We start from the raw sequence: 144,179 nt of genomic DNA on the forward strand, positions 1-144,179 counted from the left end.
CTTTACAACCAACCTAGCTGGAAGCAATGAATGAAATTATATGGTGACATTTCTATATCAAAAGCCTTGAAATACGCTTTCATACACCCAAAAAATAAAAGTCACTTTTGAATCACAATGGGTTTTACACAAAATGGACATATCATTATAGTTCAGACCATGAAATTAATGACTAATCTCTACTAAATCCAATCTCCAATGCAAGCCAAAAATAACTATTATTTGGGATATGAAAAATATGCTGCTGAAAGATCTGAAGTTTATGGTGAGCTTTGTAATGCCAACAAAACAACATTCCTCCTTATGGAGAAGTGTGTAGGTGGGATAAAACATGTCACTGTTTCCTGTGCAATAAATCGGCAGGAAGAGTACAGCAGTGAATTATTGCTGTTGCCTGCAGTTGTCACCGAAAAGTTCACATGCAAGTCTACGGTTACTATAAAGTATTATATCAATTGAAAAACAGATTTCAAAATGCAAATGTATGCAATATTCTACATGTACACATTGGGGGCTTACATTCTTCTAAAGGACATGTCCAGTGGATCAGGGGTTTTAGATTCCATAATATGAGGGTTTCATTTCCTATAGATCCAACACTTTGCCTTTTACAGTAGCTTAACGATCCAATCAGTTTGTTAATATATTGAGTGAATAAACAGTAAGCCCTGGTTCACACCGGTGCAACTTCAGGTACGATATGAGGATTACAAATCGCACCTGAAGCTGCATCTAATGTATTTCTATGACACTTAATCAGGGCGATTTGAAGTAGCATGATTTCAATAACAGTTCCTGCACTACTTTTTTCCAATTTCATTGTGACTTGCATTGACTTCTGTTAAATGAAGTTGCAAGTCACAGTGAAATCGAAGGTACAAATTGCACTGATCTGCAGCTTTTAAATCACCCTACTTAATCCCTTGACACCGTTTAAGGGTTTCAGAAGTCGGGAGGCGGGCGGGGTTTTAGGGTCATGTGACCGCCATGATTCGCTGTCACGGCAGCCACATGATAGGGAAAGGTCCCGATCGAAAGAGGAGATTGTGAATTTTCCGTGAGTACCGGACATGTGTGCTGGGAGCGCGCAGGGTGCTCGCTCTCAGCACATATATTTTTATTAATTGCATGCAAATGTGCGGCCGCTCAACATCAAGGCCGAGACGCCGGGAGGCCTCACATTTGCGTGCAGCTGGCGCCAAGAGGTTAAAGTGAAGTAGCTCAATTTCAAAGTTGCATTCAGTGTGAACCAGGGCTAAGGGTGAGTACCAACTCTGTTTCCTTCTCAAACTTTTGAAAACGTGGCATTATTACACTAGCCCTAAAGACAAATTACATAGGGATGCAGGTTTACATTGGATTTACAGTAAACTTATTGATAGACTGACATGACAGGTAGAACAGATGTCCCAAATCCTGATGGGATTACCTGCTATGCCATCCGAAACGCAGTCTATTTATATACCTGCCAATAACCAGACACATCACAGTTTGGATGCAAAATGGCCATATCAGCCTTTTATTAATATGTACCAATGACAGAGATATATATAGATAGATAGATAGATAGATAGATATATCTATATATATATATATAGATATATATATAGATAGATATATATAGATATAGATATATATTAAGGTTGCTGGTCTTTGAAGGCACTAACCTAAAACTGGTTAATGTGTATCTGCGGAACCACAGACCCCCAGCCACAACACACTAGCTCAGGAACGGTAACCAAAACTTTCCACAGAGACCTTATGTCCCCAATTCCCAGTTAACACATTGTTAACTGGAATGCACCCAAGGACGCCATACCACAGCTGGGTCCCCAACCACTAGATCATCAATGACTTTTACCATCTCCAAAGACTACAACCACTAGACTGCTGTGACATCAAACCTGAAGCCAAACCAAAAAACAGGGAGGGCAGGTTGGTATTTCTCTCTCTGTCCCATGACTACTGACTGTGGTATCTGTTTTTCAGCTTCTTCCTGTCCCCACCAAAGCCCCAAACTTTGTTGCAGAGTCCTACCTGTTATTCTGGAGAAATAGCTGTTTGTGTGTGTCCATGTGCAAAGTGAATCTGTATGGGAGTGGTTTCATAATTATCAATCAGCTGTTGCACCTGCATGGCTTTACTGTGGAAAGTGGCAGGGTCTGCATCCCTTTAGATGTGATTTCCCTTTCAGAGTATCTCACCAGAAATTACATTTTGTTGCAGGAGATGCCAAAAATCCGACTTGAATTTTAGTGCAGACTTTTAGAAAAAATCAAGTTACATTTGTAGGGGGCGTTCTGTGCACCATCTGTGTACAGAATGCCTGCAAGTAGCCATACTGAACTGCATTTTATAGAAAATGACAGTGCTGCAGATTGAAAAGGGTAAGTAATTTTAATAACATTAAAATGACTTTGGTCACACTTGTATACGCTACATGATTTTTTTTTATTTGCTTTTTTCCCACCAAAGTGGAGTTACCCTTTAAGCTAATTCTTAGTCCTCTCCAATTTTCCTCACTGTCTCTTGGCTGGAGCAGACAGCTTTACCTCCCTGGTGTTTTTTCACCTTTGGCTGTGCTCTTGCGGCTACAATCACCTCAAGCTGTGCTCTTGATCATTGAAGATACATGGAAAATCTAAAAGAAGTCATGAGAAAAAGACAAGATTACCCACAAGATGTCCTAGGCAAGTGCCAAACCATAGGCAGTTCATAGTAATATTCAGCGACATGTTAAAGGATACTTTATTTTAGAATGACTTTAGACTACTTTGTAATATAATAATAGATTATTAGTTATATTAACTGCTAATACATTATCAGTAGCATGATTATCTCTGCCATGCATAGTAAGGTTATTATGGTCCAAAGCATTAAAATAAAACTGCGTTTACTTCTCCAAGTCTCTGCAGATTCAGAAGACCCATTAAAGCTGAGTAATAAAATCACCTTGCAGATGTGTACTATTTATGATGTAAACTTGCAGCAGGAGAACAGGGCAAATACCAGTAAATGCACATGAGAAGGTCAAGGCTAAAATTCTCATTATGGGGCATCAGATGTATGTGATATGTATATGGTGGTAAAAGTAAAACAGCGAGCATGTTAGGTTGCCTCATATGAACCAGCAGCAAATCCTTGATAAAATCAATAATTGGCTCCATCTATACCAGGAGCGCACTGACAACTCATGGGGCCCCCCGGGCAATAGGGGATCATGGGGCCCCTTTGTCCTTGCCCACACTCAAAGCACACCCAAAAAAGCCTATAAAAGGTACCAGGGGCATTTCATGGGGCCCCCTACTGACACTGGGCCCTCAGCAGTGCCTGAGTGCTCGAATGGTCAGTCCGCCCCTGATCTATACTGTATAATGAATGTCCAAAAGCTGACTAGGGCTGGTGCCAGTAACATATTATAATTGCCATTCCAATTTTTGGGAAATGTAGATGTGTTGGGAAAGGTACTGTATTTGGTGAGTGTTAACAATGCACTTTAGAACTACATCTGATAATCAGATGAACATGAAAATAAGTGTCAAATGACCAGCTAATTATTCATTCAGTGACTCATAGATATAACCATACATGTAACATGTAAGTGCATATTTGTCAAGATGCCAACAATAGTTCTAAAAAACTCACCCAAGCAGCTTGGAGGACTATAGCAGATAGCAATCCCATCATGGCATACAGTGCTGTATATTCTACATTGGATTATGCAGCAAGTTGACATACATCTCTAAATAAACTGGTACAGTGCTTACCCTAAAAAATATCTATTAGTGCATGACTACAATAATAATTATTAATACGCGACTAAAAATGTATACCGTAAATATTATTGTGAAGTGAACTGCTCCACTCAGGGATCTAAAGTGAAAACCAAAAGTAACTGAACATGTAAACAGAAACAATGAAACCAAGAAGAGTCCAAATGGGACTAAAAATAATGTGAAAAGACAAATAAATGATAGATGACAAATCTCTTAAATTGGGACCAAAAAACTCACAAAATAATAATCACAGTGGCTTAAATTGCCAAAACTGAAAACAAATGGTGGTTGGGACAGCACCACCTGTGTAAGGAGGTCAACCTACACTCTGCTTTTGGGCTCCGTAGTTGCATGGATATAGATACTTATTTCCAGTGGTGACATTCCCCTAACCCTCCTCTTGCCAATCTCCCCTGACATCATTTCACACCTAGCAGAACCAGCGGCCATGTCATCAAGACATGGACCACAGCACCACCTGCCCACATTCCAAAGCTTAAGAGAAAAGGACCATACTGCTGGCTGTCAAGGGACATTGGTTAAAGCAAGTTATCTCTTCCCGTAGAAAAAAAAATGAGTAATAGATCCTTTATCTACTAGGGGTATTTTTAATGATTTTAGAACTGATCAGAGTTCGGCTTTAAAGCAACTGCCTTGCAGTTGCTAGTTGGCAAGGTTAGCAAAGACAGCTCCTCGTCCTCTCCAATACAAGTTTTCTAGTATTTTTAGAAGAAGTCTGGCAATAGTAGCCTCCATACTCCTCTCAGCACACGTTTCTTTAACACTGCTTGTTAATCCCAATACACCCTATACCACAAACAGTATGATCTGCCATGTGTACATAACCTCACAGTCCAGAAAACTTATTAGTCATAATCACAACTAACAGAGCCTAACTTCTGTATGTTTGGCAGCCAAATTCGAGCAAACAGTTTTGGAAATAAAGGCCAATAAAACGCTCGATATGTGGCTTATGACTAAGGGCAATAAAAAAGGGGGCTACATTCTGCGGCACATTTAACGCCAAATAATAAAAATATACACATTTTCACATAAACGTGGGTCATACTGTTTTCATTGGAAGATGTGGTTCGCATGTGAGCTGGCAAGGTCAGTTAACACATCACATATGCTTCAATAATGGGAGGATATGTATGAGAGAGAGAGAAAGAGGAGTGTCCCAGCAGTGCAGCTGAAATGAATACCTCCTTTCAACACAGTATCCACATGCCTGAAGCAGCCGAGCGTTGATCTGCTCCCTCAGCTCCCACATTGCCTCAATCTTTGCTCCTAGTCCCTGAGCACTGCATGCCTTGATTGTACGCCTGCCTTCATTGTCTCACCTGCACCGGAAGCCCTGTTTATGTTTTCCAACTGGAACGTTAGCTGACCTGTTTGAAAGTAAGAGAAAGAACTGTTTATTATTGTTCTCCGCCAGCTTCATTTTCTACAATATGACAATTTGTTATTTTGGGAACTTACACAGTTGGCCAAATGAGCAAAGTTACCTCTTACAGTTTGTTAGCTGTGTAATATAGTTCAAAGCTTTTTTTTATAGAGCTGTACAAGCTCAGCTGTTCGCTATTGCATTGCATATTGTCTATGTTTTATTCATGCTGTCAGAATGCAACTGTAGCCATAGAAATGTTATAAAAGAGCGTACAGGGAGTCTTCATTTATGTGCCAGGACAGAAAACCTGAGCATCTCCAGGTTGTATTACTGAGTCATGAAGGTCATGAAGGGGTGAGCCAAGAAGCTGACAATCTAATATGTGAGTTTGATTTCATGCATTAGTTATAGGCTGAATTAGATGTCCAATATGCTTAAATCTTATATGCATGTAATATAGGCATACTAGAGATGACTCATATAGGTACTTAATAGGATTGTCTGTTAAATATTAATATATAATTTGAATGAGAATTGAAGAATATTATATTAATGTAGTGGGGTTTTATATATGCTGTAAAAAATTATAACAACTTTTAACAGTTTAAATACTGGGCAGCTGATATTACAATCATTCAGGTCATACATATGAAAGTTTTAAAGGCAATTTTAGCCAGCTTTTATAGCAATAGTAAAAGTTGCTTTATTCAATTTTTTTCTCTTTTTCATTGAAAGTGCTTAACAACTGCCTTGTGCATGGCCAGCATAAGGGCTTAGTTCAATGGTGTGATATTTTGTTGTAAAGCTGTATGATCGCATGACTATCTGAGATGACTATAAATTTGTTCATTTTTGATCACGTAATTCAAAGTCAAAAGTGTTTTTTTAATAAAATGTGACTCCAGGTTTTTTTAGTTAGTTAGATTTTGTTATCTTTGTCCCATTGGGGACATTTTCATCATGTCCTGTCCTGAAGACACAACAGAAAATAAAAAATCTCTCCAATGCAATAAAAAAAATCATACATAGCTTTTACTGGAACAGGTGTCTTCACTGAAATATTTCACTTCTATTATGATTCTGGTGACAACTGTAGAATACTGGACTTCCCAACACTTTCTGTCCAGTGACATTGACCACCAGGACAACTAGAGAAGGACATATTCCTTAGTGGGAGCCAGTGGTGTATTTTGGTTTTGTGCTGCCCTAGGCAACACTAAAATCTGCTTCCCCCCATATCTAAATTGGAGGAGAGAGAGAGAGACTCTCTCAGATCCCATGTAGCAGAATTCATGAGGTACCTCACCTGGTCCCCAACCTCAGTCGCCTGCCATGTGTCTCCTTTCTTCCAGGGGTCGGCGCTGCCCCCCTGAAAAATGCTGCCCAAAACATACCCATTGTTTGCCCCCCCTGGCGAGAACACAGCAGTAAAGACAATAGAAAATTCTCCAATGGTTATCCAAAACTAAAAATAAGATATACTTATAGATATACTTTGCTCCTCACCCTAACCCTAATACTTAACATAACCCATAAAATGGTACTTTAACCTTTAACTTTACCCTCTAACACTTAGTACTAACATTTATCCTGGCAGTATCACTTAAAGTGACACTAAAACGTGTCTTTATTCTATGAAAATTAATTTGTATACATCCCCTATTTATTGGTCCTGTAATCTATTTTTCATGAAATAGTTTCTTGTTGTGCTTTTCTGTCCCTTGTAATGTCCTCCTTTAGTCCCAAACTGCTCTTTTTGCCCCTCAATTCTGTTTTTTTGGAACAAGCTGTTTACCTTAGTTATGGTTATGTACACTACAAATCCCATAATCCATAGTCCCTAGTCCATCTTGGGAGTGAGCAAGAGAGGATGGCTACATTCCTACATACAGTGTAACCATGGAGAAATAACACAGCAACCCTCTAATAGGTTGGCAGATCACAGCAACAAAAAAAGGAATTTGGAGATTTGGAGGGGACTGAAACTAATAGAAGGTACTTTTTTGAGTTACAAATACATATATGGATAGGATTTTCTTTTTTTAAACCAGAGTTTAGTGTCACTTTAAACCTTAATCTAACTACTGATCTAGCAGAAACACACAATCATGTAGCTTACTGTAGAGCTAACCAATTAGATTTCATGTTTTTTTTCTGCATTTAAAGTTCACCTTTGGAACTGGAACATGTTACATGCTTCACCCGTTTTCAGGGTGGAACATGTAACATGTTCCAGCTTCTGTGCCTTCTCCTCCCAATCCCCCCCCATGACAGTGGGAATGGGATCTTCTCCCTGCACCTGCTGTCACAATTTGGGCAGAGTTGTGGATAGAGTGGACGTTCACCATGATTTCCCTTAATGATATCTTACATTTTATACAGAATAAATATATATACACTAATATACATGTACTGGATGTATATACTAAATACATAAAATCACTTTACTTCAGATCTCTTGTTTTGTTATACTATGTTAAATAATTAGACTTAAAAATTAATCCCAGACACCAAAAAAAAAAAAAAATAATATACATATTTTCCTTAATAGTGACAGGGAATATAAATCCACTCTGTGTGCACATAGCCCATGCAGAAATAGAGGTGTAGTAGGGGCCCAGCATTTTAACCCACTGAAGGCTGTCTGCAACAAAAATTACAGCAGGGGGCGGAGACAAGATCAGTCACTCTGCACATGGAGAGAGAGAATCAGTGACAGGTCTTGATTACAGGAAATTCCAGCACAAAGCAACATGTTTATGCTGGCTTACTGCATAGATCTGTATGAAATGAACAAAGCACATCAAGATTTAAAAAATTCCACCATGCCTCTTTAAATATTTGGTTATGCTGGGATTCAGTTTTAATAAAATTATGCTTCAGCCCTTTGTGGAATATATTTTAGAAGATACCAGGATAAAAAAAAAAAATCACAGTGTTTTAACCCCTTACTATCCAACTCTGGAGTCCCTTTTGGTCTTTATGTCCAAGGGGTGGGACATACTTCCTGACCTTGTGACCACTGTGATATTTTTCACAGTGGTCATGATCATGACTAGAGACCTATAGCTGTCTATGACAGCTTGGTCACTGTGCTGGGAATGCACTTCCACAAACACATACAGGTGGCCATGTGTCCAGTGGCCATTAAAATCCACCCTTTAGGCCACATACATACAGTATGTGTTAACTGAAAAACAAGAGTTTAGGGTACACTTTAAAAATGAAAATCTTAAGATGTGCACATGGGGCTCAGTCTACCTGCACTGTGATTTCATCCAGACATTGCTTTACTTCACCAGTTCAGTAAGAACTCTATGCTGGTACTTTTGATATACGAGAACATGTCTACTTGTGATGCTGGAACAGCCTCCTTGTTGCCTTTCACAAAGAGCAAGGTTGATGTAAAAAAAGACTACTAATATTAGCTTTCCCGTAGCCACCAATCAAATTTAAACCTGCAAAGTTAGGCACATAGCACAGGCTCCAGGATGTACACTCCCACTGATCCTTAATGAGGGATGGATCCAGAAGATTCACGTAAAATAAGTGCACATAGTACTACCAAACAATTATTCAATCTTCCAGCCTTCTAATTTCTTATGTATACACAGCAGGAGCTCTTGGAAGGGAAAGCAGGGAGAGATGAGCTTCAGATAGAACAACCTGAATGACTTTAATGTTTCTATTGTGAATGTTTAATTATTTATTTATTTCAGGTACTTATATAGCGCCGTCAATTTAAGCAACACTTTACATACATATTGTACATTCACATCAGTCCCTAACCCTCAAGGGGTGTACAATTTAAGGTCCCTAATTTACATTCATACATACACATACTAGGGACAATTTAGACAGGAGCCAATTAACCTACCAGCATGTCTTTGGAGTGTGAGAGGAAACCAGAGTACCCTGAGGAAACCCACACAGGCACAGGGAGAACATGCAAACTCCAGGCAGGTGGTGGTTGGGATTCGAACCAACGACCCTAGTACTGCCAGGCGGAAGTGCTAACCATTTAGCCACTGTGCTGCCCATTTAATGATTAATTGCTCTACAGTGCAAAAAGAGGTCAGTGAAGACTTGTTTTGAAACTCAGTTATTACAGATAGGAATTTGTAGATACATGAATGTCCAAAGCTTATCCAGGTCCGCTTTAAGAAATTTCCCTACCCTCTGAGATTTTAAAAGCTCATTTACTTCTTGTAAAAGAAATGTCAATACATGATTGTCCATGGTAGGACCAGAAGTTCTTATTAAAGGCCTACTATGAAACTTTTGTGATTACCCAAAAGATTTTCATGGAGAGTTTTATTTGTTGGAACATTGCCGGGTGTTTTCATTCTTGAACCTAATACCCAAAGTAATGGTTGGTACATGTTTGCTAACTATGGCTCTATCAGTGTGCCAATGTGTGTGTTATGTTGTATTCCATATTTTATTTGGAATGGGAAGCAATGCAAGAAACACCTTGCAATACAGCTCTCTCATGTTAGGAATACTAACCATGTGGTTTTGATTACAAGTCTCTCCTGCATTCTTTTTTTGTAACAGACTTCTGAGCAATGCAATTGATATTGCCAACAAACCGAAACATCACATAGCAGGGGAAATTAAATCAACCTGCTGTCAGAATGACCGGTCTTTGATGTTTAAATGTCAAAAAAATGGTTATCACTTGGGACGCCTTTTTCTTTGCTTAACTGACAGATTTTACACCTTGACAACAATATATCAGAGGAAATATGTATTTCAAGTATTATGAGAGTAAAAATGTTTAATTATAAAACGGTTTTGATTTGATTATTTTTTATACATCCGGATGTACAGTTGTAATACGCAATTATGCAATATAATATTAGGGAGACCACAGAAGCCTCTGAGGCTAGTGTAGCCACCCTTCCGTAAATAGAGGTTACTGGTTAAATTTAGCATTGCTGGGTGGTAGGTAACCTGGCTAATTTGCAGTTTATTTGATCATATGTGTTTAGCCTAAATCCAGTGCAGCTGCAGCTCCTTCCTTTTATAAGTAGGTATAGTTGGCACCTCTGGTATTAGTTGAGCTGTAGTAGTATGGTGAGCTGCAGTAAAACTGGTTTATGAATATTAATACTTCTCCTAACCATCCAGTAGGCGTTTCCTGGCTGCTGATGCATGCTGGGAAAGAGTGGGAGCTGGAATATGGGGATTGGATAAAGAGAGAGGGGGAGAGAGAGGGACCTATCGCCCTTTCTGCTTTAGCAAGTCATCAGTTTGATACTTAAAGGAGAAAGATTTAGTCCATCTTATGCTTGGGAAGCCAAGAATGTTTTGTTTTTGTAGAAGAAATATGGTGTCCAGGTCTGCCAATATTCCTCCTCCTGTTCTTTCATTATCATAGTGAGACTTTCCATTTGCTGAATTTCTTTAATTCTGGCATGCCAATGTGATTTGGTGGGAGGAGATGATTGTTTCCACATTGCTGGTATGCAGGCTTTGGATGAATTAAGGAGATGTTTTGACAGGGATTTTTTTATATTTTTGGTAGATAATGGGGACACACCTGTCAGAGTTTTGATTGTTTGTTCAATCATGTCCCAGAAGTCCGTACATTTTGAGCAATCCCAAAACATATGCTGCAAATTGCCTTCCAACTCTAAGCAATGACAGAATTTATTAAAATTCTGTGAGAACATCCAGTGGAGGGTCACTGAGGTCCTATACGACCTAATTAGAAGCGTATACAGTTGCAAGAAAAAGTATGTGAACCCCTTGGGATTACATGGCGTTTTGCATGAATTGGGCATAAAATGTCCTCTGAACGTCATCTAAGTCACAACAATAGAAGAACACAGTCTGCTGAACATAATACTACACAAACATTAGATGTTGCAATGGTTTAATTGCACATTACATGTAAACATTCACAGTGCAGGGAGGAAAAAGTATGTGAGGCCCTAGCTTAATGACTTCTCCCAGAGTTAATTGGAGCCAGGAGTGAGCCAACCTTGACTCCAATCAGTGTGATGATATTGGATGTGTTGCTGACAGCTGTCCTGCCCTTACAAAACACACACCTGTTTTTGGTTTCCTGGTTTCAAGAAGCACTGTCTGATGTGAACCATGCCTCGCAGAAAAGAGCTCTCAGAAGACCTATGATCAAGAATTGTTGACTTGCATGAAGCTGGAAAGGGTTACAAAAGTATCTCCAAAAGCCTTCATGTGTCCACGGTAAGACAGACTGTCTACAAATGGAGAAAGTTTAGCACTGTTGCTACTCTCCCTAGGTGTGGTCGTCCTGTAAAAATGACTGCAACAGCACAGCGCAGAATGCTGCATGAGGTAAAGAAGAATCCCAGAGTGTCAGCTAAAGACCTACAGAAATCTCTGGCACATGCTAACATTTTTGTTGACACATCTACAATAAGGAAAACATTAAACAAGAATGGAGTACATGGGAGGACACCACGGAGGAAGCCATTGCTGTCCAAAAAGAATATTGCAGCATGTTTGAAGTTTGCAAAAGAGCACCTGGATGTTCCACAGCACTACTGGCAAAATATACTGTGGACAGATGAAACCAAGATTGAGTTGTTTGAGAAGAACACACAACACTATGTGTGGAGAAAAAAAGGCACAGCACACCAACATCAAAACCTCATCCCCACTGTAAAACATGGCGGATGGAGCATCATGGTTTGGGGCTGCTTTGCTGCCTCAGGGCCTGGATGGATTGTTGTCATTGATGGGAAAATGAATTCCAGAGTTTATCAAGACATTTTGCAGGAAAACATACGACCATCTGTCCGCCAACTGAAGCTCCACAGAGGATGGATGATGCAACAGGACAATGACCCAAAGCATACAAGTAATTCAACAAAACAATGGCTGCAACAGCACAGAATATGCCTTCTGGAGTGGCCCAGTCAGAGTCCTGACCTCAACCCGATTGAAATGCTGTGGCATGACCTTAAGAGAGCGATTCACACCAGACATCCCAAGAATATTGCTACACTGAAACAGTTTTGTGAAGAGGAGTGGTCCAAAATGACTCCAGATCATTGTGCAGGCCTGATCTGCAACTACAGGAAACGTTTGGTTGAGGTTATTGCTGCCAAAGGAGGGTCAACCAGTTATTAAGTCCAAAGGTTCACATACTTTTTCCTCCCTGCATTGTGAATGTTTACATGTTATGTGCACTTAAACCATGGCAACATCTAATGTTTTTGTAGTATTATGTTCAGCAGACTGTGTTCTTCTATTGTTGTGACTTAGATGACGTTCAGAGCACATTTTATGCCCACGTAATCCCAAGGGGTTCACATACTTTTTCTTGCAACTGTAGCCTTTTCATACTTGCATGCTATGAAAGCTTTATGTGCAAAAATAATTACCTTCTCTTTTTGAGGTTGCGAGAAGGTAGTTTTCAGGTCCGCCCCTCAACGACAAAGTACCAGTGCCTCACTGGTGTTCCGTGTAAACAAATTTGTTCAGCTTCTTCTCCCTTTTACAAGTTTTTTTTACTTTTTTGTTCATTAGATGTACAAGGTATAAAGGTATAGATTTATCATTTGCATTATATAGAAAAAGAACAAGAAAATTAGAATTGTGGAATACAATGATATAATTTACTGATGCTTTATGAATGGTTATAATAAAGCCCAACTCCAGACAAAACATATACTGTATTTTAGCTTAAGAAAATAATTTCTACCAGGTTTTTACTGCAGTGGGTCCCCATTGTGGGGCTGATTTTCCCTTACTTTCTGTCCCTGTGACAGAGACTCAGATAGAGGGACAGGCAGTATTGAGAAATCTCTCCTGTAGGGATCAGACAAGGACAGTAACATATTCTAATTTTTAGTACAGTGGGGAAGGGTTAGAACCTCTGCTATGCTCTCTTGTAATGTCTGTGCTATCCTGTCCCAGGGACATTTCTTGAGATTTCGTGTCCTTTGTCATTGGAAAAAAGTTAGGTAAAATCTCCCCATGGTTTCACAGATGACATGAAAAGCATGATAGATATCCTAAGTCTTTCTTACTTTTTCCAAAAAAAACTAGAACTATACAAGTGTTTATTCACTGAGATAGATAGATAGATAGATAGATAGATAGATAGATAGATAGATAGATAGATACTGTAGATAGATAGATACTGTAGATAGATAGATAGATAGATAGATAGATAGATAGATAGATAGATACTGTAGATAGATAGATACTGTAGATAGATAGATACTGTAGATAGATAGATAGATAGATAGATAGATAGATAGATAGATAGATAGATACTGTAGATAGATAAATTGGTAGATAGATCCAACCCTGGAGCTGTACCCAGAACTTATTCAGGCTTCTGAGAGCTTTTCTTTCTTTCTTTCATTCTATTTCTTTCTTTCTTTCTTTCTTTCTTTCTTTCCCAATCTTTAGTTGGACCTTAACACTTTCCTTTCTTCTCATGAAAAAGATGGATTGATCACCCCCATTGCCTGGAGATATAAGATGTGTTTTTTTTCCCCTCTAGTCTCAAGTCTGTTTCCTGCCCTAGCATTGCAATGAACTCTCAGATCAGGCATAGGATGAATCCATTTGTGGCCATCATAAGATCCATTGTCACACTTGTGATTCTTCCACTGGAAAAAAATTGCCTACAAAGGAACTACTAAATTTATCTTCTCCAATGGTGCTGCTAACTCACTAGCGAAACCAGTAAGATATCACTCCTTCGTTACTCCCCTGCTAGCCATAAAGATTGCAAGCATTTTAGTAAGTGAAGAAACCACCTCCTTTAGGTAAAGTGGCAGTTTCACCAAAGTTGTTAGATATTGCCAGAGAAAGAATCACCAGTGTATTATCTGCTCACAACACAGTTCCAAATACTGCTTAGCTCAATTTCAGCTTTTGGACAACAAGAATAATTAAATTTAGTCTATGCCAAAAGGTTTTTAATATAATACATGTTCCAAATGACCTGAAAATGAGCATATCAGAAAATTAGTGAAGAATGGTAGAGCAGAAGCCATTTAGATGGAATCCATAAATATCATTCCAAAGTTTTCCTGCTATTCTTATATTATTTAAGACTGAGAAGCACCTGTCTTTAATTTTTTCACATTAGGTAATGCAGATCGTTTAAACAAGCAGTTTATTTAAAAATGCACAGAATCAGGTTTTAAAATGTGTTATATGACAATGGTATTGTTTAACTTTCAAAATCATTCAAATAGCACCTTACACTGCATGGTTACTTCTTGAGGACTTTATCAAACTATAATATATAGTTGCCATATGATGAAGTGTGCTTTTCAGATGATCTAAGCACTGATACAGAGCTGGCTTGTATCATTCAGAACATTTTCAGTATATACAATAAATTATTTTATGTTAGGTTTACTATATGAATGTAGCTCCATAGTACACTGGTTCAAAAAGCAAAATCGTGGGCCCCACATATTTTAAACATGGAAGGAAACTTGGAATGAAAGACACACAAAGGTTGTTATTGCTGACATTCTTTAAACATGCTTAAATTGAGCAAACATTGGGAGATTTTGGCAAAATGTCACCATTTTCTGTGACACTTGTTAGGAATAATGGGGAAAAAGGAGGTTTTTAAAGGTGAAGCGGGCTTTAAATGGATCCTAAATGGCTATAAAAGCTCTTTAATCTATTTTTGTTTTTTACAGAAAAAAGGCTGACCTCCTTTTAAAGAAATGAGCAAGCACAACTTTTAATCAGCCTCATTATTTTAGGTTTTTCACAGAACAAAAAAAAGGTAAAAGAAATTAAGGGTTTAAACACAAAAAGAGAAACAAATGCTAAAGAAAAATCCATTAAATAAAATAATCTAAACTACAATAAAAACCTTCTAAATAAATATAAATAAGAAATCATTTTTTTCCAACAAAAAAATCACCCAATCATCTCAATCTCAGCAACTCCAAGGCATTGTATTGACATAATAGCTAAGTGATTAGCAATTTCAAAAGCAGAGCTCAGCAATGGTCCACTATATCTTTCTCCAGTACAAGTTAATAATAATTTTTTTACCAAATTTAACGTTATAGATTAGTGTGATTGTAACTTAAAATGTTTATTACTGTATATTAACTTTATAGAAGATGTCACAATAATGTGACCTCAGATGCATGTTCAGCTCTCATTATCAATTATAATGATTACTAAAGTCATTATAATCATCTATGGATCTCATATATGAAAACTTTCTGGAAAATTACGTGACTGTTTGATCAATTCTAGTGGTACACAAACTATTTTAGTTAATTGTCCAATAATCCTACTGTTTTATAATTAAATTGGATCTATTAAAACTAAAGTGTGTGTGGTCATTTTCATCTTTACCTATTGATTTTATTATGCAGAATTGAAATATATGCAAGATAAGACCAGCTGGAAAAGTCACAGACATTTTGAAAGGGTCTGCTAGCGTGTGTAAGCATAAGGGCTTTTTCCAGCTTGAATCTTTAATAGATACAAAAAATTTTTGATTAAATAAAGATGTTTTGTAAGATTACATTTTATCATAATTTAGATAAGTAGAAGAGTGAAACTCAATATTGGGGACACAAACAGCTAGGGGTTCTAATCCCTCTTTACCTAAAGCTTAAAAAAAAGTTTTGGCTTTAGACGTACCTATTATGTTTATCAAGGTCTGAAATTTACATATCATTGTATCACTGCCATCATTTTATCTATTACTTCAGAGATTATACTTATTAATGGTATGTACACTACTGTGAAAAAGTTATAGGCAGTTGTGAAAAAATGCTGTAAATTAAGAATTCTTTCAGAAATAGAAGTGTTAATAGTTTATTTTTATCGAACACCGTATTTATCTAGGTCAAATATTGACCTTCAAAACACAAACTGAGCTATGAAAAGTAAAAGTGCCCAATAAAAGAAACTAAACAAATAATCTGCTGCCACATTCCCTTGCATAAAATAAGCAAATCATATTCTGTGATTCCAAAATATTAGTGCGGCGCTCTGTAAATAATGAAGTGATGAACAGCAAAAAAAAGTCCATAAATTAAAGTCCTTTTGTAATCAACATGTGAGTTAAATCAATATTTCAAAAATTCACTACGTGAATGTTCAAATAATTTCTCAAATGTGCCGTGCAAGATGATTGGAAAAAAAAGCCCAAAGATATGAAAATATCCGTGTATCGGTAATATCAGAGAGGGCAGACCGTACAATGTTCTCACCACTGCCGGTCCTCACTCTCGGACACTCCTGCGTGATTTCCCATTCCGATGCTTGTCACTTCCGGTTGTCGTTTAACCAATACTGATGCGTTTCGTCACTTCCGGACTTAATCATAATCCCTATGATTAAGTCCAGAGGTGACGAAACGCATCAGGATTTTGCAAACATCTTGGAAAACTAAGCACAGATCTTCTGTGGATGTAGGCTGCCTCAAATCCTTCTGTCTCTTCATGTAATCCCAGAAAGACTAGGTGATGTTGATATCAGGGCTCTATGGGACCAAGCTTTCAGGACTTGTTCTTCTTCATGCTGAAGATAGTTCTTAATGACATTAATGAAATTGGCTTTGGAGTTGTTGTCCTGCTGCAGAATACATTTGGGGCCAGTCACATGCCTCTCTGATGGTATGGCATGATGGATAAGTATTTGCCTATGTATCTCAACATTAATGACACCATGGACAACATTGAGGACCGTAGACGCAGTGGTCGGCCAAGGCAACTTAATGCAGCAGATGAAAGACACATCATGCTTATTTCCATTCAACATCAGAAGATGTCCAGCAGTGCCATCAACATAGAACTGGCAGAAACAAGTAGGACCTAGGTACATCCATCTACTGGCCAGAAGTGGTCTTCATAGTAGAATTGCAGCCAAAAAGCCAAAAACCGCTGACGTAGAAACAAGGCTAGGTGACTTGACTATGCATGAAATCATAGGAACTGAGGTGCAGAAATATGGCAGCAGTTGCTCTGGACTGATGAGTCAAAATCTGAAATATTTATCTGTAGTTGGAGGCAGTTTGTTAGCCGGAGGGCTGGAAAGCAGTACAATAATGAGTGTCTTCAGGCAACAGTGAAGCATGTTGGAGGTTCCTTGCAAGTTTGGGGCTGCATTTCTGCAAATAAAGTTGGAGATTTTCTCTTCAGCATAAAGAACAAGGACTCCTGGAAGTGATGGTTTGGCCCCACATACAGCGCCGATCTCAACATTATCAAGTCAGTCTGCAATTACATAAAGAGACAGAAGGATCTGAGACAAGCTATATCCACAGAAGGTCTATGGTTAGTTCTCCAATATGTTTGGAACAACGGAGTTCCTTCAAACACTGCGTGCAAGTATACCTAGAACAATTGATGCTGTTTTAAAGGCAAAGGGTGGTCACACCAAATATTGAGTTGATTTGGATTTCTCTTCTGTTCATTTACTTTACATTTTCTTAATCGATAAAAATAAACTATATTTCTGTTATTGACTTGATGGTAAGGACACATAAGCTATGCCGCTGAGCGGAGACTGTTTTTTTCACTACTTCTTCAAGTGCATTGATAGCCATTTTATTTAGTTTTGGATAGACTAGGAAAAGCTTAAAACTCCTTCCAGAATATAATTTGTCTGTAAACAATTTCCCTTCAATTAACTCAAATTTAAAGGAAGTGAATTCTCTCCTTGGAACAGGTGTCCCAATCGAAAAAGTTTCTTTCACCTTTTGTTCTGGAACAAGTCTAAAATGTAGAATTTCCTCTTATTGTGTTTCTTGGACCCAATAGTCACCAGAGCAAATATAGGGATGAATCTCCACAATGGTGTCACAGAGAGCATCAAAAACTTGACAGAGGGTCTAAAACTTTACCACTCTTCCCAAAATTTTAAATAAAAGGTTTTGTCTAGAGGTATACTTTCACACTTTGAAAGATCTTGTTTTTGTATTTTTCAAAAGACTCCAGATTATTTGCTCTAAATTATCAATTGCCATTTAAAGGTTTGTCCATCTATAAATGTAATCCCCCACCCCACCTATATTAAAGAAAAATGATAATTGTTACAATTTGCGAATTTGGGCTCTTTCATTATTTTAACTTGCTTGAGGCCCTAATATTTTGGTTGAGATTCTTCTGCCAGCAATATATAGAGGATTTTGGTAATTTGGAGATATGGCTTCTCCTTTAGAGGACTTTTAAAGCAGCATGCATAATACCACTCCCCACATCAGCACACACCTTTTCTTCAAAGGAAAGGAGGAAAGAAAGGGAGTCTTGAAGTCTTGTTAATATTAGCTAACACAGGGCTAAGTACACCCTTCTCTGCCTCTATATTACAAGATTTGGCCAATCACCAGCATTGCTACATGAGAAGAAGGGGAGTGAGATAATTCCTCCTCCATAACCAGAATTTTCACTTCCAGCTGTACAGAGTGATTTGGGAGTAAAGAAAAGGTGAGTATATACTGCTGGAAAGGGGAGCATTAAAGTGGTTGTAAACTCTTCCATATCTCCAGTAAAGTGACTGGTCTCAAATGATACACAGAAATGAAACAAATCTTTCTACATACAGTAAGTTGTACCCACGGATCTGCAGCCATCTCTCCTCTACATCTGTTCAAAGTCGAGAATGCATAAAGCTTGTCTGAGAGTTCAGAAAAAAGGGGACAGAGAGCTGAAATTACACTCTGCAGAGCTCAGGGAAAAGAGCTCTAACAGCTGATTGAGGGAAGAGACACACACCCTTCACACATGAAGAGGAACAGAACTGAGGCTGCCAATCTGCTGGAGGTCCCTCCCCTGTCACCTTTATTCTCTCAGTTTCAGGAAGACCTGTTAAAATTGACTCATGCTGATAGCAGAAGAAAGAGACAGCAGACAGAAATGCCACTTAGTGCTCTGGATTGAGACAAGTACACACTATAGAGGAATATGCTTTGTTTATATACTGCTCAAAAAAGTTAAAGGAACGCTTTGAAAACATCTCAGATCTCAATGGGGAAACATATCATGCTAGATATCTATACTGATATTGACTGGGTAATGTGTTAGGAATGTAAGGATGCCCCTTCATTTGATGGAAATGAAAATGATCAACTTACAGAGGACTGAATTCAAAGACACCTCAAAAATCAAAGTGAAAAAATAATGCAGCAGGCTAGTCCATTTTGAGCACAGGGCCCACTAGAGGATGTCGGGCTGTCAGGCCACCCTCATGAAGTCTGTTTCTGGTTGTTTGGTCAGAGACATTCACACCAGTGGCCTGCTGCAGGTCATTTTGTAGGGCTCTCCAGTGCTCATCCTGTTCCTCCATGCACAAAGGAGCAGATACCGGTTCTGCTGATGGGTTAAGGACATTCTACAGCCCTGTCCAGCTCTCCTAGAGTAACTGCCTGTCTCCTGGAATCTCCTTCATGGTTTTGAGACTGTGCTGAGAGACACAGCAAACCTTCTGGCAATGGCACGTATTGATGTGCCATCCTGGAGGAGTTGGACTGTCTGTGCAACCTCTGTAGGGTCCAGTTATTGCCTCATGCTACCAGTAGTGACACTGACCCTAGCCAAATGCAAAACTAGTGAACAACAGTCAGAAAAGATGAGTAGGGAAAAAATGTCAGTGGACTCCACCTGTAAAACCATTCCTGTTTTGGGGGCCGTCTCATTGTTGCCCATCTAGTGCACCTGTTGTTAATTTCATTAACACCAAAGCAGCTGAAACTGATTACCAACTTCCTCTGCTACATAATCAACCAGATCAATATCCTAGGAGTATCACTGACTTGATGCTGTACCCTGCTTAAAAATGTTCCTTTAATTTTTTTTGAGCAGTGTATTTCATGTCTGAGGTTTTCAGTGATTCTAAGGCCAACTTGTTGCTTTGCCTTACATAACCAGGTTTGTTTTAAGATGGTCTCAGACACTAGAGAGCCTACAGACTTATGCTTATGCTTATGAAGAAGGGCCAGAGAGGACTTTTACAGAAACCTTTGGCTTTTCAATGGAAAATGAATAGCAAACTGATGAGGTTATCTATGCTGTCTTAATGCTCTTCCCTAGATAAGCCTCAGTAAGTGGCTCTGCAGGTGCGTTAAACAATAAAGCCAATGTCTATGGGATTTACAGTATTGATTAGCTGGGCTGTGAAACATTCACATATTATGATGTAGTAATTTAGCAATTATAGTAGGACATTTCATGATGGTAGACAGGAGACATGGGGTACATTGTTATGGTGTAGCAAGGGACACAAGTTTTTCTATTTAATTATAACCTAATTTAGGTATTAGCATTTGTATTATGGTATGTGTTATTTGAAAACAACATGGCATAAACCCTATTTCCCTTTACTGTAATTACTATTTGTCATGGCCTTTCATTTCATACATACTTTTTGCTACTGAGTTTTGTCAGTGACACTAGCTAAATTTTCCAATTCATTTTATCACTTAAGCTTTGATGATTATGATATTTTTTCTAAATCTGAGCTTGAGATGAAGTAAAATGCAGTTTAAATGCATATGTGGGACCTGTTTTACCTGCCGGATTTCTTTCCATGCAGCCCTGATATGTATGCAGTCCTGCCAAACAGCACAGTCAGCCTTGTGTTCCAAAATTTTTTTTTTTCGCTGAAGTTAAACATTACAGATTTGCCACCCCCATTCCAGCAGCTGCTTATTAGATATTCAAGAAATGCAGGACAGTGATGGGTCATCCCTCTGCATTCTCCTCCTTCCAACATGCTCCTCATGATAATCCCTCCCAGAGGATTAAATGACAAAGTCAGTTACTTACACTAGTTATATTTACAAATTAATTTATTGTTTTTAAAGGAATACATAATTGCATTAACTAGCATTTTTTTTCTGTTTTCATCTTTAAAAATTTATTGACATTTCTTACTTGAAATATAAAAATGACGTAAAGTAGAGATATATGTGTTTAGCTGAAATAAGTTGTCTAACCCTGTAATGTAATTATTTGTAAAGAGAAAAAAAATAACATTTTTTTTTAATTTCAGCATGCTGGGCATTCTGTTTTTTGCTACCCTAATCCAATCAATATCAGCACAGGACACAGATGAGACTATCACCTATACGGTGAGAAATTGATTGAATGTACTGATGTGTTGTTTTGCTTTTTTTAAGTGAGTTAACCAGTCTTAATATAAACTAAGCTGATCTGTAAATTGTACTGAATGTTTGGAAAATTAACTATGGTCTGCAATTAAGATAGATATTTTGGAGCAACAAGAATTTTTGGTGTATCAAAACTCTTGTAATGTGAATATTTTGTTCATAAGAGAATGCATTATTAAATTTTAAGGCAGGACGCAGACCTTTGCGTTTCGGTGCAGACCATTTTGGTGCAGTAAGAATGGAATGCTCAGCTTATAAGTGTCCTACTGAACAGCTTTAGGCCAAGCAAGAAAATGACTGTAAATGGCGGCCAATGTACTGGAAATTGTTTGGGTGTGCTCTCACCTAGTTAGGTGGCACTATCCTATATCACATACCCATAGGGGTTGATTTACTAAAATTGAAGAGTGCAATATCTGAACAAGCTTAAGTTAAAAGCTGATTGGCTACCATGCACTGCTGCTCCAGCTTTTGCACTCACCAGTTTTAGTAAATCGACCCCACAGAATTTTAATTATTGACAGGGTAAAGAGACAGTTGGTTCGTTGGTTAGCTTTTTCTGGTTCCATATACAAACCCTTTTTTTTTTCAACCCATCAGGCCAACTGTGTAATGTGCAGGTAGCTAAATGGACTACGACTCCCAAGGGCAGTACCCAAGGGGCCAAGAAGGTAATTCAGTCATTTAGACACCTCCTATAAAATAAAATATCACTTTTGAAAGATCCTACCCTTTAATGTTCCATTTATATAAGGCATCATTCCCAAAGATTCATTCATCGGTTAAAATCATAAAGCTTTAGTTATTATTTAGCTTACAGTTTATCATTGCCCACATCTCTTGGGCTTGCCACTTATCATATATAGTATGTATTATTCATCCACTGTCTTTCATCTATCATACTCGGTAAATCACCTCTCAAAGTTTGTTATTTCTCCTTTTCATTGTCTTGTATTCATCCTTTGTCAGTTATCACTCCTTGCTACTACTTATTCATCAATTTTCACTCTCTTTCCTCTGATGATTAATGATTTTTTTAGGATGATAGGTTCCTGGAATAGAAATTGAACATGACATTATCATAGTTATAAGGCTTAGATGTATTATGACACATAATGAGAAAGTATAATCCATTACTTAGTGACCAACAGACTGTAGGTTATTGAAGACCTCCATGAAACAGAGATTGTGTCATTAAGGTTGACATTCACCATATGGACCAGTCAATGCATCTCTCACTGAAATCATTAGTGACTAGTATAGATAATACTTTGATATACAATGTGCATGGAAGATTTACAGGAGAGCTAGTCAAAGAGTTATTAAATAATTTTAACCATAGGAAAATGAAAATTGCTTTTTATCTAACAGTGCAATTTTACAGCAGTATACTGTATATCAGAAAGAGGTATCAATTTATTAAAAAGCTATTAGATAAATTGAAAGAATTTAGAAACAAAAACCTTTATAACATTATGCTTCAAAGTCTACAGAGGATAGTTAGCAGATTTTTATGCAAGAAAAGAAGTAAGAGGTACATATTCATGTATCGCATACTGTATGTAGATACTATATGTACCAGTTATTATCCCCCACCCCCATAAAAAAAACTTTACGTAAAGCTGAAGTTTAGTGGTTTATTAATTTTAAATCACCACAAGGTTTTTATATGAATTTTTGAATATAAATAATGAGTATCCTATGTGCTGGTGGCTTCTCTGTTCCTTGAAATCATAATTCCTCTGCTCCCCTGGATACCACAGCCACTGTGATCTTCCAGTGTTGTGATGGTTAGTATAAGTGGCTCCTGTCACAGACACTAGACAAGGTGCAGACCAGGGGTGGACTGACCATTCGAGCACTCGGGCACTGCCCGAGGGCCCGGGGTCAGAAGGGGGCCCCATGAAATGCCCCTGGTACCTTTTTTACAGGCTTTTTTGAGTGTGGGCAAGGACACAGGGGCCCCATGATCCCCTATTGCCCGGGGGCCCCATGAGTTGTCAGTGCGCCCCTGGTGCAGACTATGCCCATCCCCCTGCTTTATAGAAGTCATACTATCAGTTCAAACAAATTAAAAGTGCTCTTTGAAAGGAGGAGATGCACCTTTCTGTCATCCGCTCATGCTTTTACTTGTGGTAACTGAAAGTACAAATTCTGTGAATGGAGCAGGGGAGCAGAAAGGGTGGGCATAGTCGATACCTTTGATTTATGTCTGTGGATCTGCTCATATTAACCCCCACAGAAACAGAAGATCACAGCTATTGGGGCATCTGGTCGGCAGAAGAATAAAGATTTCAAGGAACAGGGCAACTACTAGCACACGGGGTTCTTGTTGTTCATGTATATACTATTCCTAGTGCTGATTCTAAAAAAGTAAAATCACTAAACTTCAGCTTTAAATAAATAAATAAAAAAACACACAAGGAGACTACTTACTGGAGGTCATACTGCCTAAGCTCTTGTCTGGGTAATGGCAACATCACTCACCACAGGCTCACTGGAATACTAAAAAGGAGCCCTGCTCAATATTTACCTGGATCTCATGAAACATGTCACCTAGTTAAGCAAACAGAAGATGGGTGTAAGTATTTATTGCTATTTTCTACCAAATGTTTTGTTTTTTTAGGATTTAGATATAATTTGTAGATGCGTGGGGAGGAAGGTGGAATGCCAATAGATAGGAGTTTGGTAATTTCTGGTCACGTATCTGATACTGGTGGGTTCAGGATGACAGAATCTTGTCCTCCTGTTGTATATTTGGTTGGCATAAATGATAGTGACTGGAAAAGAATAAATAAAACTCCATGGTAGAGCCATGAACTCTGGCAGGGAACCTCAGCAATGAAATTCAATCATATTGGCTTAACCCTTACTTAAAAACCAAGTATATGAATAACTTTATTATATTATACTGGAAAATCTGTGCAATAATAAAGAAACCATTTGATATTTAATGGGGTGGAATGGACTTTTGGTCACTATGTTATTCATTTTTCTGTTTTATATTGTAGTGTGCATCTTATAAATCTTTGTTAAATTGGTCTCTCATCAGACCTCACCCTTGTATCCCTAAAGTGAGATGAGTAATGAAAAGCAGGAATAACTCTCGAGTAATGACAAACAGGCTGACTCAGCTAGTTTACAGAGTTTTCAACATTCTATGAAACCATATCAGGATGAGTTACTCTTAAACATTTATTATACAGTGTATGGTAAAAGGGGTTACGTAGTTCATTCAGGTAAATCTAATGGTCATTAAATAAAGCATTTTGATTGTCTCTATGATGGTGTTCTGGCCACATACATTTTTTGATTGCTAAAAGATGGCACCATCTGTCCAACTACCATGACTCCATATAATCTCTAAAATCAGATATCATATGGCGTGCAAATAGGACATATAAATAAGGTGGAATCAAAATGTTCAAAACATACATAATTAGTCTTTTATTACTCCTATTACTTTTTGCCATAGTCATTCATCAAATGTGAGAAAACACAAATTATTATTATTATTGTTGTTACTATTATTAATAATAATAATAATAAAAATCATTAGGTTGATCCAGGTATTTACAATACAGAAGTAACCCATAAAAACTGATGGTGAAGGTGAAAAAAGAAGAAACATTTTTATTGGTTCTCTTGCTTGTCTGCAACACACATGAATCTTGAGTGATGTCCCTAACCTGGGAAAACATGGACACAGAAATGGATTCTGCACTACAAATGGTTTAAGCTTTTCTTAGATACTCTTCCACAAGTGTAAAAATGCTGGTAAAAGCATAGAAAAGTCACGTATATTTAATGTTTCTTGCAGTTTTTTACTTTCCATAAATAATTGTTATCCACTAGCAATGTACCTTTGAACTTTCTAGAAAAAATTATAGTCAGTTTCCTAGTACAGCTCCTTTCCTCCTTCCATGGCATAACCTATTTCTCTTTTGAGAGTGTCTAATTACTCTCTGTGCTATACTGTCTGTGCTACCGCTCCCCTCTTCCCCTTACATAACCTTGTATGTAGCTTCCAGGGGAAAGGCAGATAAGAGTTTACTGGGGTTGCTGACATCACATCCAAAATGGTGAGCAAGCCAGAAGGTGGGTCTGGTGTTAGTATTTATTACTCCTTTTGACCAAACGTTTTGTTTTTTTTAGGATTTCATTATAATTTTTAGATGGGTGGGGGGGAGTGGAGGGGGTTACTACATCCCTCAAACCAGATATTGATGCGTACGTTTGTCAAAAACAGTGTCAAATATCACTCTAGTTTTATGTTTTCCTTTACTTTTATAATTAAAAACATTACATAAAAATGAAGTTTTATTACTCAGCTAGGTACATTATCTATATCAGTGATCACTAACTTGTGATCTGCCTGACTTTTCTGCTCATCAGCTATTGTTAGTGCACTTTATGTTTGGCCCCAGACAATTCCTTTTCTCCTAATGTGGCCAAGTAAGGTTGGACACCCCTGCTGCAGGAGTTTTTATTCTGTGAAAGCACAGAGAGTACAAAATCTCCATAATAGAAAGGCAGAGTGCATACATAATGCACTTGTTCTCCATATACAGAAGTTTTGGTTTTTCATGAGACTTCCAAAAGTGGATTAAAGCTGATTCACACATGTGCGGTATGGATTGGAACTCAGGTTTCACAGCTAATTAACACCGTAGTTGTTCAGTGGTTCAGTTCAGGTTTACATCAGGTTCAGGTCAGGATTTTATCCTGTTCACATATGTGCGGTTTAGAAATGGTTCCCATAGAAGCCAATAGCCTGTAATTCGCACCTGAACCGGACTACACTGCTCAGAAAGCAGACAGCACTCTTTTTTCAATCCACACTGAATTTGAACTGCCAGTGCACCAGACATATGTGAATAGGCACCATAGGAAGCAATGTTATTTCACACATCATGCGGATTGGATGCTGTTCAAATCACATCTAATCTGCATATATGTGACCCAGCTCTGAGTATTGAAAAACAGTTCTCTGCTTTGTGTGATGTCACACTATGCTTACTTTAAGAAAACTGAAAAATAGATACATGCACAAATAAATCAGAAATGTGTTGAGGAGGATTCCACTGAATATAAATAAAGGTCAATGAACTTACATCATATACACTATAATGCCAAAAGTATTGGGATGCCTGCCTTTACACGCACATGAACTTTAATGGCATCCCAGTCTTAGTCTGTAGGGTTCAATATTCAGTTGGCCCACCCTTTGCAGCTATAACAGCTTCAACTCTTCTGGGAAGGCTGTCCACAAGGTTTAGGAGTGTGTCTATGGGAATGTTTAACCATTCTTCCAGAAGCGCATTTGTGAGGTCGGTCACTGATGTCAGACGAGAAGGCCTGGCTTGCAGTCTCCGCTCTAATTCATCCCAAAGGTGTTCTATTGAGGTCAGAACTCTGTGCAGGCCAGTCAAGTTCCTTCACCCTAAACTCGCTCATCCATGTCTTTATGGATCTTGCTTTGTGCACTGGTGTGCACTCATTTTGGAACAGAAAGGGGCCACCCCCAAACTGTTCCCACAAAGCTGAAAGCATGAAATAGTCCAAAATGCCTTGGTATGCTGATGCCTTAAGAGTTACCTTCTCTGGAACTAAGGGGCCAAACCCAACCCCTGAAAAACAACCCTACATAATCCCCCTTCCACCAAACTTTACACTTGCCACAATGCAGTCGGGCAAGTACCATTCTCCTTCCAACTGCCAAACCCAGACATGTCCATCGGATTGCTAGACAGAGAAGCGTGATTTGTCACTCTAGAGAACACATCTCCACTGCGCAAGAGTCCAGTGGTGGCATTTTTTACACCACTGCATCCGATGCATTGCATCGCACTTAGTGATGTAAGACTTGAATGCAGCTGCTCGGCCATGGAAACCCATTCCTTGAAGCTCTCTATCACTGTTGTTGTGCTAATCTGAAGGCCACATGAAGTTTGTTGACCAACTCCTGCACACTGTGTGCTTCAGCATGCGCTGACCCCGCTCTGTCATTTTATGTGCTCTACAACTTCGTGGCTGAGTTGATGTTGTTCCCAGTGGCTTCCACTTTGTTATAATACTACTAACAGTTGACCGTGGAATATTTATCAGCAAGGAAATTTCACGGATAGACCTATTGCACAGGTGCTAACCTATCACGGTACCACGCTTGAAATCACTGAGCTCCTGAGAGCAACCTATTCTTTCACAAATGTATGTAGAAGCAGTCTGCATGCCTAGGTGCTTTATTTTCATACACCTGGAGGTAACTGGAACACCTGAATCCAATGATTTGGAGGGGTGTCCCAATACTTTTGGCAACATAGTGTATCTCTAATCTTCATTCTGAATACACACAGGTTAATAGCAATTCATACTACATATTTGTTATTGTATGTAGTGTGCAGTGCACTTTGTGTAATCCTCCTTTTAATTTTAACTACTCCCAATTAAAGAACTCCACCCAGCACTGATTTTATACTTTATGTATCAGTGGGGAAACTGCATGTGGATCATGATAACAATTCAACCCATGTAATATATTTACAAATGCAAAAAATATATAACTGAATGTAGAGCAATAAAACTGCTGATTCATTGAACTTTTATTTACTCCCTTAAGTGCAATGAACTTTAAAACAAAGCATCTTGTAGAACATCTGTGTGTCAGACACCTTGGATACTACTTTTCAACATGAAAACAACACACGTTTGCAATGGATTCCAAGAGGGGGCATGAAGGTTTTAAGATGGAAGCTAAGAAAATAATCCTAAAAACTTTAGAGCAGAACTTTAATCATAACATTTGATTAAAAAATAATGTTCTTTAGCAAGGAACATACAGTACATTCCACATTATGCTACCAAAATTAGTGTGTGCTGTAAATTGCCTTCAACATTGTTCCTTTTTCTTCTTGCTGGAGGCTGCCATTCTGTTGAAGCCCAGAGCCCTGAGCAGCAGTTGAAGCAGAACTAAACCCTCCTCTCCTTTTCAGGCAAGGAAGATGACATTTATTTGATCTGCAACTGCCATGGAGCTGCACATATGAATAGTTATAACATCAGTCATTTGATGGTTTGAGAAAACAAGCACATGTGACAGCATTCCTGGCAAGTGCTGGGAATGTAACAGTTTTTTTCAATTGTTTAATCAGTTTAATTCCACTTTAATCTTTAGATTGTGAGCAGTTCGACCTCTACAAATTCGGCACAGTGCCTAAAAATGGAGAGCAACTGAGCATGTGCAGTGCAGGGTGAAACAGTGTATTACTGGATTTTAAGCAGTCTAGGCACCTATTTTTAAGTTTTACATAGCTATATCTACAAGAGGGACACGCCTGAAGTGATCTAGAAAGACCAAATTTTCTGACTAAAGTTTCACTTTAAAGAGTAAATCGTTGTTCAACAAAGACACTGACACTACAGCTGGGTGGTGCACCATAATAAATATGTAAAATAATATTGGTGTAGCGCAAAATAATATAGATAAATAATATATATCATAATAAATATCAAAATTCAAATCAAATAATGCATACATATGTGATAGATCCTCAGGGATCTTAAAATTGTGCAACAACAAGTGGTAAAGTGCATACAAAATCTGGTCTCATATGGACCTGCAATAAAGTGACTAAAATCCCCAATCCCAGCAAGGGATAATGTACAAAGTGACACAGTGAGTCCCAACAAATGGGATACCTATAAACAATAGTGACTGGTGCTAAAACTCCCAATAAACATCAAATACATAAACACAGTGTTAAAAACTTAATTAAAGGGTAAAAAAGTCCACAAGGAAATGTGCAAAAAAACACACAATTAAAAGTGTTTTCAATCTTCATCAATAAGGTGCTTGTAGTGGTTGTGTCACACTCAGGTGGATAAATATCCTTAAATGGCTGCAATGCCTCCTCACCTCCTTCCTGCGATCCCAAAGGGCGACTACGCCTTATGGATCACCTGGATCCTAACCAGCAGATGACTCCGCACCTTATAACATCATATAAAGCAGGCTCCAGTGGCTCCACATAACCTCAAGGTAGCTTCCTTATATACTGGCTCTCCCTCCAACAGCAGACCACTGCAGTACAGCTCATTAGGTTCATATATATCTCATAACAAGGCCATGAAAAAGCAAGCAAGAGAGACTTTCATAGTGTTTAATCATAACTTTAAAGGAAAAAATGCCAAGTAAACACTCAGAGTATAGCTGATATATTCAGGCAGTTTTTACCACATGTTATGGGTCTGCTGTAGAAGTACTGGGTGTACAAAGATGGCGTCTACCAGAAGTACGTCAACGCGCTCTACGCGTTACGTCACGATCGTCACGTGACTTCCAAAGCTATATCTTCAGATATAGCTTTGACAGTTAAATTTGAGATCCAGGTGAATGGCTAAATACACTATTGAAATGTATGTAAATGAATTATTACATGCAAAAGGATTTGTTATTCTGTTCAGTTACTCTTGTGATTTGCATACTTCTATCATAACCAGGTGATGATTCTTTTTCTTTTTTAATTTTTTTGTATGCAAAGAGATGTCATCTCTTTGTCTCAGACATTCTCTGTGGCCAATGAATCAGCAATATCTTGCTGATAATTTATTGCTCTATGAGCAGATGGATGGCCCAGGAAGCTGTTAAGCTGAACTAGGAAATAAAAAAAAAAGTGTCAACTTCTGTGCTATGCAGTGCAGCCCAGATGTGTGAATCCACAAACCATTCAAACAAAATTATTTGGGAGCCAGTTTTAGTTCATATACAGTATTTTAGCTACTGTAGGCATTTAGCTATTTTCCTGGAACACTGCATTACTGACCTGCCAGAAATTGAGATCTATAAAAAATGGCAATAAATATATCAACCTTATGTTACCTTCTAGCAATGCACTGATGGGTATGAGTGGGACCCACTACGACAGCAATGTAAAGGTAAGATTTCTTCTGCTAGTGTATGAGAGTTTGTGAGTAAATTATTGTTTCAAAAATTGTTGTGTATCATTCATTTTCCTCATGGTACACTTATATGTTTTCTGCATGGCACATTTGAAAGGAAGAATAAACACAATATAGTCCATAGAAAGACATACTTCTGGTCCACACTCCTAAATCCCTGTTCTACCCACTTTCCAATATTTCAAAAATAATTTGCATGAATTTTAATTCTAAACTGTTGCCTAGTGCATTGCAAAATATATTATATAGGTTGAATAGTTTTTAGAATACATTTTGATCTTACATAAATATTAAAATATATAATTAAAAACTTAAATAAACATGTACAAAAATGGGCATTTACCTGGGCAAATTTAAAAACATTTCCACCAACAAAACATTTCAGAGGTAGAGTTTTAGAACAGGACCATGGCCTGAAAAGCAAATCCTCATAGACCTCAATGAGTGAGATTTTTCCCTATGTGAGAAAATTCTCATAGTAGTGGAAACCAGTAGACTATAGATGGAATATGGCTCTTTAAACTCTGCACTGGAAGTGCTCAATACTGTAGTTTCTGGTTGACATGAGCATTGTGTTTATTACATATTGGACTCTTTGGAGGGACGGTGAAAAAGAAATAAGATTCTAAAGAAGAACCAGGTTTTTTTCAACATGTACAGTTAAATATATAGCTGTATATCTTGTAAAAGAGCAGGCATAAATTTTCAACCAGAGGTTAACTCTGTCAGTTGTGGTATTATGCCAACTTTGGGAAAACCTGAACCAGAGGATTTGATTACTCAAATTAACCTTCTTTTTTGTGGGTATTTATAAATTTGACCTTATAGAGAGACGAAACATTTGTCTACATATACATCAAGCAAAGGCTGTGTTTGGGCCTTTCCTAGTGTCCAATGCCCCTTTAATTTATTGTCCAGTATTGGTCACTAGGCCCAGGTACCTGTTCAGCACCGTGGATTATTTGTTTCTCTACAGCAGCGATTCACCAACTCTGAAATTAATTTAGCATGAGAGTCTTTATGGTAATTCTTTATGGTAGAGACTGTTGCATGGAAGAAGTAATTATTGGCAGGGATTAGTAATAATAGTAGAAGTACTTCATCGATAGCCATGATGTATCATTAAACTAATTTGTTGATTGCTGATGGCTTACCTTTGAATAGGATTTAATTGTCTGTACTACATAATTTGGCGTCTGAAACTACAGAGGCAAAAAGTAGTCCAAGGCAAGCTTAATTTCCTGCCACCAGCCCATACATTTATGGAATATTATTTTCTTCTAAACTGCACATCCATAAATAAAATGCAGATAAAGGGATAAAGATTTTAATGTTTTTAATTTATTACAAGTGCTTTTCTTGCCTATGGTTAAAAGAGCAGGTACCTTTAGCTCCCAAAAACCCAGGCACTCTGTTATGCAATTATCTACTACATCTTCCATGTGACCTGGCCCCTTGTCTTCCTACCAGACACTAATGCAGGCCATAGATGGTTCGTTTATCGGCCTATTTTCATCCAAAAAATGAAACATCGGTCGTTCTGTTGCCACCAATGATTGCGAAAATCGGCTGTTTTTTGCAAATTTTCCAGCATGACCGATAAAAGAAATGAGGAGGTGCCGCGAAAATCGGCCAATGCCATTGCACCATTAACAGTGCAAAAATTGTCCGATTATTCTTTCAAAAAGTCGGCCAATAAACGAACCATCTATTGCCTGCATAAGCCACCCAATGGATCTGTGGGGAGCAGAGGTGTGTCTGGATTTTGAGTATCCCTGAATGCTCTGAAGAAGAATTAAGCATATGGAGATGTCTGCCCTTTAGACATAGGGCTGTAAAAGTTAAGGCTTAGCTGTACAATCTAAGGTAAGTCTTCTCTTAAAAGATAGGGCAATGCTAGCCTCAGTAGCATCATACCTTCCAGAATGTGATCTTGTTGTCCCCATTTCCACTGAATTGCAGATATTGATGAATGTGGTATAATGCAAGAACCTTGTAAGGGAGGAATGAAATGTGTCAACCATTACGGAGGATACCTTTGTCTACCAAGAACAGCCCAGATATTGGTAAATAATGGACACGAAGATTCTGCATCCTCACAGCCATCAGGACCACAGCAAACTGGCAGTCAGAGCACATATGTGGAAAGACCCAATAGTCCTTCGGAAGCAGCACGACCAGTGCCCAACACACCGCAGCTGATGCAATGTCCCTCTGGCTATGAACTAAATGCGCAAAATTTGTGCCAAGGTAAGAAAAATTATTTTAGTTTATAAGATTTAAGTATATCCAAAAAGTATATCCAGGAATGGACCATAAAACACACGGAAAACATATCAGTGGGAGAGTAAATGAAGTATAACACTTTTGACGTGCAGTTGTGGAAGTCATTGCATTAGTTGTTTAATTTCTTAACACATGGACAATCCATGGAGGTGGCCAGGATTCCCATTGGTGACTTAGTAGGTGTCACAGCTTCTGATCTTGCAGATGGCATCTCCTGTTACAATGGTAATCTAAATTTTAACATAAGTGAGATATTTTTGTTTAGGTTTAGAAACCTTGAAACACCTGTTTCAAATTGTGTAACAGCCTGGTTTCATTTGTGTATCCCTTAAACAGTTTTATCTTTTTGTGTGATATCTGTAGATTTCAGTAAGCATCAGTTTCTTTTTGCTATATTGCCAGTTAGGTCAATATGCTAATATAGTGTTTGGCTGTATGTTCGACTTGAACATCGGCTGTTCGTGTGTTCGGCAAACACACGAACAGCAAGGGAGTTTGGCGGGCAGTTTGCCCACTATGCTCCACGGTGCACTGCGCCGTGACAGTGCATTATGATTGGCCAAACCAATGCACGTGACCATAGGTCAGGTGCAATGCTTTGGCCAATCACAGCGCATGATGATGTGACCCCGCCTCCTTGTGACATCATCACACTATTTAAGAACTGTCATCCTGGTGCAGCTGTCAGACGACAGGAGCCAGAATCCAGAGCGGAGCGTTTTTGGCTTTTTTCAGGTTGGTGGTGGCGGTGGGCATCATGATTGACATTGGATCTACTGTGGGGGACATTTTTTTAATTTTTGTTTTTAATAAAGGACTTGTCAAAGACTGTCTCCTGTCATTTTTCCACTACACTTTTTTATGTGAATGGGGGGGCTGGGATCTGAGGGGCCCCTTGTTAAAGGGGGTTTCCAGATTCTGATAAGGTTGGGAAGGAGCCCCCCTGCCCCACAGCACTCCCCCATGTTGAGGGCATGTGGCCTGGTATGGTTAAGGAGGGGGAGCGCTCGCTCGACCCCCCCCCCCTTTGCTGACCTGCTGGGTTGCATGCCTGGTATGGATTTTGGGGGGACCCCCACGCCATTTTTTTTATTTTGGCATGGGGGTTCCCTTCAAAATCCATACCAGACCTAAAGGGCTTGGTACGGATGGGGGGGCCCACACACTTTTTTTTTAATTGGCAGAAATTCTTTTTACATGCAGCTGTCAACTGGGTATCCCGCTGACAGATGAAACAATAAAGAATGCTTTTAGTAGCTGTGTGGTATCTTACTGCATGCTCAGATGCGGTAAGATACTGCTAAGTGAATTGTGCCCTGTTCGAAGTTTGCGATCGAACTTTTGCTATGTTCGAATGTTCAACTGCGAACCGAACAGGGGGGTGTTTGGCCCATCACTATTTTAATAGTTGTACACGGTGAAATAAAAAGAATGGCAAGGAAAGTATAATACAAATAGTGACAGATGAATCCTAGAAGAAAGCAAGTTGCCAACAGTGAAAAGAGACAGTGAGATATATAGAGACAGCTAGAGAAATTGATGTGTTTAAAGAGAGAGAGAGTACATAAGAGAACACGCAAGTCAAATAAAGACAGAGGCACTGTAGCACAAAGGATAGGCAAGTAAAGGTATGTGTACATGTTATAAGACATAAGAGTGGTGATAATGGAGAAGGTTGAGTCTGCTGTTTGCCAAGCAGTTCATTAAGAGATGTCCACCTAAACCATGTACAGTATAAGAACCTACTCAAACCTCTGTATTTTCAGCTTTACCAAAACTCTTACAGACTGCTGCTTCTCAAGTGTTCTAACTGCCAAGATTTTCAGAAATTTTTATCTAAATTTGCCATATTATATGAATATTTGTAGAAATTATCATCCTGTTTAACCCACCGCTAACAAATATATATTAAAAGAACTAGTTACTCCAAGGTTAAGGCTGAGGTGAACCATTTATTCCAAATAAGTATTATGAAAATGACATGCAACCAGCATAAATACCTGGCTGATTTTACTTTAGCTCCTGTTCCCCTGCATAGAAATGACCAGACTGGGAAATAGATTGCCATTACTGTGATCAGGGCTATGATGCAGTATAGTCTTCAAGAAGGTCCAAGATGCTGGGCTGTTTGCAAGTTTGCATAGGTGCCTGGATCAGGAGACTGGTGGAATTCTGTTGACATACTGTACAGTATACTGTATGTATTGTAACTGTGTATTTGCAAGTCTGCATTGAGTTCAACGTTGAAGAAGAACTTCCTGAAAATGTATTTGGCTGGAGGAAAATAACATGGTAAATTAAAATATAGGTTATTAATATACCTTTTTTTCTTCTCACTCAGCTAAATTGTCACACTGAAACACTGCAGATGTATATAGTATCTAGCCTGCCATCATGAACTTTTACGAATCATCATATAACAAACTGCTTACCTAAATGGTTAATGGTAAAATTAATAGCTCCTTACCCATTATTGTGATGGGCAATAGGAATGAATGGGGAGGGGGCACTAAATGGCAGGTGCCTGCAATTTAAAAAGGAAGGTAGGAGTTAAGAGCTCATTTTAAAATATGAATGCTCAGGGCTGAGGAAGGAGAAGGATTAAATGTTGGGCGGTTATTGAGCATAAAGAGACTCAAGTGACAGATTCTTTTGAAACCCCCCAAATGCACCCCCACCCCCTTGTTCTCTGATGGCTTTCTTCCTCCAACTGAGTGGGAGTTCAAACCCTGTGTAAGGTCAAGTTGAAACATGTTGAAAATTACACCAGGCTAATGACGTCTTAGCTTCATTCACATGTTTGGTAGCAATTGACCTCTCAGACTAAAGCAATGCATCCTGGGAGGATGCATTCCTCCCCTGTACTCCAAATTATTTCCTAAGGGCTCCAATGGAACAACACGGCAGTGCAGTGTGGCGAGGAGGTTCTTTGAAGACAAGCTGTCATTTTGCCCTGAATGCTAGATTTTCTGTGAAAAGTGAAATTAACACTTCAATTTTTAAAAGAATTAAAATACCAAACATGTCACACTTACCTGCTCTGTGCAACAGTTTTGCACAGAGCAGCCCTGATCCTACTTTCCTCGGGTCTCCTGCTGCCACTCCTGGCTCCTCCACCCTGCAAATTGACCCATAGATAGCCGCTTTCTGTGGGGGCACTCACGTGGGCTCGCTACAGTTTCCTTGTCACAGGATTTTATTGACAACAGCGGGAGCCAGTTGCTCCCATTGCTATCAATCTGCCCAGTGAGGAAGGCCAGAGCCAGGAAAACCGTAACTCTTGTGCAAAGCTCTGGGTTGAGATCTGGCTAAGGTAAATGTAAGGGGGTTGAAGGGGGATGCTCTGTAACAGAAGGTTAGTTACCTTAATGCATAGACTGTTATGTACTTTGGGCAGCACAGTGGCTAAATGGTTAGCACTTCCACCTGGCAGTACTAGGATCGTTGGTCCGAATCTCAACCACGACACCACCTGCCTAAAGTTTGCATGTTCTCCCTGTGTCTGCATGGTTTTCCTCCGGGTACTCCCGTTTACTCCCAACCTCCGAAGACATGCTGGTAGGTGAATTGGATCCTGTCTAAATTGGCCCTAGTATGTGTATGTATGAATGTAAGTTAGAGACCTTAGATTGTACACCCTTTGAGGGATAGGGACTGATGTGAAAGTACGATATATATGTAAAGTGCTGCATAAATTGACAGTGCTACAGTATATAAGTACCTGAAATAAATAAATAAATACTAAGGTAAAAAAACATTAAGGCTTTAGAACCACTTTAAGGTCACCTTTTTAGTAAGAAATATTCAGGTTAGTAATTGGCGCTTCACATTTTGTCCAATTCCTGCCCCTGTCAGCACCAACTGGCTCAACAAAAGTTTGAAAATAATCTGAGGTGGGTTGAAAATAATAAACTGATCCAGGACTGTATTTTATTGGATGTAGTCATTGTTTGGTTATTCAGGCAGCCATAGGTGCTATCGCTACCTGAATATAATAGCCGGCCATGTAGATTCCTCCATCTATGCCGTTTAGCGTGGATAGAGGAATCTACTGATTTACTCTCATTCAGCCTAAGAGAAATGCAGTTGTATGTATGCAGTGTGTATGGTAAGCATTAGAAAGTTCGGATATTTGTACTTGTACATTTGGGTGCCAAAATCTGAGATCTAAGAACTAACAACGGCGCTCCTAGTGCAGAAAATAAGCATAAGGATATTAATAATTCTAAGCAGTATTCAATCATCTGCACATCTGTATATGAAAAATAGCAAACTAAACAAGTCAAAATATCTGAATATAAACTTTTAATGGTACCATAATGCCTTAACATTATTACTCGCCAAAAACATTCAACCATTTCCCTTGAAGTAGAAATCACAGCCCAGCACTGAAGTGTGAGTTTTATATTTCATTAGTGCGTTTGATAAAGTTGTTATACAAGAGGGAAAACAAACAGCATGCATGCATGTGGCAAGAGTCACACTTTAAGTTGATTTTATTATGGAGGTAATGAAAACACGATGTGCACCCTGTTGTAATTACCCACAGATGTATGACATTTTTCTTCCACTCCAGCGGCACTAAATTATGTTTTACGAGCAACGTGATGTTGTGGGACTTATTTTAAAAATAATAGTTGACTCAAGGGAGCTATAACGCTCTTGCTGACATCATGCTAAACACTGAAGGACCTTCTGTTTAGATGCAGTTGTCCACTCCCTTCTGAGCATTGCAGGGTTTAAATCTGATAATGTGAAAGCAATACAGCTTTCCCCTGATTTCTGGCTCACAATAAATGGATACTAACACATGAATCATACATCAGCGGACATTCAACTTTCCAAATTAAGCTTTGTATTTGGTACTTTTAGAAAAAACTTTTTTTACGTAATTATGAGACTAAGATGTTTATGTTGTGATATGGTGCCCATACATTTTAAGTAAGTGCCAATCTTCAAGCTACATGTATGTGTAGAGATACGTTTTTCTGCAGCGTTAGGGAGGTACATTGTGTCAACATATGTTTCTGTAGTGCATTGACATTCACTTTGACAAGCATTTCAGTGTATTTTTGAATTTAGAATGAATAAGGTTTACAGCCATTGACCATGGCCTGTCAGTACCTGTTGCCAAAGAATTTAAATGCATCAAAACGTATTTTATATGCATATCAATGTGCAGCCATAGACTCCTATGGGGTTCCCAAATGCAATTTTCTGTGTATTTTCTTTGCTACACTGAAATCAAGTGAAAGCAGTGTTATTAGCCCTGGCCAATTATCTTTTTTAGACTATAGAACCCCTGTATTATAAAGAAGAGAAGAAGGGACGGTGTTCAATAATCCCAACACTCTTTCTGTCCCAGAGCGACAATGCAGCCTTTCCATAGATACAGAACGTTCCTAGCACATATCATTAGACAGCCCCATACAGCTACTCCCAGAGCACAGTGCTGTGCACTCCTCTCCTGCGCATATGGCCTGCTATACTCTGCACTCCCTGTCTACACATACTGTCCAATGTCATACCCTCCATACGTCTTTTTTGCACATACTGCCTGTAGGTAGGTGCAGTCTGTTTTCTCCTCTGTAGATGGCTCTCATTCTGAGTGCTAGGGAAAACATTGTTTCTCTATGGTTTTCTGGGTCAATGGAGCAGCGTTCCAGCTGGCTACACTGTAGCCATGTGACCCTTGGTGGCCATCTTGGATCAGCAGGGTCTATATAGGCCCCTGCCCCTGGGGTTTGATGTGCATATTTCAAGTGGCTAGTGCAGGGAGAGAGACCCCGCTTGTTAGGGAAATCCATTAGATGTAGGGAAAAGTTCCCGATGAGAAGGGACAGGCTAGGGACTCACTATCTGGAAGGAAGCCTCCCTGTTTGGGACCAGACCATCCAGGTGGCACTTCAACCTCTGGAACACAGGCTGTCGGCACCTCTCCTCAGCCTGTGAGTTGTTTTCATAAGTGGTGCTCTCCTGATAAGGTGTCTCTATGTTGGAAAGTTTTACTGCAACCGAACTCAGTGTGTTCATTACCACCACACCACGTTGCATCTCCCACACATGTCTATTGCTGCATCCTCTTTACCTTTCCTGCACTTACTGTCCACTGTTATACCCTCTGCACTCCTCTACTGTGCATACATCATTATTTTCCAGCATATAATGCTGCCTAAGGCTACGTTTATACATGCAGCAGACCTTTCCATCCCTCTAAAAAAGCAATCTATGGTGGATCTCTTTTCTGAGGTGTTTGACAGGCAGTGTGAAGGTGACATGTCGCCTCCTCTCTGCCTAGTTTAACTCTGTAAAGCCTGCACTACCTGGCAAGCTCCACCTGCATTGCACGCGGATGCAGGGCAGTTATAACTGGGTCATATTTACTCAAATGATTGCCGATTAAAGTTATTATCATTTTTGCAACCTTGTCCAGTGGCCTGTAAAGGAAGCAGTCGGTGGGTGGTAAAATCATTGCTCAACCGCCCTGTCCGCATCTGTAAAGACATTCCTTTAGCATTGTTTGCTATATTCCCAATCTTTTCTGTTCCGGAATGGGCATGTTAGTTTATATAAATTATTAATAATCTATAACAGCTGAATAAATCTAGATCTTCTAAATGCCTTTTGAGTGGGACTGTATCCTCCTCGCATCCACTCTGGGTTTTTTGTCTCTCTGAATATAGTGCTTTCTATAAGCTGAAATGGGATTGAACAGAGTCCCAAATCCTTTCCCTATTTGTGATAAAAGGGTGTGCAGAATCCAGGAAAACTTGGTGCGCCTGATCTTGGAACCCCCGGCTCAGACAAAGAGCCAGAAGTTAGGCTTTCCCAATGACTTACAATACTTTTGTACACAGAATATAACAGTACACCTCCCCTGCTCATGTAATGTACTAGACACTGACAACTAACACATACACAGTATCGTTTCAAATGTAATTCATCAAGACTGGTAGTGGGTACATTTGTTAATGGATGTTAAAGAAATGCACCAACACAAAAGGAGGTGCAAAGCACCCATCTACTTGGAAATGTGATGAAAATAAGCATGGACATGCAATAAGAAAACAGGATCAGCAGGATAATGCTGAAAGAATGTTCTCTTCTGGAAGTAGCTCAAGAATCTGCTTATTTACATAGAATGTTTGAGACATTTCAGAGTGGTGTTACAGCTAGTGGACATGAGATTTGATAAGAAAGATAGATAGATAGATAGATAGATAGATAGATAGATAGATAGATAGACGGACAGACGGACAAGACAGACAAGAAAGACAGACAAGACAGACAGACAGACAGACAGACAGATAGATAGATAGATAGACAGACAGATAGATAGATAGATAGATAGATAGATAGATAGATAGATAGATAGATAGATAGATAGACGGACGGACGGACGGACAAGACAGATAGATAGATAGACAGATTTTTTAACAGGATGTATTTTTTAGTTTGTAGGAAAGATATAGAGTTCACAAACTATGGTATAGATCTGAATATTGATCAATCCTGAAGTACTGACAGCCAATCTAATTTCTTGAGGTCCAAGAATGTCAGAATAGTACAGATATCCCCCAAATGACCCCTTTTTGCAAAGTAGACAGTCCGACGTACTTAATAAGAGGCATGGCGAGTTTTTTGAAGTTGTATTTTTTTTGTCATAATTTTTCGGAAAATGAAAAAATCAAAAAAATTATTTTCACTATTTTTTTTTTACATACTGTCACCAGTGCAGTACAGCGTCATCATATAACTGGCATGGCGGTGATCAGGGACACTGACTGCTGACAGTGTGAAAAAAAAATATATATTTTTTTTAAAAAATTTATTTTTAATTTTTTATTTAATGTTTTTTCTTTTTTTTAAGATATTTTTTTTCTTTTTTTTTCATATTTCACTATGTCCAAAGTAGTACAATGTTACCATAGTAACATTGTACTACTTTGGGGAAGTGATCAGTATTTTTTTTTTTACACAATTTGCTTATAGCAAAGAATTACTTTGCTATAAGCAAGCATTTACCTGAATGACATTGATTCATTCAGGGTTTTTTTTTTTTTGTGCTCAGCTGTGATTTGGCCACAGCTAATCACATGACATGGGCATGTGATTAGCTGTGACCATTCACAGCTAGACACTAGTATACAATGGATGGCATGAATGAAGCCATCCATTGTATACAACTGTCATGTGACCTGCTATGATTGGTCACAGCAGGTCACATGGTACCGGCAACGGGGCCGGTTCTCAGATCTGTCATCGGCCGTGTCCGAGGTACACGGCCGGTGACAGATTGCTCTGCAAGCACGCGAACTGCACATGTGCGGGAGGACACCATATGGCGGCCTCTCGGAAAGGTAATGCATTTTTGCGGACGCCATGTGGCCATAAGCTGGGCGTCAAATGGTTAAATAAATAGTTATTAAATAATTATATAAGGGGCTAAGTGAAATTTTTAAAAACATTTGGAAATTAAGTAGTCTATGACATTATAATAACCGTGCGCCATATTAACCAAGTAGATAGACCTGTTTTGGGTCTATCTGCACCATCCGTACCAGTTTCTATTTCAGAGTGAAAGAGAAACTAGAGTGCATCTGCCCCTAATTAACAGAGGGAATACAGCAGTTATCCATATAGAAATTCTCGCTATTTGTAACCTTGTCTTACAGGATCTGAACTGTCAGCACACATCCCTCTCTCTGCTTGTGTAGTAATTACACTACACAAGTAGAGCCTCCAGGGTTAACAACCTTCCTCTCCTGCTCTCTGTCCTGCCTGCTACAGACACACCAGAACAGAGAACTGATTACTCCTAATTAACAAAGGAGTCCCTTTTGTTAATTAGAAGTAGCACTCTGTCAATTTCCCACATAGGCTCTACTAATTTATTCAATCAATATAAAGCAGGTGTGCAGCTTTTCCATGTTCCCTTTTTTATTATTTCATTTGTGGGTTGTCATCAAGAGTCCCGACAGTTCACACCATCTTTTGTTTACTTTAAATTTTCTTGCAAACATAAAGACAAATAAGGCTTATAGGCAGTCCACTTTGCAAGAGAATTTGTTCTTTTTAAGTTAATTTTCTCCAGAGCTTTGTGAATGTGGGGAAAGTTCACGTTTGCAAGAAAAATAAAAAAAACAGTATTTTTGCTTTCACATGATTGGATGATGAAAATTAACAGAGCTTCACCTCATTCACTAAGCCAAGGGAAAAATTATCTACCAAAATGCAACTTGAAAAGTGAAGTCTATTTGCCTTTATTAAATCAACCATTGATTGTAAAAAACATGTAAGCATCCCGGGATATCATGATTTTCAAAGATTGCCTACGTTGGCTGGCCAAGGTCACGTGGGATATTCTACCAAAGACAAATGTACTGTAAATAGGGATGCCTGACTTCTGTAGCTTCTCTCTTCTGTGTTTTTGTTTTCGAACACGTCTTTGAACACTGTCCTGAAGACACAGGCTAAATAAAAATAATGTAGGTATATAAGGGCGAGGCTGTGCAGCGACCGGAAGTGACGCACCCAGAACAGGAGCGTCAATGACTGGGAATTCGGTGGTGGTGAGAGCACTGTCTTGGTTCTCATCAGTGTGCATACTTAGTGCAACATCTTTGGGCTTTTTACTTATGTTTATTTTGTAAGTGGCTGTGTATTTGTAGCAGATTTTAGGAGCTGTTTTTTGTACTGCACCATTGGGGCTTTTCTTGCTTTGTCTTACATGATCACTATACCTGAATGCGGAGTATTCAGGAGAAGGAGGTATTCCTCTATGCTATCCTAAGTGCCTCCATATTAGGAATCCATCATTATATGAAATTATTGCCAGTTATTTTGGGAAAAGGTGATTTTGGAGATTGGAGGAGAGGAAGCAGATCGATACTAATTGATTCTTTATCCCACCGAGAGATATCCATTGAGTGTTTTTTGCCAACCATAAGAGTGGGGGGGAACACCATTTGGCAAGTGTATGCCCAAAAGGGGGGACACTGGTTTAATTTTACACTTGGTGATTTATTTTGAAGAAATTGAAGAATCAGCTGGTGGATAAGAATAGTTTTTGGACTTTCTTTGGACATTATTTTTCACTTATGTTGTTTTTTATGTTCACACTTTACCCACTTATAATCTTGCGCTTCTGAATCACTTTGAGTGTTCAATTTTGTGTTATAAGTGGCTAAATGGTTGGGGCAGCACAGTGGCTAAATGGTTAGCACTTCTGCCTGGCAGTACTAGGGTCGTTGCTTCAAATCCCAGCCACAGCACCACCTGCCTGGAGTTTGCATGTTCTCCCTGTGCTCGCGTGGGTTTCCTCCGGGTACTCCGGTTTCCTCTCACACTCCAAAGATATGCTGTTAGGTTAATTGGATCCTGTATAAATTGGCCCTAGTATGCCGTATGTACTCTCCAGCACCTCAGGTTATGCACAGCCAAAAGGGAAGCCTAGGGTATCAGGACAGTGAAAACCAAAGGAAATGCTTCAGGGGTGCAGCCCTCCTCAGACGAGGAAATCAGCCACTGGATAAAGAGAAAACAGGTGGTGCACACACCTAGTGCATTATCCAAGGTTTATTGTAAAGAGTAAAAAATAATAAAACATACTCACAAACGAAGCATGTATCTAAAAAGCATAGAAAAATGACGATGGCCACAACGGCAGACAAGGTGTCCTCACTGTCAATGCGATCAAATGGTTGACGCGTTTCGGGGACAAATCCCTTTCCTCAGAGCTAATGACCAGCCTCTGATGCAGATGTGTAATGGATGAAAAGTGGGAGTGACAGGTTTAAGTTAGAGTAGCCCTTAAACTAAACCTGTAGCCAGGGGTGGACTGACCATTTGGAAACTCGGGCACTGCCCAAAGGCCCTGGGTCAGTAGGGGACCCCATGAGATGCCCCTGGTACCTTTTTCATAGGCTTTTTTGAGCTTGGGCAAGGACACAGGGGCCCCATGATCCTCTATTGCCCAGGGGCCCCATGAGTTGTCAGTCCGTCCCTGCCTGTAGCTCAGCCTTTGTCAACCTTTTCAATAGAGAGGAACTCTAACTTTCCGGAATTAGGGAAACCCCTGCTAAAAATGAATATATCTACGAATCATGGTACATTAGTGTGTTGTTCACCAGAAAGAATGCACCTTACACTTGCAGTAATTGGGAAGAATTACCCCCTTACTGACAACTAAAAAGATCAATGGTGTTCAGTGAGAACTTATCTAAAAGGTAGATATTGCTCATGGCTCAAGGAACTCCTAGCAACCTCTGGAGGAACCCTAGCGTTCAATGGAACCTTGGTTGAGAAACCCTGCTGTAGCTTGTACTTTGCCCATAATAGGTATATAGCACCCCCTGCCCCATGGGAGCATGGTGGCACTCCCAGAGACAGGGTGGACTGACATTTACCTCATGCGTAGATCACTTAGGCATAGTGAGAAATAAAGAAAGATGGGCACTGGGCACTTTTAGGTGAAACACAAAAAAGGGATTTATTACTCACAATCCATGGGAGAGAGGGCTAGAAGTCAGTTGTTCAGGAATTTAGCAGAACTCCATCACTTAATTTGGTACAACACAGGCAAAGAGCCTTTAAGTTGAGATCGATACTCCTGTTTCAGAACTCTTTAGCAAACATCTTCAGTAGCAACAGCATCCTTTTTTTTTCCGGGGGGGGGTCACCCAGTTCCCACACATGAGGTTCCAGCGTAAAAGCTGTCCTATTCCTAATCTACTGCAGGAGAGTCAATCAACCTCCATGGGACTCCATCCTGCCTCCAGTGAACGCCAATGCCTCAATGTCAGGCTCATCACATTTAGGTCCATTCAGGCAGGCAGACCTACAGAAGCAGCAGCTCCTTCACATGCACCCTCTCTAGGCCAGAGCCTGGCAGGATAAGCTTGCATCAGCCAGCCCAAACATTTGTACCCTTTCTTATAATGCACCACTAACACAAACTCCCAGTGATGGACTGGGAAAAGAGAGTGCCACCTATTGATAGAAGGGATAACTAACAGCCTGACTGGGCTTACGGGAAGCCAAACAAACCACAAACTACAAATTGGTATCGGCTGAGAGCAGCCATTCAGAATTAATTTATAGATACTCCTGCTTACAGTACAATAGCGGGTTCACCTACATTAGGGACCCTGGAAACCATAGCAGGAAAACCTGGTACTTCCAGATATGGATAAGCATGTTACATTACAAACAGTCCAGAACTGGAGGATTTTGATTTAAACTGGGAAAAACATTTATTTTAGGTGGTGGTGATGATAATCATCATCCTTACTACCAGGGAAGGGTATAACTCCTACTGTGGCTGTGACATGTGTACACCCCTGGCCACTGCAGCTAAAGGGGGAGCGGTTGGGGCCAGGGTGGTAAATACACATCTTACATATGGGGTTTTACCCCCCTCCCCAAACTGTAAATGTAAATGAACCCTTACTGTTCTGAGCTCTCTATAAGGTTGCTTTGATACTGTGCTGCGGTTTACCTGCACTGAGGGTGCACACTGATGTGCTGCAGTTAACCCACACAACAGGTGCAGTGCAAAGTACCTACAGATCTCCTGCAGGTTAGCTGCACTTTGACATAAACTACTATTATATCCTGCAGGTGTGATACAGTTTCTGAAAGTGCACCAAAACTCCTGCATTCAGGAGTTTTGGTACGCTTTCAGAAAGTGCAACAAACCCACAAAATATAATAGACGTCTATGGCTAAGTGCAGCAAACACACAGGACAGCTGCAGGTATACTGCACTGCCCCTGCAGTGTGGGTAAACCACATCACTACAGTGTCAAAGCAGATCTATACTATCACGCCCAGTGTATTGCTTCACACTGACTTGAAGATCTCATCTTTCCTGCTGCTGGCACCACTCTGGAGACCACCAGCCGGGATAAGAGGTGGAGTGCAGGTGATATCACTCCACTTGGGACAGGAGCCAGCACTACAGAGGAGGCAATGGATTATGTTGCTATTGCTCCCTACTACAACTCAAACTTTAGAAGTAGTTCCTTTGCATTGCACTCTGTTTGATGCCCTGGAATGACTGGTCAACAAGCTCAAACCACATCTACCAGTCACCTGTCCATGATCTATTGGTTGCAAACCCCCACCCTAGCCCCTAGCCTGAACATCATTTAACCCTTGCAGTGCATGGGGTCCCACTGCAATGGTTGTTTTTGTCACATTCCTGGAGTTTAGCTTTAATGATTTTTAAAGACTGCATAATTGCATTTATTATTTTTAAAAAAGCAATCCTGTTATACAGTGCACTGCACAATGAAGGGAAGTTTACTGTATATCAAAAAGCAAATATTGCTATCCTCTATATATCACACTGTGGACTCATTCATAAAATGCAGGGTGTGGTGTCACATGGAGTTCCCTCTGCTTAAAACAACAGAGAGAACTCTATGATTAGAGGAAAGGGTGGTCACATGATTTTGGAAGTTCTCTTGCTTGGGCTCTCCTCTTGTTTTTCTTTCCCTCATTCATTTTTTATTCTACTTTATATACAGTATATGCTGTGTTCTTTTTTAATGCAGCAGTATAATTGTAGACATACCTCTGCTTTATACTGTAAATGGACCCCTTAGTATTCTTTTGTGAGTTTAGCTTTTTTTAAAAACAGTATCTCTAGACAAAACATTTTTTTTTACGTATTGGATAGAGGAGGGAAGACTGAACTTCCTTCTGTGTCCTAGATAGAGAATAGACAGGTGGCGCACACACCTAGTGCATTATCCAAGGTTTATTGAAAGGAGTGAAAAATAAAAACATACTCACAGACAAAGCATGTATCTAAAAATCATTTGCATAATGACGATGGCCACAACGGCAAGCAAGGTGTTCCAACTGTCAGTGCGGTCAAATACTGACGCGTTTCGGGGACGAATCCTTTTCCTCAGAGCTACTGACCAGCCTCTGATGCAGATGTGTAGTGGATGGATGATGGGAGCCTTGCTGGTGATGCCTCAAGGTAAGATCCCCTGTGTGGTCACTGCCAAAGGGACCACAAGGATCTTATTTATTTATTGTGGAGGTGTCCCAAATTAGAATTGGAAGAGCGTAATTGTTCAGACGCATCTTCTGTATTTTTGCCTTTATGTCTATGAAGAAATTTCTGCTCAAGCTTTTTTTTTCAATGAAGTTTGGCTACTGCTTTAAAAAAAAAACTAGTGCCAAAGAATTAGACAGTAATTAAGGTATTCTAGGGCACATTTATGAAAACTGATGTTCTCACTTATTTTAGCAAATCATTTCTTATTTAATTTGCCAGTATAAGATGTGATGTGATAACCTCAGCACTCATAATGGCTCCCTTGGTGCTTTTTAGTGACTAGAGGCCAAAATCTCACCTAGCAGTGACTCAGAAGATGAAAATCCTTGACTAGGCATTCTCGGTATTCAGAGCACCAGAAATGTTCACTCTTGACAGAAGTTCTACTCTCCCAGGCTTGTTTTGCAAAATTGCAATCTATTTACATTCCAGGGTTACAAGACTGTGCATGTGATTATATTATTTTATTCTGAAACAAGGAATGCCGTTACTTTGAATGGGCCATCTGCTGATAAGCTTTTTATTGTGGCTTTATTTTATTTAGAACAAAAATCGGAATACAACTATATACTGTTAATCATAGAATTGGATTGAGATAAGCTCTTGTCTTTTGTTAATATGTTTCATTGGATATGTACTATGTAATCAGTGCAGGATGGTTACATTTCTCAGTGAAGGGTGATATTGGTCTCATGATGTATCCTAAGGAAGACAATGACAAGAAATCATCTTTCACACTTTTCTCTATTAATTTTCATTTTCTTTCCTGGAGTGTCCCCCTTTATGGTGTTATTTTGGCACAGTACTGGGCATGTGAGGGGGGAGAGTGAAGAACCATGGTGTGGATTACAGATCAGAGCGTAACTATGATGTTTATGTGGGAATGAGGCATTCCTTCCATATTCCCCTGCACAATATTCTCTATCCTTTGGAAAGCTAATGGGAAGTTGCATACAGTTGTGACCAAAATTATTCAACCCCCACTGAAATTGAGTGTTTTGGCCAGTTTGACATTGCTTTTGATCATTCAGTCATCTTGCTTACATTTACATTAAAGAGGCACTTGTAGGTCAGACAAATATAACATAACAGTTATAATGAAATAACCACAAATGTCTTTTCTGTGCTCACAGCATTATCAGTTTTATTCAACCCCCAAGTGACATTCAATCTTAGTACTTAGTACAGCATCCTTTTACAGTTATAACAGCTTTTAAACGTGAAGCATAGCTTGACACAAGTGTCTTGCAGCGATCTACGGGTATCTTCGCCCATTCTTCATGGGCAAAGGCCTCCAGTTCAGTCACATTCTTAGGCTTGCGCACTGCAACTGCTTTCTTTAAGTCCCACCAGAGGTTCTCAATCGGATTTAAGTCTGGTGACTGCGATGGCCACTCCAAAATGTTCCAGCCTTTCCTCTGCAACCATGCTCTAGTGGACTTGGAGGTATGCTTGGGATCATTGTCCTGTTGAAAGGTCCAACGTCTCCCAAGCCTCAGGTGTGTGACGGACTGCATCACGTTTCCATCCAATATCTCCTGGTACTGAAGAGAATTCATGGTACCTTGCACACGCTGAAGCTTCCCTGTACCTGCAGAAGCAAAACAGCCCCAAAGCATGATTGACCCTCCACCATGCTTCACAGTAGGCAAGGTGTTCTTTTCATCATAGGCCTTGTTCTTCCTCCTCCAAACATAGCGTTGATCCATGGGCCCAAACAGTTCTAATTTTGTTTCATCAGTCCACAGAACACTATCCCACAACTTTTGTGGTTTGTCCACATGGCTTTTGGCATACTGCAGTCGACTCTTCTTATTCTTTGGAGACAGCAAGGGGGTACGCCTGGGAGTTCTGGCACGGAGGCCTTCATTACGCAGTGTGCGTCTTATTGTCTGGGCTGAAACTTCTGTACCCACATCTGACAAATCTTTTCTCAGTTCCTCAGCAGTCACACGGGGACTTCTCTCCACTCTACGCTTCAGGTAGCGCACAGCAGTCGAAGTCAGCATCTTCTTTCTGCCACGACCAGGTAGCGTTTCAACAGTGCCCTTTGCCTTGAATTTGCGAATGATGCTTCCTAAGGTGTCTCTTGGTATGTTTAACATCTTTGCAATCTTCTTATAGCCATTGCCCTTCCTGTGAAGAGAAATCACCTCTTCTCTTGTCTTCCTGGACCATTCTCTTGCCTTCACCATGTTTGTAACCACACCAGTAAATGTCTAGAAGGAGCTGAGTATCACAGTCATTTTAAAGCTGCCTAATTGGTGCTTATTATGCTTGATTGCTGCTCGGTGACATCCACAGGTGTTTTCAATACCTGATGGAAAGCACCTGTATGAACCTCTGTTCTTCAGAGTGGTAGTCTTTAAGGGGTTGAATAATTGTGGCAATGAAGAAACCACATAAGAACCATTTACTACTGTATTACATAAACAATTGATGTCATTTTAGTTGCATTTGGGTAGTTACAACGTCCTTGTAGGATTTGATTCTGAATACAATTCCAAATGTACACTATAGTCCCTAAACCCCTTTACAGCATTGGGGGTTGAATAATTTTGGTCACAACTGTAGATAGACCTTAGTGTGCAATCTGCTCTGCATGCTATGCAATAACTGTCAAACTAAGGTTGGTAACATACATAGTGGCTTCAGTGATACCAGTGGAGGAGTTTCACATGGATTGTGTAGCTGGGCAACTGCAGCATGTATTCCAGTGTTACAGAGATCACTTTGAGATGTGTCTTATTTCTTCACAGGTGTTTTTATGTAACCTTTTACCTGCTTTTAGACTGCTTCATTGCCCAATCGCACCCCTTATGTTGGGCAGTGTTGACCTGCATTGCTCAATGCACGGATTACGTAGATTGCCTTGATCCCAATGTCCCAGTTTACACCAATGCCATGCATTGGTATGTGCTGATTTAAACAAGAATATGTTATATTTCAATGCAGGGCATGAAGCTTTCAATGCAGGGCACATTGCTGCCACACATGTTAAAGAGGAACTTTACTCTCCCAACAGGCAGAAGTAACCAGCCATCAGATTTAGGGAGAACCTGCAAATCCTATCAAACAGATTGCAGCTCAGCCATCACACTAAAATTAGCCAACCCAGGGCAGGGGAGCTACATCAGTTAAAGCTATAACTACAGTAATCACAGATCAAAATAGAAAACCCAAAACTCAATATTTTGAGGTACACTGTATTATTTTATACATACATTTTTTTTTGTTTTATATTTTAATAAAATTATACCTTTTTATCATCCTTTGTTGCATATCAGCACTGCTGATGTCCTGCAGCCTCATTGCCACCCATATCTGCCTACATGTGCACTCTATCAACTGCTGCATTGTTTTCTCAGGGAAAATGATCAGGACATGTAACCCTTAACAATAAATATATTTTATTTGCTACCCTTTTCTCTGTCAAATAGACCATTCAAATTGATTTGAAAAAAGGAAGAGACACCGCTCTCCGACCCGGTGCTTCAGTAGTAGGTGGATGTGGCCTCAGCCAACGATGCTCCAGCCATGCTCCCTGATGTGTTTCACCCTTCCCACTGGTGCTTGGCCACAGAGCTCCAAGACCAAGTCCCAGTGGGTGGGGTGAAACGCATCAAAGAGCATGGTTGGAGCTTTAGTTGAATAAGGCCACATCCTTCTACTGATGAAATACGGGGTTGGGGAGGGGCGTCTCTTCCTTTTTTCGGTACTGTGTTAACACATCTGAATGGTGCATTGGTGCCTGCTACTATCACTGGATGGCCAGTGGGGAGATACGTTTCCTGGCTTGGAGCGGCACTACAAGTTGTGTACAGATCACATTAAAAGTGTTTTGTTATATCTTTGTGATTAGTGCAAAAATTGCTTGTTGATCATGTCATAATTTGAGAGTTGTCCTGTGTCTTGTGCATGCTTATGCATTATCTTCGGGTGATAACCTCCTAGTTCTCATTTACAGAATGATTAATGTCTATGTTGTGGGGAAGGTAAAGCGGGTGGATTTACATAGTTTAGCAAAAGACAAATGGGCAAGACTGACATCACTTAGTCCCCAAAAAAGCTGGGTGTTGTCAGCTCACAAAGGGACATATCAGCTGAGTACATCTCTGGCACATCACCAGGTATTATGATTCTGTATTTAAATGGTCTTTAAGGGCATAAAGCATGGGAAACTGTGCTGGTATTGAAATGATCTACTGCATCATTTTTATTATTTTGCCCACACATACACTTTAAAAAGGAGCATGTGTCTGTAAATGTACTTCTTAGTAATCCTAGATAGTAATTTGTAATAGAATTTGATGTTTTAATCACTATGGTAAGTCGGAACTTTTGATGTTGTTATTGGTGTAATGACAAAGGCAAGGATAGGTACGTCACCAAGATCATCATTCTTTGACGGTTCAGTGATGAGTTCACAGGATCAGCAGAACACTGCTTGTTGTTCTAAGGAGCTTAGATATTCCTAGTTTTTGCTCATGGAAAAATACAGGAAAAAGTTAAGTCAAAAGCATAGCTAAGGGTTGAATTTCAGAGGAGGCAGTCAAAAAGTAAAAGTCATGCGAACCATCTGAAATGAAATTACAACTTACTAAAACAGACCAAGCAAAGATTAACAGTTGTGCTGCAAGTGGGAGGCAAACATTTACCATGAGGGGCAACAACTGAGGGTGCCCAGTACTGCCTGAGCGCCTTATAGTGAAGATGGAGTTGCGGCATGCACTCCCAGATGGCAGCTCTCACTTGCAACACAAAAGAGACATACAGTAGAACTAATAGGACTTGATGTTTTAACCCCTATGGATATAGGTATGCCAGTGGGCTCATCAAATGGACATCCTCGTTTATTGACATTAGGCTGAGAAGCCCACTATATCTACAGAAGACCCTTTGGTGATACCTGACATCCCAGGTTCACCCCCTCAGTTTCATACCATCCTGTCCTGTATATGTACTTCCTAGAAATTCTTAGATATACAGTAGATAAGGAAAAAAAAGCTATCTAATACAAACCAGGGATTCTCTTACTTTGAAAATCACATTTCTGTTCTAAAAATCTGACATTTTGACATGTCAAGCTTAAAAATTCATAAAGTGTCAGCTGAAATAGCAAATCCCCACCATCAAAATGTCAAAAGTCTGACTTTTTTAGCCTGTGTGTTGGGTAAAAACAAGATAAAAATTACAACGCTGCTTAAATAGGACAAAGAAAATGTTCTTGTTTTTTTTTTTGTTTCTCAGACATAGATGAGTGTCTCAGTGGAGCACACAATTGCCGACCAGATCAAGTGTGCACTAATGTGAGGGGAACGTTCACTTGTCTGTGTCCAAGAGGATACCAGAAGCGAGGAGAACAATGCATTGGTGGGTATTACTGCATTTATTGACTGGGTTTTCTCCTAGAAAACTAATATATTGTATAACAATATTATCGAGCATGCAAGAGGTACTGGTTGCATGTAAAAAGGTCATATTTATGCTAAATGTGAAGTTTTAACAAATGCTTAACCTTCCAAATGTATTTCTAATAGATTAAAATGTACAGTCTGGGTTTTTTTTGCTTGTTTTAAATGTAGGGAAGGGTTAAAACACCTGTCAGGCTATTTTTTGCTATGGGAGATTTCCTGTCACTTCATGTCCTAAAGACATAACAGGAAATAAGAATAATTATCTCCAAAGTCAATGTCTGTGTTAGAGAGTTGTCATAGAGACAGGTGTCCCAACTGGAGAAGTTTGAACATTTCTTCTTTCTTGAAAACTGAAAACATTTCGAATTTTCCATCATTTTATGTCCAGGGGACAATGGTCACCAGGTTAAATAAAGGGGTAAATCTCCCTAGAGGGAGCACACGCATAAAAAAAAAGTTTACAGGAACTCCCCCACTCTATCCAAAACTAAAAAAAATTGACTTTACACTTTCAGTTTTATTTTACTCACCCTTTTTCCTTTCACACATTTCCTGGCTTATTTAACCACTTCAGTACTAGTTTAAATTCTAATAAAGATGGATTTCTCTGGTGCCAAGACAACATAGATCAAAATTTAAAAAATACAATTTTACATTTTAAAACCACATTCATTAAAAGCTTATTACAAATTAAGTCGTATAGCCAATACCTCCCATTTACATATAACCCATGGGAACAAAACCCCTCATCTGCCCAAATTAAGGTACATAGTTACAGTATATAATATCACTCAGAAGGTAACAATGTCCAATGATGGGGGTGTTTCCACCAAAGGGTTGTTTCAGAGTTGCATGTGTTTTGCAGGTAATACATGCTTCTTCAGGAGAAGTAGGGGTGTATTTTAAAACTATGAACAACAACGGAAATTGCAAACCATATTACAAGAAAAACACATATAATTATTGATATTATATCACTGAAGTCTCCCATCTGAGCTCACCATACACTCTGTGGGTCCACCCAAATACAAAAGGAAGGAACTAGCCTGTAATACCTTTTCTATACCAGGCCATTGTTTCATTTTCAGTGCTGTGAGAGTTTAATTGAAAACTTACTAGGTCATGCAATATTGTAACTAAATTATTTTTATATTATTTTTTTTGAGACAGAGCTTTTCATTAGTGGAATTTAATAATTGCTGGTTTTTATTTTTACTGTAGAAAAGAAAAATAATTGACAGCTAAAAAATAAAAAGTTTCCTTTACTTTCTGTTATGAGTCATAAATAATAATATATGAATATCCCAGAAATTACCCCTTTTTGGAAAGTAGATAGCCTAACGGGATTTAATTTTTTGGCAAATTTTTTTTTAGAAATGAAGAAAAATGCTGGCATTAAGGGGGTTCAAACATGGAGCTTGGTATTGGTGCACTAACTATAATGTTACAGGTCATACATAGATGGAGGAGGAGGTGAGGGTTAATGAATGGGTTGGCATACAATGGGAAGATGAAGGTAAAGAGGTTAATGGTCAGAAGTGCAGTGTAAGGGAGGTGAATGGGGTAAATATACAGGTCACAGCAGAGAGACAGGAGAACAGATTTTCAGAAGATTTTCAGAAGAGGAGAAGAAGTGAAAGGGTTAAAATTCTGTTTACTAGCAGCAGCTGTTGATCTTCAACTAATGAATTAATCAGTCATTCAGTCATAACTTCCTGCTTTTTCCCCTTCGTCTGTTGTAAGAGGAAGGGGAGGGCTCCTAGATGTAAACACTAAACTGTTTACAATAAGTGACCACTGTGATTGGTCATCACAGCGACTGTGTGGTACAGAGCTGCCTTAATTGATTCTGTACACAGTGTCTGTGAATGGAGCTTTCCGTTCAGTTAACAGACATTAAAGTGTAACTAAAGACAACATTTTTTTAATTTTTCATTTTGAATAGAGTGGAGAGAGATTAGAACACCTGTCAGATTTTATTGCTGTCTGTTTCCCTGTTAGGGAGATTCTCCCTCTCTATTTGTCCTGTTTACTGTTATCATTGAAAGTGAAAGTAAAAGAAAAACCAAACATTTTGGGTTGTCTCCAGAACAATAACAGGGGTAAATGTCCCAATGGGGACACTCCTTCTGGTGACCCTGGTGACATCCAGGGATTCCTTTACATTGGAAGATTTTCTCTCACTTCCTTTTTTGGCTATGGGACATGAATTGAAGGTTAATCTCCCTAATGGGATACAGATGGCAAAAAACTTGACAAGAGTCAGGGCCGGTGCTAGACTATTTTTCTCCCTAGGCAAGACCAGCTACTTGCGATCCCCCCCCCCCCAAAAAAAAAAATTTTAAACAGTAGAAAATATTACATCAGCAAAATATGAAACTGCTACATTTTTTTAAATTTGCCAAAATAAGTGCCAGAAGATGCTACAAAGCACCAATATTAAAGAGAATATTAGTGTCCTGGATGGACTATATATGTGGCTGGCAGTGGCAGGGTGACAGTTGCAGTGAGTGGAGGATGACAGATCACAGGCTGGAATTCCCCAGGCAATGGGGGGAGATAAAATGCTGTGAAAGCAGGCAGCTGAACTGAGCGATCCCACACAGTGACAGATCCAACACAACACATCATCACCAACACTGACACAGATCAAAAAGCCCAGCAGGCACTAGAAGAGCAGGCTGTGGGATTGTGATGATGTCATCACTCAATGCCACATTGCACAAGTGATTGATGTCCGGCTGGTTCACACTCACACAGACATGTGACATCAGCGACAGACATTACTTTCCTCCCCAGGCGCAGCTCTGCCTCTGCTGATGCATGGGAAGAGAAGGGGTGGTACTTCACAGTGATCAGCAGCCACCAGCCAGGTTGCAGTAAGGGACTGGGTCTGAGAGGAACACTGGAAGGTGCGGCAGCTCAGTAGCTACACTGGTGCCAGACACCCGGCATCTTCCTCGGTCCTTTCTTCCTCCCCTCTGCAGCCCCTCTCCTCACCTGAAGGATCATTCATGATGTGGCGGCATCTCACACAGAGAGAGTGCCAGCCTGTGCTGCACCCAGGCACCCCTAGTTGGCAGTGCACCTTGGGCGGCCGCCTAGTTTGCCTAGTTGAAACACCGGCTCTGACAAGGGCTATAACCATCCCTTACCTTATGCAGAAATAGAAAAAAGAAAAGTTTAGTTCTACTTTAATGGAGGCACTTGCAGTCTAAGGGCTATATCTGGAATGATGTATAGATGGCACTCCAGATGGCAATCCTCCACCCCACCATTGTTTTACAATATGACAGTAGTAAGTTGGATAAAGAAGAACTAAAGCCAAAACTTTTTTCATTATTTTGAATAGAAGGTTTTTGCCATCTTGGTCTCATTAGAGAGATTTCCTCCTACTTACTTTTCTATAGAATCAGCAGGGAGTGAGAGGGAAATCCCCTCTTAAGGTACACGTATGGAATTGTACTGGAAACACGATGGGGATGGGGGTTACAATCATTTATGCTTGGGATGAGAGGTTTATGGAAGGGAGGGGACAAGTGGCTATTTGTGGCGGGATAAGTGTGGGGGAAGGGGGGGGATTGGGCAAAGAGGGGGGATGAGGGAGGGGATTTGTGCTTGGAGGGAGTGAAGGAATTTGAGCTAAGAGGGAATTTGGGTGGGATTTTTGCTGGGTGGGGGTATTTGGGGGATTGGATTTGTGCTAGAATGGATAAGTGGAAGGGAAAGAGGATATGTGCAAGGAGGGGTGATTTTTTGGGTGAGGGAGATTTGTGCTAAGTGGGGAGAATGGGGGGGGGTGTATTTGGGCTAGGTGGAGGTGTTGGAGGAAACATATTTGTGCTGGGAGGAGGGTTAATTTGGCATTTTTGTTTGGGGTGAATTTGTTCTTCAGAGGGGGGTGAGCATGCTGTGTGTGTTTTTTTAGGGGTAGGGATTTATGCTGACACATCAGGAGGGGGGAGAGCACAGTTTGTCATCTTCATTGTGAGCGATTGTCCTGGCACTTCCCTCACTACACACAGGGCACTCAACAAATCTCCTCCTTCCCACCTACACAGCACATAGATGAGATCAGATTCCTTTACAGACACAGCTTCAATCTGCACAGTGTGTAGTTGGCTGCTTTGCTGCAGTTCTGACCTGTGAAATTTCCAGATCAGAATTGCAGCGAAGCTGCAGTAGTCAGCTACACACTGTGCAGATCTGGCCTGTGTCTGTAAGGGAATCCAATCTCAGCTGTATGCTGAGTGGGGAGGAGGAGATCTGCTGTGTGCTCTCCCAGAAGTGATCCTGTCCTCTTCTCTGCTGACCACTGTCCTCTACCCTGCTGACCCCTGTACACTGCCTTACTGACCCTGTCTTCTGCCTTAATTACCCTTGTTCTCCACCCTGCTGACCCCTGTCATCTGCTCTGCTAACCCCTATCCTCTGCCCTACTGACTCTTGTACACTCCCCTGCTGAACTCACATCCTCTGCCCTGCTGACCCTCTGTACAATGCCCTCCTGACCCACTGCACACTGCCCTGCTGCCCAATGTCCTTTACCCTGCTAACCCCTGTACAGTGCCCTGACAACCCACTGTACACTGTCCTACAAACTAATGGCCTCTGTACACTGCCCTACAAACTGCTGACCCTATTCTCTGCCCTGCTGATCCCCCTGTACACTGCCCTACTGACCTCGCATCCTCCCCCCTGACATTTTTTACTGCACTCTCACATCAGACAGGTTAGATCTAGCCCTGGGTTTAGGGCCCCATGATAACAGATCAAAATAATTTTGATTTGATCTTGAAAGAAAATTACAATAAAGCTTTCTTAAATTGTTTACAAAGGATAGAAAAAATTAATCAGCTCAAAGAAACAAAAACTTTTCATCAAAGATTCTATAGGGAGAATACTATATTAATGTAATGTACCCAATAACAACTTAAAGTACATAAACCATAGACATCAGGTTCACATTACAGTTTGTTTCTTAAAATCTTGTCTTCTATTAGCTGTCAATTTTTTAAAAATATTTGGTGCAACCTACATAAGTGTAATGTACAATAGTGATGGTCATCTCCATCTAGCAGGCAATGTGCACTCTACTTAGTTCAATTTTATCCAACTGGAGCACATGCATGAGAAACCTCCAGAAACCTGCAAGGGGGCCCAAAGGTTTTAACTGCCTAGCAGCCTCCACAGAGTTTGATCCGACACTGATGGCTCAAATTTTGGCTGATTTCTGCTGAACTGGGTGAAATTTGAATTGTGGTTGGTCCTGCTGTCACCACCTGGCGCGACAAAACTCGATTTAAAAATCAAACGCAGTCATTGTTCAGGTATTCAAGCAGCCCTAGATGCTGTGGCTGCTTGAATACAATCATCGCCAGTACAGATGTATCAATCCATGCTGTTTAGTGTGAATGGAGGAATCTACTGATTTTACTAGCAGACTGAACAAGAATGTAGCCACAAATACTAGCTCATTTGAAACAATGCATATTTTTCCTTTGAAATATCATATCGCAACAGTTGTTAAGAAGTGACAGAGTAATTGTAAAAAGAGTGTTTGCTCCCTCTAGTGGGGAATCTACAATAAAATCTACATTTAACACAATAACAAAAAATACATAAGGGTGGCCATACACACTACAATCTGGTTGTACATTCCTTGCACAATCTCATTTAAATTTACCAAAACTATTTCTTTACAATTCTTAAAATTTATATCCAACATGCCTTTACATAACATAGCTATTGGTAGATTAAAAGCAGCTTGTACATACAGAATGTATAGTGTATGGTCACATTAAAGTCACATTACAATTATTTAAGGGTATAAGCTAAATTGTAAGCTCGAAAGAGCAGGGCCCTTGATCCCCTCATGTTTTGCATTGTATTGGTATTGTTCTGTCACATGTTCTGTCCCCCTTTGTAATGTACAGCGCTGAGCGAACTATTGGCGCTTTATAAATACTGTATAATAATAATAATAATAAGCTACATTAATAATCAAATTATAGCTAACTGAAAATACACTGTACTTTCCCTTTAATCCTATATGTAAAAAGAGCAATAAGGCATTTGGTATTCCACTTTAAAGAAGATAGATAGATATTTACATATATAGACCAATAATAGAATGTGATATGCTTGGCTGTATTGTTGGATTCATTTAACATGTTCCTAAACCAAATCATCTTTTTATGTATTTTTCATTTCTCCACAATGCAGACATTGATGAATGTTCATTATCTTCATTTTGCCATCATCTTTGTGTCAATACACTGGGATCTTACTACTGTCAATGTAACCCTGGCTTCCAGCTTGCAGCAAACAACTACAGCTGTGTGGGTAAGTTATGATTGTGGTTAGGTGTGTGATCAAATATATCTTCTAAAAGTAAAATATATTATATAGTCTTGTGAATTTGCAGGGACATTAAAAGTAGTCTTGAGCAAATGATCCACTGAAATGTTAAGAATGCTCCAAATTATTTAGGTAGAATGGTGATAAAGCAGAGGTTTAGATAAAAAAAAGATCCCTACAGCTTATTCACATCACTTACCTGGAATGATGGATGTCCCAAATTGTGCAGGCAGCTGGATCCTGAAGAAATTTTCACTGCATGGATGTCTATCCTCTTCCTGTCAATTAACTTTTAGTGCTGCAATGGTTAACAGCATTGCATCTTCAGGCAGCACAGCAGTACAGATGGTACAACAGGGACTAGCCCCTCCTTTTACCATTGAGAAATGTTATTTCATTGATTACACTACTTGTAACATGATCTTTGAATAGGGGAGAGAATTATGTGACTCATCAGACTCCCCCATTCACTTATCATGTTGCATGCATTGTAATTGGTGAAATAACCTTTTACAATGACAGAGGAGAGGGAGGTCCCTGTCAGACCATCTGTGCTGCTGTTCTTAATGAGGATGCAAAGCTGTTAAGCCCTGCAGTTCCCGAAGTTCATTCACATGAGGAGAATAGGCATCCCTGCAGTAAAGATCTCTACAGAATCCAGCAGTCTGCAAAATGTGGGGCATACTTCCAGGGCTGCCATCAGGAGGGGACAGACTATACAGATGCAGGGGACCCGGGCATCCCGAGGGGCCCAGGCCCCAAGTTGACACCTCCCCTTTTGATTCACATTGATAAACAACTAGTCCCATCTCCCGCTGGTGCTGCCACTCTACTGGCTTCTGAGTCTCAGACTGCCTCTGAACACCGCTGCCAAAATTATTGGTTGCTAGGATCGCCTTGCCTGGCGTCCTGGCAACCAATAGCAACCAACCTGGTTGTCTCTTTGCTGGAATGGGATGTCTGTTTGCTGGACTGGGCTGTCTCCTTGCAGAATATATGGGGATATCTCTTTGCTGGATATATGGGGATGTCTCTTTGTTGATTATATGGGGATATCTCTGTTGTATTAGGCCGCCTCTTTGCTAAATCAATAGGGATGTCTCTGCGGAATATATGGGGAGGTCTCTGCTAAATTGGGCTTTCTCTTTACTGAATATAAGGGGATGTCTCTTTGCTGGATTGGGATGTGTCTTTGCTGAATACATGGGGATGTCTCTTTGCTGGATTGGGCTGTCTATTTGCTGAATATATGAGGATGTCTCTTTGCTAAATTGGGCCATCTCTGCTGAATATATGAGGATGTCTCTGCTGGATTGGGATGTCTCTTGGCTGGATTGGGCAGTCTTTTTGCTAAATATATGGGAATGTCTGTTTGTGAGATTGGGATGTCTTTTTGCTGGATTTTGGCTGTCTCTTTGCTGAATATACAGGGATGTCTATTTGCTGAATATGTGGGGATGTCTCTTTGCTGAATTGGCCTGTTTCTTTGCTAAATATATGGGGCTGGCTCTTTGCTGAATATAGGGGATGTCTATTTGCTGGATTGTGATGTCTCTTTGCTGAATATTTGGGTCTGTCTATTTGCTGGATTGGACTTTCTCTTTGAAAAGGTAGTGCAGTTGGCATTAGTGTAGAGTGTTGCTCAAAAGAGTCTACCTTGTCATGGTGGCAGGCTTCATATTTTTTGGCCAAAATATAATTCCTTACTGATAAATCTTGAAAGCACCGATGACTTGGAATACACTTTTGATTTTCACTTATTAAGCTGTAAGACTGTTAAAATAAAAGAGGGTGCACTAATAGACTCGGTGTAATGGCCAGTGGCAGTTTCAGTGTAACCGCCAGTAAACAGACCCTGAGGAATGTTGGTGGACAGGCCTGGGGGGGGGGGGAGTAGGGCCAGCCTAAAACCATGTAAGGGGCCCCAAAATCTCTGATGACTGCCCTGCATACATTACAGGTAAGTGATGTGACTATGTGAGTAAAGCTGTTTTTTTTTTAAGCTAAACTTCAACTTTAAAGTATTAAACTAAAGTCAAAGGGTTTTTTTCAGTTTTGGACAGAGTAAAGAACACCTATTATGTTTTTATTGCTGTCCGTGCTCCTGTTATGGAGTGTCAACCTCTCTGTTTTCCCTGTTTACCATTATAATTGAAAGTGAAAGTAAAAGAAAATACCATATTTTAGTTGTTCCCAGAAAAGTAATAGAGGGAAAATCTTCCAATAGGGACACTAGTTCTGGTGACTTAAAAGGTCCCAAGGGATTCCCTTATTTGCAGGGATTTCCTCTCATTTCCTGTTTTGGTTATGGCACAGGAAGTAAGGTAAATCTCCCTAATGGGACACAGATGGAAAAAAAAATACTGATGGAGATATAACCATCCCTTACTCTATCCAAATTAAAAAACATGTTTGCCTATAATTCTACTGTATACCCTGCTTCCCATACCAAAATAAGTGCTAACTGATCAGCTTCCCATACCATGCTCTGTTCCTGGCAGTCACCATCTCCATTGGAGCTACTTCTGGGTATCTCCCAGACTTCTTTTTTGGCCATTGGATGCCCATTGATTATGTAGTGCAATGCACACAGACATTGCATCATCCACAGCACCAGCCCTATTCTCTGCATCTTTCTTCTGCCAAAAATTCCAACCACCTAGCAATTTTTTTCCTAGAGTTTAGTTCCATTTCAAACTTCTAAAAGGTCTACCTAGTTTCTGACATCGCAGGACACCTTCTTTTACCTTTGCAACAAAAAAAAGGCTCTTCTGTGCCTCTCTCTGATTTGAATTCCCTGTTTTACTGAGATCTGAATTTCTCTGTCATATGTGAGTACATGTAGGATCTTTCTGATAAAATATACTTTCAATTAATTTTGACCCCACGTAGCTTTTGATTATTTATGTATCAGATCAACTTTAGGTGAAAAAAAAGAAATACATAACAGCCGTTGTGTTGGCAGCTAAATCCTGGATAAGTCTTCAGTGCAAGGATGCCTGTCCTCTTCCTGTTCCCAAACATCTTGTTCTTCAAAAGTTAACAGCTTTGGGTCTTCAGGCAGAATGGCAGTACAGATGGTCTGATGGGCACACACTCTGTCATGTACCTCACTTGTGAGGCAGAGGAAGGCCTCTCGTTCAGCTCTGGCACAAAGGCCACCGAAGGTGGAACAGCAACCACAAGAGCACGGTGAGGTTCAAGTGCCTGGTCAGTCCTGTAGTCAGTGTAGGAATAGCTGGCACTTCACTGTCAGAAGGAACAGCTGGCTGCAGATGGACATCATAGCAGAGCAGGTTGGTAGCAGGCGGGCTGGCAGTAGGTAGATGTAACGGATGGACAGGCTGGTGGCAGAGCAGGCTGGCAGCAGGTAGACGTCACAGCAGAGTAGACTGGCAGCGTATGGCACAGAAGGACTGAATGGCAGCAGGAAGACATCACAGCAGGACAGACAGGTAGCAGAGCAGATTGGCAGTAGGCAGACATCGCAGTAAGACAGGCTAGAAGCAGAGCAGGCTGGCAAAGCTGGATGCAGGGTCAGACAAGCCTGGTTGGTAACAGATGGGCAGATAAGGCATAACCAGCAGGCAGAACAGTAGTTGAAGTCAATCACAGGCAGGGCGGACTGACAGCTCATGGGGCCACCGGCCAATAGGGGATCGTGGGGCCCCCATGTCCTCGCCCACACCCAAAAAGCCTATGAAAAAGCCAATGAAAGGTACCAGGGGCATCTCATGGGGCCCCCTACTGACCCCGGGCCCTCGGGCAGGTAACACATACAGGAACAGTCACAGGAATACAGAGGGAGCTACAGATCAGGTGGCACAGGCTAACAGAACTGCTGAGTTTAAATAGGCTCATTGGCGAACATTAACGACGGGCAGTCGGGGAATGCGTGCACACGCGTGCGTGAATGCAGAATGTGTGAGAATATGCACAGAAGAACGGACACCTGCACATCTGCAGCCGTGTATGTCCAGAGGCTTCAGCTGCACTATAGCTACTACCTTCCTGATACTCTCTCTCCTTCCTCCTACTCCATTTAGAAAGGTTCTTTTATTGATTACACTGCTTGTAACATGATCTGTGAATGGGCAGAGTCTGATGAGTCATAGAATATAGTCCCCCATTCACAGATCATGGTAAAAGCAGTGTAATCAATGAAAGAGCTTTTCAGAATGGAGTAGGAGGAAGGATGGGGGGCGTGTCCCCGTCAGACCATCTGTACTGCTGTTCTTCCTAAAGACACAAATCCGTTAACCACTACAGTTCCAGAAGTTCAAAGACAGGAAGAGGACAGGCATCCCTGCAGTGAGGAGTTCTCCAGTTTCCAGTTGCCTGCATAGCGTGAGACATATTTCATTACAGGTAAGTGATGTAACTAAAGCAGTAGGGAGTTTTTTTTTATTAGCTAAACTTTATCTTTCTATGCGCCCACCTATGAGCAACAGCTAGAGCTCTGTCATCACCAAATGTATCTTCCATGCCAATTGGCTCTCCATACTTAGCTAATTTAAAAGGAAAGTTCAATTGGGCTTTAAAGCCAAACTGCAGCATGAAACTTTTTTTTTAGTTTTGGGTAGAGTAGGCAAAATGTAGAATATACATCAACTTTTTTATTATTTGTGCAATAGTATAAAGAAGGAGTGCTGGGCTCTTGGGTAAAGGGTTTAGTGAGGATGGGTCCTAGCATTTATTTGTAGGTTTAGCTGGTAGCTCCCTAACATTACAGGAGGTTTGAAAGTTCCCCTTATAAAAACCTTCAGAGGTAAGAAATGACAAAAGCACCAACTCATGTGTCCAGAATGGCCTTTATTAAACATAGCAGTCAACCAAGGATTGCAAACACGGTTTGGGTGCTACAAAAGTCCTCCTCTCTTCTGTTATTTCTTATATTCAAAGTATTTATTGCTGTCTTTGTTCTCACTGGGGAGATACCCTGACATACAGAATGTCCCTTTGACAGAAAGTGAGGGGATGTCCCTCCAGTGGCAACACAGGCCACAATATGAGATATGTTCTGACCCCTGTCTATGTTACAGCAATAAATTGCTTTTACTGTGGTCTGTGTCTCCATAAGAACCCACAACAGTGGTCTGTGGTCTGTGTCTCCATTACTAAACCCACAACAGTAAAATCAGTCTGTATATGCAGTAAAACATGCTTGTTATACTCACTTTGGAACCTAAGGTGTCAATCCTCTGCATTTTGTAAAAACGCTGTTTGATCCTGATGTCTCTGATCCTCCTCTTTTTCCAGTGTCTCCCTCTTATCTACTGATAAGGTGTGTATTGCTAGAAAGGTTTTTTTTTTTTTGGAGGGGGAGAGTGCATGTGATCAGAACAGGGACAATCAGCACTTTCCACACAGGAGTCCTGCATCCTCCTACAGCAAAATGAAAACTCTTCCTACAAGCTTTACCATGTGCTCGGCTGGATACTGATAGAAGTCACAAGACTGCTTTAACTGCTGACAAGAAAAGATATTAATTCAAATAAAAAAAAATTATTGCACTTCCATGTTCTGTGTACTGTGGGAGACCAGATATAGTGAATGCAGGGTCCTGGGTTTAGTAACACTTTAATTTCTTGACATTGCAATTCCCGTCTCACAGGTTCACCTCGCCATAGACTATCCCCTATTCAGTCTATCATGAATTCTGCTGCCAGACTCATCCACCTTACCAACCATTCAGTGTCTGCCACCCCTCTCTGCTAATCCCTCCACTGGCTCCCAATTGCCCAACAAATTAAATGAAAAATACTAAGAACAACATACAAAGCCATCCACAACTCTGCCCCGAACTACATCATCAATCTTGTCTCGAAATATAACCCAAACTGTCCTCTCTGCTTCTCCCAAGACCTCCTGATCTCAAATTCTCTTGTCTCCTCCTCTCATGCTCGCCTCCAGGACTTCTCCAGAACTTTTCCTATCCTCTGGAACTCTCTACCTCAGTCTGTCTGGCTATCTCCTACCCTGGCTGCCTTTAGGCAATCCCTGAAAACGCATCACTTCAGGGAATCATGTCTCCAACTAAATTAACTTTTATCTCTTTCATCAACCTATCCCACAGTTATAACCATGCTCCCCACCCTAATAGATTGTAATTTCTTATGAGCAGGGCCCTTTAAACCCTCTTATATTTTATTGTTTTGTAACTATACTGCCTCCCTTTAGATTGTGCTGATGACAGGGGAACAGGAAGAAAGTTTGAGCACTCTCCAACTGTATCTGAAATGAACAAGGACAGCTTTGTCTGGTATTGGGTGCATTTTTGTTCATGCATTATTTAAACTGGGACTTGTAAAGAATGGTGTTTGTCATTTTACAGATGTTGATGAATGTAGTACCAGTCCTTGTGCACAAGAATGCTACAACATGATCGGTTCATATGTTTGCCAGTGTAATCCAGGGTATGAGCTCAGCAGGGACAGAGTTAATTGTGAAGGTAAGAACATCTGCATATACTGTTGCACACTACTTTTGTTGTTTCCACTTTTTTACATACTTACATAGTTAGTCTGGCTGAAAAAAGACAAAAGTCCATCCAGTTCAACCATTAAAAAAAAAAAAAAAAAAATTATACTACACCCATAGTTGATCCAGTGGAAGGCAAAAAACCCAGCCAAGCATGATAAAATGTGATCCCGCAGGTGAAATAATTCCTTCCTGATCGACTGAGAGGAAATTGGATATTCCCTGGATCAACTTTACCTATAAATATTAGTAACCAGTTATATTCTATGTATCCAAGAAATAATCCAGGTCTTTTTTAAAGTAATCCACGGAGCTTGCCAGAACCAACTCTTGAGGAAGTCTATTCTGCATTTTCACAGCTCTTACTGTGAAGAAACCTTTCCGTATTTGGAGATAAATCTTTTTTACTCCATATGTAAAGAGTGCCCCCTTGTCCTCTGTGATGAGCTCAGGGTGAATAACTCTACACCGAGTTCACTATATGAACCACTGATGTATTTATACATGTTGATCATATCCCCCTTACTCTCTTCTTCTCAAGAGAGAATAAATTCAGTTCCTCTAGTCATTCCTCATAGCTGAGCTCCTCCATGCCTCTTATCAGTTTGGTTGCCTTTCTCTGTACGTTCTCCAGTTCCCCAATGTTCTTTTGTGAATTGATGCTCAAAACTGAACTGCATATTCCAGATGAGGTTTTAATAATGATTTGTACAGGAGTAATATGATATCTCTCTCTCTGGAGTCTATACCTCTTTTAATACAAGAGAGGATTTTGCTCGCTTTAGAAATTGCAGCTTGGCATTGCATGTCATTATTAAGCTTATGATTTATCAGAACCCCCAGATCCTTCTCCACCATTGATTCCCCCAGTTGTACACCCCCCTAGTATGTATGATGCATGCATATTCTTAGCCCCCAAGTGCATAACCTTACATTTATCAACATTAAACCTCATTTGCCATATAGTTGCCCAATCCATTTTCATATGGATTTTTCCAAGCCTGTAGACTTTACCTTACACAGTAGCCGTGTGGGGAACTGTGTCAAATGCTTTTTCAAAATCCAAGTATATCATGTCTACCACCATCCCTCTGTCCAAGGTTTTGCTTCACCTCCTCATAAAAAGAAATCAGATTTGTTTGACATGCTGTGTGTTGCTTAAAATATTTTTTCAGCAAGAACTCATCTATGTGGTGTTCATCAAATATAGAAGTTAAACTAACAGGTCTATAATTACTTGGTAAAGATTTTGACCCCTTTTTAAATATTGGCACCACATTGGACTTACGCTAATCCAGTGGTACTATGCCAGTCATTAAAGAGTCCCTAAAAATTAGAAAAAAATGGCTTTGAAATGACAGAGCTCAGTTCTTTAAAGACCTGTGGGTGTATGCCATCCGGTCCAGGTGCTTTATTCATCTTTATATTGTCTAAATATTTTTGGATCATATCAATTGTGAGCCAATGTGGATCATCTGGAGCTGTGTCAATACCATGCCCATTATGGACAAGAGCTCCCCCATGCTCCTTTGTATACATAGAGCTGAAGAAGGTATTTAATAAATTTGCCTTCTCTTTGTTCCCAGTCACCCACTCTAGATTATTTTGTAAAGGGCCTACATGCTCGGACCGAACCTTTTCACTATTAATATATTTGAAGAATTTTTTGGGGTTGGTCCTGCTATCTTTTGCAATCTGCCGTTCCTTTTCAATTTTTGCGGCTTTTATTTCCTTTTTGCATATTCTTTTATATTCTTTGTAATGTTTAAACAATGATAGCGTTCAGAGGCGTCCCTCGGGTTGGTGTCACCCGGTGCGGTAACACTTGATGACACCCCCTCTGACGATCCCCGCAGAATGGATCGGATCTGTGGATTGAGCATAATGGATCCATTATGCTCAATCTGCAGATCTGATCCATCCTGCGGGGATCGTCGGCTTTCTTTACAACTTACCTTTTCTTAAAGCGGGTCCGGTGTCACCCCATATAGGTTGCATGCTGACAATACCCGCAGGATGCGGGATCGTTGGCTTGCTTTACAACTCACCTTTTTGTGGAGCGGGTCCGGTGTCAACCCATGTGGTCGGTGTCACCCGGAGCGGGCCGCGCTCCCTGCACCTGCCTCGGGACACCACTGATAGCGTTCCCTCATTTTTATATTTATATTTAATTTACATGTATTGGGATTTTTTTTAGCAAAGAAATGTAGCAGGATACATTTTGCCCTAAATTTATGGCGAAATTTGATTTTTTAAAAATTTTTATTGGACATTTTTAATAACAAAAAGTCAAAAATTTTGTTTTTTTCTCAAAATTGTCAGTCTTTTTTTGTTTATAGCACACAAAATAAACACCACAGAGGTGATCAAATACCACCAAAAGAAAGCTCTATTTGTGGGGAAAAAAAGGACATAAATTTCATTTGGGTGCAGCCTTGCATGACCGCGCAATTGTCAGTTAAAGTAACACAGAGTCGTACTGGAAAAAATGGCCTAGTCAGGAAGGGGGGTAAATCCTCTAGAGTGCAAGTTTAATAAAAGCCAAAATAATGGTTCCATTGTTGTAACCCTTCATCAATCACGGTGACTCTGACTTTCCGCAAACGCTGACCACTCACTGCAATCTGACATTTGCCTGTCATATATAAATAATCGGGCAGCTAGCGGTGACGTCACCGCTAACTCCACCCATTTGTGCTTTGATTGACTACAGCATTGTACCTGACCTGTGGTCAGGTGCATTGCCTTGGTCAATCACAATGCACTGTGAGAGCAGTGGTGTTCCCCCCAGTCCCTCTGTTTTCCTATTAAAAACTGACCACACTCGGCATGAGAGCACAAAATGGTCAGTTCCCTAGCTGCGCTTATAACTCAGCCTGACCTTCTCCAATGAGCAGACTTGTCCTGACATGCCCCCCTCACAGTCATTCACAGTGTACTGCTGTTTCTCCTCCCCCAGCTCTCTGAGCTCCATATGCAGCTGTGAACAGAGGGTTCTTAAAAGGGAAAAAAAGGTATTTATAAAGGTTTTTTTATCAAAATGTAAATGTTTTACCTTTCTTTTTTTTTAAACTGTATGGATGGTTTCACAAGGTGAGGGTTCACAAATGTGGTGGGAACATTTGTTTTCTTCTTTTTAAGCTAAGAACTTTTCAGCAAATACAGAAGATTCCTGTTGATCTTGTCAGAAATGTATTGTCCTTGTCACTTCCTGTGAGCTGCACCAAAGAATATTTTCCTTCCTAGCTATGTTTTGTAAACTGTCCTGCCCCCCTGTAATAGAGATGAAAAGGTACAGCCATGTCTCCAGTCCATATCAGGAGAGCAGCCTAGATACAGTGGAGGAGTGAGGTGGCCACCCAGGAACAGTTAGTGTGGACTAGTAAGCTGCAATATGTTGCATTTTTGGTTTGTGGTTTAGAAACACTTTAAAGTTGTTGTAAAGGCAGAAGGGTTTTTTTTTTTTACCTTAATGCATTTTCTGCATGAAGGTAAAAAACCTTCTGTGATCAGTCCCCCCCCACTCCCAGGCCCCCCTATATACTTGCAAAAAAAACAATCTCCTGCACTCAACAGACGTGCACTGGCAAAAGTGGATCACAAGTCACTGACTGCTCTGATACTGGCACAGGCTTTGATGGCCCAATGCCTAGGGAAACCCAGAAAAACTAGAAAACAAAGAAGAGAGGGTGCACAAGCGTTGGGCATTACCATCGTGATAACTTTATTGTAATAGTAAAATAGATGTATACTCACAAATAACATCAGCAATTAAGGCAAGAGTGCACAATGTTTCGAGGGGAGAACCCCTCTTAGAGCCAATAAAGGCAAATTAGGCTCTGAGGAAGAGAGGATCCACCTCAAAACACATCAGACTTTTGGAGGATCTTCTTGCATTTGGGACTTGCTTAGGTGACCAGATCGCCTTAATTGCTGATGTTGTTTATTAGTATATATTTATTTTGTCAATACAATAAAGTTATCACCAGGATAATGTGCAAGGCTGGTGAGCCCTTTTAAGGCCCACTGAGTATGTTTGGGTCCTCCTATGATCTTCACAGCCAGGCAACACGCATTTTCCACACCTGTACTTTTGGAGTCAATAAAACAGTACAGGAACTTGCTTTTATGATTTCTATTATGGGTTAAGAACTTTGCTGGAGTCTAGGGGTATATGGGAACTCGAGGACAACTTCTCAGCAACTATGTACAAAAAGGGTGGACTGGCAAAATAGAGCAAATTAAGCACTGTCCATTTTATTCTCTTTCTGCGTACCTCCTCAGACCCTGCATGAGTCCTCTTCACCCAGCTTTGCTGAGGGTATCCCTGAGCAAGGGTGTCCCAAGAGCTTACAATCAAACAGTCCCAGGTGAAGACTAGTTGAGTATTGCACCTGACCACTCTCTCCCTTTATCCGGCCCAGGCAGGGCCATCTTTAAGGAGGGAAAAATGGGGCAGCTTCCCTGGGCCCAGTCATTATTGTGGGGCCCAAAGCCGTTACCCCATATTTGTCAACTGTTCTAGTTTACATTCTATTGTCCCTCAAGGTCTTCCTTCCGTGCTATGTCCTGATATCTTAGTGTGAAGTGCAGTCACTTATGCTGTCCAGCTCTGCCCAATTGCAGTGTTCAGATTATTCAGACCATGTCAGAATTCACATGTAAATAACTGGCATTGATAAGTAAATATTAGCTCCATTCATTTGTATGTCATGCAGTAACCTCTAGCAACCAATTAGTGAGTGGTGGGTATGTGAATAACCTCTAGCAACCAATCAGTGAGCAATAATGATGTGCAGTAACCTCTAGCAAGTAATCAGGGAGCTGTAATGTGTGCTGTAACTTCTAGCAACCAGTCAGTGAGCGGTAATGATATGCTGTAACTTCTGGCAACCAATTGCAATCGCTGCCTGATCTGCTGTAGTTAACTGATTTTGAGTCTAGCTGCTATTTATTGTATGTCTCAGAGAAGGTGGAGAGCATGAGGGGTGAGGGGCAAGAAATTGTTTGCCTAGGGCACAATCAATATTAAAGACTGTCCTGGGCCCAGAGGGTGTAGGAGTAGTCACACTGTCCAGTTTTGTCAGTAGGGTGGGTTGGTAGCTGCTTTTATGCCTTTTGCTGGGCTGGCTCTTTCCCTGCTAACAGGTTGTCCTACCAAAGAGACATTGAGGCAGCAGAGATCCTCCTGTCCAGCAACGAGCCTGTAGGTAGGCTTCCTGGGGTCCCTTCCCTAGGGTCCCCTCCAGACTCCACACTCCAGTCTGCTCTCAATCCATCTTCCACTCAACTCCCCTCTCTCTCCAGCCTCTGTCATATTTGAGGATTGTCCTGGTCACCATGCCCCGTCTCCTGTCAAGGGATTGACCAAGGTCCCTCCAACATGCATATCTGGGCCTCCTCCCCTCCTCCTCCCCTGTTCTAGAAAGTTCTGCTGTTTCTGGAAAGGTGGGAGGGCTCTAGAAGCCCTGACCTGCAGAACCTTCCTAGCCTCTGCCTATAAAAGAAAAACAACAGCCTATCTATCTAACCTGGAGGGTGTTATACTTGTTTTTCACTATTCCCCCTAGATACTTTCCCAATCTTGAGCCCAATCTTGATCCAGTTCTGTGCCTGAAATTCAGCAGCACTGTTCTCTCTTTCTCCTCACTGGGCATGTATGCAGCAGTGGGAACCATTGGCTCCTGCTGTTAGCAATCACATTTTGTGAGGAAGGAGTGGGGGGCAGGGTCAAGCAGCGTTGTATGTGTCAATAGACGCACACATCCTAGCTTGGGATCCAGCCCGCATGAGTGCTCCCATAGCAAGCGGCACTCAGAAGGGAGGAGGAGCCAGGAGCACCAGCGGGGGGACCCCAGAAGGGAAGGTCTGGGGCTGCTGTGTGCAGAACCATTGCACAGAGCAGGTAAACATGACATGTTTATTATTTTTTAAAAATCTAAACTTTAGAATCACTATTCTTATATGGGTTGGTTGTTAAGGAAGGTGCTACCCTACATATCCTTGGAAGTAAAAAGACATTTTTGTACTTTCTCCACCAATCAGTCAATACAAAGTCAAGAGTTCCAACATGGAGATCCCCTACTGCATCCTCAGAGTTCAGTTTTCTGAACTTTGGACCAGCAGCACATACGGTAATTGTGTGTATTACATCCATGACCTTGTTAAGTTATGAAGGACTGCCAGCATTACCAGAAAAAAAAATTATTTTCTTGACGTAAAAATATTTCCACATTTTAAACAATGTTCGCTTACTCAAACTTGTCAAATGCTGAGGCAATTCATGTAATGTTGCATCTGTTTAGAGAATAAACAAAAGTGATTTAGAGACAAACAAACTGGTGATTCCAATTTATATTGTATCAACAAGTAACACATGTGACATTTAAAAAGCATGTGTAATGAGAGCAGGGTGGATGCACAATAATTATTTCCATTATGTAGCTGGTGTTCAATTTGGGGTAAAGCATGTTAAGTGACAAGAGAAAAAGAAGTAGGATATTAAGGGGGTATATGTAAAACCACTATACAAAGACTAATGGTGTGCAGAAACATCTACCAATCCCTTAGAATTAGCTTTCTGTGACTTAAAAGGAATTTAATGTGTTTTTCAAAAGATTGATTTGATGTATTATGTTCAGGAGTAAGAACATACGATTTAAACAGTGGTGCAGCGCTAATAACATAGTAACAAGTAAAATAATAATAAAATAATACGTCTCTTGGCAAAATCCATGTGCTTGTGTGGTTTTCTTCATATATATATATATATATATATATATATATATATATATATATATACACAGTATGTATATAGATATATATATATATATATATATATATATAGATATTGTTTAAATATATAAGAAGACCACACAACCACATGGATTTTGTCAAGAGACATTAGTTATTTTAATATTATTTTTATTTATTAATATTTTCACTTTTTTGGACTATATGGGAATTGGAGCATTGGTTACAACTTTGACCACTTGTGTTTGTTACTAGTGTTGCACCACTGTTTAAATTAGTTAGCACTGGGACACATGTATATTAGAGTGTGCTATTGTGCTGGTAGCTATTTACTGGTGATCCAAAGCAGCTCCCAAGACAAGCTAATATTTAAAAACCTATACATTTAAAAAAATATCTTTAGAAGGAGCCAGAGAGCTCCAAGCACGTAGCCTTCCTGCATAACACCAGTCTTTGTCCGGTGACGTCACTCTTGCCCTGGTTGCATTCCACGCTTGTTCCTTCACTTCCATTCGGCGTTCTCATGCCGGACTACAGGCCATGCCTATGTTACAGGCCTTTAGAAGGAGCCAGAGAGCTTTGAGCACATAGCCTGCCTTCACAACACCAGTCCTCATCCGGTGAATTCACTTCCGCCCAAGATGCAATCCACGCTGGTTCCTTCACTACCGGTTGACATTCTCATGTCTGGACTGCTGTGACTGTGTTCCTCACCATCCATGGAATCAGGACTCCATCCCTGGACTTTCGGGCTGTACTGAACCTGTGCATTTCTGATAACAAGCGATCATTTTCTACTCGCTTGTGAGTGTTACTTACCTTTACTGAATAAACCATACACTAATACTACACTCAGTGGTGCCTCCCTTGTTCTCCTACACACTGAACATGGGACATCCTTGTCAAAAATTTGTAATGTAAAGATTTTACAAATGTTGCAAACTAAAATCATATTTTTATTATTATTACAGATTGTTTTACAATATCAGTTTATAAACATGGACTTAAAAAATAAAAAAAAACATTTTAAAATAACCACTTATGCTCCAGAAGATTTTACCCCTTCATGATCAGGCCAATTTTTCTATTTACACTCCACAACGTTAACTGGAAATTGTACCGTTTATCAACACTGTACCTAGACAAAATTTATATATTTTTTTCCTAACAATAGAGCTTTCTTTTAGTGGTATTTGACCACTATATTTTATTATAGAAATGAAAAAATACTGTAAATTTTGAAAAAATACAATATTTGTTACTTTCTGCTATAAAACATATTTGATAAAAATTTTAATTTCTTTATAAATTTAGGCCAAAATGTATTCTGCTACATGACTTTGGCAAAAAACAAATCTAAATAAGTGTCTATTGATTGGTTTGCATCTAGTTATAGCATTTATAAATTATGGGACATATACTGGAATTTTTTATTTTTTTTAACTAGTATTGTCGATGATCAGAGACTTTTAGTGGGACTGTGCAGTGCAGAATTTGACACTTTGTGGGAAATCACCAAATTACACTGACCTCTTCAGTTACACTAATACAGTGATCATTGCTAAAAATATACACTGTCACTTTACTAATGACACTGGCTGGGAAGAGGTTAACATGTAGGTCCAATCAAGGGGTTAACTGTATGCTGCTTTGTACTACAAATGTATTTATTTATTTATTTATTTTCCCTGCTTAGCAAGGAAAAGAAACAAAGTGATTGCTCCCGCTGTGTAGAACTCTGTGTTGTTTACCAACACAGAGCTATAGGCTGTGATTTGATAGGGAAGTAGGTGGGCAGGGGCATGCACGCGCACCCCAATCCTGGAATCGGGCAGTGATATACCAGTAAAACTACTGTGGTGGTTCAGCAAGTAAATAATATTCCCACAAAAAACAACAATGGAACAATAAATAAGCACAAGGCAAGCATCACAGGAGATCCAGCAGATTCAAAAATGTCCAGAAATTTGCTACTGCCATTGATATCACTATGGGCCTGACATCCCTGACTTTAGGGCTGAGACCTGCCAACTGCCACTCACTGCCTTAGTAGTATTAATCTGTATGTCTAGCCAAAACCTTTTTTTTTTTTCTTATTTGGGATATTTATTTCAGGTACTTATATAACGCTGTCAATTTACGCAGCACTTTACATATATATTATACATTCACATCAGTCCCTAACCCTCAAGGGGTGTACAATCTAAAGTCCCTAACTCACATTCATACACATACAATGTAGACAGGATCCAATTCACCTACCAGCATGTCTTTGGAGTGTGGGAGGAAACTGGAGTACCCATAGGAAACCCACGCAGGCACAGGGAGAACATGCAAACTCCAAGCAGGTGGTGCCGTGGTTGGGATTCGAACCAACGACCCTAGTATTGCCAGGGGGAAGTGCTAACCATTTAGCTACTGTGCTGCCCAGTGAGTGAGGAAGCATTAAAACTCCTCTAAGATTTAACACTATCCATTAGCGAGATTAACTCTGTCCTGCTGACAATGGTTTAACCAGACAGGAAGTGAATATCTGCAACAGGGACACAGAAATAAAAATCTAAGAAGGGCCCTAGTCTTCCCCTACTATACTCAAACAAGTTTTTGTATTTCAGTCTGTATTGCCTTTGCAGAGTTATCCTAACTTCCTCTTATTAAAAATAAAAAAATCTGAAAAAAATCAGAAGTGATGGTAAATTGCTCCAATGTAGCCCTGGACAGCAGTAAAAGCCAATTAAAGAACAATAAGTGAAAAGAAAAAAATAGGGACATAGACAGCAATTTTAGAAAATCTCACAGTGGTTTTATCCCTTCTCCACTTTTTACAACATTCAGAACTAAAAATTTTTGGCTGTACTTTGGCTTTAATTATGAGGCCTTTCACATATATTTTTTAAAGGTTTTAATTTAATGTTTTAACTAATAAAGTCTGTAAAATCCTATTTATAACTATTACTGTCATTAGTTTTAGTATGCAAATTGAATAATTGTTTAAAAAGGAAAGAATATTTACAACGTGACATAGAATAGATGGTGCTTATTAAACTTCAAAAACAGGTCACCATTAACATAATTAATGTAGGATTATAATTTCAAATGTTAAGTATGGAAAATTAAAGAAAGCATTTTATTAATGATGTAGACTCTTAAAAATACACAATGGATTTTATAAATATGCTTAATTATTTTTCTATCAACTTCATTGTTTTCTTTAGTTTGCTAATTGCCTATGGATATGGTATAATTAATTTGTTGTGAGTGTTTTCACTGGTTTCATATTGTCTAACAGATATTGATGAATGCAGAACAAACAGTTATCTGTGCCAGTACCAATGTGTTAACGAGCCAGGAAGGTTCTCATGTGTATGCCCGGAGGGATATCAGCTTGTTGGGACTCGATCTTGTCAAGGTTTGTATGATCATTAAATGTTCACTGTCTGTAATTTCTTTTTAAATCATAGATTATACTTCATAAAAGGATTATACTTCATAAAAGATAATGGGATAAAACATTTTTTTTTCATTCTATGGCATAATGATGTTCATAGTTTAACTAAGGTTTAAAAGCCAACGAAGCTTTCAAAAGGTCTTACAATTAAATTTTTTTCGAAAACTGCCACAACCTGAACAAAAAAGCCAGCATGATGTGGGGAGGGACCCTTGCTCCTTGTGTGGAAACAGTGGTCTCTCTGCAGAGGTGGGGCAAACACCCTGCTAAATCAGACCCATAGCTCTGTAATCAGCAAAGCTCATACTCACTTCTGATTGGAGAGCGTAAGCTCTGCCTCAGCAGAGGACATGACAGACTTCTACGGAGAGACTACAGTCACACACAGAGCAAAAGTCCTCTGCAGCATGCTGGCAGGGGACATAGTTTTTTTTTTCTTTTTTTTTTTTTAACAAGGTACAATTACACACTAGCCTGTATGGTAGAGAGCTGTCAGTGTGAGCTCCAGTAGGCATCGAACTACTTACCTTGAGCTTAATTTGAATTTGCACATGTTGACACTTCATTCATATCTTTGAACAGCATTGGGGTACATTGTGCTGCAGTGTGGTACATTCGGTGTTCTGCAGAAAAATACAGACATGCTGCATTTTTATGCACTGCACCACACAGCATTGTGGTGTGGATGGGGAACACAGAACACAATTGTTTTCTATGTGCCCTAGCGGTGACCTGCGTTCATCCAAAGTAGAAGAATGCGGCTCACCAAGCACAGTGTGAACAAGCCCTTAAACTCTGCAAAACTTTTGATCTGGTGCGCTTGGAACTTAATTAGCTGATTTAAACTTAAAGTTCAATTGCTTTTTAACAGATGGAATGCATATTTATAAGGTATCTGTTAAACATGATATTCCATTTAACATATGTACATTTCCTTTATAAGGATCAGAAGCTGGAAATACATATTGTACCTGTACCAACTACTGGCGAAATCTGGTGTGAATATACAGATACAGTGGTTCTCTGAGAATTATTATTACAGAATGGTCAAATTGGTCAACTGATTATTGTCATCAATAGCCAGACAGAATGATATTTTGAAAGAGGTTGAAAGATATTATTACACAGAAATAGCCCTGTCAAATAGATATTTCATTAAACTGGAGCACACATGCTAACCTAATAAAATTATTCACTGAATCACCAAGCTGGTGGTCACATCGAGTTAAAATATTTTCACTATCTGGATTGGCTCCAGAGTATTTACACATACTTCAGTTTACCAGTTCTGGGTCTTCTTCACCTCTGAGCCAATCCAGTCTTTGTATTCCTGCTGCTTTGAGAGGAAACCTCCATGGCCTCCAACTTCATCTCTAATGTGTCACTCATGATGTGGACCTTGAAGGACATCAGATTGAGGAACACAGCTTGACGATAATTAAGAAACCTTGGTTATATTGCTTGCTGCAGGAGAAATTGACACCCAGCACATAGAAAACTGAGAGCTAGTCCCCTTGAGGCTATAAAACCAGCTCACACCTGGTCAGTTTTGCTTAGTGCCCTTAGGAGAATGGATGTTGTTTCCCTTCTGCTATATGCTTTGCTTGAATTGGAAGATTTGTTTCTGCTATAATCAGCTACTGGAAGATTCAGACAGGATATTTGAAATCATGGTCTTTTTGCCAATGAGTGCAGGTTTTTTCCAGTTCATTAACTGTAAGTGAGGTAGTTTTTATTCAGGAATTGTTGAATCGGGGATTATTCTTCTTTCTTGGTCATCCAACCAAGAGATTTCAAGATTTTTATTCAAACTGGTTTACAGTTCCAAAACCCAAAGAAGACATTAGTTCAGTCTTTGATTGATAGACTCTCAATGCCTTTGTTTGTCCTAACATTTTTGGATGGAATCTATTTGGTCTGTTATTGCCTCCCTTCATTGCAAAGACTTCTTAGCATCCATCGACATAAAGGATGTATATTTACACTCTCCAATCTTTCCAGGTCATCAGCATTTGCCATGGGCAAAAACCTCTATGAGTCTATAGCCTTCCCCTTTAATCTTGGATTGGCTCCAGAGTATTTACAGGTACTTCAGTTTACTAGTTCTGGGTCTTCTTTACCTCAGAGCCAATCCAGTCTTTGTATTCCTGCTGCTTTGAGAGGAGACTTCCATGGCCTTCAACATCATCTCTTATGTGTCACTCATGATGTGGACCTTGAAGGACTTCAGATTTCTGATTTTGTCCCATCACTTGGAATATTTATTTTTTATTATTTATTTATTATAAGTATTTATATAATGCCAACCATTTACAAAGTACGTTACATATGGTACATTCACGGCAGTCCCTGCCTTCAGGAAGCTTACAGTATAAGGTGTATCCATACCTACAGATACGTATAGAGAGAACATGCAAACTCCATGTATGAAGTGTCCTGGTTGGGATTCAATCCAAGGAACCTAGTGCTGCATGGCAGAAGTGCTACACACTAAGATACTGTGCTGTCTGAGTAGCTGGGTGTTCTCCTGGACACCTTTCAGGTCAAAATCGCCCTGCTCCTGCAGAATCAGTTTGGGCAACTTTATTCCTGATGTAATTCTTTCCTGTGGACTGGAGCTATATGCATGTGGGACAGATCCAGTCTTTCTCTTAAATTGTAAGCAGTTTGTCTGTTATTGGACTCCTTTTCTGACCCACAATGAAGTCTAGGTTCAATTGGACAATGCCACAGCTGTCCTTTTGTTTTCTATGAGCCTACTGTTTATTTCTCCTGTACCTTACAGTATAACCTTAGGTTCTCTAATTATCAATGGAAAAGAATTTCAATGTGAGTACAAATTGCTATTATGTTTGCCCCTAATGGGTTTAATGCATTGACTGTGAAATTCAAAATTTTGATGGGCTTTCTTGTATTTAACAACATAACATCTTTGGTAACAAAAACCACAATGATAAGGATGTGTGTCAAATGGTCTCATGTTAATCTGAACACAGTTGTCAAAATCCTATCCCTTGAAACCGCTAAAAAATATGAAAATAGGTCAACAGGTAGGATTACTACAATGGTGGATCAAACTGTAAATATAATAGAGGTAAAATTATGTGATATGTGAAAATATTAAACCTATGGACTCTCTGTATTGGCTGCACCTAGGTAAACAAAACCTTTGTTTATGATTTAATTAACACACTGATTTCCAGCAAAATATAAATGCTCAGAGGTGAGTGGAAATGCTCTTTAATGCTATGTAATTGTCATGTTTGTTGGCTAGCAATAGATGAACAGTTACAATGTATTTTAGGCATGGGTTGATGGGTTATGGGCCTGTGCTGACAGGCCAATACATATTGCTTCCAGGTGCATTTTGCTTGCGTATGAGATTAGATTTAGGTGCTTCTGAGATCATTCACAGTTCATTTACTGGGGTGTTTGACTTGCAGTTGACATATATCTGACCTGCATCAACCGGCTTTGAGCTGCTTTTGCATTCCAATTGACTTGTATGGGGAGATAAGCAATTCATACACGAACAAAAGTCTTTTGACAAAGGCCCTTACATCATTGGCTAGAAAAATAATTATCAGCACAGAGGGGGCCTTTAAATATTTGAGAACATCTGGTTCCCCTTTAAAAAGCAGAATATTCCAGCAGCAGAATGTCTACACTGGTACCTTTTAATGTGGGAAAAGTTGGTCTTCTGTAAAGGATTACTCTACAAGTCACAAAAATATAAAGACAAGGGGTTATATTTACGTTAGGGATGATTGATATTGCATGTTAGGTGGTGTTCAAGGTAGTTAGTGTTAGAGTTACAAGGAGGCTAGTCTACATTAGCTTGTAGATACTGTATATAATATGCAAAACGTAATATGTAAAGTTGCATCGGCTGAACTGAATTAGATAAACCCCCCCACAAGTCCACAAAAGAGTAAATAAAATTGAATCAGCACTCCCAATATAATAAAAGTTGGATGCTCCAGTTCTCACTATTTTTTAAATGCTTACTTTTTTTAAAAAGCCAATTAAATTCTTAGTTGAAATCAGCTAAATTCACTTCAGGTTATCAAAACAAAAGGTGTTCAATGTTCTACAGTTTGTTTTCTTTCTAAAGCAACCACAACTTAAGTAGAAAAGCTTATCCTCTGCCAGCTGCTATAAAGTATGATCCTTGTTCTCTGTGTGGAAGCAGTGCTTTCATTTCAGAGCTCAGATGCACCCCTTTTTGGGGCCAAACTAGAGCTCTGCAAACTGAAAAGTGATTGGAGAGCTCTGGCTCTGACTCAGCAGGGGGTGTATCAGACATCTGCAGAGAGATCACTGCTGCCTCACAGAGAACAAGGGTCCCACACTGCAGCAGGCACTGGCAGGGGACAGGCTTTTCCACTGAAGCTGTGGCTGTTCAAAGTGGAAGTTTGGTCAAATCCTAACCGGGGCGGACTGACCATTTGGAAACTCGGGCACTGCCTGAGGGCCCGGGGTCAGTAGGGGGCCCCATAAAATGCCCCTGGTACCTTTTTCATAGGCTTTTTTGAGTTTGGGCAAGAGCACAGGGGCCCCATGATCCCCTATTGCCCAGGGGCCCCATGAGTTGTCAGTCCGCCCCTGATCCTAACTAAGGCTAAACCTACTCCCAACCCCATTCTATGCCTATTCTATCAAACCCTGTAAAGAAAAGATCTATATACTTACCTATTCTGAAGAAGCTCTGGTCCAGTCACATGGTCTCTCCAGTAACAGCTTCTGTGTAGAGGAGAGATCACTGATAACGGCTGCAAATGCCTGGGAGATGATGTTACACATAGGCTTACTATGCAGCATCTGTTGTCGGCTGCCCCTCCTCTACACTGAAACCGCTGCTGACAGCTGATCATGGGACTGCATTGGAGCGGCTTCAGGTAAGTATATAGATCTTTTCTTTACAGGGTTAGATAGAATAGGATTTGACTAAACTTCCACTTTAAAGAAAAAAGATTCACTTATTTTTTTTTTATGCACATGGAATATATTTTGCTAATTTAAACTGAAAGTTCAATTGGGTTTAATTACTTTTTCCATACTATTGTTTGTACTCTGATGCAAAGCCGTGCAGTTAGCTTAACATCATATGTAAGTGTTAATTAATACGTAAATATGAGTTGCTTCATAATGAAGCTTTAATTTGATAAACATGTTGACAACACAAAATGAATTGGATACAGCTGTACATTTACAACATGCAGTAGAGGACAGTTTCCAGCATTCAAATATTGCTGTATTTGTTATTGAAGAGTTTACATGTTATATATTGAGAAATCTTTTGGTAGTGTTATTGATGGTGTACAGAAATGAGAGGAATAAATTAAAACATTTGTAAAGCCTGCCATTTTAAAGATTTCTATCATACAGATGGCAATCATACATTTAATTTTATAATCCCATAAATGTTACTTTAAGAGAATACTATGTAATGAGAGAATGTTTAAAATATTTCCAGACATAAATGAATGTGAAAGCAACTCTCACGATTGTGGTGAAGAAGGCATGTGTTGGAACTACTATGGTGGATTCCGATGTTACCCAGCAAACCCTTGCCAAGAACCATATGTACGCATGTCAGATAAGTAAGTACAAGCGCAAATTAAATGTTCCTATTATGTGGCTTAAAGTGTTACTAAACCCAGGACCCTGCATTCACTATATCTGCTCTCCCACAGTACGCAGAACATGGAAATGCAATTATTTTAGTAAATATAAACTGCTAAATACCTTTTCTCATCAGCAGTTAGAGCAGTCTTGTGACTTCAGCAGAGCACTGGTTAAAGCTTGTAGGAGGAGTTTTCTTTCTGCTCTAGGAGGAAGCAAATCCCCTTGACCTCTGTCTGGACAGTGCTGATTGGCCCTGTGCTGATCACATGCACTCTCCCAAGAAAAAAATAACCTCTCTAGCAATACAAACCAAACTGACAATGGGTTCAGTCTGTATTGGGTGGTCATTTCAACAAGAGGAGGGGCAGAGAAGACAGGATCAAACAGCCTTTCTACACAATGCAGAGGATTAACTCCTTAGGTTCCACAGTGAGTATAACAAGCATGCTTTACTGCATATACAGACTGATTTTCTGTTGTGGGTTTAGTAACACTTTAAAGAAACCTATCACCAGATCTTTTTTTGTCTAGCTGTATTCATTAAAACAAGCAAAGATACGTGTGCTATTTGTTTTTGATTGGTTATTTTTTCCTTTATTTGTAAGCTATGCACAATAGGAAACAAGGAAACACTTCCAGCAATGTTGTACCCTAATATATTCCAGCTCCACCAAGGGCTGTAATGGAGCATGCTGTCAGCTGTCAGTAAAACTCTCTCCCAGTAAACTCCCTCCCCAGAAAGGCAAAACTCCCTTAAGCGAACCCCAACAGCAAAAAACTTCCCTCACCCCTATTTTGCCATTCACCTCTGCCCCACTGCACCTCTTGATCACCTGTCACCTCCACACTCCCTTGTCCACCATTTGCCTTTACACTCCCTTCTCTATTACTCCCCTCTTCATAGCCTTGTCCACTGTCCACCTCTACACCCCTCCTTCACGATTTGCTTCTGCACCCCCTCGTCCACCAGTCACCTTTTCACCCCCCTCACCCAATATCTGACACTGAAGTCCTTTGTCCACTGCTCCCCGCTGTATCCCCTCATCCACAGCTCGCCCCTTTACTCCTCTCATTCACAGCTCACCTCCACGTGCACTCATTCAGGGCTCACCACTACACCCCCCCCTTTCCCATTGTTTGCCTCTGCACCCCCCTTGCCTCAGCATTTACTAATCCACTGCATCTCCCAAAACTTCTTGTCTACCACTCACAAACAATGCATTTCCTGCCCCTCCTCCTCACATTCATATACACTGAATATCCCTAACTTCACTCCCCACATTCATGACAGTTCAGCCGCCCTGACAGCCCCCCCCCCCCCTCCACATACACGCACACACATTTACACACATAATGCAGACCCCTGCCTTCCTTATCACACTAAAATAAAATAAAATTCAGATTCTCTGCCTCCATTTACACACAATTCAACCTCCCTACCCCCTCTCCTTACATACAATGCGGCCTTCCTAACTCTCACATCTGGCACAAAGCAGCCTCCCTGCCCCCTCTCCTTATATACAATGAGGCCTCCCTGCCCCTTTCCTGATACACAATGCAGCCTCCCTGCCTCCTCTCCCCACATACAGTGAGGACTCCCTGCTCCTCTCCTTTCACACAATGCAGCCTCCCTGCCCCCTCTCCTTATATACAATGAGGCCTCCCTGCCCCCTCTCCTCACACACAATGCAGCCTCCCTGCCCCCTCTCCTCACACACAATGCAGCCTCCCTGCCCCCTCTCCTTATATACAATGAGGCCTCCCTGCCCTTTTCCTGATACACAATGCAGTCTCCCTGTCCCCTCTCCCCACATACAGTGAGGACTCCCTGCTCCTCTCCTTTCACACAATGCAGCCTCCCTGCCCCCTCTCCTTATATACAATGAGGCCTCCCTGCCCCCTCTCCTCACACACAATGCAGCCTCCCTGCCCCCTCTCCTCACACACAATGCAGCCTCCCTGCCCCCTCTCCTTATATACAATGAGGCCTCCCTGCCCTTTTCCTGATACACAATGCAGTCTCCCTCTCCCCACATACAGTGATGACTCCCTGCTCCTCTCCTTTCACACAATGCAGCCTCCCTGCCCCCTCTCCTCACACAATGCAGCCTCCCTGCTCCCTCTCCTCACACACAATGCAGCCTCCCTTCCCCCTCTCCTTATATATAATGAGCCCTCCCTGCCCCCTCTCCTCACACACAATGCAGCCTCCCTGCCCCTTTTCTGATACACAATGCAGTCTCCCTGCCCCCTCTCTTCACACACAATGCAGCCTCCCTGCCCCCTCTCCTTATATACAATGAGGCTTCCCTGCCCCTTTCCTGATACACAATGCAGTCTCCCTGTCCCCTCTCCCCACATACAGTGAAGACTCCCTGCTCCTCTCCTTTCACACAATGCATCCTCCCTGTTCCCTCTCCTCACACAATGCAGCGTCCCTGCTGACTACCTCACAGTAACTCATAGTCTAGAGCTCATGGAGCCTGTAGGAGGGCATGGTCAAATGTAGAGAAGGACCAGGAAGAAGGTGTTCTTGTATAGGACTCCTGTAAAGTAACATAGCAACCTGCAGATTACATAGGGAGAATGCACTCTGTGGATCAGGAGCTGCTGTCAGTACTGTTGAAACAGAGAGGAACCCAACTGTCAATGTGAACACAGAGCCAACTGGGAGCCCCTCTTCCAGTGTATTCTGCAGCGTTGGGCAGCCTCTACTTACTTTGTGTCAGCCTGGCCCTGATTGTATGCCTGCTCACCAGTATGCCTTGTGGCTGTCATGTCACGAGAGGGGCTATAGATTGCGGGCCTGCTTGTCATTAAGGGGGTATCTAGCTATTATGAGTTGCTACATTGTTAATTGTGTCTTGCATGTTTGGTGGATGTTTTTTTCAAATACTCAAATATAATAGCTTCAGAATAAAGACCTACACAGAAAAGACCAATAGTTTGTAGACCAGACAATGGCACTGGTGACTCTGACACAATTCTGACACAACTGCACGGCTCAAAAAAATTAACGGAATACTTTTTAATCAGAGTATAGCATCAAGTCAATTAAACTCCTGGGATATTGATCTGTTAAGTAGCAGAGGGGGTCGTTAATCAGTTTCAGCTGATTTGGTGTTAATGAAATTAACAAGAAGTGCACCAGATAGGCAACAAGGAGACAACCCCCTAAACAGGAATGGTTTTACAGGTGGAGGCCACTGATATTTTGTTCCCTACTCATCTTTTCTGACTGCTTTTCACTAGTTTTGCATTTAGCTAGGGTCAGTGTCACTACTGGTAGCATGAGGCGATACCTGGGCTCTACAGAGGTTGCACAGGCAGTCCAACTCCTCCAAGATGGTACATCAATATGTGCCATTGCCAGAAGGTTTGCGCCCAGCACAGTCTCAAGAGCATGGAGGAGATTCCAGGAGACAAGCAGTTAATTTAGGAGAGCTGGACAGGGCCGTAGAAGGTCCTTAACCCATCAGCAGGACTGGTATCTGCTCCTTTGTGCAAGGAGGAACAGGATGAGCACTACCAGAGCCCTAAAAATAACCTCCAGCAGGCCACTCGTGTGAAGGTCTCTGACCAAACAATCAGAAACAGACTTCTTGAAGGTGACCTGAGGGCCCAACGTCCTTTAGTGGGCCCTGTGCTCATTGCTCGGCACCATAGGGCTCGATTGAACACCAGAATTGGCAGGTCCTCCACTGGCACCTTGTGCTTTTCACAGATGAGAGCAGGTTCACCCTGAGCACATGTGACAGACATGAAAGGGTCTGGAGAAGCCGTGGAGAACATTATGCTGCCTGTAACATCGTTCAGCATGACCGTTTTGGTGGTGGGTCAGTGATGGTCTGGGGAGGCATATCCATGGAAGGACACACAGACCTCTACAGGCTAGACAATGGCACCCTGACTGCCATTAGGTATCGGGATGAAATCCTTGGACCCATTGTTAGACCCTACATTGGTGCAGTGGGTCATGGGTTCCTCCCGGTACACGACAATGCCCGGCCTCATGTGACGAGAGTATGCAGGCAGTTCCTGGAGGATAAAGGAATTGATACCATTGAATGGCCCTCACGCTTGCCTGAGCTAAATTGAATAGAACACCTCTGGGATATCATGTTTCGGTCCATCTGATGCCACCAGGTTGCACCTCAGACTGTCCAGGAGCACAGTGATGCTCGTGATGCTCTGGCCCAGATCTTGAAGGAAACATCGACAGGACACCATCCGTCGTCTCATTAAAGCATGCCCCGACATTGTCAGGCATGCATACAAGCACGTGGGGGCCATACAAAATACTGAGTACCATTTTGAGCTGCTGCAATGAAATTTCAGCTAAATGGACTAGCCTGCTGCATCATTTTTTCACTTTGATTTTTAGGGTGTCTTTGAATTTAGTCCTCTGTAGGTTGATAATTTTCATTTCCATCAAATGATGGGGCATCCTTATGTTCCTAACACATTACCCAGTCCATATTAGTATAGATATCCAGTATGATATTTTTATCCATTGAGATCTGATGTGTTTTCAAAGTGTTCCTTTAATTTTTTTTTGAGCAGTATATATTAAATTCACTATATCAATTTAAGGTCTGTCTTCATTTTTACTGCTTGTCTGAAAATCATACTGTCATTTTGGAATCCTGCCAATAGATGTTGTTTGTGTGCTGTTACTACAAAATACATTTTCATGTGTTAATGATTATCCACAATTTCTATTTCATTCTACAAAAAACAGATGTGCAATGTATCAGTAAGCAAATACATTTACAGTTGCAATTGTATTTATACAAACAGAAGTTAACATGACACGTTTTGCTCTTTTCCAGTCGCTGCGTGTGCCATGTAACGAATCCACTTTGTCGAGACCAACCATACAGCATCGTCTACAAATACATGAGCATCCGATCCAACAGACCTGTGCCTTCTGATATCTTTCAAATTCAAGCCACATTGATCTATGCTAATACAATTAATACATTCAGGATTAAATCTGGAAATGAAAATGGTGATTTTTACTTACGGGTGAGTTACAAGTATTTTAGTGCTTTTCGCGTTATCAAGTAGTTCCTGGGTCTTGCTTGCACCTTGCACATAGGAACTTAGCTAAATTTATTCAAAGCCTGTCCCTCCAAGAGCTAAGCCTCAGCTTTCCATTAAATTTCTAAGCCTCGCCATTCCATTAATAGCAAAACTAGGGCAGAAATTAAAGCCCTGAATACAGCATGCTCTCAAGATTTAGGAATTCAGTTTTCTGCAGCTCACTTTAAATTATTTTTTCGGACATAATACAGTACAGTTAGGCTTTGTTTGGGGGTAGCAAAAATGCTCGGTTGAGCCCGCCAATGCTTCCCCCTTAAGCTGCAGTAGGCAGTGGCCGCCGAATGCTACACATTCAAATAAATGGGAAAGTGCCGCAAACGTTCCACAATCACGGGCAATGCACATGCTTGCAGTGCGACTGTTGGCACAAAAATGGGTTAAAACAGGCATTCCTTCCTCACCGCCTCTCAGTAGCCTCTGGAGCATGATCTACCCTTACAGGGACATTAAATGACATTTCTTTATGGGGAGGTAAATTGTAACTTTAGCTTTATATTAAGTAAGAAAACAGTAAACATCTCTGTTTACAATGATATTATTAATCTAATGCCACCCCAAAAATGAACCGCTTCCCGACTGTCCCATAGCAGAACTACTGCTACAGGGCAGCATGGCTGCACAAAATAACGTATATATACGTGATTTTGTATTTCTGGGTAGGGAGCACGCAAGCCGAGCACATGCCCTACCCGTGCTGCCACTGGTGGCTTCAGCTGTCGATCACCGGGTCCCGGCCGGTGATCGCCGAGTATCACTGACGGAGGAGAGGTATGTATGTAAACAAGTCTCTCCCCTGTCAGCTCCAGCATGCTACTTTGTATGGCTCTGCATAGCAAAGTATACATAGTAAAGCACAGCCCACAGCACATAGTAAACATACACAGCACGCAGTTAACCCTTTGATCGTCCCTGGTTGCTAACACCTTCCTGCCCAGTGTCATTAGTACAATGTCAGTGCTTTTTATTAGCACTGATCACTGTATTAGTGTCAGTTAGTCAGTACCCCCCAGTGTCAGAATGCCCACCGCAGTCCCGCTATAAGTCGCTGATCGCCGCCATTACTAGTATAAAAAACTAGTATAAAAAAAAAATTTCAGTATATAGACCGCCATTTGTAAATGCTATAACTTTCACGTAAACCAATTAATTTACACGTATTGGGATTTTTTTTTTGTTGCAGACATGTAGCAGAATATGTTTTGGCCTAAATGGGTGCAATGTTGCATGGCTGTGCAATCATCAGTTAAAATAATGCAAAAAATGTCCTGGTCAGGAAGGGGGGTAAATCCTCTGGAGGGCAAGTGGTTAAGTCATTAGTTAGTGGAACAATACACGTACATGTGTCATGCATGCATGCAACACATCCTTTCTTCCTTCTTTCCTGCCATTAGCTACAATAATGCAATATGTTCTATAATCTCATAAGGCATATAAAATGGGTCTTGCATTAGACACATAATATGGCCCTTCTTACATTCCTTCCATTAGGCAATTTTATGGTGTTCTTATGGTTTTCTTTCTTCCTTCTTTTACTCCATTTTAAGGCACATAAAAAGGTCTGTCCTTCCTTCCTTCAATGAAGCACATAAAAACTGTCCTTCCTTCCTTACCTACATCAGAATCAATTCCACATTCCAAAGAGATGCAAAGGCCCAGTAGAAGCACATTTTTACAATCCATTTTTATTTTTCTATTTTTCAGCAAACAAGTGGAGTAAGCGCAATGCTTGTCATGATAAAGCAATTAACTGGGCCAAGAGAATACATCGTTGACCTGGAAATGGTGACAGTTAACAGCCTAATGAATTATCGTTCAAGTTCCATTTTACGGTTAACAGTCATAGTCGGGCCCTACTCGTTTTAGTCCCTTGATCAAACTTTTAACACTGGAAGCAATAAAATGATATACTATACAGTACATCACTCATTATTTATAGATGTTTTGTCTGAATTGCATTTTATATGTAGCCATTGCACACTCTAGGACCATTGTAACTACATTTCCAACACAGCTTTGTTATTTCTTTGCTTATGCTTACTGAATTTCTGCCCTTGGTGGAGGCAACAAAATATATTCATACATTCCAGGAATACAGCCTAGAAGTTGACTAAGATCTAGTGACATTATATCACATCTATAATGTTTAAGGGGCCAATTTATAACAGAACTTGGATATCCCTATCCACTCGCTATAATACTCACAATATTGCTCAATACTGCTACAGCAGTACTGAGCCTACATTAATTCACAGAGTTGTCTCTGTTTAACACAGAGAAGAGAACTGTTATGTAACTTTTACAGATCACTTAACCAAGCTTTCCAAATTACTTTTTTTTTACAGCCCCATTCTTTTGTATTGGCTCCCAAAGCCAGAGTAGTGCAGTGCTTTTTAAATGGACTCCTGAGTTATGTCACTAGTCTCTAATAAGGTGATAGGCTAACACAATATGGTGGCCTCCCATGTGTAGATGATTGGTAATGTGTAATGTCTTTTTTTTGTAATATGGTTCAAAATATGGCAATTATTCTTGTGTTCATATCATGTAAATACATTGTCAGTAGATAAATGTAAATGTCACGTGTCTGATATTGTTACTATTTTTACATGCCTCACATAGCCATATTATATCAACACAGAATATAATGAGCTGAGCTACTTGCATTTAAGAGCCTAGTTTTCCTTAGAATATGCAATTATCCATGAACTAAGTTTGTCTTGAAAAAGGCACTATAATAAACCTATTGACATTTCTGTGTTAACCTTTATAACATAAAAGGATCAGGCTACCCCAATATGTTAGCTGCAGACTGAAACACCAACATCTTCAAATATTTCATAAGAAGAGAAGTCTCATTTTGGGGTCCCAGGTACACTGGACTTTTTTAAATGTTAAATTAGAGATATTTCAGCAGACTCCTTTTGCTGTATCAGAATACAATATACAGTATTTGAACCTTGTGTGCAATTAAAGCTAATCTGACATCATCAGAGCTTTTTTTTTTTACTTTTTTCAAAAGAAGTGACTCCGGTTACTTTTCACTGACCATGGGGCAAGTAAGTATCACTAATTTTCTTATTCGGTGTGCTTTAAAAAATGGTGGTGACAAGGACACATAGCATCCTCTGTCTTTACACTGTTGTTGTTTTAACTAGGCATTAATGTAGTTATATTCCCTGTGTTGTTTGTTTGCCTTACCTTGTAATGATAGGGTCACATTTTGTGGCTGCAGTTGGTGGTGTCACAACTGATGGATTCTCCTATGTCCATGTATTCATTCACATAGCTTCTCCCTATTCACCAGAGGGACAATTTCTTATTCTGGGTGACACAGCATCCACTGAAATGAAATAAACACATCTCTTCCAGCTCTGTAATTTATCTTACCTGCAAAGCACCAGACTGAGAGACCTAGGAAATGTGGGATATGTAGTTTCTTCACAGGAAGTGTCAGTTCTTAGACTACAGACATTTTTACATTTTAGATTACAAATATCATATATTAACCTGTGCAGAACCATTCTGAAACTGGAATGAGAAGATTTATTATATTCTTGCACTATAGGCTGTGCACGTAGGGCAGCAAATGACATCATGAAATGATCAATGTATATCTTATGCAGGTATAGGTAGGAAGGTTTATAATGCCTCAAAAATTTCAATATGTATGGGCTAACCATTTAAATGTTATTTCTAAGAACACTAGTATTTAGAACTTCAAAAACAGTTTGAAATGACACTAGAAATCATAATCAATAACAAAAGTAAATAAAAAAAATGGATCACCACATATGTATTGTAAACATTTTAATGAAATCTGATCAGGATATTTTTACTTACTATGAAAAATTAAAACTGGGTCTTCCATCCAATTGTATCCTTATTATGGTAAAATTTCTGGTAAAAGTCAGAGGCATTTTTTTAAAGTATGCCAATGATTTTAATTGATTCACCTTCGTAAAAAAATAACAATAAATGCACATCTTTTTGCAGTTAAATAATGTGCATTTATTATTTTTTTACTAGGAGCCTGCATAGCATGGCACCCGCAATCAGCAGATCGCAGGTGCAATTTCAGGCTCCTGCAAACTGCCAATGTAAGCTGCCTACTGGCAGGCAGTTACTGATTGACAGGAAGCATCATTGAACTAACTACAGCACTTAACAGCGTTTTGGTAGTTCATTGAGAACTACAATCCTCAGCTGCAAAAGCTGTCGGTACTTGAAGTTCTCCCATTCACAGAACTCAGTGAATGAATAATGTTGCAGGTGGGCAGAGCCCTCCATGGCCGTGGTTTTCTTTTTTATTGTGACAGTGGGTGCGAGGAGAGGATCCCCAGCTCGCTGTCTCAATGGAGGATTGGGACACCTGCAACAGTAACATGTTACACCCCGAATACAGGTGTAACAAAAAACATTACAAAAGGTGAACTTTTCCTTTAAATATGGATAACTTAGCCCCAGATTGTACTACAGGCATTTCATATAGTGCGCCTTTACTTCCCGAATGCCTCTGGGAACTCCAAACCCAATAATAATTACTAAGCCACTGACAAAAGTTTTGATAAAGCTCCCATCAGTGGCAGGTACGCTATGATGAACTGCTATTTACACCTCCTTTACAAAGGTGGTCAGAGGTGGGAAGCATATAATGCATCCCTATAGGGGGTGCATAGTTGAAAATACCCTAAAGCTTTATATTATATAAACTGACTCTTCTTAGCACAAAGATTTTACCAATACTAACAGACTAACAAAGCATTGCACTACACAAATTGAATAAGCTTTTCTAGAACCATTAAAGCTGAACTCTGGGCAGATATCAAGAAAACACTCGGTAATGCATTTAGTCATTTGTTCAAAATCATGGAATGTACTATACAGGCGTACCTCGGTTTACGAATTTAATGCGTTCTCTGGGACGTTTTGTATTGCGGAAAATTTGTAAACCAAAACGTGGTTTCCCAGAAAAATGCATTGGAAAACAATTAATCTGTTCCGGAGGTCAGAAAAAACTAAAAAAAAAGTCTTTTATCTGTTCAAAACTCTTTATAAAGTGCACTTTAAAGGCATAAATACTGTACAGGGACATGTTAAAAAATGTCCAGGGTGGCTCCAAAACTTGATGCAAAAACCGCTCCAACACCTCCACACCCAACACCACGTACTACCCACAGACTAGAGCATGCACGAGGCCAGCATTATAAATCTCCCAGGCACAATTCATTCTGGGGAAACTTGCTTTGTATTGCGAAAAAAAATTGTAAATGCATTGAAAACCAATTAATCTGTTACGGAGGTCAGAAAAAAGTAAAAAAAAAAGTCTTATCTGTTCAAAACACTTTATAAAGTGCACTTTAACGGGGCCAGTGCTATAAACCTCCCAGGCGCAATACATCCTGGGAAAACTTGCTTCGTATTGCAAAAAAAATTCATAAACCGAGGCATTATTTTTAATGGATTTTCATTCGTAAACCAAAAATTATGTTAACCGAGGCGTTCGTAAACCGAGGTACGCCTGTATATTTGAATGCCAATAGTATAAGCCCCTGAACTTGGCTTGCTATAAATGTCGTGCAATCTTCTGTACAGCAGCACTGACACTGGGAGGAGGGGAGCACTAAAAGACAGGCGAAGTGTAGTGAACATGTGATGACAAGGAACATGTTGATAGAGGCGGGGAGCAGTGGGATAAGCTCAACAATCTGCTGCTGGTCCTTTATTGTCCAATCACAGGCTGGGGGTGGAAAGGTGACATAGCTGTTTTGCGTAACTAAAGAGCTAAATCACCAACCTGACTGTGGTGTCTGACAGGGCTTTGTAGATCTCAGGATTGCCTGGACAGAATTAAGAATCATTCACAGGTAAAACAGTATATATGTACTTCCATTGCAATTTAGCTGTCTGCCTGGAGTTTGGCTTTAAAGTGGTTGTAAACCTTACATATATCCAGTAAAGTAACTCACCTCAGGTGATACACAGAGATTAAACAAATCATTTTTTGCAAGTTGTACCTGTTTATCTGCAATATCCTCTTCTCTACAGCCATTTAAAGTCCAGAATTTACACAGGATCTATCAGCTCTTAAAAAGCAGTGGGCGGGGAGCTGAAGATACACTTAGTGAGGAGAGCTCTGAGAGCTGATTGGAGGAAAGGGGCATGTTCCATTCATACAGCACACAGGAATAGAGCTGAGGATGTCAATCTGCTGGAGATCCATCCCCTGTCACCATTTTTCTCTTGGTATCAGGAAAATGTGTTGGAAGTGACTCATGCTGATAGCGGAGGAACGAGGCAGCAGACAGAAATGACACTTATGCAGGCCATAGACCATTCGTTTATCGGCCGAAAAACGAAAAATCGGTCGTTCTGTTGCCACCAATGATTGCGAAAATCGGCTGTTTTTTGCAAATTTTCCAGCATGACCGATAAAAGAAATGAAGAGGAACCGCGAAAATCTTATTCTTATTCTTTCGGACGAAAATTCGGCAGATACACGAACCATCTATGACCTGCATTAATGCCCTGGATAAAGATAAGTACACACTATAGAGGGATATGCTTTGTTCATATTTCATGTCTGAGGTTTACAACCCCTTAAGGTACATACATTAATTCATCTCAAATATTCTAATATCTAAGTGCCTGTTCAGTATGTTTTCAAAGATATATATTTTTATTAAAATGTGTAAGATTCTACATTGCATTATTTTGTATTCATGTATTTTAGGAGCTTTGATATATCTGATACTGTTTTTACTTTAATGTATAAAGTTTTTATTGAAATAAATGATAAACTAACAAAATGAATGCTGAGTTAATTTCTAACTTACATTTAGTACAGTAAATGTAATATTTATCTGAAAATATTTTGAACAAATGTGTCCTTATATTTGTACCTTTTTCTGTTATAGTTTTATGATAGATTGTAAAGAAACAGTCTATTGGCTCTCTGTACACCAAAAGCATGGTCAGTGCCCTTGTTTTAAAAAAAAAACAGTTGCAGGGTATAACCACAAGGAGTGTATTAAAGCCAATCCAGCAGTTAATGCTTGCCTTACCTGAGTTCACATTGTCCCAAGCAGAGTCCTCTTAGCAGCAAAATCCCACCACCGGCATGAAATGATTCGCTTGGGAGGTCTACCACTCGCCAATTTCAAGCTCAGGTATTCTAGATTTTGTTTGTTAAAGGAAGTTGTACAACACAATAAAAGGCTGCAGCATTGCCATAGAACTATAGCCACACATTGGTAGTTTATGGTCAAAGGGTAATTACACTTTTGTAGGGAAACAAGATTGTGCAACTAAAAGAAAAATAATATAGTGCCTAAGTCATCTTGTAATTGAATGTTATTAAAATTTCCTTTCATTTTCAATCTGCAGTGCTGTAATTTTCTGTAAAATGCAATTCACTATGGCTACCTGGAGGCGTTCTGTATACAGATGGTGTACAGAACGCCCCCTGAAAATGTAATTTCCTGTTTGTGTGATTGGCTCACTGATTTTCTCAGAAGTCTGCACTAAGTTACAAGTCCCATTTTTGGCATTACCTGTAACAAAAATGTCATTTTTGGTGAGATACTTCCAAAAGGAAGACACGTCTAAAGAGATGCAGACCGTGCCAATTTCCTCATTACAGCACTGCAGGTGCTGCAGGTGATTGATAATTATAAAAACACTCCCATACAGGTTCACTCTGCACATGGACACAGACAAACAGCTATTTCTTCTGAATAACAAAAGGTAGAAATCTGCAACAAAGTTTGTAAAAATCCTTGCAATGTACATTGATCAACTGGAGGGGAATGTTTTTTTTTCTCAACAAAAGCAGAGTTACTCTTTAAATATGGGAATTCACTATTCATTCCAAAAGCAACTAATCTCATGGATACTTATGAATGTATAGACTCAATTTATAAGAGTTTATCCATTGGTATACTGTGCAGAGAATATGATGAGAAAGTTGTACTGTCTGTATGTGGAAGGTACAATTGGAGAAAGCATTTGCCACATTAATTACATATGTACCTGTAACTATGTGTAGTTAGTATCTGCCAGTGGTCTTAGCATGGTTCAAGCAATGAAATAGGATCAATATAGTTTCTTCTTTCTTAGTGCCACTGGCAGCCACCTTTAGGCAATGTGTATTTAAACCCTAAGAATGAACTTCTATTATTTACTCCCTTTTGGTCTGTTAAAAAATATACCATTTTCCAGCATTGGTTATATCTGATAGATAAGTGCAAAAAATACTTGGTGATTGTGACAGAAATCTTGTGAGCTGATAATTTCCTATAGTAACCATTTTGCTTGAGGTGATTGTAGCCGTATTAGTGCATTTGCGACAGAAACAATTGAGTACTGTCCGTGATACTTTTTTTATTTGCACTAACATACAAATAAAAAAAGTATCACGGACAGTACTCAATTGTTTCTATAGTAACCAGAAACCGGCGCTCAAATCTCTCTTGCTGCACTCATAATGGAATCCTGCACTTGCTGAGGTGCCGCCCTTGGTAGATCGGGGAATCTTGATACTAGCAGAAAAGAACAAAACAGGGAACACTCTCTGCGTGCATTACCGTGATAATATGAAATTTATTATAAAAATACAAAAACATACTCACAAGCCAAAAAGGTCATAAAAAAAGAGACAAGGAGTCAAAAGATGCCAGTTGTGGACAGCAATGACCAATGAGAGGAAAAGTGTACCATCTTTAGTGGAAGTAATAGTGTTCTGTAGTTTATATCAGTGGGAGAAATTATGTTGCAATGTTGGTGTTAGTAGAAGGAATGGTGCCTCATATCAGTGGGAGGAATAATGCCCTAAGAGGCAGATAAAGGCAATCAAAGGGCTGCATCTGGCCCCCGGGCCGCAGTTTAGAGACCACTGGTATACAGGTGAGAAGTGCAGAGATACAGTAATGGAATTCATGGGGATACTTATTCTGGTGACAACTGCCTATGAGGGGGACTTTAGATTTATTTCTTCTTATTTGACTGTCTAGAAGAGGATGTAAAACGAAAGCTCCCCAAAAGGGCCCTGGGACATAGCAAAATACTCACAAACTGACAGAGGTTTTACTTCTCTCCATCCAAAATTAAAAATACATTTTGAAAAAAAGATGTTTAAGATATACAGTAATTTAATAATGAAAAGGAACTGTTTTCTATAACCTACTCCAAATCACTCTCTTGCATTTCTATATATATTTCTATATGTATACTGTATATTGCAGTTTTTTTATAGCAGCAAAATCAAGCACCATGTTGGTGTCATTCACACCTGGGCAATGAAGTATGAGTTTACTTGGCATAACAAAACAAATGTAAGAAGTGTTATGTTTGTATGATTACTTCTGAGTCACTAAGATAGAAATCTAAATCTATATGTACTTTCTGTAGAACTCCTGCAGTGTTACCTTCTGATCCTGATCTCAATCCATCAAGTGCTGTATTCCCCTTTGGGGTGTTGAAGCGCAGTAATAACTGAACAACGTATAAAACTGCTCAAGGGCATTCTGATTTGTAAATGAATAGTAATATCCAAGAAACTAGAGCTAGCCTCGGGACAGCAAATATATTTACACAAACTACAGTTTCTTACAGCTTTCTTGCATGTGTAGTACTTTTCTCTAGAGCTTTTGGAAACTTTCCTGGACAATGGAACAATGTCATCATTTGTGGTAAGGGAGTTAGGCTATGATGGATTATTCTATAGTATCGGGACTGCATATGTACATAAGCATTTGACTGTAATATAATATAAACTATGAAGATTAATTTATCTTTTATTGCTTATTGTGATTTTTTAAATGCAAATGGTTCATAAAAAAAATAGTCTTTTACTGTAATTCAGTAATCCTTTTCTATCATTATATTATAAGATAATACCCATAAGTTGTAAGGAAAGCAGTTTGTTAGAGTATGGGTATTGAAATACAATCATGATTTTATGTGGTCTGCTCTCAAACCAGTGGTGGTCAACACAATAGAATTTCTGCCCTGGAACAACTGGGTCCTTGCTTCAATCTTCACATATTCGCTTTTATACCTGTCAACCTAGATTGAGTCCTTCATACATTTTATAGTGCTGCTAGTGATGGGCCGAACACCCCAATGTTCGGTTCGTGGACAAACATTCAATCCTAATGATCATTCGACCGCGAACTTCCAACACAATGCAAGTCTATGGGACTCAAATTCAAAAGTGCCCATTTTGAAGGCTTATATGCAATTTATTGGCCATAAAAGGGATATGGGGACTCGTGTACTGCCCTGGGGGACATGAATCAGTGCAAAAAGACATTTCAAAAAGTACAGTTTTTTTAAAGGGGCAGTCATTTTTCATTGCTTATAGTAAAAAAGAAAAATTCCTTTAAATATCATGCCTGGGGGGGTCCTCTTAAACTACCCAAAAAATTGCACATCTGTACAATGTATAGAACCTGTTGCAGCAGGACTGACTTTTTTTTTTAAATTACTATTTTAAAAAACAAACAAACAAAACAGCGTGGGGTCCCCCCCTAATCCCTACCAGACCCTAGTTTAGGAGAGACCCCACGGTAACAAAAATGTAAAAAGTGCGTGGAGTTCCCCTTAAAATTCATACTAGGCCTAAAGGGCCTGGTAGGGCTTTTAGGGGGAACATCCACTCTTTTTTTCCCCATTATTTGGTGGTGGGCTTCCCCTTAAAAGTCCTACTAGACCTAAAAGGCCATGTATGGCTTTTAGGAGGAACCCCAAGCACTTTTATTTTTTTTACTGTGTTTTTACTGTCCCTCCTAACCTTCCTACCAGACCTAAAGGGTCTGGTATGGATTGGGGGGGAACCCACACTGTTTCTTTTTTTGAATTTATTTTTTGCTTTATTTTTATTTTTTTTTTAATATTAGTTTTTATTTTTTTATTTTTTTCCAGGGAGAGTATTCTCCCCTCCGTCTAAGGCAGTGTTCAGCAACACACTGCATAATGCTGCAGTGTAAGCAGCCTTCTACAGTGGATATAAAAAGTCTACACACCCCTGTTAAAATGTCAGTTTTCTGTAATGTTAAAAAATGAGACAAAGATAAATAATTTCAGAACTTTTTCCACCTTTAATGTGACCTATAAACTGTACAACTTAGTTGAACAACAAACTGAAATCTTTTAGGTGGAGGGAAGTAAAAATTAAAAACTAAAATAATATGGCTGCATGAGTGTGCACACCCTTAAACTAATACTTTTTTTAAGCACCTTTTGCTTTGATTCCAGCACTCAGCCTTTTTGAGTATGAGTCTATCAGCATGGCACATCTTGACTTGGCAATATTTGCCCCACTGTGAGGGCATCTCCTGTGCACAGCCCTCTTCAGATCACCCCACATATTTCCGATCGGATTCAGGTCTGGGCTCTGGCTGGGCCATTCCAAAACTTTAATCTTCTTCTGATGAAGCCATTCCTTTGTTGATTTGGATGTATGCTTTGGGTCATTGTCATGCTGAAAGATGAAGTTCCTCTTCATGTTCAGCTTTCTAGCAGGAGCCTGAAGGTTTTATGTCAATTTTGACTTTGTGCCGATATTGACTGGTATTTGGAGCTGCTCATAATTCCCTCTACCTTGACTAAGGCCCCAGTTCCAGCTGAAGAAAAACAGTCCCAAAGCATGATGCTGCCATCACCATGCTTCACTGTGGGTATGGTGTTCTTTTGGTGATGTGCAGTGTTGATTTTTCACCAAACATATCTTGTAGAATTCTGGCCAAAAAGTTCAACCTTGGTTTCATCAGATTATAACACATTTTTCCACATGCTTTTGGGAGACTTCAGATGTGTTTTTACAAAATTTAGCCAGGCTTGGATGTTTTTCTTTGTAAGAAAAGGCTTCCATCTTGCCAATCTACCCCATAGCCCGGACATATGAAGAATAAAGGAGATTGTTGTCACATGTACCACACAGCCAGTACTTGCCAGATTTTCCTGCAACTCCTTTAATGTTTCTGTAGGCCTCTTGGCAGCCTCCCAGACCAGTTTTCTTCTCGTCTTTTCATCAATTTTGGAGGGACATCTAGTTCTTGGTAATGTCATTGCTGTGCCATATTTTTCTCCACTTGATGATGACTGTCTTCACTGTGTTCCATGGTATATCTAATGCCTTGGAAATTATTTTGTACCCTTCTCCTGACTGATACCTTTTACCAATGAGATCCCACTGAAGCTTTGGAAGCTCTCTGCGGAGCATGGCTTTTGCTGTAGGATGCGACTAAGAAAATGTCAGGAAAGACCTACTAAAACAGCTGAACTTTATTTTATGGTTAACCAGAGGCACTTTAAATGATGGCAGGTGTGTACTGACTCTTATTTAACATGATTTTGAATGTAATTGCTTAATTCTGAACACAGCTACATCCCCAGTTATAAGAGGGTGTGCACACTTATGCAACCACATTATTTTAGTTTTTTATGTTTACTTCCCCCCCTAAAAGTTTTCAGTTTGTTTTTCAATTGCGTTGTACAGTTTATAGGTCACATTTAAGGTGGAAAAAGTTCTGAAATTATTTATTTTTGTTTCATTTTTGTTACATCACAGAAACCTGACATTTTAACGGGTATGTAGACTTTTTATATCTACTGCATAGTGTGGGCTGGGGACTTTGGTCAATAGTGGCTGTTTCTCACAGTGCTGTGATTGTCCAAAGGATTGCACCTGACCAGTGGTCAGGTGCATCGCTTTGGCAAATCATGGATCTCACAATGCACTATGAGAGCACAGTGCATTGTGGCGTGAACACAAAGATGACCGATGTTCAAATAGAACTTATGTTCAGCTCGAACATCGAGCCCAACACTAGTGCCCATGTCAAGTGTATAATTAAAAAAAAAAAAAAAAAAAAAAACTTAGCATGCATTTTCATTCACTTTAATACACACATACCCTTAGACATCCACTGTTCAAAAACTTGGCATATTTTACTGGTAGTAAAATATTTAAAAGTCATATTAAACAACATGACTACAAAGCAAAACTGACTATATCCTTTGCTATCATAGCATAAAGAAGCCTTTATACTACATTTTTAACCCCAGAGGATTTATGAAAATGCCCCTACATTGATGGTCAGTAGGTATTCCTCCCACCTTCAGTGGTGGTTAGAATGCCACTCTTACCGTCGGGTAATAAGATCATTGGTATCATCTTGTTGGCTCTGCCAATTGGCAATGGACCTGGAACTATGAAGCACCATCATATGAATGATCAGTTAGCCAAAGCTCAAGGAATAGCAACCTCTGGAGGAACCTATAGTTTCTACAGAACCCTGGTTGAGGATGGCTGGTATAAAGAGAGATTAGTAATTCCTGTCTGAGTTTTTGGAAGGTTCTTGCACACATGAAGTATACAACTCTCAAGAAACATGTTCTATCTGTCAAACCCCACCCTTTGTCTCACCATAAATGTCTTTAGATCTTTTGCCCAACTTACAGTATCTGTATGGAGCTACACAGAAGCTTCACCCGTTGTGTGCAGCACCTAATAACTCTCATCCTTCCCCATAGGCAGCTCGTTGGACCTCTCACCCCAGTAATCTGTGTTCAGCTCTACTGATCACTCATCTTCTGTGTGCAGCTCCTGATACATCTCATTCTTCTCCTCAGGCAACAACAACTTGGACCTCTCCCCTTCTCTTTTTTATGAGCATAATGTAGGGCAGATGGGTGACACTCTCTCCACATTCCCTACTCAATGGGCGCCAAGTGCGGGTCACATGAGAGGCCTACCCCAGGGTTTCTTCTTTGCTATGCTAGGCACCCGTAACAGGATCTCCTTTAAATAACTCACTCCTTTAAATAACTTCAGACCAGGCAGAAGGCAAAGTTTCAATGCTTTATTTAAGAGAAGACTCCAAACATAACAAAGTCCATCATCTAATAAAACAGTTCTCGTCCCTGCATCCCTAATCCTAACTCAAGCTATGTGCTGTGCCAGTATACCTGCAAAGGTTGAGTCCATGCATCAAAAGGTCCATAGTAGTAGGGTTCATGGTTGTTGGTAGTGTCCAGCAGCTGGTGTCTTCAGGGAGGACCACAGGTATACACATGTGTGCGAACTCTCCAGCTCTGGACCACTGCCCCTTATATATTCACAGGATCAGTGGATTGGACCCAGATAAACCTGGCTAGCAAAAGACTTGTGAAACACATTTACCCAAACCTTCCTGTCCAGGACAGCACCTAACTAGCTCCATTGCAACCCACTTACAATCTCCTCAGATCTCTCACTGATCTTAGTATGCAGCTGTTGAGGTTGCTGACCTCTTTTTTGAAGTTATCTCCTGGAAACTCTTACCCCTCTGGTCAACTCCTCAGACCTCATACTGCTTTTTCTTTTGCACAGCTTCTGGAACCTGTCCTTTCTGCACAAGTAAACTTAGTAGTTCCCCTCTTGATTTTTTCCATGTGAAGCTTCTGAGACCTCTCACTACTTTCATCTCCCCCCAACACAGACACACACCTGTTTGCAACTCCTGGGATCTCTCACCACTCTACTCTGTATGCAGCTGCTGCTCTATTTCTTTCTTTTCTCTTCACCTTGTCCTTCACTCCTAATATCCACTCTGTCCACATTCACTGCTTTGTTACCACTTGCTTCTGTTTATCTCCACAATTTACTTAACACTTCACTCTTAGGACACCTCCACTACTGTCTCTGCACTTTTGCTTAGCGCACCATCTTTCCCTTTTATCATTAAATTTTGTTTGCACTAACTCCATAACTTAAAGTGGTTCTAAACTCCAAAGCTTCTTTTACCTTAATGCATTGTCTGCATTAAGATAAAAACCCTTCCTGTACCCCCTCCTTTCCCTCCCCCCTTTTCTCCCTCCCCCCCTTTCCCCCCTTTTCTCTCTTCCACCCCCCTTTCCCCCCCTTTATTTTTTTTTCTCACTCTTTTCTTTTCCGTTCTAGCTCATCCCATTAGATCTTTTTCCTACATCTTATTTGATGGGAGATTACTATTTACAGTTTCATATATCTGTTTTTCCCGATCTGGCTCAGGATGACCGGTTGACTGTGTGGGATCTTTAGTATTGGAATCTCATGTGTAGTGGGTATCTACGGACTGCCATAAGCTTGCTTGTTCTTATGTACCTTGATTTGTTATACTTTTGTATGATTTCAATAAATGCAACTGTTAAAAAAAACCCTTCCTCTAGGTGTTCCCCCTCCCCCTCCCTAACACTTATCGTATCTGTCCAGTGCTGTGCCTGGTTGCAAGTTTTCTTTTCTCTCTCCTCAATCTCACACGCTTGGTTGAGAGCAGATTGGCTGCTGCTGTCAGTCAAATTATTTTCTAACTAGACTTGGCCTTTGTATACAGTGTATTACCTGAGGCTTGCCTGTGTGCCTAATCCCACTTCCTTTGCCACATCTGCTCTCCCTGTCATCCACTCCTCCCACAGCTCCCAATCTAAATCTGGCCCCCTTCACTACTCCTTTGACATCCAATTCACATTCTGCTCCCACTGCCCTCATTTCCCATTATTCTTGCTGTATTCAGGTGATTTGATTCTGGCTGCAGTACTGAACATTTTATACCCCTCACCAATTTTTTTCACTTTACTGTGCATACCACCACTCTGTCCAACCATGAGGCTTTGTATCTTCTAGTTTCAGTCACCTGTGGCGCTCCACTGTGTCCTGAAAATTATTCATCTACTTTACTTCCCACTGTATGTACCTTCAATCTTAACCATCTACCCCTTTCATGTACCCATGTGTTGGCTGACATCACAGAGCCGCTCCATGCTCTGAAAGGGCACATTATTGTTGGGATCCACCCAGATGCCTAATTGGCAGTTGTCTCAGCCTCTCAGTGTGTGGCTGAGAGCCTGAGCCAGCTGCTCCAGTGAGCACTGGAGAAGCAGAGCAGAGCATGGTGACTGATAGTCACCACTTTCTGCTCAGAGTGGACCAAGAACATGCAATCACTGGTCACTGCCATCAAACTGATGCTGCAGCATGGAGGTGAGTATGAATATTTGTTTTTCTATATGCCCTAAACTTCTCCATTAAGGGTGGACATAACACGTTAAGAAAAGCAAGCAATGCTCTTTACGTGTTTGTTAGGCTATGGTGTAGTAAATGTTGAGTAACAGCACTTCAAGCAGATAGAAATGAGCATTAGCCAAAGAGAAATATTTTGTGATTTGTTTTAAAATCTTCCTGCTAACTGCCTGGATTCTTTCCTATGCTATGGAGCAGCAGTAAGGATTAAAGTACCATATGTGTATCATTGTAGATTTCAAGGGGTTACAGCACTCAAGCGGTTAATTTGTACACAAACCAAACTATTCTTTTCCGATGTTGTCAGGGAGATATCTACCCATTAATGGCCATTCTTCACTGTTACCGCTTTAAAGTGGAACACAACTCCAAAAAGGGAGTTATTTCCACTTTAACACTCTCCCCCTCTGCAATGGGAATTGTGGTATTGTTTTCTTTTCTATTTTATTTTAACTCTTCAATTTTCAGCCCTGCCACCATTCCAGCCTAGGCTATAATGAAGTGTACCTGGTCCTGCAGCCTCCTGGGATACTTACATCACATCTTCCAGGAGGCTGTATGATCAGCACAGAATGATCAGGGGAATGGGCCAGGATGGATCTGGTGCATCATCGGAGCTGGCTGCCTACACACGGAAGATGCAGACAACTGAAGAGGATCGTAGTGGGACAACATTGGATTCCCTGTGCGGGTGTGACTGTGCTTCAAAAAGCACTACAGTTAATTGTGAACATAAATATGGGGAGGGAGTTGAGTTCCACTATAACTGGTTATCACACTGACTATAAACAGAAACTGCACTTGGCAGTAACACTATGATCATAAGCTTTAGGTACATAGCCAACAGCACCCCTCCTCTACACAAGGTAGATCAACGTCCTATCAGAGGAATAGGTATTTCATTCAAGATCTGCTGAGGACAGTCGTGAAAAAGTTAAACAGTCACACACTACAGATGTTCAATTTACAAGACAAACAATGAAACAATTCTTTGAATGCCAAGACCTCCCTGGATAGATTTTTTTCAATAGGCACACTGGAGAGAATTAACCAAGAGATTAATGTAAGCAAATGTCCAATTATTATGAAAATCCTCATATTGCATGTTATCAACCAGGCTGATTATGACTTATTACATTATTGTTCATATCTGAAATAAGAAGACCAATGTTCTGCTTTATGTTCTAAGGTATCTAAATCATACAGATAGTCACTGAGCTGAAACGTGCCAAGAACGGCCAAGAGATTGCTCTCAGATGCACAGGCTTTTCAAATCTACTATCTTGGACAGAGGCCACAAAACTGTCCGTGTATCCTCTGGATATTTTCATTTTGAACCAAACTTTCATTTTTATTCCTCAGTTTTCTGTCCAGCTTTGGAAGAGAATTGACTCAGCATTTGAGGAGATCAGAAGGATTCAGTTTCTATTAATATCTTGGTTTTTTTTTGCAGTAAAGAGTCAACCAAACGCAAACAAAATCGTGAGAACAATTGACTGTTCTTAGACACTAATCTGCGTTTCTCATTACCAACATCAGAGCACCGTGGCAAACCTATTCCTTGTCCATCCAAATAATAATGGAAACGTGTACATAAACGTATGCAATAAAACTACAGTGATGAAAACATACACACCAAGCAATCATAGTAGATTAAAACTGAACTCTGGGATCATCACATATTGTCTAAATACAAAAGGCATGAATATTGACACTTGAATCTTGGCGTGTTTTGTGTGGTTTTTCTAGATCTGTGCTGTAATCCAGTGTGAAGCTGTCAATTTGAAGGAGCTTCCTTTAATAAAGACCGGTCACTGTTGCTCTCTCTCATTGTGCAGGGTGACTGGTCCTGTCTCCACCCCTTCCTGTAGTTTTCTGCAAGCAGTCTATAGTGGATGGGCCTGCTGGGTCCCTCCCACAGCTTTGCTCCCTGTAAAAGCTATGTGCAGCACATTGATGATGCCACTGCTATTTTTACAATGTTATATCTGGGCTTGCAGAGGCATTTGATGCTCCATTGTGACTTTTGATGGATTTTTCTGCCCAGAGTTCAGGTATAGCAAGAATGTTTATTTCAATTTTGGAAAGAGTAGAGACATTTGCATTGCTGTTTCTTTCCCTGCTGGGCAGATTAACTGTTTCTATTCATCTTGGTGACCTCTGTCTAATTAAACTTCACTTTGGTGGGATTTCATTTCCTGTTGTGATTCAAAAACAGGAAATAAAGTAAAATCTTTCTAATAGAAGAAATACTACAAAAGATTAATATAGAAGAAAAACTCTGACAATGATTTTAATAAAGTCTTCCTCTCAAAAAAAAAAAATTGGCTATAATTACATTTTAAAGCAATCTTTAATACCTAAACTGATAGCCAGCAAATACAGCTGTGCTCAGAAGTTTGCAAACCCTGGCAGAAATTGTGAAATTTTGCCATTGATATTGAAAATATGACTGATCATGCCAAAAAAACTTTCTTTCATTTAACCGATTCCCACCCGGCCGTATAAGTGACAATCGTCATTCTAAGTGGACGTGCCTGTATGTCCCTCGGAACATGGGCTTGTACAGCCACGTGGTCGCGCAGCTGCATTCTCGTGATATGCCTGTGTCCCCTGGACGCAGCACATCAACGCAGGCTAGATGGCTCTGTGATTGGTCCTTCTCAACACATGATGACTGTGTCCAATCACAGCTAACATGTAATGTAAACACTGCAGCCTACTGCTAGATCGACTCACAGAGCCCCATGGGAGGAGAACGAGAGCTGATCTGTGTTGTACCAGCACGTGTCCCACACATCTGTCACAGTGTACCAGTGATCATCAACATCTGTCACAGTGTACCAGTGTCAAATCCACATCTGTCACAGTGTACCATTGATCAACATCTGTCACAGTGTACCAGTGATCAACCACATCTGTCACAGTGTACCAGTGTCAAATCCACATCTGTCACAGTGTACCAGTGATCATCAACATCTGTCACAGTGTACCAGTGACCATTCACATCTGTCACAGTGACAGTGTACCAGTGTAAAATCCACATCTGTCACAGTGCACCAGTGATCATCAACATCTGTCACAGTGTACCAGTGTCAAATCCATATCTGTCACAGTGTACCATTGATCAACAACTGTCACAGTGTACCAGTGATCATCCACATCTGTCACAATGTACCAGTGTCAAATCCATATCTGTCACAGTGTACCAGTGATCATCAACACCTGTCAGTGTATAAGTGATCAACGGTCAGCAATATCAGCAGTACAGCATCAACATGTCTAAAAAAGTATACAGCAGCGAGAAGGCTTTCCAGATACTGAGTATGATGGATGAGAGTTGTGGGGAACTCTCTCTGTCAGATTCTGAGTATGAGCCAGTTGAAAGCCGTGGGTCAGCATTGGATTCTGAGGAGGCCAAACAAAGAGGCTCAGGAAATCTGAGGAGGAGCAGGCATCCACCAGTAACACTGTATATCCTAGTGCAGTGGCAAATGCAAGCAGCTAAGCACTCACAGATGATAGGCAAGCATCCAGCAGTCGCACTGCAAATCTGGGTGCAGTGAGAGGTACAAGCAGGGCAGCATTCCCAGATGATAGGCCATGCACTAGTCATGGGGTGTCTTATCCACAACAACAAGGTACTATCCTCCCAGACTTACTTTTATATCCCTTTTATATCCCACATGGCCGGCCACTAATTCGGCAGAACCTACAATTTCCCCTTTTACAGTGCAGCTAAGCCCTCAGATGCAAACAGAAAATGTTACCCCAATTTATTTTTTTAATTTGTTTTTTACTGATGATTTGCTAAATTATATTGTGAAGTAGTGTAATCTGTATGCCAACCAATATATTGACAACAATCCTAATTCATTGTATGCCCATCCATTTGTGTGGAAACCCCTTACAGTGGAGGAATTTCAAATTTTTCTTGGACTTAAATTGAATATGGGACTGACAAAAAAGTCTATGCCTAATGGTCTACGCAAAATATACATTATATGCCAGTCTATTTTTTGTATGCTCAGAACACTAGATAATGACATTTTTAAATTTCAATAATAATACCCAGTGCCCTCGTCAAAATCATCCTGATTCCGACAACTAGTAAATAAAAAGTGCAGCGCTAATAAATGTTGATAAGTAAAAGTAACAGATAAAAGTTCATAAAAGATCATAAATAATGATAAATGATGATATTAATATAAGATCCCGACTGCAGCAGAACTCAGATGCTTGTGCTTGGAAGTAATAGTAAAATTGTGCACTCACCAGATGCGCACTGAATATGCGCATATAAATACATCCATCACGGTCCACTTGAGGGAGGGGGATATGTCAGGCGTCTGGTAAACTTCCTTCCAGGTATAGAACAGCACAGCAGAAATATCTTGGGCTGGATAAAGGTCTGCTCATCCAGAGGTCCCCTTCAAGGATGGATAGGTCTGCAGCCTGTATTACAGGGATTCCCTCCTCTGGGTGCTTGGATGGGTCAGGATCATAAGTAGGCTTTCTCATACCAATCCCATGGCTTCAGTGCTTTCCATATCACTTGCCTGTAGTCTACCCGGAGGCCAGAATTCTTCCTTGCCGGCTCACTGTACTCTCAGATACAGTGGTGGATTTATTTATATGCGCATATTCAATGCGCATCTGGTGAGTGCACAATTTTACTATTACTTCTAAGTACAAGCATCTGAGTTCTGCTGCAGTCGAGATCTTATATCAATATCATCATTTATCATCATTTATGAACGTTTATGAACTTTTATCTGTTACTTTTACTTATCAACTTTTATTAGCGCTGCACTTCTTATTTACTATCTGATAGAGGTTTTATATGGTTACCTTAGTGCTACAGCTGCTTCTTATTGAGCAAGATGAAGAAGCCATGGGATACGTTTACCAGATGCCTGACATATCCCGCTCCCTCAAGTGGACAGTGGTGGATTTATTTATATGCGCATATTCAATGCGCATCTGGTGAGTGCACAATTTTACTATTACTTCTAAGCACAAGCATCTGAGTTCTGCTGCAGTCGAGATCTTATATCAATATCATCATTTATCATCATTTATGAACGTTTATGAACTTTTATCTGGGACTTTTACTTATCAACTTTTATTAGCGCTGCACTTCTTATTTACTATCTGATAGAGGTTTTATATGGTTACCTTAGTGCTACAGCTGCTTCTTATTGAGCGCTCACTTTGCTTTATCTTATACTTGATTACAACTGTTCAAAATTCGCCCATCCTCCACTTCACCGGAAGGCTTTGCATTAAATAATGCATCCCTAGTAAACGGGCCAAATATGGGGTAAAATTCTACAAGGTATGCAACAGGGCCACAGGATATACAGTACCTATAACTTTATGAGAGAAAGGACAGCCAGCTAGACCCCCCTGCATGGCCTACCAATATGGGGATAAGTGGAAAAATTGTTTGGCAAGTTTAGGAAGGGTTTCCACCTGTATGTAGATCATTTTTACATAAGTCTCCCACTATTCCACCATCTCTATTTACAGCAAACTGTAGCCTGTGGGACAGCGTGGGTCAACCGCCAGGGCTTTCCACAGAAATTGGCCACCACAAAACTAAAATGGGGGGAAACAGCCAGTTTGCAGAATAAAGAGATACTAGTCCTAAAGTGAAGGGATAAGAGAATTAAAATATATATCCTTTCCCCAATCCATGATGACACCTCGGTGGAACTTCAAGACAAGGTCCCGTCCAGAAACCAAAATGCATACATGGCTATAACCAGTTTCATGGGGGGGTTATATGAACAACCAGATGCTACAGCCCTACTTCCAGGACATCAATCTATTGGTAAAAAGGTCACCATCTACTTGTTTCAGTTAACCCTGTACAACATTTATGTCATCCTTTCTAAGTGCAAAGAAAGATCCTTATCCTAACTGAAATACCAAGAGGACATTGTTACAGCCCTTCTTTATCCGCCTGGCCAAACCCCTGAACAAATTAGCTCTGATTCAGGGACCAGACTCCATAAAAGGCATTTCCCTGATATCCTCCCTCTTACCCAAACAGGCCGCAAACTCCAAAGAAAATGTGGTGTATGTTCCAATAACAGAATTTGCCGTGACACCCGATACTACTGTCCCCAATGTCCCTTCCAGCCAGGTATCTGTATTAGAGAGTGCTTCTGGATCTATCACACATCACTATACTATTACTGAAGTATAAGTGAATTGAAGATATTTTTCCAGTGTCTGCATCTGCTATTTCCCTGTATGACCTAGACTGCTTATCAACAATGCCTCTGCCTGCCACCTGAACTGACCCTGGACTGTTTATTGAGGATGCCTCTGACTGCCACTTGAATTGTCAACCACGTTTCTGCCTTCCACGTGAACTGACCTCGGCCTGTTAATCAACCATGCTTTTTGCCTGCCGCCTAAACTGATCTTTTGCCCTGCCACTGTATTAGTGGGATTCAAGACAACACAAGGGTCTCACATGTGTGAGGGGATCCAGAATGGTTTTTCTGAGTGGAGAAAATTAAGTTTTTGGTTTTCTCCAGGTTTTGTAATTCTCAGATTAGGGTCTGTAGACCGGAGGCTTAGAAGAGATTTGGGTGTGAAGAAGCCTCTACCCCTGTGTCCAGGTCTTACCTGACTGAGTCCCTAAGCCTGATGTTTCTGCCTGCTGCCATTTGACCCTGGCCAACTATGCCTCTACCTGCTACCTGAACTGACCACGCCTCTGCCTGCTGCCATATGACCCTGGCCTGTTAATCAAACATGCCTCTGTCTGCTGCATGAACTTTACACACCTCTGCCTGCTTATGGACCATGTTCCTGCCTACTGCCAGGACCAATACTATGGCTGTGCAGACCATGTCTCGGCCTGCTGCCTGGACAATTCCTTTGGCTATTGCTGACCAAATCTCTGCCTGCTGCCTGGACCAATGCTTTGGCTGTGCTGGCAATATCTCTGCCTGCTGCCTGTACTGACTATGGACAGTATTCTTGCCTGCTGCCTGGACAATTCCTTTCACTGACCACATCCCTGCTTGCTGCCTCAACCAATGCTCTCCTCTATGGACAACTGCACTACTAAAACCACAGGTAATCTTTTGTTTACCCTATGCTCAGCAAAATGTATTTTGACGTGTAATTCTTGGTATTTACGGTACATGCTATGTGTTAGAAGCCTGAAGGTGCTACTTGGAGGTTGTGCCTCTGTATGTGGCCAGGCTGTGGAAAAGTCTCACACATGTGTGACCATACTATGTACAAAAATTACACCCCAAAATACCTTCTTCTGCTCCTGCTGAGTATGGTCACACATGTGTGAGACTTTTCCACAGCCTGGCCACATACAGAGGCACAACATCCAAGTAGCACCTTCAGGCTTCTAACACATAGCATGTACAGAAATATCTCAAATTGACAACTTTGTGTAAAAAAAACGACATTTTAATTTTCTTTCCACATTTTCCAAAAACTTGTGGAAAAAAATAACATGCTCAAAAGACTCATTATGCATCATAGAATATACACTGGGGTATTTCCTTTATAAAATGTGGTAATTTTTTGGGTAATTCCATTGTCCTGGTGCTCCAGGGCCTTCAAAAATGTGATAGGTAGTGAGGAAATTAGATTTGTAATTTATGCCCCTAGAACACCTGAAGGTGTTACTTGGATGGTGGGCCTCTGTATGTGGCCAGGCTGTGGTATCAGGAGGAGTAACAGAATGTATTTTGGGGCGTAATTCTTGATGTGTACAAGTCAGAACCTGGTTCACCTGCTGGGGCACTGTGCTTCCCTGGGGGTAAAGCTGCAATTTTAGTGTCCACCAGCAGGTGACTTCCAACAGTCAGCAGGTTTGAGAAATCAGCTCCACCTGGCCAAACCTGCTGGGAGGGTACTTAAGTTCCACTTCTGCTATGGCTCTTTGCATCGGTGTTTTGGCTGCTCCTGCTTTGTACCTTGTTTGCTGTGTTGCTGCCAGACTCTATTGCTATTAACACTTGATCTTGCTCTTGCCCTGTATCCAGTACCTCATTCCTCCTTTCTCAGTTTTGTTTCCCTCCTTCCCATCTGCTCCTCCAGGTTTCCCCTGCCTTGCAAATTTCACACTTGTATACATTTGTATATTTAGTTAGTTGTTAGGTTTCTGCATCTTGGTTGTTAAGTTTTGTTTTTTTATGCGTTTTCATGTTTATTGCTGTTGGTGTGTGGTTATTTTTCACTGTAAATAAATCTCAATTTAAAGATATATATACATGGTCTGGTCCTAGTTTCTGTGTGTAGCTGCATATACAGTATTGGGTCTTCCCAGCTGTTCAATCCTGACCTATCACTGACCAAGATCAGCTACACCTGAAAACTGGGAGTCATTTGCTTTGAGTTTTTGCTTTCCTTTTGATAAGATGCTTTGAGTGATGGTTATTTGTTGTGTGCAATTTGTAATAGGAAATTAAGATTTTTGCTCATTTTGGTAGGATGTCACAGGTAAGGAATTATTGGGAAGCATTCTGGAGGCACATGATTTGGTTGGTGAGGGAAAGTTTTCACTTAGTGAAATACAGCCTTTGGCTTGGGTCTGTTCTTAATTGTTATTTCTGTTTGCGTCACATGACCATGATGTTTTCACTCCTCTTTTTACTGTATATCAGGCTGAATATTTGGAATGGTTACTGGAATATTGTACAGGTTCCTTTCTCCAGCAGTATTCAGCTTATTCACAACAGGTGCTGTTGGATTGTGTTACTGCTGTGAACTCTTTGGTTGAGCAAGGGAAATGCGAACTGACCGTAGTTCATCCTCTGATCCAAGCCTGGTCAGAGATCCTAGCCCCAGTGGTATATGATTCACACAAAGTCAGATCTGCTGCTAAAAATCAAGGCTATCAGTAACCACACTTCCACTACATGTAATCTATTGCAGGCTCCCCCTACAGCACTGTTACCCATAGCATTTTCTTAGACATCTTCCTTTGCTTCTGTTGCCCTTTCCTCTAAACCTCCTAGTACTGTTACTACTTTTCCATCAGCAGTACACTGATCAGCACCATGCAACTGCTTGCAGGACTCCAGTCTCTACACCAAAAAAGAAAAAATAGTTTTCTCCTGTTCATTCAATCCTGACACTATCCTCTGCTGCCTCAACCATTATTCAGCCAGTTCCAGATTCCATGCTGCCTGCTGATGAAGTCCATTCCTCTTCCATGCTGCCTGCTATTGAGGTCCATTTCTCCTCCTTGCTGCCTTCTGATGGGATCCATTCCTCCTCCATGCTGCCTGCTGATGGGGTCCATTCCTCCTCCATGCTGCCTGCTGATGGGGTCCATCCTGCCTCTGGTGACCTGCTGTCCTCTGCCCGGCCTGCCTCTGGTGACCTGCTGTCCTCTGCCCGGCCTGCCTCTGTTGACCTGCTGTTCTCTGCCTGGCTTGCCTCTGGTGACTTGCTGTCCTCTGCCTGGCCTGCCTTGGGTGACCTGCTGTCCTCTGCCTGGCCTGCCTCGAGTGACCTGCTTTCCAGCCGAGCTATGCTGATTCTTGGACCACTGCCCAGCCAGACTATGCTGGTTCCCAGTCCACTCCCCAGCCAGACTATGCTGGTTCCCAGGCTGCTCCCCAGCCAGAAAATTGCTGATTCCCGAGCCGCTGCCCAGCTGGACTATGCTGATTCCTGGGTCACTGCACAGCCGGACTATGCTGATTCCAGGGCCACTGCCCAGCCAAACAATGCTGAATCCCATGCCGCTGCCCAGCCGGACTCTGTTGACTGGATTAAGCTCCCGCTTGCTGATGTGTCTGGGGCTTCTGATTTTCCATTGTCATGTGGCTTAAATGGGTTTGTGGATATTTCCATTGTCCTGGTGCTCCAGGGCCTTCAAAAATGTGATAGGTAGTCAGGATACTTACCTATTTTCAGCCCGCTCCAGTTCAGTTACATTTTTGATTCAATAGTATGATGGGGGGACCAAGAGCAAAATGTTGACAAGTTCCTGTGCATTTTCTTTGTCTTTTTACGCAAAGTTTAGGTTAATCAGATCACAGGATGCCCAAAATGTTTTTTTAGGTACACAAACTCACCAGATATGTGGTGGCAGAATTCTGAATTGACATTAAATGAGAAAGAACAGCCAAAGCTTTTTTGACTACACTTCTCCTGTGGCTCACAGGAGTGCAGTTCATACTGCACTCCTGTGACCTGTTTTCAACTGATAGCGGACTGAAGTCCGCTGCCAGCTGACGTCACTCAGTTGGTCCAGGCTGGGGAAAGATCTTTACTTCAAAGTTGGGATCCACCCCAGAGTCTGGAGTGGCATCCAGCTCAACCTTTTAGTGAAGCGCTGGGAGCCTGAGCCAGCCATTTCCTCCCCCTCCACAGCCCAGTGATCGATGGGGGGCTGAGCAGACAGCAGCGACTGACAGTTCCGCTCTCTGCTCAGAGTGGAGAAGAGAACTCAGTGATCAGTAGTCATGTGATTGCTGAGTTCTCACCCTTAGAGACGGCTGGGGACCAATGCTGCATCTACCTAGATAAGTATAATGGGGGGGGGGAAAGCCCTACTTCTCTTTTAAGTCCCCGTGTTTGAAACCTGGAACAGTCATTTTAGACATCAGTTTTTATTTACCAAGAATATGTAACCTTTAACTCTAACTGACCTACCATTTCCCTGGAAAGTTATGTTCGCTGGAAGCTGTAGTTGATGGATGGAAAGACAGATGATCATCGTTTTTCATAAAATGAAACTTCAAAGAAAAACATTTTTTTTTTGTTTGATTTCCTGCTACATTGCCAGGAAAGATCTAAAGTGCAGGAATGCCTGGATGCCTCAGGCAAAAAAGTTAGATTCCAGCATAGTGATGTATAGGAAGGATTTTTTGACAGCATTGCACAGGAATATGATAATTAATATCTCTTCTTTTATTCTATATCTGCAATGAAGTATTTTTCTTGTACTATCTGGGAAAAATTCAATGTGTTTTATTACTTACGTAGTAAATGAACTCACTACATTTCTCCCTCTGGATAACAGTCAAGATGTATCCACTTATTCAGATAACTTTGAAATTAATTCAAAAAAGCCTTCCACATATTTGTTGATCATTGTCCTGTGGTTCTTCTTTTTCTTTCTTACTATGGCTTGACTTTCCTGTCTTTTGGACAAACCTTGTTGTACAGCTAGGGTCAGCAGCATCACACTGCCCAATACTAAGTCCTCTGTGGTCGAAAAGAGTAGTCTTTTGTACAGGAAAAGATAGGTTGTTGGTTTTTAGTTCTAAGATGGGCTTAGCAAATATCTTCAAAACTGAGTATTTTGTTGTTTGGTAGACCCAACGTCCACATTGTTCTCTTTCTTTTTTTCACTTCAGAGCTTCTTCTTTCCAAATACAAATTTATAGCAATGCAAGACAGCTTGAAAAAGGTAAAATGCAAGTCAGCAGGTAAATGCAGGTCAAATGCACCTGTAATAAATTCAGAAAAATTTCAGAGGCATTTCAAATACTGTACAGTGGTTGGACAGTATGTAAGCAGTTTGGTTAGGACGCAATATAAAAGGGGAGATGAAAGATGAGGTAGGGTTTATCTTTAAATAAACATTTGTGTATTATCTAATAGACAGTAGCCACAGTTTTATACAATATGCAAGCAGCTTGATTAAGCCACAATTTAAGAGGGAGAGATGAGGAAGGCTTTTTTTTGTAATAAACATTAGTGTATTATCTGATAGACAATAGTCACAAATATTTTTGAGTGCTGGAGTGAACTCTGAGGTGCAGCACAAGGATTTTAGCTTGCTGCAAACATTGTACATTTTGTAAGTGCTGTTAAGCTGTGGAAACATTGTGTGGCTGTCAGGGCAGGAGCCGAGGAACGGACAGGCAGGCCTAACAATGTAACGCACTGGCTGACGACAACCACCACCCACAGACCGAAGTCCCTCAGGGCGCGGAGTCTAAGTCCCAGGCTGCCCTTCCCCAGGGCCCCTGATGGTGGGGATGGACTTGACGCAGCCAGGAACCAGGTCGCGGCCCCGAGACACCTCAGCTGCGGTAATGGCCGCCGCCAATGGCGTGTAGCTGGTGGAAGAGACAAAAGAGTAGTCAGACAGGCCGGGGTCAACAACAACAGGACAAAACAGTACAGGACAGCAGACAAGAATCACAGGTCACGAGCCGGGTTCAGCAACAGAGGGTCAGATCAAAGGAGAATACAAAGAATAGTCAAGTCACAAGCCGAATCAGATACCAGGAGAGTCACGAGAGTCAGAACAGAGTAATAGCAACACAAAGACACAAGACACAAGTGCAAAGAGCATGTGCGGGCCACAGGCTTATATGTCATCAGCCACGCCCCTCTGGGGGATGGACCTCAGAGACCTGAAGGCATAAAAGGATTCCCACCATGCACAGCAGAATCCAAGATGGACGCCAGCACATGGAGTAACATAACCTCAGGGAAAAGGTAGGACCTTGACAGTGGCACTTTAACAGAATAGCTAATTGGCCTAACAGTCAGAGAAAAGTAACTCATTTTCAGTTTACTAAACAAGTGCAAAGTTAGGAGCAAGAATACAAAACAGGTTCAGCGTAGCAAAAATATGCATACACTGCAGAATAATGAAAATCAGTTTATGAAAATTGCACAAATATAGGCTCTTCATAACTATGTCTGCATGACTCAGTCAGGGTAACGTGGTTGCATAGTCTCTATAACAACAGAAAGTCAAGGATTACTATTTCAGTAAAACAGTTTAGAATACAGCTACTTGTGATTATCCTCATAAACAACATTTCTCACACTGACATCCAGAGTAGCCCTGGTAAACCAGGTAAACAGCTGGAGAGATCCATGGCCCAAGGATGAAGGGCCACCCTTCTCACAGTAGCTGGGTCTTCTGAAGCAGCTGTATTCTATTAGGCTCTGGCCTGGCTGCCCACATGCCTGTTCTTACAGTGAAGGGCCTCTCACCTGGCTGCAAATCACTTGTCAAGCTACCTCTTCCACTTCAGGTATGTCCATTCTGAGCTCTTGATGAAAAACTTACCTTCCTGCATATGTAAAGGAACCTAGGGAGTTGTGGGAACTGGAGTTAAAGGGACCTTCACCTGCAGCTAGGCATGATAAGTAAATAGGCACTCTGCTATATCAGCTTTAGAGTGTCATAGCATCGCAAAAGCAGAATAGTCAGCAGAAGAACAATGTAGAATTTACCCTGCTGGTGCAGATGTGGTCAAGCTGCACAAGCATCTTTACAGTGCCTCAGCAGAGGAGGAGGTAATGGGGTATTGCAGTCATTGGTAATCCAAGACTGGTTCATTTAATGATGGTTCATTTATTGAAATTAAGCAGGTCTACACTAGCAGGTGACAGATGGGCTCACTTCCCTGTAACAAAATTTCCTGCTGCATGAAGGCCCTCAAAGCCAAGCTGGCATTAAGTTGTTAGGATTGGAGGTGATTTGGCTAGTTCTTTAACAATGACTGCCACTCTGCAAGCAGTGCCTGCCAATCACAGCAGTGCTACTGGCAGCAGGTACATTAAAAAAGGCCAACACTACAAGATGCTGAGGTAAGCAAGGGCCTGTACCTGTGAGGCAGTGCTGCTAGATGGGTTAGGATGACTGCTTCCTATAGTCATTTGCAAACTGCTCATGGAAAAAAAATCTCTGTTGCTGCTGTTCCATCTCTCCCTTAGAGCTTTCCTCCTCTTCAATCAGTGGTACTCATGGATGGTTTTCTATCTCATCATCCACCCCCTCCTGATGGCTGGGCCCACGTCACAGTAAGCTCCAGCTGCTGGGACATCATCAGGGGCGGACTGACCATTTGGAAACTCGGCACTTCCAGAGGGCCCGGGGTCAGTAGGGGGCCCCATGAGATGCCCCTGGTATCTTTTTCATAGGCTTTTTTGAGTTTGGGTAAGGACACAGGGGCCCCATGATCCCCTATTGCACGGGGGCCCCATGAGTTGTCAGTCCGCCCCTGGACATCATTGCCTTCTGCTGCTCCTTGCCTGATGTCTCCTGTCTGCTGTGTAGGTGGACCCTTCTCTCCCTCTCTGGTCATGGCGCTATCTTTCTCATTCTCAATATTTGAAAGGAGGAGTGCTTGTGCATGACCAAGATCATTCTCCTGTAGCAAGTCAGTGATCATGCGATCAATTAATGCTCCTCATTGCCAGTTTGCCTACAGGCTTATAGCATGATTAAGCTCTATATTGGACCCCTGACACCTACCTACCTCTGTATAAAACCCCCTGACACCTACCTACCTCTATATAAGACTCCAGAAACCTACCTACCTCTATATCAGTCCCCTGACACCCACTTACCTCTATATAAAACCTCTGGGCAGCTACCTACCTCTATATAAGACTCCCTGACACCTACTTAGCTCTATATAAGACCTCCTTACACCTACCTACCTCTATATAAGACCCCCTGACACCCCCTCCAGGAGAAGGAAACCCCCAGCTAAAAGGACAGCAGGGGGGTCATCAGTTTGAAATTAGGGAGGATGTCTAGTGCTAGAAACATTTACCTCACTCCAGTGTGCACGGCGATATGTAACATGTGCATTGCAATAGACGTTTTCATGCATAGGCTCCCCCCAACGCCTGTGTTTACGTTCATACATGCGTATATGTGGGGTTGCAGGGGCCTTAAAAATTTTGGAGGGATTGTATTTGCTGGCTTGTAGCTTTAATTTTTTTTACAATTTAACCACTTCAATACTGGGCACTTTAATTCCCTTCCTGCCCAGGCCAATTTTCAGCTTGCAGTGCTGTCACACTTTGAATGATAATTGCGCGGATATGCAACACTGTACCCATATGAAATTATGGTATTTAATCACCAATGGGTTTTTTATTTTTGCTAAACAAATGAAAAAAAGACTGAAAATGAAAAAAAACGTTTTTCTGTTATAAAATTTTGCAAATAAGTAATTTTTCTTCTTCACTGATGTGTGCTGATGAGGCTGCACTGATGGGCATTGATAAGGCTGCACTGATAAGCTGCACTGATGGGCAATGACGAGGAGGCACTGAGCACTGATGGGCACTGATAGGTGACACTGATGGGCAATGATATGCTGCATTGATCAAAGCACAGATGATCAGAGCCCTGATTATTAGTGTAAACCATGTACTGACAGTCTTGCCAGTTATATGTTTTCCTTTCCTCACACAGACACAGTGAGGGTTATTTACTAAACCTGGAGAGTGCAAGATCCGGTGCAGCTCTGCATAGAAACCAATCAGCTTCCAACTTTTACAGTATGGCCAAAGCTTGACTGAACAAGCTGAAGTTAGATGCTTATTGGTTTCTATGCAAAGCTGCACCAGATTTTGCACCCTCCAGGTTTAGTAAATCTCCCCCAGTGTCAGAGGAAAAGACTGATGATAACTGGCAAGTCTGTCTAAACGTGATTGGACACAGCTGATCGCATTTTAAAGGACCACTGTGATTGGTCTTTAAGCCCGATCTGTGATCAGCTGTGTCCAAAAGACACGGTAATCACAGAGTGAACCCAATGTGTGCCCTGGGGGTGCACAAGGGGCAGGGTTCTGCGAGGACAGCCGTGGATGCCCTCCCAGAATTAGATGACACGCTGTATCCATATTTTGGCTATAGTCCGGTCAGCAAGCAGTTAAAAAACATTTTCTTTACGAAACTTTTTTTTTTTCATCATATAGGGGACAAAAAGTCTACTACGTGATTACTTTTTTGATGATAGGTTCTCTTTAAGGAGACATCAAGGGTCTAAAATACCTAGAATGCCAGGATGTCTCCTTTGTGCTCCACTGAATCTAATGCAGTGCAAATGGCACTGCATTCGATTCTTTCCTGGCCATATTTTTTAAAAATATATATTTTTTAAATATATTCTTAAGATTTTTTTAACATATAAAAAAGTCATTTTAACATATATTTTTACATATATTTGTAAATGCATTCCAAAAATATAGATTTTAAAGACATACAGTATATTTGAAATGTATTTTTAAAAATATTTTTCATATATTTTGAATTAAAAATGCATTTCAACATGCAGTGTATATATATATATATATATATATATATATATATATATATATATATATATATATATATATAGAATATTGCCAAAATTGTAGCATTTCAAATATGTCAATATATTTGGGAAGAATATTTTTAAAATATATTTCAAATATATTTTACTTCCATGTGGGTTAGGCTTCATTCACACCATACATGCAGAAAAACTGATGGAAACTGACACGCAGATTTAACTTGCAGAGACATCAGTTTGCATCAGTTTTCATGTATGGTTCAATTAGTCTTATACACTTTACAGATTCTTGTGCAGAAAAAATCTGCACAGGATATCAGTGTTATGGTGTCAACAGGGCACATAGAGAACAATTGACTTTGTTGTGCTGTTGCAGAATGCATGCAGAAAAACTGAGGTCTCTGCACCATGGTGTGAACAAGCCCTTACTAGCAGGATCAGGTGCTAATAAAACAGGAGAAGACAGAAAACAAAGAGTGCTGTGTTAATGCTACTGGCAGACTGAATTATATCTGCATTTTTTATTTTGCCCATAGTTCCACTTTTACCACGGCTTCTAGATTATCAGATCAGTTTAATATGAAAAACACATAACAATAAGTATAATGGTCCATAGCAACCTAACACAATTCATTTGATAGTATATAGCGAGGTAAAACCCTGTCAAATTTTTATTGCTGTCTTGTATTAAAAGAGGTATAGACTCCAGAGAAAGAGAGAGAGAGATAATTTTACCCCTGTACAAATCATTAGTAAGACCTCATCTGGAATATGCAGTTTAGTTTTGGGCACCAATTCAAAAAAAGAACATTGGGGAACTGGAGAAAGTACAGAGAAGGGCAATCAAACTGATAAGAGGCATGGTGGAGCTCAGCTATGAGGAAAGATTAGAAAAATGGAAAAACTGAATTTATTCTCTCTTGAGAAGAGGAAATTAAAGAGGGATATGATCAACATGTATAAATACATCAGTGGTTCATATAGTGAACTCCGTGTAGAGTTATTCACCCTGAGGTCATCACAGAGGACAAGGGGGCACTCTTTACATCTGGTGGAAAAGAAATTTAATCTCCAAACACGGAAAGGTTTCTTCACAGTGAGAGCTGTGAAAATGTGGATTAGATTCCCTCAAGAGTTGGTTCTGGCCAGCTCAGTGGATTCCTTTAAAAAAGGCCTGGATTGTTTCTTAGATACACAGAATATAACTGGATACTAACATTTATAGGTAAAGTTGATCCAGGGAATATCCGATTGCCTCTCAGGAGATCAGGAAGGAATTTTTTCCCCTGCAGGAGCAAATTGGATCATGTTTTGCTGGGGTTTCTTTGCCATCCTCTGGATCAACTGTGGGTATAGGATTATAATTTTTTTTTTTTTAATGGTTGAACTGGATGGACTTTTGTTTTTTTCATCCAAACTATGTAACTATGTCTGTGTTCCTGCTGTAGGATGTCTGTGTCTGTGTTCCTGCTGTAGCAGAAGAAGTGAGAGGAAATCTCTCTAACAGAGCCCATAGTAGCATAAGAAACCAGACGGGGGTTGAGATTTTGTCCCACTCTATCACCTATCTGGCAGAGACCAAGAAAATGAGGGAGCTCCTCTTGAATCTCCTTTCCAACACTCCTGAAGGTGGTGTTAGAGAGTGTGAGAGTGATATGAGTGTCGGAAAAGAGGAGAAAGTCCATAAGCAGGTTGGGAGGCAAACTGTGTCATACATGGAGAGGCAGTAAATCAGGCCTCAGGTAAACAAGGATAAGCTGAAATCTACTCAGGAACTTTCCTTTGCATTGCTTCAGTTTATACATAGTAGAATACAAAGTGCCAATACCAGTGCTGAGTGCACAGGCTAGTTTTTGCACATGCATATGCTAATGCGCACGCCTACACACTGATGCATGTTTAGCAAATGCTCTATACACATGCACTGGCTTCCTTCTACTGACATGAATCTGAACTTCCTTTCACACTCTATCCAAAACAAAAGATAAAAAAGTTTAATTTGCTTGAAATACACTTTTACAGGTCTATTTATATATTATATTTAGGCTAATATATAACATTCACATAACTTTCTCCCAGAATCCATAAATTTTTTTAATAAGATCCAATGAGAAAAATGTGTGAATCTTGGGTAAAAGCACACATAGGCCACTAGGTCTTAAAGGCTAAGCTCACCTTTTGAAAATAAATAAATAAATAAATGCCCATTTTTCCAGGAAAAAAAAAATGCATTTATTATTTTTTTTCTAAGGAGCCTGCGGAGCATCACCCTGTGATCAGCAGATGCAATGTCCTCTCAGGATAGCTGATACGTTTTATGGGCAGCCAGTTACATGAGAGCAAGAAGTTTGATGAACAACAAGAGCACTCAGCAGTGCCCTCGTAGTTCATTGAGAACTACAAATCGTCAACAGCAATGGCTGTTGGAAGAAGATCCCCTGCCCACTGTCACAGAGAATAGGGGATCAGCGGATATGGTGGGAGGAGAGGAACAGGTAACATGATCCAAAACATGAACCTGTCCTTTAAAGTTCCTGGGTGGTTTAGTGTTAAGATGATAGGTATTAGGTGATAGTTGAGGGGGCCATGGGTAATAAACGAGTATGCTCTGGTCACCAATTGTCCAAATCTTTCTTGTCAAGTTTTAGGCACTTAAACACTTCAACTCAACCTCAAAGAACTTACCCCCTTCATGACCAAGCCATTTTTTGCTATTTGGCACTGCTCTACTTTAACTCGCAATTGTGTGGTCATGCAACACTGTACCACATGAAATTTATATTATTTTTTTCACACAAATAGAGCTTTTATATGATGGTATTTGTTCACCATTGGGTTTTCCATTTTTTTTATATAAGCAAATACCACAAATTTTGGAAAAAAAAACTATATTTTTTTGCTTTCTGTTATAAAATATATCCAATAAAAAAATAAAAAAATAATTATCTTCACAATTTTAGGACAAAATGTATTCTGCTACATGTCTTTGTTAAAAAAAATCCCAATTAGTGTAAATTCATTGGTTTGTATGAAAGCTATAGCATCTACAAACTATGGTATATATACTGGAATTTTTATTTTTTTATGCTAGCAATAGCAACCAGCAACTTATAGTGGGACTGTGATAGTGTTGTGGGCATTTTGACTTATGCTGGGTGAGAACTGACTAAATGACATTGACATCTCCATTGGCACTAATACAGTGATCAGTGCTAATAATATACTGTCACAGTACTGATGACACTGTCTGGGAAGGGGTTAACATCTAGGGGCAATCAAAGGGTTAACTTTATGCCTAACAATATTTAATGTGTGTACAGTGTGTGTTGTTTTTTTTTACTAAGCAATGTGGCAGTTTTTACTCCCTGATTTGCAGGGAAAATAAATTGGCACATCGCTGCTGTGCGTAGAGGGTCCTGCGTTGTTTACCAACACAGGGCTTTCTTCTGTCATTCGCCCAGCCGATCAGTGGATTCCAGCTGTGTCATTGACCGAAACCTGCTGATTGGCTTGTGCTGCAGCGAATGATAGCACAGCCTGGGAGGTGGGCATACATGCGTGCCCCCGCCCCAGAAGAGCTAGATCATGTACATGTACGTGATCTGGGGCCGCACTGTCACAGTAGGCAGTCGCCAAGTAGCTAAAAATAACATATGGATGTTCTACTGAAATATTTTACAAAAATAATGTGACTGTAATAATCATGCATACATTATTTAATCAGGTCCAGCTAGCATTGATGATGTACAACACAGTATGCCATGCACTTTTGCCACAATTCATATTGGAAGGAACAATATTCTGTTGGACAGCAAATGTAGAGCCACAAATTGGCTTTGTGTTGTTCTATAGAAAACATGAAAAAGATTTAGAAAGTATATGCATTCTAAATCTCTGTGCATATGTAATGTCAGTTTCTCAGTGACATGTTTTTGATGATTTAACTGAGTTTATTATGATCTTTTGGGAGAATCCTCCTACAGAATACAACCAGATGAAACCATTTACTGATGTTATAAATTACATTTTTAATGACAGAAAAATGATGCGATTCTGCCGTCAAGATCATTTTCACTGGAGACTGACTGTCTCTTAAGACTTTTTATGCATGCTGTTTACTCTGGAAAACCATTTACAAGAAGTAAACAAAATAGCAGTTTGGAACCTTGTCCACATTTGATAAGCTACAAAGCTATTGTGTGCCACAGAGGAATAATTTAACAAGCGAGGCTTTGAAAAAAAAAAGAGGATGTTATTGAATTCTGTTCTTTATGACAACAAACAACATGCACTTTTGCACTATTGGTGAATGTTTATTGCTCTAAAGCAATCATTAAAACTATAGACCAGCTGTTGGATGACTTAGCGAGCCAACTCTGTCCATGTGGGACCAAATCCTTTGTTAGTACTATGAGTTATTTTTACGCCTGCACACTCCTCACTCTAATCATCACCCTCATCGAATTAGTAATCTAAAAATATTTGCTGACTGTACATGTGATGTACAAGGAAAAAAACGCCAAGGCTGAAAAACAGCTCCTATCAAAATGAATGATTGAGATCTGGGTTGCTATAGAGAGGAGAACCCTGTGTGCAAAGCTACGAAAACAATGACCTGAACTGTGGAAGATGGTTCCAAAAAGGCAGAGGACAAAGAATTAGTCTTCAGTCCCTGCAGCTGAACTTTTCCCCATTATTGACTTACCATACCTTGTTCTTCTGCACTGCATCTCCACGTAGAAGCATCCATCTTGGTAGCAAAGAAGGCCTTCCTTCCTTGTGTCAGAAATGCCCTTGATATGACTGGTGATCTGGTAAATGCTAAAGCAATATAAACAAAAACAGGATAGGTTTAGAAAGCACAGATGCACAGAATAAATGAAGCAGGAAGATCCTTGCATTGCATGTCCTCAGGTATAGTTTCCTCACCAGCAAGGAGAACATTGGTGAGATTACCAATTATTGTCTGACTAGCAGTCAGAGGCAGCAGTGCTTTAGATGGTCTCATACTGCAGATATAAATCTATGTGGCTCAAGACATAGGAGTAAATAGGCACAGGACATGCTCTTCTATTTCTCAGTAGGAATTCAAGACAAAAAAAAATAAATGCTTTCATGTAGGCACAATTAACATTTTTAAATGTTACCTATAAGGTAGCAATTTCTAACACTTGCAAAGACAGCACATCTTCACTTTTTGAGTTTAGGTCCACTTTAAAGTATACCTACTGTATAATCACAGTTAACTTGACAGATTGGTGTCAGAAGAGCAATGCAGGCATTCCCAGTCCTGGCATACTGTATGTGTTCTTCTAATTTTTTTTATTCTATTCTTTATTTATAATATCATAAGTCACCAAGTTCACAAACCTTTAGATTGAGATATAATACATATATAATAACCATTATTTAAAGAAATATATAGTCAAGTAAATCATTACACAGTGATGAAAAATTTAGTTTATACATTTATTTTTATTTGTCCTTTAGCACATCAGATGGTGTTGTTTCTTTACTTTGTAAGTAATTCTGATGCAAAGGGAATTTTTTATATAACTGTAGAGAGGAAAAGAAGAGCAGGGAGGTCATGAAGTGGAAGCAGATGTGGGAGGAAAAGCTATAGGTTTGAGAGGGTGAGTAGGGAGGTGGAGGAGGAAGCACATGTTGAAGGGTATGCTATAGGTTATGGAAGGTGAGTGGGGAGGTAGAGGAGGTGTGAATAGTTAGGTATGAGATAGTGCTGTGTGTGTAAAGAGAAAGCAAAGACTGAAAAAAAGGGGGAGAGAGGTTCTAGGGTGGGACATGGGTTGAGGGTATAGATAGTTGACACTACATGAACAGAAAGGAAGGTTTTCCTGGGTACAGATGTTTAGTCTGTAATTGTTATGGTATTTTGCTGAAGGTTGGAGCTTAACCCATAAAGGGGGGAGGCAGTCAACAATATCCTTGCAATTATCTGGGCTACATGATCTATATGGCAATGGTTCTCAACCTAAAAATGGGAAATTAATAGGGGATGGCGCCACCCATAGACTTAGTATGGGTCATCCGTTATCAGCTGCCTCTGCTCTACACAGGAGCCACTGCTGACAGCTCAGCCTGGGATCGGACCAGAGAGGCTTCAGAATAGGTAAGTATAGTGAATTTTTCTTTACAGGGTTAGATAGATTAGAATTAGAATGGGGCTGGGAATAGGTTCAGAGTTTGGGCAGAATTACCTCTTTAAGAACCACTGCTATAGATCTCTTGTGGACAAAATAAATCAGTTGTACCTGTTTTTCAGGGTTATGTTTCTCGTTCCACCTCCTACCTTCATATTTAGGTCAGTTGGAATCCTATTGATGGAGAGTATAACATTTTATTTATGAATGAGAATAAGTGGCTAGTTAGGGGATGACCCCTGCAAAGGCATTCAAAGGGAATCAATTGAGCTCAGGTATATTAGGTATGGATTTCAGAAAATCTCTCAGCTGGAGGAAGCTGCAAATGTCTAGATCTGCAGTTCTTAAGTTATGGGTTGTGACCCAAATATTTTTTACAAAAGTCGAGGGGTAAATGTAGGTGGAGGAGGACAGGAGTGATCAGTAATGGACAAGGTATGTGGAGACTGCAGAGGAGATCAGTGATGGATGGGGTGCAGAAGTCAGCAGTGGAAGAGGCATGCAGAGGGTGCAGAAGTCAGCAGTGGAAGAGTTGTGCAGGGGGTGCAGAAGTGAGTGATGTATGAGGTATGCAGGGGATGCAGATGTAATGCTACCTTCTTGAGTGCCGCTGACTTTTTTTTGGTCCCCCTAAGCTCTGCACAGCCAATCACATTTAGTGAATGGCCACATGTAGTCACGTGTGAAAGCATCATGCAGCACTTTTAATAAGCCATCTTCCGTAACTCAGATTCTTCCTACCTGGGTCATTAGTACTCACTCCAGTAGGATCACTGCAGTCACCTACTATGTGGGCACACCTTTCCTGGGCCCTACAGATGAATAGCCTCCAGGGAACGCTTGGCTTGGCCTACAATGCCTTTTGCAACCCACTCTAGCCCACCCTTCATAAGGGTCAGGATATTTACAGCCGGTTCTTCTGGGTGCAGGTCTATCTCTCCCCGGCCTCCAGCCCTTTCAAGGGACTCCACTTCCTGGGTGCAGGCTTGGTTCATGAAGTTGTGCGCAACTTCCACCAACGTCATATCTGATTGGTGGAACGCACCAACTTCTGGTCTCCGGGTGGCAGCCACCTTTCCCCTATACACAAGACACCAGGTGCTGGCTTTTATAGGCACCATTACAAGTGAATGGAAATTTGTGCTTTTAACTTAATGGATTTATTGGAATGGTTTTTTGCTGTTTAATCTTCTCCCTGTGATCCTTCCCTTTGAGTTGAATCTCATCTATGCAGAACATCTCCTGACATAAGCAAGCAGTGACAACCAATATGAGGAATGCTCCATAAGTGCTACTAACAATAGTAGAGATTGTAGGTCAACTGTTTACGGTGAGTGTCAGTCTATGTGGGGCACCAGCAGCACTGTGAAGTGGAGCATGATGTCATGTCTTTAAATAGCACTGGCACTTTATATTTAATTATCAACTTGGGACTTTTATAATTCACAACTTTGTCATCTTTTTAACCTTCTCCTAATCCTCTGCACCAAACCAATACTCAAACTAAAGCTGGCCATAGGCGACATAGTAAAAGTAAATAAAGCTCCTTATTTCGAACACCATTCAAGATTGTCAGGCAGGGTCATAACTCTCAGAGATTTTTAAACCTGCCACAAAGTCTCCCTGCTAATAGATCCCAATCCTTCACTCACAGAACAGTGTATGGATAAAAGCACCATGCATGTACTGCTGTTAGCATCAGGTAATGATAATGGCTGGTCTAAGCACCTTTTCAGGTCAATGCTAAATGCTTTCAGGGAGATATCTGCCCAACTGAGCGAGTCATGCTTACAAGAGGGCTCACTATGGGTCACTATCAGACACCGTTTGTTAGGACCATTTAAAGTATAACTTCTTAAAGTTTAATTCCTCAGTTGTTTCATCCTGTTCCTTTATGCCAGTGTCTACAATTTATTCAATAAATCAATAGGAACTTTTTAATATTCATAATCACTTTAGTCATCAATTACAGTTTATGTATCTTGGGAAGATATATAGGTTTGTGATATGCACGGTTTACTAACATGGTTTTTAATATTTTGTTGTGTTTATAGTAGCACATAATAGTAGCTGCATCAGTTGCTATTGTATTTGATTTTATTACAACCTATTTTATTTGAATTTTTCACACATTAAGTTTATTATATATCCAAGGCACAGAGCTTTTTACATTTTTTTTCATATCATAGATAATGAAGATCTGCCTGCCCAGTACAGACAGGGTTAATTATGGAAAACACAGCTGCCTAGCCCCCTAATACACAAAAAGAACCAGTAGGAATTGTCAGTGCTAGGTGTTCCAGAATAGAGAAGGCAAGCTGCATTTTTTTTTTTTTTTTAATCAAAGAGAAAGGTTTATTAAAAAAACTAAAAACGGTGCATACATGAGCAGTCAGCAATAGAACAGTATACAGTTTCAAATACACAGTTGGTTAGCATAATTAACAAAGTGTAAACTATTACAGACTGCTAAGCACCTTTCAACAACAGTTGGTCATAAAAATACTATAGAAATTATGCTGTAACCATAGCATAAGTGTAACAAGATTATTATACAATAGTAACATGGCAGTAAGACTATATATGACTCTATCTGGGTACAGAAGAACCTGATATGTAATAAATCATGACACTATCATTAAGTTCTGTTTTACTGTTAAGAACTTACACCTGCAAAAGCCTATCACGTATCAGCTGACATGGGGCTAAGCCTGCTGTATCCAACCAATTCTGCCACATAGAATAACATTTCTGTGGGACGTTCCTATGTTGATATGTTAGCTTTTCGCATATAAGACTGCAGTTTACTTGATCAATCTAGTGCATTTTAGTGGGGATATGAAGTGACATCCAGTATCTAGTAATTTGTTTATGGGTCTAGCGCTTACTCCTGTAGGAGCCGCTGTAAATTTGCACAGGTTCTTTCCCAGTGGATTGCCCAACAGCCATGCACACAAACACAGTTACTCTTTTCCTCAAAACCCGTCCAGGGGTTTTGATTTTTGTTGTTTTTATTTTTTGTGAACTTGCATAGGGTTGAGGGAATTGAATGTACAAGTTGAGTACAGTGGTCTCCTTTCTATAAGGCTGCAAAGTCTTTGCATATAGCAAACTGTTGACTTGGCTTTGTAATAGAAGCAGTAAAAGCACACAAGCTTCTTCCTTGAGCTAAACTTCAGCAGAGTCTCTTCACAGAGAACTAGATAGACTAAGCTCTTCAGAACGTCAGTCGATGTTCCCATTAGCAATCACACCACTGACTGTCTAGTACAAGAGGGGTGGCAGAAGCCCAAAAAATCTCTAAGATCTCTCACAGCAGTCTGCACTCACAGAATGTTCAGGGACAGTTGGTTTCTCCCAAGTGACACCTTTCTCCAGTGATACCAGACTAGATTTTCAGCAGACATGGTAGTGTTGCAGTGATCTGAACTGACCTAATTAATCAGCTGCTCTGGATACAGTGAGCAGTAAATTTGCCTAATTACAGTCACACTGGTTACAGTGAAGCAAGCCAAAGTTACCTAACCAAGCACACTTGTAGCATTACCCCTTTAGAAGTCGCTAGAGAATTGGGTTCCCCCTATAGTCCTGCACAGCCAGGCAGCACACATTTTTCTCATACTTCCATTCCAGAGACAGTGAACAGTCCTTGAACTTGGTTTTTAAGTTTTATTAAGGGTATTGAACTTGGATGGGGTAAAGGGCATATGGGATTCCCAAGGAACAACTTCCATACAACTATATACAAGTCTTTACACAGAAAAATCTCTTCTGGGAGAGCTCTCCAGCCTCTCCTGGTGTACCACCCTAGACCCCAGATAAATCTTCTTCTTTACCCAGCTGTCTGGAGGAATTCCTGGGCAAGAGAATCCAGTGTCTGTCACTTTAATATAAACAGTCCTGGGTAAGGAGCTAGTCAGGTTTCACACAGAATGTGTTTCATGTACAGGAATGCAGACAACACAAGATGCTGGTGTGAGGAATCATGTTGTACAACAGAACTACATCCAGGTCAGCATAGAACAGGAAACAGGAAGTAGAAGGCAATGCAATATTACCATATGCAAGTAGGGTCACAGTATTTGCATAATAACTCTATAACATCTCCCTTTTTTACATCCAATTCAAACCTTATGAACAATTAAACTAAAACAGATCCTGAACAGTCTTGAACATGGCATACTGTTTTACTGGTAGATACACTATAGATTGAGTCTATCTGGTGGTCTTGAAACTCGACCACTACGCAAGACCACAGGGATTTGGCCTGGGGAAATCCGTTCAGCTCCAGAAGGTGTTGATAAGGAGCTACCCTCTTTCCTGGCTGGTGTGTTTGGCAAAGAAGAACTTGACGGGATATGTGGCTGCATTTTGTCATCCTCATTGTATCCCGATATGACAGCAGAGTTCTCTCTGCTTTGAGTATATGGTCCAGTAGGACTCGGGGCATTGAGCACCTCAGGAGGATCACGTGCAGGATGCTCATAGGCTTGTGTGGTGAATCGTTCTGCCTTTCGCAGGTCCACTCGATTGCGGCGGTAAAGACTGCCTTCTACATCCACAAGATATGATTGAGGAGCAACTCTCTGCACACAGGAACCTAGTCTCCAGCGACCGGTCCTGTCACCTGGAAGTGGCTTCATACGGATTGGCTCTCCAATGCTTAGTTCAGGTAAGTCTTTAGCAGACACATCGTATGACAGCTTGGCAATCTGTTTCCTCCACTGCAGTTTCGCCGGGACACCTGTAACCACACAAGGATCAAGTAATATGTTTGCCACAGGCAATGAAGTCTTCAGTCTCCTAGACATCAAGCGCTGTGCAGGACTACTGTCCATGCCTTCAGATGGGGTGTTCCTCCAATGTAGAATGGCCTTCCACGGATCAGTACCATCAAACTTGGCCTTCTTACAAAGATTCTTCACTATCTTGACAGCCGATTCCGCTTTGCCATTTGCTTGCGGGTGCCTCGGGGGTGAGGTAACATGCTCGAATCCCCAATCTTTAGAGAACCGTCTGAATTGCTCACATGCAAATTGAGGTCCATTATCCGAGATTACTCTATCCGGCTGGCCATAACGTGCAAACTGTGCTTTACAACGCTTGATGGTAGTATCAGCAGACAGGTCAGGAAGTAGCTCAATCTCCCAAAAGTCAGAATAGTGATCAACAATTAGTAGAAAATCCTGGCCAGCATAATTCAGCAAGTCCATGCTTACAATTTGCCAAGGCCGGGTGGGCAGCACATGCGACATCATAGGTTCTTTCTGTTGTGCCTGCGCATATTCATTGCATGCCGAGCAACAGCTAACAAACTCTCTAATCTCATTCTGCATGTTGCGCCAGTATAGGGTATCACGTGCTTGCCTATAGCATGCTTCTCCGCCAATGTGACTGGCATGAATACGAGTCAGCATCTCTGATCTTAAAGATTTAGGAATGATGACCCTTGGCCCCTTGTACAGTATACCATCCTGAATGGCGATTTCTTCTCTGAAAGTCCAATATTCTCTCACAAGTAATGGCACTTCCAACTTGGAATCAGGCCAACCATTCAGAACAACATATTTAAGAGCCTGCAAACTCTCATCAGTTTCAGTGTGCTGTTTTATCTGAAGCAATCGTTGGTCCGTGATGTTTAAATAGTCTGAATGATTAATCTGTGACAGGACATCCAGGTCCCGTTGAACATTGCAAACTGTGTGTTGTGCATACTCAGGTGTACCACCTGCTGCTGTAGCTCTGCTAAGAGTGTCACTAATGTACATTTCAGGACCAGGTTTATAGACAACATTTAGGCAATAGTTTTGTAATGTGAGCAACATGCTCTGTAGACGTTTGGGTGCACACAAAAGGGGTTTCTTGAAAATAGAAATCAGAGGTTTATGGTCAGTTTCTGCCGTGATCTCGTCGCGCCCATAGAGGTAGTGATGAAAGCGCTGGCAGGCAAACACTATACTCAGACACTCCTTTTCTATTTGTGCGTAGTTTTGTTCCGTAAGAGTCAGTGCCCTTGAAGCAAAAGCGATAGGCTGGCCAGCTTGCAATAGGCAACACCCAAGTCCAGTTTTGCTTGCATCACTTTGAATAGTTACAGGTTTTGTAACGTCATAGTACTTCAGGACAGGTGTGTCCGTGACCAAGCGTTTGATGTCCTGCACTGCATTATCATGCTTAGGAAGCCAATGCCAAACAGCGTCCTTGTCCAGAAGCCTTCTCAATGGCTCGCAGACCTCGGAGAGGTGTGGTAGGAATTTTGCTAGCATTGAAGCGTTGCAGGGATTTCACATTTGCTGGCTGCGGCATATCCAGTATGGCTCTGATTTTTTCTGGGTCAGCCTTCAAACCCTCCCAGGTTAGAATGTGTCCATGAAAGCGGACCTCTTTGACCTTGAATTGCAGTTTTTTCATGCCAAGTCTCAATTTTACCTGCCTACAACGATTCATCAGTTCCAGCAGTTTGCCATCATGATCTTGCTCTGCTTCCTCATCTGTGTCCCCACAGCCAACCACAAGGATGTCATCAGCTATTGGTTCAATACCACCGAGTCCAGCCAATAGTTCATGTTGTTTACGTTGATACACCTCTGGTGCAACTGATACTCCAAAAGGCAGTTTGAGCCATCTTTTCCTGCCCCACGGAGTCCAGAAGGTTGTCATGTAACTACTTGCATCATCCAACTTACACTGTAAAAATGCATCCCGGGCATCAACAAGTGTGAACAGACGTGCCTTTGGCAGCTTGTACAAAACATCCTCGAGAGTTGGCATGATGTAGTGAGATTGTCTCAGTGCCATATTTAAGAATTTGGGATCTATGCATATTCGTAGCTTATTTGGCTTCCTTACAATCACCATGTTCCTTATCCAGTCAGTTGGGTCACTCACTGGTGCCAAGTGTCCATTGGCCTCATACTGGTCAAGCTGTGCCTTAACTGCTTTTTTTAATGCCACCGGCACATTGCGTGGTGCACATTGGACTGGAGGGACACTCACATCAAGGTCGAAATGAACTTCCCCTGGTACAGATTCCACTGGCCCAGTAAACACATCACTAAATTCCTTTAGCAGCAGTTGTTTTGTCAAGGGCCCCTTGGATAGATTGTCCATCACATTAAGCTCTGCAGGGACGGAGAAACGTATCAGCCCTAGACGCTCACAGGTTGAGCCAGACAACAGTGGCTTTTGGCAGGCTTCCACAATTTCAAACTCCAGCTTGTGTGTTAGTCCACGTATGGCACATTCTGTCTTGAAGAGCCCTAGAGATTTCATAATCGCACCTGAATATAACTTTAACCTGGTGTCACTTGGCAGTAGACTTGCTTCTGGTGCTAACACCATTTTGTCTCTTAAGCACATTACATCACAAGTTGCTCCTGAATCGAGCTGGCAGGATTGGGGCTTATTATTTAAATGTAAAGTGACAAACCATTTCTTTCCTCTGGATTGCACAGCGCCGATCAATTCACTGCTGTATATAACTTCAGTGGTGTGTGTCTCTTCCTCATATGCGGATGTGTTCTCCACATTGTGTAATTTGCCTATTGATGGCCGTCGTTTACTTGACAAACAAACGTTAGCAAAATGGTTTGTTCTTCCACAAGACTTACAAGACTTCCCATAAGCTGGACACTGCTCTTTAATTCTTTGATGCACAGTCCCACAGTATTTGCAAGCTGTAGGGTTGGCAGTATTTGTGCTCATCAGGCGGCGTTGCTGTAGTTTGTTTATGTTGCGATGCTGCATTGCAATGTTTATGCTGTCGGTCTGCTGTCTGTCCTGTTCCATAACTTTCAGACGTCTGTCAGTGAGCTCTGCTGTACGGCATGTCTCAATGGCTGCGTTTAGAGTTCACTCATGTTCTCTTAGGAGGCGCCTGCGTGTGCTCTCGCTAGCAATACCAAGAACAATTTTGTCCCTTATCAATTCGTCTCTGAGTGTACCATATTCACAAGTTGCTGCCTTTTCTCTCAAGCGTGTAACAAAGTTATCAAAAGATTCTCCCTCTTCTTGCTTGCAGCATCCAAACACATACCTTTCATAAATGACATTTTTAGCAGGTTTGAAATAAGCTTCCAGTGAATTTAGAATGGCTGTAACATTGTGTTGCTGATCTGCTGTGAGGGTCAGATTGTGTTTATACACATGCCTGCATTCACTGCCCATGACTCTTCTCAGGGTTGCTGCCTGCACTACTGCAGATTTCTCATTCAAGCCTGTAGCCAGAGAATAATCTTCAAATTCAGCTCTGAAAGATTCCCAATTGCTGCTCCAATCCCCACTCATTGTCATCCCCTCTGGGGGAGGTATGCAATTCATGGCAGTCATATTGTCAGTAAGCCTCTGAGCTATCAAATATCAGAAAATCCTCAGTCTCAGGCTGTAGTTCACAAACCTGTGTTTCCCAAAGCTGCTGTGCTCCAAACAAGAGGCTCAGTCCTGATTCAAGTCACTTCTGACACCATGTTTCATGTACAGGAATGCAGACAACACAAGATGCTGGTGTGAGGAATCATGTTGTACAACAGAACTACATCCAGGTCAGCATAGAACAGGAAACAGGAAGTAGAAGGCAATGCAATATTACCATATGCAAGTAGGGTCACAGTATTTGCATAATAACTCTATAACAGAATGCTCTTTTCCCCTTAGCTGGGGGTGTAGGATTACTAACTCAGTCCCTTTCCTGTCAGCTGGTTTAGGTAGGTGGCTGCCTTCAGGACTTCTGCTGAGATGGCTCCTTTTCTGACTCCACAGGTAGTCCTCCCTCCAGGGACTGGTGAGGCTGGGAAATTCTCCTCTCCAGGTCCCAGCCTGTAGACAGGCTCCTTCCCACTGAGCCCCTCCCAGGCTACTGCATCTCTTCCTCTCTCACATCTTCCACCCAAACTCTCCTGCTGCTGAGCAGGCTCAGTCATACTTAAGGGCTGTCCTGACCCCATGTCAAGCCTCCTGCCTGGGGATTGGTCAGGATCCCCTAAGTATGCAGACCAGCCCTTCCTCAACCCTGCCCACTCTGCTTCTAGAATCGTCTCCAAAATTCTAGAGCAGGGGGAGGTATCAAGGAACTGATCTGCAGAGCCTCCCAGCTTTGACCCAAATTTGACCCTGCTGACTAAAGAAGTAGTAGTAGGATTAAAGTATATTTTACTTTTGCAGTAAAAATGGGATAACACCTACTTTACATTTGTAAAATATCCCACATAGCATAACTTAAAACAGTACAAATTGCTTATACTCCCCAGGCTCATGCTGCAATCCATCAGCTTCTTTAAATTGCCCATGTAGCACCCTCCTAGATAGATGCTAGGAGTAGTTAGACTTGATGCTGGCTCAATGTGTTCAGTGGAACTCTGTGTGTGTGTGTATGTGGCACCCCTCCCCCCCCCCACCCCACATGTCCCACAAAATATGGGTATGCTTGTGTCCCAAAACAGGCCCAAGGGCAACAAAAACCTGGAGGTGTGCAACCAGAGGTGATTTGATTGCTTCTCACTGGGGGGCCCATGGGTAGGGTAACCTTAAAGTCAACAAAAAAGAAAATAAGTCTCATTCAGAGATGCTGGAGAAAAGTCATACCAATCCGGTGTAGGATAAGCAGCATTTTCCTCTCCCAAAGGAAATGCATGCAAAGCCGCAATGGACATCTTTTCAAGGTATGTGTCTAGGGTAGGTAACAAGATAACAACATAAAAGCAGATTTAGCCCTGCGGAGGCAGGGATTCCAACCAGGCTGCAGCATCTTCAGGGGTAGTGAAGAATAGGACCATCTCACCATCGATCACCCGGAGTTTAGCGGGGAACAGCACACTGTATTTGACACCTTGGCTGTCAGGACAATCTTGACAGCATCAAAGGACTTACGGACCTTCTGGGTTTCCACTGCATAGTCCAGCAAAAGCATCAGAAGGTCATTAAGATAGGATAGTTCCATATGAGTTGCCCGCAGAATTTCATCCTAGTCCCTGAAATTTAGTAGCCGTGGCATGAAGGTGCGAGGTGGGGCCCCCTGTGGGCGCAGTTGCGGCGGCATGTGGTTGGCCTACTCTACAGTGAAATAAGGAGAAAGATGGGCCGCAGGCTATAGGGACAGAATCAGCTCCACCACAAACACCCTAGGGTTCTTTCCCTCTGCTCCCTCTGGCAGCCTGACGATGCAGAGCTTGTTCCTCCTACATCAGTTTTTGGCATCCTCAGTACAAGCATCCTCACTTTAGAATGTAGAGTACGGATCGCTACAGTGTGCCCCGCCGCAGTATACTCTACATGGCCAATGTGAATTTTCACGGTGGTCAATCTGGAGCAGATTTTATCCAGATTTTGCTAGACCAGGCCAACGTCCAACCATCAACTCAGGGAATCCCGGTGGATTGGGAGTAGATCCTCTGGTGGGTCAGTTTGCAATGCCATGTTGGAGCACGCCTTCTGGCCTACTCTCTGATGGAGGTTCAGGGCTGGCGGTATTAATAAGTATTTTGCCCTTCTTTAGATGCCCGGGGGACTTGGGAGGCATCCGCACCCCATGGACCAGCACAAGATCACCGGATTCACACGGTAAGGATAAAAGAAGGAAAGCGCTTCAGCAGAACTTCGGGAAACATGTCTTCTCTCTCCACCATCTTGAGCACAAGATGTAAAGGTAACCTAACTGCAGTGGAGAACTTTCAGGTTTCCTGTCTAGCCACACTGGGCTGGCTGGTGGCAGAGCTGTGTAATTCACAGGACTGGATGGGTAGAATCCTTTTGCAGGTAAAACAGCTCTATTATATGTATTTCATTTGTGTATTTATCTGTTTGGCTGAAGCTTTGGGTGGGTCTAGAGATGAGGGAGTTGTGAAAGGCACTCATTAAGAGTGCCTGACTATGCCTGCCTTGTAATCCACCACTTCCATTCATAGAGGCTCTACTATTGCTTACATGAATAAAAAATTTCACATGATTTCCTATGGATCAAGTTCACATCTGTGTGTTTTGACCTGGTACAGATTTTTGAAAGGGTCAGGAACTTTTTTCCTGCAGCAGATTGCATTTTGCATGTAATAGACTTCAATGGAGCTACACCAAAAAGACAAGTGTTGAGTTTTTGATGAGTTTTTTATGCACGTTGCATTTTGTGTTTTGTACTTTGTTTGACTTTAAGCTGGCTGTAAAGGAGCTGGCAGCTGCCAGCATCCTTAACAACCAGTAAACAACATGGTCGTTGAAGAGTGGGTGGCCATCGTGTCCTTAACAACCGATGAGCCATCAGCCATCAAAACAATTGACGGCAATTAAAAATTCAGTTTAAAAAAAAACAGCATGCGCTCCCCCACCCCCAAAATCCATACCAGACCCTTGTCTGAGCCTGCAGCCTAGGGGGGGGGGAAGAGAGAGCGCCCCCCTCCGAACTATACCATGCCACATGCCCTCAATATGGGGGGGAGAGGTGCCTGCCCCAAAGCACCCCTCCATGTTGAGGTCATGTAGCCTGGTATGGTTCAGGAGGGGGGGCTCGCTTGTCCCCCCCTTTTCCTGGCCTGCCTGGCTGCATGCTTGGATAAGGTATGGATTTTGGTGGGGGGGGCACGCTATTCTTTTGCATGCGTGGGAGTGATGTCATTGTGCCTCAGCCAGTCAGATGACCGGAGCCCACGAACCCAGAGGGAAGACTAATGGAGTGATGATGGAAGTCGCGCACCCCTGGAGGGCTTCCTTTTAAGGTTTTCTTTCATAATGTGCTAGTATCAATGCAGTGCCAAGGGGTTAAAAAAACGCATCAAAAACATGTGTGAAAAAAATGCAAAATGCATTGTGCTTGGGATGAGAGGTTTGTGGAGGAGGGAAATTGGAGGGCTATTTGTGCTGAGAAGGGTAATGGAGATTGGGGGGGGGGGGAATTGTGCTAGGGGAGGGGAGTTTGGGGGATTTCATGCACTAAGGTGGATTGGGGGGAATGTTCATTATAGGAGTGGGGTGGAGGGAATTTGTGCTAAAAGAGGGTTGGGGATTTATGCTAAGAAGGGGGATTGGGGAGATTTGGGTATGGAGGGAGGATTTATGCTGGGAAGGGTAATTTGGAGTTGTGCTAGGAGGAGGTACTTGCGGGAATTTGTCCTAGGAGGGGGGGTTGGACGGAGAGGATTTGTCTTGGTAGGGAGGACTGAGGGAATGTGGGCTAGGAGGGGGATTGGGAGATTTGTGCTAGGAGGGGGGATTTGAACTGGAAAGGAGAGAAAATTTTTGCATTTTTGTTTGGGGAGAATTTTAACTTGCAGAAGGAATTTATGAATAGGGGTGAGCGTGCTGATTTTTTTTTTTAAACAGTTTAGTTAGTATAGGTGTTAGAAGGGAAGAGAAGACTTTTGTAAGGCTAGATAGGTTTTAGCTGGAAAACCACTTTAAGACCTCTGTCCAGTTTTTAATGCTATTTGTGTTCCCACTGTTGAGGTTTCCCCGCATTTCCTGTGTGGTCATTAGCACATGACCAGGAGCGGACTGACCATTTGTGCACTCGGGCACTGCCCGAGGGCCCAGGGTCAGTATGGGGCCCCAAGAGATGCTCTTAGTACCTTTCATAGGCTTTTTTGGGTGTGGTTTGAGTGTGGGTGAGGACACAGGGGCCCCATGATCCCCTATTGCCCGGGGACCACATGAGTTGTCAGTCCACCCCTGCACATGACGTGTGGAAAATCTCTCTAATACAGGCACAGAAAGCAATAAAAGCATTTTTAAAAACTAGGACTGAAATAATTCCTTTGTGGTCACATGGACAGGAAGAGATGGGAGATCTCCTTAGAAAAGACACAGACAGCAATAAGAACCTCGTAGCTCTTGCAGGTTCTTCCCCTGCTCCATTCTGTTCATAGTTTAAGTAGTTCTAGGGGCAGAAGGTTTTTTTTACCTTAATACATTCGAAGCAATAAGGTAAACATCTTTCTGCATGCAGCTCGATTCAGCAATGTGCACAAGAGCAGCGGCTCTCTCCCCCTCATTGGCTCACAGGCAGCAGCAAGAGCCATTGGCTGCTATCAAGCACATCCAATGAGGAGGGAGCCGTGGTCAGAGCAGAGCTATACTCTGTGTGCTTATGGACATACAGAGACAGCTCAGGAGTGAGCAAGCATGAGTGCTCCCATAACAAGCAGCCTACTATGGGGGCACTTGGTGGGGTGGAGGAGCCGGGAGTTCCATCGAGGAGTTCGAGAAGAAGAGGATCAGGGCTGCTCTGTGCAGAACCATTACACAGAGCAGGTAAGCATAACATGTTTGTTATTTTTAAAAAATAAAATGTGATCCTTTACAGCCCCTAAAAAAATTCTTGCCTTGAATTCTACTTTTAATAAAACTCTCCGGAGCTTAGCAATGTTACAGCTCTGTAATTTGATTTACAGCTGCCTAAAAATGCCTCCTGTTTTATATCAAAGATGAAAGCAGTTGTAGAAAAAAAAATCAACTCCCAATACGGACTGGTAAAAATAGAATTTTGCAGATGTTGAACTGGGCCATTTTTGTGATTTCAAAACAAAGTACAAGAGACACTTTAGGAACTGCTGTGATTGCCGTAGGAGAGCAGGACCGCTATTGGACATGACATTTAAGAAAAGAAAGAGTTGCGCAATTAATCAGGTCGCAAAACAAAAGCTGAGTATCTGATTAATAATTTCCACAATTCTTGCCAATTAATCATTTGCTGGAAGAGATTTTTTTACTGCTGGGAATTAGTTGACTTTTTGAAAACACCAAGAAAGAATAAATGTTTATACTAATATTATTGTGAGATGCACAAAGAATGGAGTTTCTCATTTTCACTTGCCCGTGTTGAACAAACTTAAATTGTGTCTCAACTTCAAAGTCCATCATCCATTCCTATAGTTGATCATACTGTATTTCACTGTAAAATCATACTGCTTATGTTTAGTCATGATACATCTAACACACCTGTGAAGTCATCCAGCTATGAAAATCGATTTACAAGTCTGGTAACTTTTCATTCCTATAGTTGATCACTATGTGATGGTCGCTTGTGTGTTCTTTCCCCTTTTACTTTGTTTCCCTTCCTTCCCTGCCCTCCATCTTTCCCTTACTTAACCCTCCTCCTTCTTCTCTTTTCTTTCTATCACCCCTATCCCCTTTCCTCTCCCTTTCTTTCCTTTCCCGTCAGTGCTGGGTCAATTATTATTCTTAGAATGCTGGGGTCAGACGTGTGTACACAGCATGGAAGGGTCGTAGTGAAATATGTATAGAGTGCAGGGGTCAATAGTGTATTAAGTATATAGATCAGGAGTGTGCAGTACAGTATGAAGGGGCCAGGAGTGTGTAACGGACAGAACGCAAGGGTCAGGTGTATAAGATGTACACAGTGTAGAGGTTTGTAATGCTCAGAGTGCAGGGATCAGGGTTGTGTTTTTTACAACATGCAAGGGTCAGGAATGTGTTTTCTACAGTGTGCAGTGATCATGAGTGTGTTATCTACAGTGCAAGGATCAAGAGTGTGCTTTGTACAGAGTCCAAGGGTCAGACATGTGTTATGTACAGAGTGCAGGAGTATGAAGCACATAGACTGCAAAGGTCAAGAGTGTGATTTGTACATAGAGCAATGGTCAGGAGCATGTTATATACAGTACAGGGTTCAAGAGTGTGTTTTGTACAGAGTGAAAGTGTTAGACATGTGTAATGTACAGAGTGCAGGAGTCAGAAGCATAGACTGCAATTGTCAGGAGTGAGTTATGTACAAAGTGCAAGGATCTAAAGTTTGCTATATACGGAGTGCAGAAGTCAGGACTAAGTTAGGAATATGTTCTTTTAAATGGTGCAGGGGTCTAGAGCAGGGGTATTGATTTAAACTTCAAGGAGGTCCAGTCACTAAAATTTTCTTCTGGCCAAGGTCCTAATAGGGTGTGCCCATTAGTGTGCCCTCTTACATTAGGTGTGCCCATCAGAGTGCTCCTTAACTTTAAATGTGCCCATCAGAATGCCCCTTAACATAAAATAAGGGGCATGCTAATGGGCACATTTTATGTTAAGGGGCACTCTGATGGGCACATTTATATTAAGGGGCACTCTGATGGACACATGTTATGTTAAGGGGCACTCTGATGGGCACATTTATATTAAGGGGCACGCTGATGGGCACATTTATATTAAGGGGCACTCTGATGGGCACATTTATATTAAGGGACACTCTGATGGACACATGTTATGTTAAGGGGCACTCTGATGGGCACATTTATATTAAGGGGCACTCTGATGGACACGTTATGTTAAGGGGCACTCTGATGGGCACATTTATATTAAGGGGCACTTTGATGGACACATGTTATGTTAAGGGGCACTCTGATGGGCACATTTATATTAAGGGGCACTCTGATGGGCACATGTTATGTTAAGGGGCACTCTGATGGACACATTTCTTATTGTGGCAGTCAGAGTACCCCTTAACATTCAATGTGCGCACATGTGATGTCATGTTGCCGTGATGACCGCCCTGCTCAGTGGCGGATCTGTCATTGTGCGCTGGCGGTCCGGGCGGCAGCACTGTTGGGGTCGTTCATGGACCATGGTCCGCCATTTAGTCACCACTGGTCTAGAGTGTGTTATGTACAGAGTACAGTAGTCAAGAGTGTGTTATTCATAGAGTGTGTGGGGTCAAGAGCGTGTTTTGTACAGAGTGCAGGAGTCAGGAGTGTGTTATGTACAACATGCAGAGTCATTATTGTGTTATGTACAGAGTGCAGGGGTCTAGCACACAGCGTGGAGATGCCAGCAGTAGATAACACACAGATCACAGAGATCAGGAGTATGCAATGTGCATGGGAGTGTGTAACACACAAAGTGGAAGCTATTACTTGTAGTGCTGATTTTTCTAAGTATTCTGCACAAAGTGCAAGGGTCAGAAGTGTGGTTTTTACAGAGTGTAGGGGTAAACAGTGTGTTATGTGTTGTACATACATACAAAACCATGTAAAAAAAAAAACACGTACTATGAAATAAATAAACATCTCTCCTGTCAACTAATATTAACCTCAACACAAATTCCCTTCTCCCTCCCAACCTATGACGTGACACATTAGAGCTCTTGCTGCTGTTTCTGAAGTCTGGCAGGTGGCTACCAAGGCGGAGACCGCAGCTGGCTGCTGCTTCAATAAGAAAAAAAATAGTGGGTAGTCACACTGCTACGACCCAGTGCCCAGTGCGCTTAGTGAAAAATCCAGGAGATGCCTAGTGCTTGCAATACCCATGAATAGAATGAACAGGAGACAGCTGATCAACAATATTATTACTTCAGCAAAAGTGAACACGATTCAGTGGATACATCAGAGCTACAAGTTGGCCATCAAGCACCAGAATCAATAACTGATTCTACAGACCCCAATGCAGTGACTCCAGAAAACACTAATTTACCGATTACAGGATCAATAATATAGTTTAAAAACATACACCATATCATGGTTACTAAAAATACTAACTCTTTTTCTTAATATTATCTCACTTGTATGCAATTTTCTTTTGAAGGGAATGTAGCATACTGGAGCGAATATTAGACAACACCATAATATTTTATGGTGTTCAACCAAAAAGCAGTCCTAAAGTCTAGAAGTAACGCAAGACAGTCCCATTGGTGGCTCAACCAGAAGGCCAAATGTGCTATAAATTGCACAAAGGTCTTACATGATGTATTTTATGGGATTGCAATCAGCCTTCTGCCAGCTAACCTGTCCAACCCTTGGATCGGGACCTCCCCTGACAATTGTCACAATGACAGGAAATGAGGGTAAATCTCCCAAAGAGGAGTGCTAACAACAATAAACTTTAAATAAATTATAACCCTTTCCATACTATCACAGTAATAACATTTGGCTGGAGTTCTACTTTAAAGATAAAAACCTATTTTCAAGCACAACTGATGTTTATCTGTCTATATGTTCTGCCAAGTTGAGATTTGTGCATTAAACTGTCATTTGGGTCCGCTGGCTCTTTAACACATCAATACCTCCAGCTGGCCTCTAACTGAGGATTATCTTTTAATAAGGCTACATCTGCAATGGACTTCTATCACTGACCATGTGCAGGATTGCGAAAATCCCCCTAAAAGCTCAAGACATGTTAATCACAGATTTTAAAACCATTTGGTGCCAAATGAGAAAATTATAACAAAGTGAAGGAAACTTTTTATAAATGCTGTGGACAGCAACGATTGCCCTTGTGTGACCCTGAATTTTGGTGACTCACTAGTCATAGTGTGAGAATGGACATTGCTGCCAGGATAGAGGAATTGTTGTGCACTCACAACAAAATAATTGTTTCTTGTTTTTAAGGGATATATAATAATCCAACACAACTCCCCTAAGTGAATTTTCACTCAATAGAAAGATTTGCTGCAAGATCTGCAGCACAAAACACTCAGATAATCATATTCAGGTAATTTGGTCATCCACTACAATCTCGACCATCACTGATTACCACCTAGGAAGATATCCCTTTAAGGCTCCAATAGCTAATTTGGACGAGGCAAATTCACACTGCACTCCAATAAAAGGAAAGAGCTCAATAACAAGCTATTGAACAGTATCCAGCAACAGTGGCGTGGCATCAGAGCCTCCATTGGGTGGAGACATAGTGCTGACGTCACGTCACGTCAATACCACTGGATTCTGTGCATTGTTATTGAGCTCGCTTATGTTTGATAAATATTAACTTGGAATATTGCCTAATTATTATGCACTATTTTTGGTGCGGCACATTTGTTTTCTCTGTTTGGTATTTACAACTGCTGGTTCTTTAACTTTCTGAATATTGCTTGGTTTTGAAGAGCCACAGGTGCAATTTTATTGGAGATCCAGGCTGTTGCTTATTGTGTTTTAGTGTGCAGTCACACTTGTGCACGTGTTGTACTGTGTGTCAGCACATGGTACAAGGAGCAGTGTACACTATGTATTGGGTATGATCCATTTTAATTGAGACACCCCATAGCGCAAACTCACACAAAAGATTTTTTTTGCCTGTCCCTTCACATACCACAATGCATGCAATAGAAAACACCAGACAAATGTATCATTTTGGTCCAAAGCACTTTAAGGGTCAAAAGAAAGTGAGTGCCCTTATTCAAGAAAAAATGCACAGTTGTCGGCCATAAAAGATGAAGACCACAGCCAGTTTTCAATGTGCCCATCTCAGAGATGTGATCTAGGGCTCAAGACAACACTGAGCACTAAGATGGGTGTTACAGCCAGAGCTAACCCAAGACTCCTGCAGTGCAAGGATCTCCCTTCTTCTGTTTCATTCACTTTGGGGATCTGTGCTTTCTGACCTTCTGTTGCTTCTTCAATATTTTCCCACCAGTCATCTGATCACCAGTCATTAGCAGGGCAGCTGTGACATGAGGAAGCAAAGCACTCCTTCTACCAAGGTGATTGTCTCCACACAGAGATAAGGCATGATGAGTCATTAATGGGAGCAAATCAGGTTGACGGAGACCACAGTCAATACTGGTAACTTGTCCTTTGTCCTCTGCTTTCCCTAATTGGACACAGCTTCCACAGTTCAGGTCCTTTCTAATCTACTCCCCCCTGATGATGTCTACTGTGATGAAACGCGTAGGGTAGGACTAATGGACATTATGTCATCGTGCACACTTTTGCCAAACATTCGTATCCAACAGGACACCTTGCTGATCGGATGCATGTATTCTAGTACTGCCTATGCTGTTGTCATAATATGTAAGTGTACATCTGGCTTTTAATAAATTGCTTGTTTTAAATCATGGGTCTCCGAACTTTCTAAAGAAAAGCTCATTACCGTCCCTCAAACTAGGGGAGCTGGACTGTGGCTAGTGGGAGAAGAAAATGTCCTTGTGTCAGTGGGAGTAAACAATGCCCCATCATTGGTATTAGGGGGAGTGATAGTGCCCCATCATTGGAGAAATAGTGCCCCATCTTTTGTATCAATGGAAGGAATAGTGCCCCATCATTGGTATTAATGAAAGGAATAGTGCCCCATTGTTGGTATCATTGGGGGAATAATGGCCCATTGTCGATGTCAGTGGGGGGAATAATGCTGACAGTGGGAGGGATAATGCCCCGAGGGCCAGATAAAAACAAGCAAAGGGCCATGTCTGGCCCCAAGGCCACAGTTTGGAGACCATTCTTTGTTACCCTATGCAAGCAGTTCTTTCTTCTTTTATTCTGTCTGTGGGGAAACCCATGAACACCTTGTATGGAAGCATACAGGCCAGTGTGGTTGAGATCAGGAAGCTTCAACCCTTCATGTGCTGTTGGTCTATTTATTACACAATGGTTGTATAATTTTGGTAAGAGTCTGCAGCATGCATGAGATTGAGAACTGAACATTGGGTGTTTTCTTGAATAAACAGCTGTTTAACAAAATGTTCCCTGCTTTTCACTTTGGACTGAATAATTTTAATATTTTTTCTTTTGGATTTTTTATGGACACTGATGGTCGCTATGATGTGGTGATTGGTTCAGTTAATGTGAATCACATGTAATATTTTTTGGAGATCTTTATGCTTATATTTGTTCAAATGCAGTTATATGGATTCGGGTTTACATTGTTCACCTCACTAGACTATTTTTTATGTGAATATATTTACATGTCTGGATAGATATAGACAGTAGATTATGGTAGCGCTGCACTTTTTACTTTCAGTTGATTTCATTTGCTATCACAACTTTTAGTGCCAGCAGCTCATAGGTACTATATCAGAGTGCAGATTTTCTCCATACTTACTGTATATTGCTACCTTTGTAATCTACATAGCTACTCTTTAAAAACCTATATCTAAACATTTTTCTATTATTGGTAAATTCCTATAAGCTGTGATTTTTTTAAGGAAGCCTGGAGTTCAACTTTTACTCTGCCAAACTAAAGACCTTCAATATTTTATGTATCTTAATTCATAAAAGCATTCTGTCACCAGTTTTTCAATGTTAGAGATTAAGGATGAGCTGAGTGTATCTGTGTTTGGCTCGAGGCAGGTTTGGCTCCCAAATCCGAAATCTATGAAAGTCAATAAAATCTGAATGTTATAAAAAAAAGTAATGCCTTTTTATAGGCTAATAGGCAAGGAATTGTCAAACAAATAGTATCGGGTGTTTGACGCTGCCTTAAGAAACATGTTAGAAACATTTGTTTTTAAATTCCATTTAATGGGGAGCAG

General features: G+C 40.8%; 1 protein-coding gene across 1 annotated transcript; it reads left to right on the plus strand.

Moving 5' to 3' along the window:
* The first annotated feature begins 4,985 nt into the window (after positions 1 to 4,985).
* Positions 4,986 to 92,590, plus strand: EFEMP1 (EGF-like fibulin extracellular matrix protein 1). The gene is made up of 11 exons (XM_089669228.1): positions 4,986 to 5,177; positions 21,157 to 21,235; positions 30,160 to 30,208; positions 32,195 to 32,482; positions 51,843 to 51,965; positions 58,235 to 58,354; positions 64,704 to 64,820; positions 74,892 to 75,011; positions 80,527 to 80,653; positions 85,511 to 85,706; positions 87,486 to 92,590. Exons 2-11 carry the CDS (start codon positions 21,158 to 21,160, stop codon positions 87,645 to 87,647), a joined length of 1,380 nt encoding a protein of 459 aa, XP_089525354.1. The 5' UTR covers positions 4,986 to 5,177; position 21,157; the 3' UTR covers positions 87,648 to 92,590.
* The last annotated feature ends 51,589 nt before the right edge of the window (positions 92,591 to 144,179 follow it).

Source organism: Staurois parvus, unplaced genomic scaffold (assembly GCF_062004578.1).
Source record: "Staurois parvus isolate SC_StPar_1 unplaced genomic scaffold, SC_StPar_1.0 ptg000070l, whole genome shotgun sequence".
Lineage (NCBI taxonomy): Eukaryota > Metazoa > Chordata > Amphibia > Anura > Ranidae > Staurois > Staurois parvus.

Excerpts from the sequence above, each read along its gene's own strand:
- EFEMP1 (XM_089669228.1), top strand. The coding sequence starts at position 21,158 with ATGCTGGGCATTCTGTTTTTTGCTACCCTAATCCAATCAATATCAGCA. Across the intron at positions 21,236-30,159 it reads ATGAGACTATCACCTATACG|CAATGCACTGATGGGTATGA; the intron begins GTGAGAAATTGA and ends GTTACCTTCTAG. Across the intron at positions 51,966-58,234 it reads GCGAGGAGAACAATGCATTG|ACATTGATGAATGTTCATTA; the intron begins GTGGGTATTACT and ends TCCACAATGCAG.